We start from the raw sequence: 144179 nt of genomic DNA, 5'->3' as shown, positions 1-144179 counted from the left end.
CATAAGGAATACCATAAAGCCATAACATATATGGAAAAGAAAACACAGATTACAACCAAAAAACACTTCTCAGATTTGTGGAGTTAACTATCAAAACACAAAGAAAAACAAGAAAGAAGAAACAAATAAAAACAAGAATATCATGGTGTACATACACAAAAAAGAACAAAGATAAAATAAATTAACAAAAAGAGCAACTCATACAAACAAAACTCCCCAAAATTGTTTTTTTCACCACGACATCGAATACCTAGAGAAGAGAATAAAATTGTCGAATAAAAGGGAATAATATGGTCGAATTTACAAAAACTATTGTTGGATATGACAAAAACAATTGTTGTAATTGACAATAGCTATTATTGGACTCACAATACAATATGCGGAATCTAACTTTACCTTTACAATACATTCGTGCCCTTCCCGCGAAAATGATGTAAGCGACATATTTTCGATTTTCTTTTTTTTACGGAAATTGATAAAGAATATTCCAACACAACAACTCCCAAATTTTTGGAATTCTGCTATGTACCGTTACGAAATTAGAGCAAAAACAATTTTGATGTAAGCGCCCTTTTTGTTTTGTTTACATTTTTAGTTGACAGCGAATTGTCGCTTACATCAAAATTGCACATTAACATACCATGTAGTTATTCGACTGTATTACAAAAATACGCTTTAATCTTATAATTTTAGAATAAATACTTGATATAAAAGTAGATGTGATGTGAATTACTCTAAAAATTATTGGTTTCAAATATTTTTTTTAATGTAACCGCCACTTCTTAACGTACTAGTCTGATTGTGTGACAGCGAAAAAGATGTAAAGCGCTCAGCACATACGGTGCGTTGAGCGTCGCGCTACAACAACCACATGAAAAATGTGTAAGTGATGCCAAGTTTTTTGAAAAACAACAACATGGCTGACGCATTAAAGTTAAACATAATTTAACTTTTTTGGGACAACGCATGTCCCAACGTGTCACTAAACGGACCGTATGTGCCGAGCGCTTTAGCGACACAAATTACCGTTATATTGAAGATATTCCACCAATTATTTATTTGTTGTTGGATTTATTAACGGAACTATACCAAAAATTAAAAAAATATCTTGTAGAGATCAATAGTTATTCAATAAAAACCGTCTCCTGTAAAATTTGCTTTTTGTCGCTTACACCTTTTTCGCGGGAATTTTGCTCTTCGAATATTGTTGGATCAATCATATTTATATATGTATACATTTAATACCATCTACTTCGTCGTCTTCGCTAGTATTGGATGGCAAAAGTTAGGAAAAACGCCCTTTCCATATCCCTAGCACACTAACTGTATCAATTACCAAATTTCCTTGCTGGTCTATATAGGAGGATGTGCCTGTACCAAAGACATTAGTTTGATGTTTCACTCTTTGGTAGAATTTTCGTACTTCATTCTGGCTCCTGTACATTTTGATTTTTTTCACACTCCCGCTTTTCCATTTATCTATCTTTCCTGTGGAAAAGACGTTTCACCTCTCTCCTTTTATTCCGATACCTGCTACTGATTTTGTGGCTGTTTGCTTTGTTTGGGAAATATTTTGCCACTGAGCTGATAAGCTATCGAAACGAGGAGTGCCAGTTGAGTGGAATATGTTGTGGTCGATATTGCAGCTTACCTTTGCTGCAAGAGGATGGTGGTCCGAGCATATGTTTGCTTCTCGGAACGATCGTACACCACCACACTCGACGAATGTATTCCATCTATCACAACCTGATCAATTTGATTTCTTGTTTTCTGGTCTGGACACAGCCAGGTGCCCTTATGAATATCGACAGGTTATTAGATTTCCACCGTGGTGCAATGGTATGCACGCCCGCCTTGCACGCAGAAGGTCGGCGGTTCGATTCCCCGGCCAGGCAACATCAAACATTTTTCAACGGTGGCAAAATTCCCCTCAGTAATGTTGGCGACATTTCCTGAGTATTTCAGCCTTGAAAAACTTCTCCACAAGAGGTGTCTTAAGACACGCCGTTCGGACTCGGCGATAAACAGTAGGTCCCATATCATTGAGCTAATATGAATCGGGGTGCACTCATTGATATGAGAGAAGTCTCCCTTGTCCCGTATGGGATGTTGTGGAACAATATTAGATTTCATAAAGACCACTCATGAATTTGTTAAGCCCAGTCTACTATAGCTGTTTACTTACTTGTTTTATAAGAGAATTTTATTTGGCACACACTAATAAACATTAAGTCCCAGATTAGGCAAGGGTTTAAAACATCAACAACCATAGTAATAATAATACTAATCGTTTGCATTAACTACGCTCATTGTGAATTCTATAATTATTGAAAGATAAAATATTAAAATAATATTTACAACACAGTTGCAATAAATCCGCCGCTATCATCAACAATTATACATAAATACATACTTACGTTATGGCACTGCCTTGTCGTTTCTCAGATGTTCGTTGAAATTAATATAAATACAATAGATTTTAAAACCGTGCACGTGTTTAGTGCCATTGGTTTAATCCTATGTAAATTGAAACTTTTACACATAAATAATTATAAATCATGTTATTCGTATTATTCTTGAATTAATATATACAAAGTTAACTCTAAACTCAACATTTAGGCTAACTTGGTTTATACACTTATATACGATCAAAAATAATGGTGTTCGAAATAATGGTATTGGACTCTCAAGTATGTTGGGACTACGACGTTTGAAATTTTTGCCGATTTAACCATTTCCGTTCGTCGATCAACCGCTGCCGACCAAATTTTGCATTGCGTAATATTTTCTCCATGTTCGAGGATGGGTCATATCAGTCCACAAAAGCTTTAACTTTTGCGCTTAAATGGTGCGCACGATAACTCTTGCACATTTTAGGAAGATCGGTTCAGTGGTTTTTGAGTCTATAAGGCATAAACAAACAAACTGTTGAGCTTCGTTCCCGTACTTTTTAATAGTAAAACTCGTAAAAGAGAAAACTGCAAAAAATTTGTTTTCACACACAAGTTTTTTGAAATAGTTCGGGAACGGAAAAATGGAAAATACGTCAAAAAACTGGAACAAATGTCAAAGTCGGCGTATCAGCCAATCAGACGCCGGCAACCATGTTACTATTTTTTTACTCGCCCAAATTTGTCGTGTAAAAAGTTTTTTAAGGGGTAGTTTACACTATATGTAAATGTCATATGACACAAAATAAAACCATTCCATATCTACCAACGGAGGCAATGTGGAGACGTAGTTTTATTACATTATTGCTGGTGTGGACGCACAGAGTAAATTGCGTAAGGAAAATCTCCAATATTGCACATATTAGCGAATATATAACGATGGAAAAGTTCATGTCATATGACATTTACATATAGTGTAAACTACCCCTAAGAGAGCCTCATTCAGCGCCATTTTTGTTTAAAGAGAAGTGAACATTTTACAACTATTTTGTGTACGGGAACGCTTTTTCGAGTAAAATGTGTAAAAGTCGTAAAAATTGTAAAAACTTTTTAGTTCTGGAACACAGCTTTGGTAATATACCAAAACATGGACCTAGTATGTGGACGGCAAGTTTACTTGCGGCAAGCCTCTGTTTGTGGAAGAGACACGTAAGGGGAATGGAAATGAAAAAAATTTTCTCGTACCGGCAATTTTCAGGCAATTCCTTTTATATTTTTCGTATTTGACATTATTTTCATTGTTTTGAAAACTAAACTTGTCGGAACAGAATTGTCTTTTATAAACGCAAGAGGCAAGTTTAAAAAGGAACGAGAAAAATTGCCGCAAGTAAACTCGACTTAGTCCCAATTTACATTAGGCGAGTTTACTTGCGGCAATTGTCAGTTTGTAGGTGAGAGAGGGGGCTGAGAGGCAAAGGGTTACCATATGCCTCAGCTCTCTCTCCATCAAACTGACAATTGCCGCAAGGAAAATTGCCTAATGTAAATATGGACTTAATATCAAAGAAAATGTTGAATAATGGGGTCGTTCCAAAAATTTTCTCAGGAAAAACATAAATACATTTTGAAAATCCTATAAAATAGAACAAATGTGAATCAAAATGTAAATAAAAAAGCATACAAAACTGTCGTAGGTCATTGTTATTACACGTTTACGATGAAAAGAAGAATGTGATGGTAGCAAATTTTGAAGTTTCAAATTTCATGAGTAGACCCTGTTACATTTTGAAAACCAAATTTACAAAAAACGTAAAAATACAGCTGATTGTCACTTCTACCTTATATAAATGTGCCTTGGGCTATACCAAAACGTGGACCTATCTTCGCAATTTTTATACAAGAAAGGTTTTTTGGTCATTGGGAACATCAAATATCAATTTTCAGCCAATTCTGTCAGAAAATGTAGATAAAATCTTCAAAATACCATAAATTGGAAGGTACCGTTATATGGGAGCTATACCCAAACGTGGACCTATCTACACCATTTAGGGTGTATAAGTTTTTTAACCTCTTGAAACTCCAAGTGCCAATTTGGGCGGAAAAGTACTTTAATTCGAGTAGTATCGTTATACGGGGGCTATACCAAAACGTGGATCTATATAGCCCATTTTTTAACGTTCTATCTCAATTATTGCGGACGCTAGAGTGATTACAACATACGGACATGGCTAGACCGTCGTAGAAATGTATCCTGATCAAGAATATATGTACTTTATATGGTCGCAAATGATTAGTTCGATGTGTTACAAACAAAAAAAAAACTTAATATACCCTCCATACTATGGCGGAGGGTATAAAATTGGTAAGCCTAAAGGCATGGGGAAAAATTCCCATACATCACTTTGGAATAATGAAGAGATAGGGAAAGATATGGGAAATCCAGATGAGAACTAGACTGACAGGCATTCTTATAGACACCATGGGCTACAAGCTCATCGGCACAGAATCGATGGAACTCTTTCTCTGCCATTGCCCAGCATACGCGAACCTCAGAACCATGGTCCTAAAAAACGATACAATTCCTTGGGGCAATATCAATACGTGGACCTGTACCAACAATTCCTGCCGAAATTTAGTATACCTCCAACAAAGGCTAAATACCAAATTACATCTGCTTCTGTTCTATAACCGCCAAAGCCGGTCCCATGTCCGTTTGAGAAAGGAGGAGAGATCTTGTCGTGAACCAATAAGGTGTACATATGTGTATCAGGTAGTGATCTTCTACCTAAAAAGAGACCCCCAAAACCCGGCTTAGTTGCCAAGTCATAAACATGGTTGTGGAAGCCTATGACATGAGCGTTCTCAGTTTTCCCATTCACAAATGGATGAAATTAAACACAAATACAGCATCATAGTTAAAGACCACTGCAATGACCACGGACAATGCTGCACCTGGTGCAAGTGACTGAATTCAGACGCAGATCAAGGAATTGGTCGATCTCCTTAGGGAAAGTGCGTCTATGTCGGGAAAGTTCTACCGTGAGCAACATGTATGAAGAGATGGATACTACGGTCATCCCATCTCAACACTAAAGGCGAGAATACAATGGATTGTTGTTGTTTTTTCCGCCTCGCTTCAAAGCGCAAAAGTGAAATTGTACTGTTTCCAATAGGACAGACCACAACGAAGCGAGGCTTCAAGCCACAAAGTTGAAAATTGTTGAACTTTTGAATTCTTCGCCTGGCTTCGTTTTTGACATTTGTAATTCGAAACGTTTCAATTGAAATTCGAAAATTCAATTTGTAATTCGTATTTTTTCATTTATAATTTGAACTTTTTTATTTGTAATTCGAATTTTTCTATTTGTAATTCGAATTATTCCATTTGAAATTCGAAACATTTTATTTGCAATTCAAAAAACCAAATACAAAATAAATGCAACCAAAAATTTTGTAATTATTTTGTTTCGAATTACAAGTGAAATAATTCGAATTACAAATGGAAAAATTAGAATTACAAATGGACAAATTCGAATTACAAATGAAATAATTCGAATTTCAAATGGAATAAATCGAATTACAAATGGAATAAATCGAATTACAAATGGAATTTTCGAATTACAATTTGAATGCTTCGAAGTGCAAATTGAATTCTCGAATTACAATTGAAATTGTACTAACTACAAATGGAGTTTTGGAATTACCCTTTAAATGCTTCGAATTACAAATGGAATTCTCGAATTAGAATTAAAATGATTCGAATTACAATTAAAATGATTCGAATTACTTCTGAAAATTGTGTAGTGGACGAGATATCGGGAAGTTGCAGTTTGATAGTGAGCTGTGATGCAAATGCTCATCACTTACGCTGGAGAAACAGTGACACCAATGTGTGTCCATATTCGATTTTATTTTGACTAATAATTTGAGAGTATACCATAGGGAAATACGAACACCTTCCAGAGTAGATTAAAATAGGAGGTGATATATCTCACTCTAACAAATATGGAGGATACGTAGGCTAGTAGGATAGCAGGACCAAACTTAGTAAAGATTGGGACTTATACAAGGATAGTTTAAAAAGTATAAGAGTAAGGTTAGGAAAGCTAAGAAGAATTTTTGATAATTTTTAGTGATGCAATAGAGGGAGTTAATGCAGCGGCAAGATTTCACAAGGTGATCTCAAAGGATCCAACACCTATTGAGAGCATAAAACATAGTGATGGCATGTAGACATGTGGGGTGCATGGATGCCAATTCTTATCCTAGTATAGATCACAGCCGACCAAGAAGAGGGCACACAAAATTCTCAATATTTGCAACTTTTAACAGTGTGTTAGTAACGTTGTATGCACGCATGCTGCAAAACAAAAACAAATCAAAACATTTGTGTGCTCTTTCGTTGCGTTCGGGTCGTGTGTGTGTGAATTGCCGAAAAACTTCGTAACTTTAACAATATCAAAGCACGACATTGGTATAGATATGAATAGAATTTACACTCGTGAGGAGAGATTCCGGCGACGCACAGTGGTTCAGAAATCGATTTTCCTGGCCAAAACCCCATTTTTTGTTGCCACAGAAGGTGTGGGCGTGGCGTGCTCCTAAAGACGAAAAATGTTTCCCAATTTTGGAAAATACGTAATTTTTAACTTTGACCTTGAATTGCTCTGCAACCGCTAGACCGAATTTTGTGACTTTTTATGTGTCGGAATGCTGAAAGTAATATCTGTCGAACAAAAAACAAAAAAAAAAAGAATTATGAAAATATGTCTATCCGTTCAAAAGTTACAGAGTTTTGACCAGGAAAAAACGATTCTGAAACACTGTGCGACGTTTCAAAACGCACCGAATGTCTTGATCACCAAATGAAGCACGTACCGGTACCAAGAAGGAGGTAGGTTAGGTTTGGGGATGTGTAGTCAATATATATTGACTACGCCACTCGGAGACCTCTCGGTCCATTGTGATCATCCATAAATCAGAAAAAGAAGTTCAGAAGGAAAGAGTGTGGGGTTGGGAAAGTAATAATAAAAGGATTATTAAAGATGAAAATGTAATAAAGAACGGAGGATGGTTAATTTGGTGATGGTAGAAAATTGTCAGAGAAGTAGTTAAGCTTATGGGTCGCGCCGTCCCAGCCAATTAAAATTTTTGATGATGTTATTTATGATTGTTGGTTCCATGTTTGAGTAGAAGGTTAAGCTTGGAGGAAAGCATACTCCTGTTAATCTATATCGCTTTCGAGTTAACATCTGGCAACGACATAAAATATGCTCAATAGTCTCCGTTTCCTCCTCATCTTCACAGAGCCTGCAATAATCCACGCCATCATCCTGCCATTTGCCGAAAAAAGCTCGGATGTTGCAATGACTGGTAATGACTCCCGTCAATACCCTGATTTCTGATTTGCTCAAATTTAGGAGTAAAGTTGTTCTGTTTGTTGATAGAGTCGGCCAAATGGCCCTTGACACGTTGCACCTTGATTTATTATGTCATAGTTCCTTGGCTCGTTCTTCAAAGAACGTCTCCACTCTCCGAAAAAGGTGAAAGGGTGGTTTGATTGAATCAGTGATTGCTAGACTTGTTGATTGGGATCCATGTCTTGCCAGTTCATGTGCCTTCTCGTTTCCCATAATGTCACAGTGTCCCGGTACCCAGCAGAGTCGGACAGCGTTTGTGAGATTCACCAAAGTAGTTCTACACTCAAGAACGGCCTCAGACTTGATGTTGGACGATTTGAGGGCTTTAAGAGACGGCTGACTATCAACGAAGATAGTCACCGGTTCAATGATTTCTGCATCCTGACTTTTTATCAACTCTGCAGCCATTTTGGTCGCGAAGATTTCTGCTTGGAAAACACTACAGTCGCTGTTCAACCTATATGAGTATTCGAGACAAAACTTTTCGCAGTAGATGCCAGCTCCGGTACCTTCTTCCATCTTGGAACCGTCTGTGTAGAAAGCCAGACCGTCCAGAGGAGGGTTACTACGGATCCAGTCATCTCTACTAGGGATAACGACCTCAAAATCTTCAAATCTATGGACTGGTGATAAGTAGTCGCTAAATTTCCCTTGCAGATTTAAGCTAAGGTTTGGTCCTAGCTCCCGAGGAATGCATGCATGTCCATAGGTACTGTCACGCCAACGATTCAATTCATGTAGGCTTAGGGCACTACGTGCTGCTTGACCTTTGATGCTGAGTCTCATGGGCAAGAGGTTCAACATCGCATTTAGAGCTGCTTGCGGTGTACTTCTAAAAGCTCCAGTTATCAGGATCGAGGCTGCCCTTTGCACCTTGTCTATGTTGCCGGAGTTCGATTTATGTCGAAGCGCGTGCCACCAGACAAGGCATCCGCAGGATAAGATGGGTCTCACAACAGTATTATACAGATAGTGTATAATAGCTGGATTTAATCCCAAGCTTTTCCCAAGAATTCGATTACATGAATAGAGTGCAATCATACCTCTCTTCGTCCGTTCCTCTTCCATCTCAATTGTGAATCCAGGATTGTACCTAGATATTTGGCCTCAGGAGATAGATGTAATTACACTCCATCCAATGTTGGTGGCACGAAGTCGCCGAGCTTACGCTTTCTGGTGAACAATACCAGTTCTGTTTTCGTTGGATTTACACCAAGGCCATTTGCGGTGGCCCAACGGGACAGCTTTGATAAGGCTCTTTGCATAAGCTCCGATATTGTGGACAAGAATTTGCCAGTTATCAATATAACCACATCATCCGCGTATGCAACAACCTTGAGGTAACAGCGACACATATATGTATGCACGTATATTGCCAAGGCTGGAAAGCCAGGTCACTCGTTACCGAAGGACTATACACCGATTAGTCCTTTCACACTGAAAACATTAGAAAGGTTACTTGACTTGAAAATAACATTTTACATAAATCAAATGTCCCTTAGTGAACTGAATAATCAAGGATTTCCATAGACTGGGTTGGAACTTCCCCCTGAAAAGAAATATTGCTGACCCTGGGCCCCAAATGCTGGATAAATAAAAGCTGAGTGAAATAAGGCTTTTTCTATTATCAATTATTAAATTAAAGAATCAACTTTTTGTAGAAATTGCAATTCATCGTTTGCAATGGTCAATCGATTTGAAAAACATTTATCATTGTTTTGTACATTTGCATTGCAAAGAGACCTCTAAAAGAAACAAAACAAAAGTTATTGCAATTGCATGTGTCAACATAACCTCAAAGTAGGTACATATTTCAATGTAAACATTAGGTCATAGTTTTTATTATTTTCTTCATTTACTTAGTAGTTAAACATGCAATTTCAATATGTAAGTACATTTATGCGCAACAGACATACATACATATTTAGTTAATGCAACTAAAATGACATTTACAACACATAATAAATTTGTTCATCGTCAAGGTAAAATACGCCAATAGTTGGACATACTAGGAACTGCGTATACAGATGTGTAGACAACATACCCAGCTAACATTATTTCCGAATTCGGACAGAATTTCTAAAAAAAAAATCCTGATGCCAAATTCGTACCGTTGTATGGTCGAGGTCAACGAATTCGGAAAGAAATTTCTAAAGAAATTCTTAAACACTATTAGAGTTTCGCGACGAATTCGGCCGAATTCGGGAGTAAATTCTTGGAAATGTCGGAGAAAAAATTAGACTTTCTGACAGAATTCGTTTCGAATTCGGACAGAATTTCTAAAAAAATCCGATTCTGATGCGAAAGTTGTATGGACGTGGTCACCGAATTCGGAAAGAATTTTCTAATGAAATTCTTAAAAAATATTAGAGTTTCGCGACGAATTCGGCCGAATTCTGGAGAAAATTCTGAGAAAAAATTAGATTTTCTGACAGAATTCGGTACGAATTTGGAAGAAAATACTGGAAAATTCGGTGCAAAATTTAGATTTTCTTAAGAAAATCGGTCCAGATTCGGAAAGAAATTCTGGAAAAATTCGAAGGAAAGTTCAGATTTTCAGAAAAAAAAATCGGAAAAAACTCTGACGTTGACGCTGATATTGACACAACACGTGTCGTGCTGTACAGAACAAACCCCACTCAGAGACAATTTTCTTTTAATACTCTACTTATGGAAGATTCTAATTTCAAATTTTCTAATTATTTTGCCTGTTGTTATCATTTTGTGATTAATAGTAGAACAATGTGCACGAGTATGTTGAAGCTATAGCTTGAATTTGTTATATGTTGCATTTATATTAAAAAATTTTAAAAATTGTATATGCGAATTTTATAACCATTCATTTTGTTTTTCGACAACAACCGAACAAAAAAAATCCCTTAGAAAATCGATTAGAAATCTGAAGGAATTCGGATTGGCGATTCTTGAGATTCTTCAGAAAATGTTAAGAGATTCTTAAAAAAACTTATAGAAAATCTGCCCAAAATATTAGAGAAATTGGCAAATTTCTAAAAAAATGTTCAGAAAATCTCAAAAAAATCGGAAATATGAGCCCTCGGAACAAATTGTTAGCTGGGTACCTACATACATATACATATATGTATGCACACATTTGTCTATTCATAAATTTGCCAAATTTAACTTGGCCACTTGCAGTTCATTGTCCATTTGCATAACTTATTTAAATTATTATTACTGTTATAAAATTTACTTAAATGATTATGTCATGAGGAGATACCCTGTCGCCAGGCGGTTCCCCGAAATGATTTGGCCCGAAAAAAACTTTTTCAGCTATTACAAAAATTATTACGTTATTCTCAAAAATAATTTTTATTTTTGAAATTTTCAAATAAGAACTCTCGGTGCGCCTTAACTAAATTTAAATGAAAGGTGCTTACACCTGGGAAGTTTTCGAGGTTTCTGAAACTACAATGTTCATAGATCAGAAAAATCAAAAAAAAAATCGCCGGAGGGATTTTCAAATAAACATTTTTAGGGCTTTCTTAGGTTTCACGATTTTTGATTGATTTTGATTGATTTGATTATTTTAATACTTTACGTCAACGTTTTCACTAATTCAATTAGTATTACGCAACATATGTTTAAATATTTGAATTCAACTGTTAAAAATGCAACCATGTACATATTTTGTTAATAGTACTATTAATTTACATCTTTGATCATACTACCTTCTTGTTGGTCGGTTGGTTTACGTGGTGGCTATAATCTTCATAGCCTCAATTAGTATGTAATGCTAAGTTTACATTTACGAAATCCACTCGATTTCAACTGTCAATTCCATAGCTCAAACGTCAAATGAAATCTCATCTGGATTTCATTTGACGTTTAACCTATCGATTTGACAGTTGAAATCGAGTGGATTTCGTAAATGTAAACCAAGCATTAAAATATACCGTTTTGAAAACCACACCACTCGGGTAGAGATTGTTATTCTGTTATAGTATGTTGGTAAATTATATCCAGCCTGATGAATTGAGAAACCTCAGAAGGTCTCCCAGACCTAGGTTGTCTCAGCAAGATCGTGTAGGAACGGTCGTCCAAGAGTTTTAAATCTTCTTTGCAATTGTGCAGGGCAGGAGCAGAGGAGGTGTTCAACCGTTTCTTCCTCTTCTTCGTTTCCGCAGCTGCGACAGTAGTCATTGTGTGGAATATGTAAGCGCTTTGCATGGTTACCAATGGCCCAATGACCGGTTAGCACTGCAATTAGTATTACCAGGTTCCATCGATTTTGGCTAATCAGAAACTTTGTACGTTTGATGTTGTAGTGTGGCCATGTAGGTTTTGATATTTTGCTGGTTTCAGTCTTATCCCATCTGATCTCTGCTTGTGAAAGATAGTATTTGAAGATATCCCCTTTAACTACTACCATTGGTGTTACGACTGACGCCCTTGGAAGTTCGTTAGAGGCAGATCCCACTCTAGCTAGTTCGTCTGCTTTTTCGTTTCCAACAAGACCCTTATGACCTGGGATCCAAGTAAGAACTACTCTGGTCAGAAGCCCTAGCTTAGCAAGTTCTTCTTTACATTCCTTCACCAGCTTTGATGTGACAATGTTTGACTTCAATGCTAGGAGCGCCGCTTGACTGTCGACAAAAATTCCTATTGAGTTTGGTGAGGGGTGCTGTAGAAGTATACTACAAGCTTCCTTTATAGCCAGTATCTCCGCCTGAAAAACACTGCAATCTTCAGGAAGCTTTGTGGATTTAGATATGTTTGCTTCTTCCGAATAGACACCAGAGCCGACTCCACAATTCATCTTAGAGCCGTCCGTGTATACAATGATGTCGTACCCCGTCAGTGGAGTTATATTTTTCCATTCTTTCCTGCTTGGAAATTTAACTTTAAAAGGCTGCAGGTGTGCAGTAATCAGCATTAGTTGCTATTTTTCCTCGTAGTTTGAGAAGCACACAGGCATGCCCGTAAGCTCTGTCTCTCCACGTTCCTAGAGCACGTAGCCTTGCAGCATTGCAGGCCGCAGTTGCTTTGATGTGTAGATCTATTGGCAGTATATGCATAATTGTATTGAGGGCTTCAGCCGGACAAGTTCTCATTGCCCCTGTCACCCCGATGCATGTCGATCTTTGTATGCTGTATAGTTTTCTCTGAATTGTTTTCTTTCCCACTGTTGGCCACCAAACTAGTGCTCCATATGTGAGTATTGGTCTTATAGTATGCAACGGTTGCTTTATGAGCACGATGTTCCATGTTACCTTTCCATGACAGTTTTGAATCTAGGATAACGCCTAAGTATTTGGCGTGATCTGGTATTTCTTGACCTCGTAGTCGAGGAAGATTGGTGATTGCATATTTGGTTTTTGTAGTAAATATCATCATCTCAGTCTTCCCTGGATCCACCCCCAGACCACTACTTGTGGCCCAAGTATCCAGTGATTTCAGGGCTCCACTCATGATGTCACTCAGCACGGACGGAAATAAACCAGAGACGAGCATTACCACATCGTCCGCATAAGCAACCACCTTAATCCCCATATAGTCAAGTTTGCTTAGGATTTCATTAATCACAAGGAGCCAAAGCATTGGCGAGATTACCCCTCCCTGTGGGGTTCCTCGATTTACGTGCTTCGACAGCATGCTATTTCCCAGTGTGGCATTAATGACTCTACTCTGCAGCATGGTGGTAATCCAACCACTGATGAATGGTTCCACGCCGAAGTTATATAGAGCTTGTTCTATTGCTGAGGTGCTAACGTTGTTGAAAGCGCCTTCTATATCCAAGAAAGCGGCTAAGGTGTATTGTTTGTGCTCCAAGGACATCTCAATAGTCCTAACGGGCTGTGTCTGTCGAGCGTCCTTTAAGGTAAGCGTGTTGACTTGAAGATATGTTATTTGAGTTCTCCATCTTTCCTCGAATATACACTTCGATGAGCCTTTCGAGTGTTTTAAGCAGAAATGATGAGAGACTTATGGGTCTAAAGTCTTTAGCATTTTCGTGACTGCTTTTTCCAGCTTTGGGTATGAAAACAGCCTTTACCTGTCTCCAACTCGTAGCGACGTAGTTTAGGGATAGACATCTACTGTAGATGTGTACTAACCAAGGGTTAATTATGCTCTCCGCGCTTTGAAGCATTTTTGGTATAATACCATCTGGCCCCGGAGATTTGTAGGGAGAGAAGCTGTTAATAGCCCATGTGACTTTACTCGGACTTATTATCTTTTCGGCTTCAATGTTGTCTTTATTTATAGCTGTATTGGTTTGCTCTTCGATGGTTCTATCCGTGCAACCGGGGAAGTGCGTCGTAAGAAGGATTTCAAGAGATTCGGCCGAGTTTTCTGACCACGTACCGTTATTTCTCTTTATGTAGGTGGGATTTGAGTGACCCTTTCCATAACTTTGCTTAGTCTGGCTGTATCTTTGGTGCTATCTGGAGATCCAGAGAATTCAATCCAGGGGCTCAATTCTGTTTCTATGAAAATGTGAAATGAAAACTTTTATAAAGGAGAAAACTGTCAAATGAAAAAAATTATAAAGGAAGTATCTTTCATTTTAAATTTTCATAGAACAAGAATCCAGCCCCTGGATTGCCTTTTTGTCTTGGCTATTGCTTTTTTGTATTCCTTAAGCTTATCCTTATATGGCTGCCAGTATCCGCTTTGGTAGCTGACGTTGAATGCTTTTCGTGATTGTTTTCTTAGCCTTGATAGCTCGGACGTCCACCATGGTGGGTAATGTTTCTTTGAGCGCGTCAATGGGCATGAGACTTTAAAGCTGTATCTAAGGCTTTCTCTAGAGAATGGATACAGCATTTTCTATATCTGCTGTAGTTTCATCTGCATGTGGAATATTTGGAAGTTTGCCTTTCAGAACCCTTTTGAACTTTTCCCAGTTCGTTCTTTTAGGATTGCGAAAACATTTAGTGGGCGTTGCCTTTTCAGATATGTTGAATAGTATCCAATTGTGATCTGAGAAGGACCTCTTATCGGATACTATCCAGTTATCTATTTCAATTTGTCGTCTATCTGATACTAGCGTGAGATCGATGACCTCCTGCCACCCCCTAAAGTTCTCCGAGCTTGGAAATACAAAAGTTGGGTTAGTACCTCGGTTGTTAGTATTTATGAAATCTAAAACTGACTCACCTCTCTCGTTTGTTTCAGTGCTGCCCCCAGGGTATGTCTTGCGTTGGCGTCGCAGCCAATGATTATAGTGTCGTGTGGTAGAATGGCCCCCATGAAGCTCGAGACCTCGCTTGGTGGAGCTTCCCTTGAGTGGGCCATGTAGCAAGAGGCAATAAGGAACTGCTTACCGTTTTCCAGTTCCACTCTTGCAACGGTGAAGTCCGCTGTGCTAAACTGGGGACATAAGAAAGCGTTTATGGTGTTTTTAACAATTAAACATGATCTAGGCTTACCATTATCATTCATGTATATGGTCTTGTAACCTCTGTTATCCAAGCCTTTTACTACGTTATCGTAAACGTAGGGCTCCTGTATGATGCCTATGTCTAGATCCTCCTCAACCAGAAGGATCCGCAGGTTATCTGAAGTGATTCTCGAGTGCTTCAGATTGATCTGCACGACATTAAACATCATATTTATTGGGTGAATATGTGGATGGCCCCTCTAGCCTCTAGTTGCATGTTGTCAAGCAGCTTACGAGCATCGTCGATGTCAACCTCATCGTCTTCTCCATTCGGGCCGTGTGGGCGTAGTATTTTGACTTTGGCTTCCCTTATGCCAAACAACAACTTGTCCCCCAATCTTTCGAGAGCCTCTACTCCGGCCTCAGTAATTGAGAGAACTAAGCTCATGCTGTTATTGTTAAGTGGCTCTGTGGCGATTACGGACCACTCGTCCATCGGAACATCTTTGTTAATTTTCGCCAGACATTTCAGCAGCTTGGTTCCGTCGCACTCTATCTTGGGCAACCAAACTCTGGCACGAGGTCTCATCGGTATTTCTTGGGCCGGAATCAGCCTCAGGCCGATGTCGTCCCAAGCATCGCTAAGCTTAGCTATGCTTTTTTTTTTAGAAATTCCTTCGAGTACTCATCTATACATTTGATCACCCTGTAACCACGATGTACCTCGCTAGAGTCCTTCTTGTACAACTAATACTATTCGCGTGTCATCCTAAAGGCCTGTGTACATAAGCTGCCTCGCCTGCTTACCTTGCTTGCTTCTGATAAAAGAATAAAAAAGAAAAGGGCAACCCAGTCTGAAATTTGCTCAGCCTTCTTTATTCTTTTATTTTTATTATGTCAGAAGTGAAGTAGGAAAGCGAGGCAACCAGGCGAGGCAGCTTATGTACGCAGGCCTTAAGTACTTAAGTAAATCGAAATTTCAATAAAATCGCTCTCATTCTGTAGCTAGAGTTGAAGGCTTAACATCAATACCAAATTGATGGACTCAGATGTTTTGCTGGAAATAATAGCTAAACGGAGAGTCAAGTACCATTTTAAATTAATTTCGTTGTTTTGTTCTTCTTTAGTATTTATTTATATGGTATTTAAATCTGCTGTAATATGTATTGTATAATATATCCTCAGCCTTTAGGCTAACGATAAAAATATACCTCATTAAAATAATGGTCTATATGGGACAACATCTTCGGATACCTCCTTCGCAAAAGTTAAACTTAAGGGCGGTTCCAGGGTCCATTGGTCATTTTGACCAATGGTACTCCTTACGGTCTTGTTTACAGCGACATTCTAATTTTCGTCGTCGATAAGTCCATGGTTCCTGACATAATGGTCCAAAAGCTCTAAATCTTACGGTGACCAACTAAAATGATGGATTGACACGAAATTGATAGCAATGACTTCTAAAATTAAATGTTAATTTTTATTAATTTTCTTGTTGGAGTTGAGCTTTAATGACCGAACATTTTATTGCAAGTAAAGAAGGTAAGACGATAGCGCAGGCTTTGGAAGGTTTGGGTTTGAACACCAACACGTTGTGACAATATCTTCATATGTTTTCGAGGTCGTGGGTTCAAATGCCAACCGGGCTCAAACGGTTTCTTATTTTGAAACACGGGTTTCGTAGTCACAAACAGTACTGCGAATAGGGTTCGTAGTCTATAAGCCGTAGCACAGTCTATACCATGGCACAATAATACAGGTACAGCGGCAGAAACAGCTGATCTTCATACCAGTTGTCAAAAGGCATTATTGTGAATAAAATCACATACAAAATGTAAACAAGCAATTCGCAGTAATGCATTATTGTGAGCAAATTTGACGTTTTGTATACAGTCGGACACTCAGCCCAAACTAGTTAGCCCTGACTATTTAGTTTGCTGTCAAATACATTATTGTGACATAAAATACAAAGGAAATCAAATCACAATCTATTATATTTGTTGTCAAAAGTTGTTAACAGAACTCTGAATGGCCTTTGTATCGGCCGACTCCTGAAAAAAATGTTTTCTTTTTTCTCCATGTAATTTTCTAACATTTTTTTTTAGTTGTCTTGCACGGGTTCTACCACTTCTGGCACCGACGTAGACAGACTGGGGCCCGGGGGGCTGACTGTAAATGTTACTGAGTTCAGAACAAGACGTTTATTTGTATACAATGAACGTTTGTAGCACATTACATCCATTCGATCTTTTGTTATTGAAATTTTGATAAGAGAAATTCAACAATAAAATATAAAATCTTTTTAATTAATTAATTGAATTAATCGAGCTAACATGGCCTAAGGAGTTTGTATTGAAAAATACATGAATAGATAAAATCGTTGCTTAATCTTTGTGGGTTTAAATCTTTGTATATAGTCTCTAACACGTTTTTGAAATGAACTATTTTGAACATCATAACAATTACAAATTCTTAATTATGTTTGTAATTTGGGAAAAAATATCATCCCTTTTTTGTTATATAATTTCTGTTTCACCGCAGTGTCGCGTCCATTAAGATTATTTGAAATTGGTCACTTGCTACAAATTAGTAAATGTCTATTTCACAAAAAAGGATTTTCCTGTCGCTGTTTAGGGTTTTGTTAGACCTTTCGCTTGTAAATAAAATCAAGATTATTGAGATTGAGGCCAATGTTTATATTTTAGTTATTGCATATTATTTCCAATTCTGGTTTTTTTTCTGTCGATTGCTCTTTGAATTGTATTTAGGGAAGTACTTTCAATGGATGCACATTTCTAGAAATGAGCCCTTTTCCTTCTTCGGCAAAGGACTTTGTGACGACAAACGAAATAAAAAAAACTGATCGGAAACATATTATTCTTCGTCAAAATCTCAACAAGTATCAGTGGACTTTGCGGACAGGAATATACCCTGAGCCTGTGTGAACTGAAACTTTCATCTATGGACAGATCGAATAGCGGCTACACAACCAAAATCCTCTAACCCAAATCTATGTATTAGAAGATTTTAAGAACTGTGTATCCATTTTCGGACGTATGAACTTGCCAACAAAATACGGATTTTATCATTGATCACAAGTGTTGCGGAGGAGGTAACTAAAGATATAGAACGGACCGTATATAGTATAATTTTCAGTTTTTTTTTTTCAGGAAATATGGACTTGTCCACGAAAAACATAATACCGCTCTAAACACAAGGAATACCTTCATTAATAATTTCTAAGGATCCTCGAACAGATCCATGGTAAAATGATAAAAGGTAGTATCAACTCAAAAATGTATGTAAATGCAACTCTGTACACCTGTACGTTACCGTGTCAAATACAAAACAAACAAAAAATATATGACATTTAATAACAAAAACAAATATAATTGTTTGAATTTATTCTTTGAAAATACCAGCAATAAAAATTATTAATCCAAATATGTATTTCAAAACAAAAGAAAAATATATGTATTTCTACACCATTTGGAGGAAGCTTTGGCATGCTTGCGACTTTCAGATTCAATTGTCTTGCCGCAAATCTGATTTTATATTTGAAAACTCCTTTACGATGTGTTCCTGCTTGTGTATGTAGATGCATGTTTCGAAGATGAAATCATTTAAAATATTGTTCTTTGTTCACAGGTCTAAATTGTAGAACATTGTGAAAATAGGAGGTCCAGTTTTGTGGATTAAAACCTGTATTTGAGACTGGTAGAAATACACGTGCACAAGACCTTACTAGATTAAAAGCAAAATCTAAATCAACGACTTTTCCAACAATATTTTATTCAAACAAAATAAAGTTTAATTTATAATAATATACATCTTTATAAAAAAGCTCGAGCTGTTTATATGTGCAGAATCTACATATAATGTTGAAAAATGTGAGATTTTAGTGAATAGAATACACATTTTGGTGTTAGGTTCCAAGATGCCTAAAAACAATTAGCAAATATTCAACGTCCACAATTAGCTTAAAGTCGCGCCACGATTTAATTGAAGTTGCGTGTTTCCTATTCCTCCCGGATAGCGAATTGATGATGGGCAGTAACAGCTATTCTTAACATGAATTTTTAAACCCAATTCCATATCCTGCAAATGTTGAGCACCTTCTTAGGACACAAAGCGCGAATCGTCCCCGATTGTTCTTCATATTAGTGTAATCCAAAATGCAGAACAACGTTTAAGATATTGCTAAGGTCTTATTTTCTTTTGACTTTGATTTCAAATTTTCAATTCGATTTAAAAGATTACTGACGTTTTTACATTTCTATATATGTGTGTATGTATGTACAACAAATATTTGTCAGAATCTGTTTGGCAATGAATGTACTTCAAATTCAAAATATGAAAAAAATTTTATCAGCTGTTAGCATGATATTACCTTTTATCATTCTACCATGAACAGATCTAAAACTGCTTTAAACAATTATTTTGAAGGATTGTGAGGAATGTACCTAGTATGGTCCATTTTCGAGCTGAAACTAAGTTTGGACAAAATATTGCTAAAACCAAAGTTTCGACCAAATCTGTTGAAATTTGGGGAGAAATACCAGAAGGAGTAGACGGAAAATCATCATCTTCGAACTTTATATACGGCTCGCAAAAATATTGCGATTAACAAAGTTTGGAGCAACGAAGTATACGGTTCGAAAGTTGTCGTGCGCACCAGCCACTACACATTATGGCCGTTGTTGTTGTTGTAACAGTGTATTATTATTATGTTTTTATGTTCGTTCTCCTGTTCAATCTGGCCCTGGGTCTATCTCCAGTTCCAGGAAGTTGGCTACTTCGATGGGATGTAACCACAGATCCACTGGAGTCAGATGAGTAGGCTTGGAGGGGCAGTTGAATAGGTGCTTAGTATCGTGCGGGCCCATGCCGCATACTGGGCAGATGTCTTGCACGGTGCGATCGATTCCTGCCCAATAGGAGTTTAGGCGACTGCAATATCCCGAGTGTAATTGAGCCAAAACTACTCTGGTTTGTCGTGGCAGCCGACGCTCATCAGCTGCAATAGATGGGGGATGTGCTCCGATGACTGCATTCACACAATAATTGCTTATGGTCTTATACCCTAGACAGACGGCAGCGTTAATTTGAATTAGGAACTGCATTTATTTTTACCCTGACAGACGACAAATTCTGCATTTACGAAACAGCTGATTGCTGGTTATCATGTATTTTGTTGTTGTTTGAACTGCAAAATTTTGGTTGCACTGCATTATCTGTTTTTCCACTGCAATATCGGCCTTTGTCCTCTGTGCAAATCAATAGAATTTCCTACAGTATTGCCATATTAAAATTTAGTAAATGCAGATTAAATACTGTTCTATCTTCTGCATTAAGAATGTGGATAATGCACTCTGCCGTCTGTCTAGGGTATTAGCAACTGTGTCCGTGTGAATGCTGTTCAAACCTGCCTGAAATGCCTATTGATCTAGAGGTTCTCTCCTATTTCGTTGGACCGTCGTCTCTAGAGCATGAATATTCTTCTTGATATGCCTGGGTGTATCGGTGGCCAGAAGATGGTGATTGGGATGACTCTCACGGTAACACCCGAGCAAGTACTGCAACGATATCATCTCATTATGTTGTCGTACTGGAAGAATCTTTGCCTCCTCATGTAGATGGTCCACTGTAAATTTGAGGAGGCACCCTGTTACTGTTCTCAGGGCGGCGTTCTGACAAATTTGAATCTTATCCCACTGCATGTCACATAAATTCGGGGACCAAACTGGCGCCGCATAGCTTACCACAGACCGACCTATCACGGTATATGTGGTCAACAAGGTTTCTTTATCTGCACCCTAGCCGGGACTTGAGGACCTAGTTTCTACATTTCAGTTTATTGCAGATAGCTGTGGCATGCGCGGACGACGTGAAAGTGGTGTCGAATGTGACACCTAGAATTTTGGGGCTGTTTGTGGTCGGAATTCTGCTACCATTGACCCTGATATTCAACTCTCTTCTATACTGCGCCGTCCATGTGACGAACAGAGTGGCCGTCGATTTAGTGGCGGATATCTGCATATTCCTCGCGTGCAAAAAGGTGGTAAGATCGGTTAAATAGGAGTTCGGTCTCTCACAGATGTCATCAGGGTAGGTACCTGACGCCAGGATCGTACAATCATCCATAGAACTCCACATACGACTGGCGACCACACATATAGTTGATTATCCAACATTTCAGACTTGGCCGGAGGGTTGTTTGCTCGATGTCCTCGAACAGCGTGGAGTGCTTGACAGTATCAAAGGCTTTTGATAAGCCAAGCGTCACCATCACTGTTCTATCACACGGCCGCTCCTGGTTGAGTCCTCGACAAATATGTGTGGAGATGGCGTGCAGCGCTGTTGTCGTGCTGTGCTGCTTACGGAATCCATGCTAATGATCGGCAACTTGATAGCTATTTCTAATGCTGGGGAGGACTAAGGCCTCAAGGGTCTTCGCTACAGGTGACAAAAGCGAAATCGGCCTGCCTTTGGTGGCATCGTTGCCTGGCTTCAGTAGCGGGACCACCCTGCCCATTTTCCAGACTTCGGGAACAATAAGGGTGGCTAGCGACAGGTTGAGAACTTTAGTGAGATACTCCACTCCCAGCTCATCCAGCTGTTTCAACATTACCATGGAAATTCCGTCAGGGCCCAACGCTTTGGATGATTTAGCTTTCCTGATGGCATTCGCAACATTATCCATTGTAAACAGTGGTGGTTCATCCTCGGCAGGAAGAGATCTAATGCGACGTAACACTCTTCGCCCTGTCACTCTCGGGGTGCTCGACAAACAGTCGATTTAAGTAACTTGCACACACGTGACTGAGGTCCTGTCATCCCTCCTTCCGGGGTTCGAGAGTGACTTAACCGTTGTCCACAATTCATTTATTCCGGCTCCAATGTTGCAATTCTTCAGATGATTTAACCACTTGTTCCGCTTATGTTCGCCGACCAGCCTATTAACTTCCAGTGTCAGCTCCCTGACTTTGGGGTTGTTGTTGTTGTAACAGTGTTTTTGTTATGTTTATTTGTTCGTTCCTCTGTTCAATCTGGCTCTGGATCAATCTCCAGTTCCAGAAAAGTTGCTGCTTCGATGGGATGTAGCCACAGATCCACTGGTGTTAGATGGGTAGGTTTGGCGGGATAGTTAAAAAGGTGTTGTGTGTCGTGCGGGCCCATGCCGCATACTGGGCAGATGTCTTGCACGGCGCGATCGATTTCCGCCCAATAAGAATTTAGGCGACTGCAATATCCCGAGCGTAGTTGAGCCAAAACTACTCTAGTTTGTCGTGGCAGCTGACGCTCCTCAGCTGCGATAGATGGAGGATGTACTCCGAGTACTTTATTCACACTATAATTGCTTAAGGCCTTGGCAACTGCGTCCGTGTGAATGCTATTCAATCCTGCTTGATATGCTTGTTGATCTAGGGGTTCTCTCCCGTATCGTTGGACCTCTCCCTCTAGAGCATGGATATCCTTCCTGATCTCCCTAAATGGGCCGGGCCTACCCACAAGATGGTGATTGGGATGGCTCACACGATAACATCCAAGCAGGTACTGCAACGAAAGCATCTCATTGTGTTGCTTTACAGGAAGAATTTTTGCCTCCTCATGTAGATGGTCCACTGAAGATTTGAGGAGGCACCCTGTCGCTGTTGTCAGGGCTGCATTCTGGCAAGTTTGAATCTTTTTCCAGTTCAAACCACACAATCTCGGGGACCAGACTGGAGCCGCATAGCTTACCACAGACCGACCTATCGCGTTATATGTGGTCAACAAGGTTTCTTTATCTGCACCCCAAGTGCTGCCGGCCAGGGACTTGAGGACCCTGTTCCTACTTTTCAACTTGTCGCAGATAGCTGTGGCGTGTGCGCACGACGTGAATGTACTGTCGAACGTGACCCCTAAAATTTTAGGGCAGTTTGTGGTCCGTAGACCACGACATTCAACTCACGTCCAAACTGCGCTGTCCATGTGGTGAACAGAGTGGCTGTAGATTTTGTGGGGGAAATCTGCATATTCCTCGAATGGAAAAAGGTGGTAAGATCAGTTAAATAGTTGTTCAGTCTCTCACAGATGTCATCAGGATAGGTACCCGACGCCAAGATCGTGCAATCATCCGCATACGTCACGATCTCAATGCCGTCTGGAGGAGGTGGAATACAGAGAGGTAGAGGTTAAACAGTTCCGGAGATATCACCCCACCTTGGGGAACTCCCTGTTTCACTCTACGGGGTTTGGACTTCTTATTCCTGAATTCCACGTACGACTGGCGTCCACACAGCCTGTTAACTTCCATAAATAATAAACACATATAGTTGACTATCCAACGTTTTAAGCTTGGCCGGAGGGTTGTCTGCTCAATGTCCTCAAACAGCGTGGAGTGCCTGACTGTATCAAAGGCTTTTGATAAGTCAAGAGCCACCATCACTGTTCTATCGCACGGCCGTCTCTGGTTGAGTCCTTTACAGATATATGTGGTAATGGCGTGCAGCGCTGTTGTCGTGCTGTGCTGCTTACGGAATCCATGTTGATGATCGGCAACTTGATAGCTATTTCTGATACTGGGGAGGATCAAGGCCTCAAGTGTCTTTGCTACGGGCGACAAAAGCGAAATCGGTCTGTACGATTCACTTTTGCTGGCATCCATGCCTGGCTTCCGTAGTGGGACCACCCTGCCCATTTTCCAGACTTCGGGAACAACGAGGGTGGCTAGCGACAAGTTGAAGACTTTGGTGAGATACTCGACTCCCGGCTCATCCAGCTGCTTCAACATTACCATGGAGATTCCATCAGGGCCCAACGCTTTGGATGATTTAGCGTTCCTGATGGCATTGGCAACATCATCCATTGTAAATTGTGGTGGTTCATCCTCGGCAGGAAGAGATCTGATGCGACGTAATACTCTTCTCTTCGCCCTGTCACTCTCGGGATGCTTAATAAACTGTCGATTGAAATTACTTGCGCACCTCTTCGGGTCAGTCAACGTAACGTCGCCAAACGTGACTGAGGTCCTATCTTCCCTTCTTCCAGGGTTCGAGAGTGACTTAACCGTTGTCCACAATTCATTTATTCCGGCTCCAATGTTGCAATTCTTCAGATGATTTAACCACTTGTTCCGCTTATGTTCGCCGACCAGCCTGTTAACTTCCAGTGCCAGCTCCCTGACTCTGGGGTCGTCGGGGTTGATACGACGAAGCTCATCACGCTCATTTGCTAATCCCGTCGCCTCTGCTGGGAAATTTAGTCTTACTTCGGGTATTCGACCAGCAGGTATATGGCGAGCGGCTGCAGCATAGATGATGTCTCGGAACGTCCTTTCCGCTACCCGAACATCAGAAGGATTGGGCAGCTCCCTGACTCTGGGGTCGTCGGGGTTGATACGACGAAGCTCATCACGCTCATTTGCTAATCCCGTCGCCTCTGCTGGGAAATTTAGTCTTACTTCGGGTATTCGACCAGCAGGTATATGGCGAGCGGCTGCAGCATAGATGATGTCTCGGAACGTCCTTTCCGCTACCCGAACATCAGAAGGATTGGGCAATTCTCTGAAGCGGTGATTGGTGAACTCTCTGAAACTCGGCCAATCAGCTTTCCCATGATTGACAAATGTGCGGCGTTCAGAGGTAATGAAATCGGGTGGTCTGCTGATGGAGACAATTATGGGGAGATGGTCTGATCCAAGAGAAATGACGGGTTGCCAGGTGACGTCATTTGTCAGACCAGGTGACACGATGGTTATGTCTGGCGAACTGTGACACGCTCCTCTAATTCTGGTAGGGGCGTCCTCATTGACCGAGCAAAACGTAGAGCTATCAATCTGCTCAGCCAGCGCTGTACCCCTCTGATCGTTTCCGAGGGCCGAATGCCACATCTCAAGATGCGCTTTAAAGTCCCCCAGGACCAGACGATTATGACCTTCCAAAAACGGACTAATGTCAGGGTCGTAATCTGAGATACAGCTATTTCTTGGCGGGATGTATACGTTCAGCAACTCTATCTCGGCAGTTCCACACCTGACTGCTACCCCCATACATTCCTTGTACGGGTCATTAGAGGCAGGCTCAAGCGAGATAGGTCTGTATTGAACAGACTGGTGCAAGAGGAAAGCTAATCCCCCACCTCCACATCTGGTGCGATCCTTCCTTACTACGCTGTAACCATCACAACGTACTGAGCTGTGGTCGTTCAGCATGGTTTCCTACACCGCCGCGATCTTGATCTTCTTCCGATTTATAAAGTCCACTATTTCATCGATCTTACCTCGGAGCCCATTGCAATTAAGTTGCAAAAAGGATGCATTTTCTGGTATTGGAACAACAACGGCTGGTGTTAAATGCTACGCGTGCGGCTGCTGTTGGGGGGACTGCGGGGGAGTTTCGTAGTCCGACGACGAAGGAGTTTCGTAATCTGACGACTACGACTCCCTGTGGACTGTGTTCGCGCAGCATGCAGCAACATAGTCCCTATCGTAGTCCCTCCCGTGGGCAAGCCCAGAGCAACCCCACTCCTGATCTATTGCATCTCCTGACATCTATTGCATCTCACCGAAGATTGGTTATGGGTGAAGATGCGGATGTGACAAACCGAGCACAAATATATTGGTCCTGGATTTTCCTCCGTCCCGTCACGGACCAAAAGAATCCGGAGCAGACATTCCGGGATATGCCGCTCCCAGCACAGAAAGACGAAACAAATACAAACACATGTACACTGAGGTGGCAGCCGCTGGCCGGAACGCTGATGTTGTGTGGTGCCGGGTCAATCCGGTACAGAGAACCCGCTGCCGTGGGATTGAATGGCCGTAGGTGTTCTTTACAGCGTTCGGGCCATTCTCTCTGGAAATATGGACTTGCCCCTGAAAAACCTCTGTACACAGATACATATATTTATTAATTATCCAGAGAGGTCTTAAACTGCGCTTCTCTGAAAAATTTTTGAAATCTCTGTGGAAGGTTACCGAAAGAGTGGATCGACAAGGTCCATCTTCGAATTTGATCAAAATTTGTGCAAAATATCACAAAGGCCAAATTTTGGACCGAATCGGTTTTCCCGGCAGCCAACCAGAAGGACGAACATAGCTAATTCGACCCCAAGTTTTCTGAAACAGATTTCTTCCAAACACATTTTGACCCTAAAACCATTATTTCAATGAGGCACATTTTGACTAAAGGCTGAGAGTTTAAAACATGTAGATTGGGAAAAATTGTGTGTATGGATTTTTGCTATTGGGCGCAAGAATTTCATTTTAAAATAATTCAAGACTGTTTGACAGAGTTTTCCTAGTTCCTGATCAATTTATGAAAAGATCCACGATAGGAAACCAGAATTTCTATATGAGAAGTCCGACGATTTAACGCCAAAATTAATCTATTGACAAATGCACGATTGGGCGACACAATTTGTCATTTACATACCCGCGATTGGGTACTAGAATTGCATCATGGATGGACTCACTATTGCTCAGCATTAGTTATCTATCAAGAAAACCACTATCGGCCTTCATAAATTATTTGTGATAAGATCTACGATTGGACACCAAAATACCTATGACAATAACAACGATTGGACAACTGAATTTCCGAAATTGAAAAATTTGCCATATTCTGACATCGCAGCGTGATAAAAGACACAAAAAGAAGACAGTCTAGAGGGTGTAAAATTTAAGGTTAAGGTAAGGTTAAACGACTGACATTCACACATACAGTTTTTGGTTATCCAACGGTTCAAACACGGCTGGAGGGAAGTCTTTTCAATGTTCTCAAATGGCATGGTTGACGTTATCGAAGGCCTTCGATAAATCAAGAGCCACTATAAATAGTACACAAAAGACATTTTAAGGTAGAAAGAAGACCATTTAAGGCCTTCTCTAGTAGGCAGAAGACGTTTAAAGGACAGAAGGGCTTTTCAGACTTTTAAGGCATTCTATTGTAGACTGAATACCTTTTAATGTATTCTATAGTAGACAAAAGAATACCTTTTACGTATTCTTTAGTAGAAAAAGGCATTTTAAGGTATTCATTAGTAGACAGAAGACCTTTTAACGTCTTCTCTAGAAGACAGAAGACCATTTCAGGTCTTTCTTAGTACAACAAAGACCTTTTAATGTCTTCTCTAGTAGGGAGCAGACCTTTAAAGGTACTCCATAGTACACAGAAGACCTTTTAAGGTATTCTATAGTCAGCAGCAGACTGTAATGGATCAAGTTGGAAAAGCGGGATGGCACTCTTTGCTTTGGCTACGGCAAAAAAATATTAAAGTGCCAAATAACTATTGATTTTCTGTGAGTCGAGTTGATAGACGACTGTTGAGTATATTACAGTTTAATTTAATTGAGAACATAGGCAAGAAATAAAAGTTATCTTGAGAAAAATTATCCATTTCCATTTGAAGGTATTAATTGATGAGTGGAACCCAATGTAACGGTTCATTGGGCTGCCCTCCCTATACATGACCCCTATGAGATCATCCTGTGAGACTTTTCTTTGGCCTTAAGAAATATTTAATACTGAAAAATCTCCCTTTTTAATCAAAATGTACCTTTTTTAAAGAGCTACATACTTGGCCTTATTAAACGAATCAAAACATTATAGTTATTCTTTTTTTTAATTTCAAAGAGGTTTAGACATATTGTTTTATTCTTATAGATTAGTTTTATATGTATATTAACAAGCTATTACTAGATTATTTTGAATAATCAGCCTTATTACGGTTGGCGTAGTCGTATCCAAATTTGCAAATTGACGTGTCGTAACGTCTAATTGGTATTATGTATGTCGTACACGACATTTTCGCAACGACTAATTGGTATTATGTATGTCGTATACGAGATATTACAACTCTGTATTCCATTCTTTTACAATTTTGCTACCACGAGAGGCGTTTTATTACGAGAAATGCTGTGAAATTAGTCGTTAGAGATTTTGTTGACGACAACAGACAAATTTCTTAAAACGTTAATAAAAACGAACAAATAAAATGGATTTAAACAAAAGGTATGTGCCTATATAACAAAATGATTATATATTCGTATAAATTTTATAATATTGCACATGTTTTAGAACAAAATTCACCACAAAAAAGCAGTTTGACACAATGGTCCAGATTTTGCAGAACAATCCAAATTTGACCAGAGGTTACAGCAATGGAATAAAAAAAAAATTGCGTGAAAGAAGAGTGGAATAAAATTAGTACAAAACTCAACATTTTAGGACCGCCAGTACGAACAGGTGAGGGTTGGATGAAAGTCTGGGCTGACTACAAATTCAAGTTAAGGAAGAAGTTAGTTCACAATAAGGCGGAATGTCGTGCTACAGGTAGAGGATCCTTCAAGCAGTACATACTAACAGACACGGAAGAAGCAGCATCAAGCTTGTTACAATTGGATACAATTGTAAACACGGGCAATCAGTCAATTGGAATCCAGCAGCCTTCAACGCTTCGAGAAACAACCACTGAGGAAGAACTGTGTGAAGCATGTATAATCCATGAAGATTTAGAAAACCACGATCCCTGCACAGTTACTCCCCAAAGAGTAAGCAGGTCTCATGCAAAAGAGCCGCAGGTCGTAGTGAATCAGGATCCCCGCACAATAACCCCTGTAAGCATAGGTATCACTCATGGAAATGAGCAACAGGTCCAAGTGAACCAGGATCCCTGCACACTAGTCACAAATACCCCTCACAGAAATGGATTTCAGCAACAGCAACTGAGTATCAGTCATGGAAATTATGTTTGATTCTTGTCGCAACTAAATCGTTCGGAGTATATTCATCCTCATCGTCGGATATAAAATAACCCACACTTAACATTTTTATGGTTTATTAATAAATAATTGTTTTTTATTTTAACTGACTCTATTTATACCCTATACCACAATGTGGAAAAGGGTATAATAAGTTTGTTTTCCCAAAAATTCATGTAACGCCGCGAAATATTCGTCGTAGACCCCTCATGTGGTATACCAAACTTCATATCTCGACGAGATAAAGCGATTTAGCGATGTGTGTCCGTCCGTCCGTCCGTCCGTCTGTCCGTCCATTAAAAATTGTAATCAAGCTAGAGGCCGCAATTATGGACCGATTGTCACGAAATTTAGTATGGAGGTCGGGTTTGGACCAGAATAGAACTGATTAGTTTTTGGCGATGATCGTGAAATGTTAAAGGGATGAAATGGACCAAAAACAAAATTTTTGCTCGATTTTGTAGCCGCTCTGTAGGTCGCAATAATAGTCCGATCGGCGCGAAATTTTAAACGTAGTTTTGGTTTGAGATGAAGAAGTAGCGTGCAAGTCAACGGTATGATCGGATAATATTTAGCGGGTTAAATTGATCAAAACTTTTGTGTGAAAATTGGTAAAATTTCTAATGCACATCTTATAACAGCTAGCCCGGAAAGCTAGTGCACAGGGATAGTGGTATAGGGTATCACATGGTCGGCCCCGTCCGACTATAGTCTGTTCTTACTTGTTTTTTTTTGTTTTCTTTTTTATAACAGGGTGGCGTGTAATAGTCGAAAATGTTAATAATCTTCAACACCCTGTATTTTTGCAATCTATTACAAAACAGACGTAGTCGAAAATTTTACATAATACCAAAAATTATTGACTACGACAACGCCTACGACTACGTCTACGACACTTGAACACCTACGACAACGCCAACCGTAATAAGGGTGAATATACTAATAAGGTTATAATAATTTTTTTATAATTCGTTTTCACAGTCTATGATTTTATGGTATTATATTGAATAATTGAAACATTATTATACATGGATTTATTCAACGATTTCTTATTTCGAATATGATTTCTGCTCTTAATATTGTCTGTTAATCTCGAGCTGAATATTGTGTTTTTGTACACGTTTTTTTAATAAATTGTGTAACTAATAAAAATCTTTAACATGACATGGCTGTACTTTTCACAGTCATGCCTAATAATATAATTCATGCACTTGGTTTTTTTGAGTTTTATACATGCATTTGATGAGCAAGAATTCTTCATAAAGCTGATTTTATTTACATCTTTAAGTCTGTATTTTTGTTTTTGCTCTTCAGCGAGGCTTTATCATTCGATTTTTCAATTGACAATTTTAGGTTATGTGATTTCGGATATTATTCATTCTACTTAACATCAATTTTTGTTCAATTCAAATAAAATAATTGTAGTGCATATTTTGGGTGACGCATTCCACTGTGTTACTATCACTTGCAATTATGGCTCGTTTTTACGCTTACGATATATTTTGTAATAGCTAGGTTGGTGTACTCTTACTTACTTACTTAGCTGGCCTTTTACAGAACATTTGTTCCATAAGCCGAACTAAGAAAAAATCTACAATCCCCTCTGTTTGCTGCTGTATTTTCCCAATCTGGGATATGTAGCTTACTGATATCTCGTTTCACTTGTTCGCTCCAACGAAGCTTTGGCCTTCCAGATCTGCGAGAACCTCCATGAACCTCCATGTTGGTGTACTCACTTCACGAAATATTGTGGTTAATTTCAATTTTATATCTACCCCAGGGCATGAAAGTTGTATTTTCCTTGTTCACCACGGATATTTTACGGGAATTGCGCTTTCTCGAAAAGCCTATTATATTTTTAGGAGCAATCTTTTTTAAAACCAACCATGCCCTATTTAAAATATATTATTAAATTTTTATTAGATTTCAATAAGGATTGCGAGGATTTGGTTATCAAACTCACCCGGGTTATTAAAATATGTTTTTAAATTTAATTAAATTATTAACTATGCATTAAAAGTGCACATCGTTTTATTTCCTTTGATATGTATATTTTAACCTTTAAACGACTTCACCTAAGTTTTTGGCATGAAACTTTTTCGATTTGATAAGCGAACTGTACATATGTACACCTTTACCACTGAACTTATACTGTACATTAGATTTCAATACACGCTGCCATCTACCTAGTGCTTTCTCGTCAAGGTGACATTAGAGGTCTGATTCCACATGTAGGGTATAAAATACAACTCTAAAAACGAAGTTATGGAAAATCAAGGAATCTGCAAGTCGCTAAACAATTTTTTTGTTGTAACATGGCAATGACATACGTAATGTTACGATTATTTCAAAATATTTTAAATTTTGTATGAAGAATCTCAATCGTGGCCGTCACAAGACCTTTTAAGATCTTCCTTAGTACACAGAAGACATTTTAAGATGTTCTCTATCAGACAGTGGACCTTTTAAGGTCTTCTATAGTAGGCAGCGGTCCTTTTAAGGTTCTCCTTAGTACACAGGAGACACTTTATAGTATTCTCTAGAATACAGTAGATCTTTTAAGTTCTTCTATAGTAGTCAGCGCACCTTTTAGGGTTCTCCTTAGTACACAGAAGACATTTTAAGGTGTTCTCTAGAAGAAAATAGATCTTTTAAGGTCTTCTATTGTAGACCTTTTAAGGTCCCCCTTAGTACACAGAAGATCCTTTAAGGTGTTCTCTCGAAGACAATAGATATTTTAAGGTCTTCTAAAGTAGGCAGCGGACCTACTTACTAAACAGAAGATCTTTAGGGTGTTCACTCGAAGACAGTATACCTTTTGAGGTCTTCTATAATCAGCAGCAGACATTTTAAGGTCCTCCTTAGTACGCCGAAGATCTTTTAAGGTGTTCTCTAGAAGACCTTTTAAGATATTCTATAGTAGGCAGCAGCCCTTTTAAGGTCCTCCATAGTACACAGAAGATCTTTTAAGGTATTCTATAGTCAGCAGCAGACCTTTTAAGATCATCCTTAGTACACAGAAGACCTTTCAAGGTGTTCTCTAGAAGATAGAAGATCTTTTAAGGTCTTCTCTAGTAAGCAGCAGACCTTTAAGGTCCTCCATAGTACACAGAAGATCTTTTAAGGTCTTCTATAGTCAGCAGCAGACCTTTTAAGGGCCTCCTTAGTACACAGGAAACCTTTTAAGGTGTTCTCTAGAAGACAGTAGATCTTTTAAGGTCTTCTATAGTCAGCAGCAGACCTTTTAAGGTCCTCCTTAGTACACAGAAAACCTTTAAGGTGTTCTCTAGAAGATGCAAGATATTTTAAGGTCTTTGATTTTAGGCAGAGGACCTACTTAGTACACAGAAGATCTTTATGGTACACCTTAGTACAGAGAAGACCTTTTAAGGTGTTCTCTCGAAGACAGTAGATCTTCTAATGTCTTCTATAGTAGGCAGCGTACCTTTTAAGGTTTTCCTTAGTACACAGAAGATATTTTAAGATATTCTCTAGAAGACAGTGGACCTTTTAAAGTCTTCTATAGTAGGCAGCAGACCTACTTAGTACACAGAAGATCTTTTAAGGTCGTCTATAGTCAGCAGCAAACTTTTTAAGGGCCTCCTTAGTACACAGGAAACCTTTTAAGGTGTTCTCTAGAAGATAGTAGATCTTTTAAGGTCATCTATAGTAGGCAGCGGAGCTACTTAGCACACAGAAGATCTTTTAAGGTCTTCTATAGTCAGCAGCAGACCTTTTAAGGTACCCCTTAGTACACAGAAGACCTTTTAAGGTGTTCTCTTGAAGACAGTAGATCTTTTAAGGTCTTCTACAGTAGGCAGCAGATCTTTTAAGGTCCTCCATAGTACACAGAAGACCATTTAAGGTTTTCTATAGTCAGCAGCTGACCTTTTAAGGTCCTCCTTACTACACAGAAAACCTTTTAAGGTGTTCTCTAGAAGATATTTTAAGGTTTTCTATAGTAGGCAGCGGGCCTACTTAGTACACAGAAGATCTTTTAAGGTCCTCTATAGTCAGCAGCATACCTTATAAGTTCCTCCTTAGTACATGGAAGACCTTTTAAGGTGTTATCTCGAAGACAGTATACCTTTTAAGGTCTTCTATAGTCAGTAGATCTTTTAAGGTCTTCTACAGTAGGCAGCAGATCTTTTAAGGTCCTCCATAGTACACAGAAGACCATTTAAGGTTTTCTATAGTCAGCAGCTGACCTTTTAAGGTCCTCCTTACTACACAGAAAACCTTTTAAGGTGTTCTCTAGAAGATATTTTAAGGTTTTCTATAGTAGGCAGCGGGCCTACTTAGTACACAGAAGATCTTTTAAGGTCCTCTATAGTCAGCAGCATACCTTATAAGTTCCTCCTTAGTACATGGAAGACCTTTTAAGGTGATATCTCGAAGACAGTATACCTTTTAAGGTCTTCTATAGTCAGCAGCAGACCGTTTAAGGCCCTTCTTAGAACACAGAAGACCTTTTAAGGTGTTCTCTACAAGATAGTAGATCTTTTAAGGTCTTCTATAGTAGGCAGCGGACCTTTGAGAGGTTTCCTTAGTACACAGAAGACATTTTAAGGTGTTCTTTAGTCAGCAGCAGACCTTTTAAGGTCCTCCTTAGTACACAGGAAACCTTTTAAGGTGTTCTCTAGAAAATAGAATATATTCTAAGGTCTTCTATAGTAAGCAGCAGACCTACTTAGTACACAGAAGATCTTCTAAGGTCTTCTATAGTCAGCAGCAGACCTTTTAAGGTCTTCCTTAGTACACAGAAGACCTTTTAAGGTGTTCTCTAGAAGAAAGTAGATCTTTTAAGGTCATCTATAGTAGGCAGCGGAGCTACTTAGCACACAGAAGATCTTTTAAGGTCTTCTATAGTCAGCAGCAGACCTTTTAAGGTACCCCTTAGTACACAGAAGTCCTTTTAAGGTGTTCTCTTGAAGACAGTAGATCTTTTAAGGTCTTCTACAGTAGGCAGCAGATCTTTTAAGGTCCTCCATAGTACACAGAAGACCATTTAAGGTTTTCTATAGTCAGCAGCTGACCTTTTAAGGTCCTCCTTACTACACAGAAAACCTTTTAAGGTGTTCTCTAAAAGATATTTTAAGGTCTTCTATAGTAGGCAGCGGGCCTACTTAGTACACAGAAGATCTTTTAAGGTCTTCTATAGTCAGCAGCATACCTTATAAGTTCCTCCTTAGTACATGGAAGACCTTTTAAGGTGTTATCTCGAAGACAGTATACCTTTTAAGGTCTTCTATAGTCAGCAGCAGACCGTTTAAGGCCCTTCTTAGAACACAGAAGACCTTTTAAGGTGTTCTCTACAAGATAGTAGATCTTTTAAGGTCTTCTATAGTAGGCAGCGGACCTTTGAGAGGTTTCCTTAGTACACAGAAGACATTTTAAGGTGTTCTTTAGTCAGCAGCAGACCTTTTAAGGTCCTCCTTAGTACACAGGAAACCTTTTAAGGTGTTCTCTAGAAAATAGAATATATTTTAAGGTCTTCTATAGTAAGCAGCAGACCTACTTAGTACACAGAAGATCTTTTAAGGTCTTCTATAGTCAGCAGCAGACCTTTTAAGGTCCTCCTTAGTACACAGAAAACCTTTTAAGGTGTTCTCTAGAAGATAGTAGATCTTTTAAGGTCATCTATAGTAGGCAGCGGAGCTACTTAGCACACAAAAGATCTTTTAAAGTCTTCTATAGTCAGCAGCAGACCTTTTAAGGTACCCCTTAGTACACAGAAGACCTTTTAAGGTGTTCTCTTAAAGCCGGCAGATCTTTTAAGGTCTTCTACAGTAGGCAGCAGATCTTTTAAGGTCCTCCATAGTACACAGAAGACCAATTAAGGTCTTCTATAGTCAGCAGCAGACCTTTTAAGGTCCTCCTTACTACACAGAAAACCTTTTAAGGTATTCTCTAGAAGATATTTTAAGGTCTTTTATAGTAGGAAGCGGACCTACTTAGTACACAGAAGATCTTTTAAGGTCTTCTATAGTCAGCAGCAGACCTTTTAAGGTCCTCCTTTGTACACAGGAAACCTTTTAAGGTGTTCTCTAGAAGACAGTAGATCTATTAAGGTCTTCTATAGTAGGCAGCGGACCTTTTAGGGGTCTCCTTAGTACACAGAAGACATTTTAATGTGTTCTCTAGAAGACAGTAGATCGTTTAAGGTCTTCTATAGTAGGCAGCGGACATACTTAGTACCCAGAAGATCTTTTAAGGTCTTGTATAGACAGCAACATACCTTATAAGGTCCCCTTAGTACACATAAGAACTTTTAAGGTGTTATCTCGAAGACAGTATACCTTTTAAGGTCTTCTATAGTCAGCAGCAGAACTTTTAAGGTCCTTTTTAGTACACAGAAGACCTTTTAAGGTGTTCCCTATACGAAAGTAGATCTTTTAAGGTCTCCTATAGTAGGCATCTGACCTTTTAAGGTTCTCCATAGTACACAGAAGACATTTTAAGGTGTTCTCTAGAAGACAGTAGACCTTTTAAGATCTTCTATAGTAGGCAGCAGACCTTTTTAAGGTCCTCCTTAGTACACAGTAGTCCTTTTAAGGTGTTATCTAGAAGACAGTAGATCTTTTAAAGTCTCCCTTAGTCCGCAGCAGACCTTTTAAGGTTCTCCTTAGTACACAGAAGACCTTTTAAGGTGTTATGTAGAAGACAGAAGACCTTTTAAGGTCTTCTATAGTAGGCAGCAGACCTTATAGGATCCTCCATAGTACACAGAATCCATTTTTAGGGTGTTCTCTAGAAGGCAGTAGACCTTTTAAGGTCTTCCTTAGCATAGAGAAGCCCTTTTAAGGCCTTCTATAATAGACCGAATAACTTTTACTTTCTTCTCTAGTAAATCGAAGAACTTTTAAGGCCTTCTCTAGTAGACAGAAGCCCTTTTAGGGTATTATCTAGAAGTCAGAAGACCTATTAAGGTTTTCTCTATTAGACAGAATACCTTTCAAGGTCTTCTCTAGAAGACAGAACGATGAATTTCGGAGCGAACAACAACATTTGGTTTTAGATGGAGGGTTTGTTGTTGTTGGAGAGACTGTGTATTCCGACGACGAAATTGAAGACACGCTGAGAGATGTTCTGAGTATTTCAAAAGTGTCCTCATTTGATCTTTAGCCATCCATATTGTAACCGAAATCTGAAAATTTGACAGTTTGGTCACACTACTGAAGCAATCGTACAGACCGATTTCTCTCCTTTCTCCAGTATTGAATATTCTAGAAACGCTACTCCTCCTCATTATGAGAAGCTTTTTCCCAGTTTCCCAACATCAACATGGATTCCGGAAAATGTACAGTACTACAACAGCATTAAACGCCATATCCACGCATATCAGTCAAGGACTGAGCCAGAAAAAAACTGTGCTACCGAACAGTCATTGTGGCTCTTGACCTGTCGAAAGTATTCGATACCGTCACGATGACCAAGCTTTTCGAGAATATAGAAAAGCTTCCCTCCTGCCATGTTTGAAACGTCTGATAATCAGGTATATGTGTGGACGCCAGTCGTTTGCGGAATTCAGAAATAACAAGTCGAAGGCCCGTAGAGTGAAAATATGCCGAGATTCCCTTTCTGAAATTCCACACCTTCCAAAAAGTTCGTAATCTATGCGGATGATTGCACGACCTTGGAGGTGTTATTGTTATTACAACAGTATTTGATATGCTTGTATATTCGTTTTTCTGCTTAATCTGGCTTTGGGTGTATCTCCAGTTCTAGGAATGTGGCTGTTTCGATGGGATGTAAACACAGATCGGCATTCATACGATAGTTCTGTATAGCATCTGCGACTGTATCCATGTAAATGCTATATAAACTTGTTTGATAGGTATGCTGATCTAGTGGTTCTCTATTGTAACGCTGGACCCCTCTCTTTATATTATGAAGATCCCTCCTGACTTGCCTGGGTGTCCCATCCACCATTTGGTGATGAGGAGGGCTCTTAACACCCAAGCAAGTACTGCAACGAAAGCATGCCATTGTGTTTCTCTACTGTAAAAGACATTCTGCTATGGAATGACGAAGTTTACACTTCAACCTCAAATGGAATTTAAGCATTTCTCTTGAGGTTTGGGGGGCCATAACACGGGAAGTATATTAGAATTAAAAGGACTACCGTAGGTAATAATATGGACTTCCCCCGTAAGGTTCCGCTAAAGGTTGAGACTGTATATATCCTCATTCTGTAAAATTTAGAGTCTAATGGTCTGTTTCTCAACGACGATTCGAATACAAAGTCGGTCGAACTGCTACCAAACTTCTGTATTTTGAACAATATTTGAATTGTATTTATTTTCAATCAATCAAACATTTCCTACAACAACAGGAGTTTGGTAGTAATTCGAACGAATTTGAATTCGAATCGTCTTAGAGAAACAGGACATTAATGCTGAGGCTATAATTATCGTCAATTCCATTTAATTTCATTTCGCCTAAATGTATGCAACATTTTATTCCCTTACTACACCACCTGTCAACAAAATAACGTAATAATTAACATGTTTGCGTTCTCGCAACCGCAGACTTACAAATTTCCAAAGCAAATATCTGTAAAAATTACAGAACTACAGCAAAAGGAAATCGACTTTCCTGGAACAGAATGAAACAAATCTCAACCAAAAGTTCTCATTTTTATTTTCCTTATTATTTCAAATCATTTTCAGCATCTCGATTAACATATGACAAATAAAATTCCAATTTCTTAACAATTTGTTGAACTTTTGTGCGGGTCAACTCTTCCATACCACTGCTAAGGGCAAATAATTTTTGAAATTCAGCATGTTCCTTCTTGGCTTTTTTGAGAATATTCTTTGTAAGTTGGAATATTTTCAAAATATCGCTTAAGGCAGATAATTTGGTTTGACGTGAAGACATCAGTAGCTTGGCATCTGATTGTAATTGTTCTCGACTTTCAACCAGAAGGGTTTGAGGTGGCCCTGTGGGTAATAGTTGAGCAGCGGCATTCCCTGTTGTCAGCGCTTCCATTTCTACCGAAACAATGGCATCCTCTACTTCCTCAAAATTTGTACCATATTTAAGGCTTGAACTTAAATTAACTAAAAATGCTGCTGCCTCATTGGGATTTGTTAAATGTTCACCTTGAAAGTAACGTGCCGTGCAAGCGTATGCTGTTAATATATTCCACAAATTGTAGTGGAGACATGGTGCCGGTTCTTTACTACAAATTGTTGAAAATTGTGGTATATTCTCATAAATTGCCGGCATGGTTGGAAGATTTCCATTATCTTTCTTCTTTGCGGGGATTTCTACAATTTTGAAATTTTTCTCTTTTAACCACCATGGTTTAAAGTCGGGAACTAGTTTCATTATATCCCCATTAGCTAGTAATTTTTTAAATTCTTCTTTTTCCTCTTGTGTCAAGTGTTCCCATACTTCATCAGCATCATTGATATCCACATCTTTAAGGCGTTCGGCAATATCTAGTTCATCGCAATCTTCAAATTCGCCTTGCTCTCCCTCTTCACCTTCTGCCTCTTCCCGTCCACCATCCTCCTCATCATCGGAATCCAAAGAATCTTGATCGAAATCTTCTATTGGTATGCCTGCATCAGATTCCCGAATTCTTCTGAGGATGTCATACATTTTGCGTACATCATCACTGTTTTGTTCATCTCCTGCTTTGGCAGTCAATTCATCTTGTACACATTGTTTATAAAATTCTTCAGAACATTTTAAATGCGATTGAGATTTGTAACAATCTACCGAACAATAGGCTATATTGCAGCGTGGGCAGGTATATTTGAATTTCTGTTTGTTACAGCTGAAATGGGAAAAAGAAATCTTTGGAGATGAGAAAGATTTTTTTTGGAAATAGAAAGATGTTTGCAGTTGTAATATACGTTATGTTAGCCTTGCTGTGCAACTCTTTGTCGTGCCGTATGAAACTCGAGTTCAAAAAGTATTTGGAACATGTCACAGAGATCCATGAGGGGGGCCTTAAACTGTCTTAGGCCGAGTCTTTTCAGGTAGTTCACAGTCATGCCCCACGAATGTCAGCTGTGGAACGTTTAACAATGTTTATATTTGCTGGAGTAAATAAAGAGTTCGGAACAACTCTATTTTATTAAAAACTCCCAGATTTTTTGAATTGTTTTCCAAAGGTAGATATTGTTGCGCTGATCATGAGAATGTTCTTGGGCGCCCGCTTAATGTATGTCATGATTATGTTTATAGCTCGCACTTTAACCTTTCCAAAATGGTGTTATATGTTGCAATACCTTCTCTGCATCCAGAGATAGGGCCTTAGAATCTTGACAACTCGGTTTCTTTACATTATAGGTGTCTATGGAAAAATTTAAAATCCTAATTTGAACAAAATTTTCTTTTAAATTATAGTTTTTCTCAAAATAGCAGGCCTTCGGCCGGGGATTTAAGACTTTCTCATATGGACAGGCGCAAATCTCGGAACGGAAACAAAATTTTCTTTTAATTTATAAATTTTTCTTTAAATAGTCACTTAGATGAACCAGGTTGTCAAGATTCTAAGATCCATATCTCTGGATCCAGAGAAGGTATTACAACATATATCACCATTTTGGAAAGGTTAAAGCGTGAGCTACAATCTGGCATACATTAAACGGCCCCCCATAATGTGCCCATTTTCGACTTTTTGAGGGTCTTATGGAAAAACCCGGGTCCAAAAATCAGTTTTTGAGTTATATCACCTGACCACCTAAAAATAACCCCATCATATCGGTTCAGTAGAGCCGGGTCTAACCCGTTTTTTTACCCGGACTTTCGGGTCCAATAACAGGGTAACCCGGTTGGTCCCCTAAGAAAATTATACGTTCCCGTGATCAGCGCTACAATATTTACCTCTGGCAAAAATTTCAAAAAAATCGGAGAGTTTTTACTAATCTAGAGCTAAGCCAAAAGTTCTACTTCTAAACTAGAATAATGGAAATATAAAATAGGTTTAGCATCCGCATTTTTACTTACATTTGACAATCATTTTCCGACATTTTTGTTCAAATGTGAATTTGTAATTTATAACAATTAATTTAATTATCGTATTAAATGTTTTTATTTTTTATAGGAGAATCAACAGTAAAATCGAATTTGGCCAATAAAGATGAGAAGCAAAACAAAAGACCGACAAAGCAAAAATCAGATGGAATAGGGTAAACTCATGGTACAATAAGAAAGGTAGATGCATCGGCGAATTGCTACAACAAAGCAACTTTTTTGTAATGTAATCTGTCAAAATTTTCGCCAAATGGTCTCTTGTTGTCTCTTTTTATCGCTTGTGTTTGTCTATAAAGTGTAGACATGCTATCTCTAAAGGCCTGCGTACATAAGCTGCTCTGCCTGATTGCCTTGCTTTCCTGCTTCATTTTTGACATAATGAAAATAAAAGAATAAACAAGGCCGAGGAAATTTCGAACTGGGTTGCCCTTTTCTTTTTTATTCTTTTATCAGAAGTAAGCAAGGTAAGCAGGCAAGGCAGCTTATGTACGCAGGCCTTTACTTACCGAATCATATGGTTTTTTGTTTTGATTTTTCATGGCGAATTCATAGTTTTTTGACGTTTTAGATTCGATCAGCTGGGCTGAGGCATCTACCTTTCTAATTGTACCATGGGTAAACTAAACGCAATTTCGAAGTGCAACCTTTCACAAAAGTGAGAGAAAATCGTATGCCACACGCCGAAACTTACACTACGCACACATGGTGGGATTGACATATCAAAACCAAAGACGTCAAACTATTAAGAACTGACAAGATGCATATGCATGCTGTTGGTGTTCCCGACGCGTGACGCGACTCATAACGGACCGATTGTGCCATCTATAACCAAAATTCCACACCATTATCACATGTTTTTGGAAAATTCATTTGTTCCTGTCTTAAGGCCTGGGTACATAAGCTGCCTCGCCTACTTGGCTTGCTTTCCTGCTCCATTTCTGACATAACAAAAATAAAAGAATAAAGAAGGCCGAGCAAATTTCGAACTATGTTGCCCTTTTCTCTTTTATGCTTTTGAGCGTTTTCAGACGATAGGGTTTGACTGCTCAAAAACGTGGTTTCCGTTTTGACTCTCATTCGTAATTTTCACATCTAGTGTTGCTTTTTTGAAGTCATTTTATACAAGCGTACTTTTTGAACAAAAAGAAGTACGGTTTTATATAAATGTACCAAAAAGGTTTATGTGTGTATTGTCACTTCTTACAGCATATAACACAAAAATGATTATTTGTTTACATTTTTATTCTTACACATTTCGCACACACACATTCTTAAGTCCCAATTTACATTGGGCGAGTTTACTTGCGGCAATTGTCATTTTGTAGGAGAGAGAGGTGAGGCATATGGTAACCCTTTGCCTCTCAGCACCCTCTCTCACCTACAAACTGACAATTGCCGCAAGTAAAGAACGTTTTCACACGATAAGGTTTGCCTGCTCAAAAATGCGTTGTCCGTTTTGATTGTCATTCGTAAATTGTGTCAGTGTTGAAACAAAATGTGGAAGTAAGTGAACGAAAACGTACATAAAGTACCATACATACAACACTAGCATGTAAGATATTATCTACCTGTTTCATCATATTTTTTACAAATAAAGGTGTTCTATAAAATATGAATTCTATGTACCTGTTAATAACAAAGGTATTTCCCTATTTCATAAAAATCTTTCTTGAAAAATTTACGCTGGTAACGCAGGTATCATCTTACCTTCAGGTGGTAAGAATTATTACATTATTTTTTACATGGCATGCGCGCATGAGGCAACAATTTTAACAACGCATACATTTTACCCAATTTTATGGGATTCACAAGAATTACTTTTTTAATTTTCAAATACAATACACACATAAACCTTTTTGGTACATTTATGTAAAACCGTACTTCTTTTTGTTCAAAAAGTACGCTTGTATACAATGACTTCAAAAACGCAACACTAGATGTGAAAATTACGAATGAGAGTCAAAACGGAAACCACGTTTTTGAGCAGTCAAACCTTATCGTGTGAAAACGTTCAAACTCGCCTTACTAGGCGTTTACACCAGACAGTTTGTCTTCAAATACAACTCTGATTTACTAACACATACATACATTTGTCGTATGTCTTCCAGCTGTCCATCATTTTTTCACAGACAGTCGGGTCGACAAATTTTTGACATTTTTGTGAAAAAGAAGTGAGATGATAATTCAAATGTGCTGAAAACAAAAGAATATGTACAAAAACAAAATATGTGAGCGGAAAACGAAAAGCAATCGATGATTTTCATTCATAATTTTACAACTGTTTTTGAAGTTGTCTGGACGCCTACGTCACACAGGCAAGTTTTGGGTTTTTGACAATCAATACATGAACTCAACTGTCCTGTTATTTGTAAACGCAGGGTAATGTAAATTGGGACTAATATTAGTCCCAATTTATATTAGGCGAGTTTACTTGCGGCAATTGTCAGTTTGTAGGTGAGAGAGGGTGCTGAGAGGCAAAGGGTTACCATATGCCTCACCTCTCTCTCCTACAAAATGACAATTGCCGCAAGTAAACTCGCCCAATGTAAATTTGGACTTATAAAAATATGTGAGGAAATAGTTATTACTTATAGCATGATCAGGTTTACATTAGGCAATTTTCCTTGAATGATTTTTTCATCCCTTTTTATACAAACAATTTTGTTCGAACATTTTTTAATTTCAAAACATTTAAAATAATCTCAATTACGAAAACTATAAAAGAAATTAATTAAAAATCATAACATGAACATTTTTTTTATTTCAAAACATTTAAAATAATCTCAATTACGAAAACTATAAAAGAAATTAATTAAAAATCATAACATGTTCTTGAAGTAATGTTTGTATAATACAAAATAAATAAAAATTATTTCAAGAACGAATTTATCAAAAAAATACTTTATGTACGTTTTCGTTCACTTACTTCCACATTTTGTTTCAACACTGGCACAGTTTGCGAATGAGAACCAAAACGGACAACGCGTTTTTGAGCAGTCAAACCCTATCGTCTGAAAACGCTCTTTATCAGAAGCAATCAGGCGAGGCAGCTTATGTACCCAGGCCTTAAGAAACCAATTGGGTTTTGGTTTTCTATGGTTATGGCGTTATGGCTATGTCACGTCTAATTCTACCTTTAGTCATATCTGGTAAATGACTAAAGACCAAGTTCGACCAAATTCAAATGCGATTTTGAAATCTTTTTATTAGGTCGAACTCATGGTTTAATAATAAAGGTTAGCTAAAGCTTCCTGTCAATTTAAATTTTTTTCTTTCGACTGTTCCTAAAACGTCAAAACAATATACACAATCTTTGTATGTGTGTGTGATGTTTGAATAATTTAATTTAATTTTTATTTGACAAACACAGTAACCTAGCCCATAGGGTTATGAGCGATTCCAAAAACAGCTATACATAATATAATAATAATATGCCAACAATTTTAAAAACAATCGAATTCAATGATTTTCAAAATTGGTTTTAGAACATTTGTATGGAAGAAATCCTTCAGCTTATTATTGAAACAAACATTTTATCATATCCACAACTCGATTATGTGGAGAAACCGTGGCCCTTCATTCATTTTCGCGTTTTTTATAAAATGCTCAAAAATGGTATTTTGTAAACAAACCCACTTGTTGCCTTTTTGTTTACTAATTTTGAAGTTTTATGAATTCAGGAAAACAAGGGTTCTATAGATTTTTTTCATTTAAATCTACCTCTTTACTTATACCATGGTCGAACTTGGTCTTTAGTCATCTACCAGATATGACTTAAGCTAGAATGCCATGCTTCTTATGTGTCGAGGCCTTTAAGGTGCGAACAGAATGAGAACTTCATGCGTATCCAATCCTAATTTTATGTACTAGAATAAAGAAATGCAATATCGCATTTTAATTAGGTAGTACGTGGCCATTAAGCTGAAAACACATACAACGTTTGAGTAAAGTTTTGCGTTGGGCGTTGACAAAAAACAACAACAACAGGGCGACACCGACACCAAAGTCCGGCGTTAATGTGTTTGCTGGCATATATTTCAAATGAATTTGAATTTTTCGGCATCATGCCCAACAGTGTAAAAACGGCCAAAACGACACAAAACTTTACCCAAACGTTGTATATGTTTTCAGCTTTAAATCCGATCTGCCTTTGATGTAGGCGTGTTGGGCAGGACTAATAACACTGTTTTCAAGCTTGGACCTTATTCCTAGATCAAGCAATCTTTCTAATACCTCGTTTATATATAACCGGATTTAAAAAACCGACTGGGTTTTAAATGTCAATTCCATTGCTTATATTTCAAACAAATCCTCTCAAAGAAGGTTAACCCTGCAAAAAGCTCTAATATAAACAGCATATAACGTTTTCAATAGAAAGGAAGATAGGCTGATAGGTCTGTAGTCTTTGGGAAGCGTGTGACTTGACTTCCCCGCTTTGGGGATGTATGTCACCGTGACCTCCCTCCACAGAGCCGGTGTGAACGATAGACGTAGACAGGCCCTATAAATGTGATCCAGGTGTGGGATCAACACCTAACCCTAACCTAGGGTTTTACATGACATCAAGCGTAAAGCAAGCAACAAAGTTCATTGTATTTTTACCTTTAAGGTAAAAACACAATGAAATACGCCGCTTTTAACGCTCAGTTTCATGTAAAAGTCTAAAGGCCAAGTACTACATAATTCAAACGAATTAGGCAGCATTTGAATTAGGTAGAACTTGGCCTTTATCTTTTACATGAAACTGAGCGTGGAAAAAGCGGTGTATTTCATTCTGTTCATACCTTTAAAGTGAGAACACAATGAAAAATTTATGCTTATCAAAGCCTGAATTTGTGTAAAGCAATAAAGAAATCCAAAATCGCATTTGAATTAGGTTGTACTTGGTCTTTATTCATTTACTTTAAATTGAGCGTGAAGCAAGCAACAAAAGTCATTGTGTTTCTACCATTAAGGTGCAAACACAATGAAATTCGTCGCTTACTTCACGCTCAATTTCATGTAAAAAATAAAGGAGAGGTTCTACCTACTTAAAATTCGATCTTGTATTTCTTTATTCTTTTACATAAAATGAGGCTTGGATAAGCCTGAATTTCTCATTGTACCCTTAAGGTGAGCGTGAAAAAAGTGGCGTATTTCATTCTGTTCACACCTTGATAGTACGGTTAATCCACTTCGAGAGGATTTTATTTACGTTTGGAATTGACATTTGAAATCCAAGACCACTGAGTTAATCCGGTTAAGTGTAACCGGGGTATAAAATTTGTCTCATTACATTTATTTGTTTTTTATTTAACAAAAAAAATTAATGCCGTCATATTTGAGTTTTTTTCTTTTCAATATTCTAATGAATAAAGGCCTGTGTACATAAACAGCTTTGCCTGGTTGTCTTGCTTTCCTGCTTCATTTTTGACATAATAAAAGTAGAAGAATAAAGGAGGCCGAGCAAATTTCGACCTGGGTTGCCCTTTTCTTTTTTATTATTTTATCAGAAGCAAGCAAGGCAACCAGGCGAAGCAGCTTATGTACTCAGGGCTAAAGGCCTACGTACGTAAGCTGCCTTGCCTGGTTGCCTTGCTTTCCTGCTTCATTATACCCTCCACCATATGGAGGGTATAATTAAATTTGTCATTCCGTTTGTAACACATCGAAATATTCGTCGTAGACCCTATAAAGTATATATATTATTGATCAGCATAAAATTCTATGTCGATTTGACCATGTCCGTCTGTCCGTCCGTCCGTCCGTCCGTCAGTCCGTCAGTCCGTCCGTCTGTCTGTTGAAATCAAGATACAGCTCGCAATTTTAAAGATAGAGAGTCAAAATTTGGTACAGAAGTTTTTATTACTTGCAGGATGGTTGGTATTGAAAATGGGATATATCGGTCCACGTTTTGATATAGCCCCCATAGAACGGTACCTCCCGATTTTCGGTATTTTTAAGGTTTTAGCTTCATTATCCTACCAAAATGGCTGAAATTTGGTACGTAGTCTTCTTTAGGGGTATAAAACTTTCCCCCAGAATTTTGTCGGTATCGGTCCACACCTTCATATAGCCCCCATAGAACGGTACCTCCCGATTTTCGGTATTTTTAAGGTTTTAGCTTCATTATCCTACCAAAATGCCTGAAATTTGGTACGTAGTCTTCTTTAGGGGTATAGAACTTTCCCCCAGAATTTTGTCAGTATCGGTCCACACCTTCATATAGCCCCCATAGAACGGTACCTCCCGATTTTCGGTATTTTGAAGGTTTTAGCTTCATTATCCTACCAAAATGGCTGAAATTCGGTACGTAGTATTCTTTAGGGGTATACAACTTTCCCCCAGAATTTTGTCGGTATCGGTCCACACCTTCATATAGCCCCCATAGAACGGTACCTCCCGATTTTCGGTATTTTGAAGGTTTTAGCTTCATTATCCTACCAAAATGGCTGAAATTTGGTATGTAGTCTTCTTTAGGGGTATACAACTTTCCCCCAGAAATTTGTTGGTATCGGTCCACACCTTCATATAGCCCCCATAGAACGGTACCTCCCGATTTTCGGTATTTTGAAGGTTTTAGCTTCATTATCCTACCAAAATGGCTGAAATTTGGTACGTAGTCTTCTTTAGGGGTATAAAAATTTCCACCAGAATTTTGTCGGTATCGGTCTACACCTTCATATAGTCCTCATAGAACGGTACCTCCCGATTTTCGGTATTTTGAAGGTTTTAGCTTCATTATCACACCGAAATGGCTGAAATTTGGTATTTAGACTTCGTTGGGGGTACTCAAACTCCCCTTTAAATTTGTCGGTATAGGGCCACGCCTTCATATAGCCCCCATGGAAAGGTACCTCCCGATTTTTCATATTTTGAAGGTTGTGTCTTCAATATTCCACCAAAATTGCTGAAATTTGGTATTTAGTCTTCAATGTGATATAAAACTGTTCGTTAGAAATATATGTCTGTACAGGTCCACGCATTCATATTGCCCCATTTCTGACTAAAATTCGTCGATATAGGTCCACGTTTCGATATAGCCCCCATAGAACGGTACCTCCCGATTTTCGTAATACTGAAGATTGTGACGTCAATATACAACCGAAATGGCTGAAATTCGTTATTTCGTCTTCCAAGAGTTGTATAATATTCCAGAAGAGTATTAGAAGCGTACTTCTTGATTTTCGGTATTTTTTAAGTTTTAGTCACATTCTCTTACCGAAATATAGGAAATTTGGTATTAAGTCTTCTTTGAGCCTAAAAACTTTCCATCAGAAATTTGTCGGTATAGATTGACGTTTTGAAATAGCCCATATAGAATGGTGCCACACATTGGTTTACCGAAATTGCTGAAATTTAGTATTAAGTCTTCTTCATACACGAAAGGAAACTAATTATTCCATTTTACTTCAATACAACTTGTGGTGGAGGGTATAACAAGTTCGGCCCGGCCGAACTTAACACCGTTTTTACTTGTTTTTGACATAATAAAAATAAAAGAATAAAGGACGCCGAGCATATTTCGAACTGGGTTGTCCTCTTCTCTTTTATTCTTTTATCAGAAGCAAGAAAGGCAACCAGGCGAGGCAGCTTATGTACGTAGGCCTTAACAGTTTTCGTTTAACAGAATGCTGCTATGCATGGTATAAGTAAAGAGGTAGATTTAAATGGAAAAAATCTATAGAACCCTTGTTTTTCCTGAATTCCTAAAACATCAAAATTCGTAAACACAAAAGCAACAAGTGTGTTTGTTTACAATACCAATGTTGAGCATTTTATAAAAAACATGAAAAATGAATGAAGGGCCAAGGTTTCTCCACATAATAAAATGTTTGTTTCAATGAAAAGCTGAAAAATTTCTTCCGTACAAATGTTCTAAAAACTATTTTAAAATCCATTGAATTCGATTGCTTTTAAAATTGTTTGGCATATTATTCAAACAGCACACACATACAACGATTGTGTATATTGTGTTGACGTTTTAGGAACAGTCGAAAGAAAAAAATTAAATTGACAGGAAGCTTTAGCTAACCTTTCTTATTAAACCATGCTGCTATGATATCGTAACAACAGAGGTTAACTCCATCTACTGGTAGTTTTGCACAATTGACCTTTCCCATGTTCCGGTCCACACTAGAGCGATTTCATTGAAATTGACTACAGCAATTTCAAAAATTTACTTTAGTATGAAACTCGACCTAAGAACGCATAATTTCATGCTTGCTTCTGATAAAAGAATAAAAGAGAAAAGGACAACCCAGTTCGAAATATGCTCGGCGTCCTTTATTCTTTTATTTTTATTATGTCAAAAATGAAGCAGGAAAGTCCCAATTTACATTAGGCGAGTTTACTTGCGGCAATTGTCAGTTTGTGGGTGAGAGAGGGTGTTGAGAGGCAAAGGGTTACCATATACCTCACCTCTCTCTCCATCAAACTGACAATTGCCGCAAGTAAACTCGTCTAATGTAAATTGGGACAAAGCAAGGCAACCAGGCAAGGCAGCTTATGTACTCAGGGCTAAAGGCCTACGTACGTAAGCTGCCTTGCCTGGTTGCCTTGCTTGCTTCTGATAAATGAATAATACCCCGGTTACACTATTGAAGGTTAACCCACTGGGTTTAATAGATCCAGTGGGTTAATCTTTGCTGGTTACACTTAGCTTTTCGAGGATATAAACTGTCAGCTGATGTTTGTTTACGTATACATACAAAATAACTAATAAAGTCGTGTGTTACACTTTTACAATTTCTCGTATGAGATATCGGCCCCTCTTTGCTCATATTGGTATATTTTACACAGGGATAGATTTTTGCATCATGGTATCAATCGTACTTTTTGTTAAAAAAGTGTCTAATGAAAAAAAAAAATAATTTTATGATTTCCAAATAAATTTAGATTTATTAACTCCATAAAATCTCATGCAACCAATCGTAAACGTGTAAAACACGACAAACTCTGTTGCAAAAACAGTTGCAACTTTTGGTACTTTTTGAGTAGAGATGCATTTTTTGCACAAATACCGAATACAACACTGCATTTTTGGTGGATTTGTGGCGGATTTAAAATAAACCCAGCCATGAGAGGATTTAATTTTTGTATGGCAAATCTGGTCAGATTTTAAAAAAGAAAAGGGCAACCCAGTTCGAAATTTGCTCGGCCTCCTTTATTCTTCTACTTTTATTATGTCAAAAATTAAGCAGTAGAGCAAGGCAAACAGGCAAAGCAGCTTATGTACACAGGCCTTTAATGTCCACGGCACAATCGGTCCGTTATGAGTCACGTCACGCGTCGGGAACACCAACAGCATGCATATGCAACTTGTCAGTTCTTAATAGTTTGACGTCTTTGGTTTTGATATGTCAATCCCACCATGTGTGCGTAGTGAAAGTTTCGGCGTGTGGCATAAGATTTTCTCTCACTTTTGTTAAAGGTTGCACTTCGAAATTGCGTTTAGTTTACCCTATTCCATCTGATTTCTGCTTTGTCGGTCTTTTGTTTTGCTTCTCATCTTTATTGGCCAAATTCGATTTCACTGTTGATTCTCCTATAAAAACATTTAATACAATAATTAAATTAATTGTTATCAATTACAAATTCACATTTGAAAATATGTCGGAAAATGATTGTCATGTAAAAATGCGGATGCTAAACCTATTTTATATTTCCATTATTCTAGTTTAGAAGTAGAACTTTTGGCTTAACTCTAGTTTAGTAAAAACTCTCCGATTTTTTTGAAATTTTTGCCAGAGGTAAATATTGTAGCGCTGATCACGGGAACGTAAAATTTTCTTAGGGGACCAACCGGGTTACCCTGTTATTGGACCCTAAAGTCCGGGTAAAAAAACGGGTTAGACCCGGCTCTACTGAACCGATATGATGGGGTTATTTTCAGGTGGTCAGGTGATATAACTTAAAAACTGATTTTTGGACCCGGATTTTTCCATAAGACCCTCAAAAAGTCGAAAATGGGCACATTATGGGGGCCCATTTAATGTAAGCCAGATTGTAGCTCACACTTTAACCTTTCCAAAATGGTGCTATATGTTGTAATACCTTCTCTGGATCCAGAGATATGGATCTTAGAATCTTGACAACCCGGTTCATCTAAGTGACTATTTAAAGAAAAATTTATAAATTAAAAGAAAATTTTGTTTCCGTTCCGAGATTTGCGCCTGTCCATAGGAATAAGTTTTAAATCCCCGGCCTATTTTGTGAAAAACTATAATTTAAAAGAAAATTTATTTCAATTTAGAATTTTAAATTTTTCCATAGACACCTATAATGTAAAGAAACCTAGTTGTCAAGATTCTAAGGGCCACATCTCTGGATCCAGAGAAGATATTACAACATATAGCACCATTTTGGAAAGGTTAAAGTGCGGAAAGGTCAAATGCTGCCTAATTCATTTGAATTTGTTAGTACTTGGCCTTTAGTCTTTTACATGAAACTGAGCGTGAAAAAGCGGCGTATTTCATTGTGTTTTTGCCTTTAGTTCTTTATGGCTTTGTTTGCGCCTTGGGTTGTTGGATTGTCGTTTATTTTGAATGCCTTTAAGGTGAGAACACAATGAGGAGTTCATGCTTGCCAAGCCTAATGGGTACTTTACACGATATGTTTTTTTTTAAATATGAGTTGTCACTTCTCCCATAAAAAATGTATATGCAAAGTGACAGCTCATATGTAAAAAACATATCGTGTAAACTACCCATAAATTTCTGTAAAAGATTAAAGAAATCCAAGATCGCATTTGAATTAGGTAGTACCTGGCCTTTATTCATTTACATGAAATTGAGCGTGAAGCAAGCAACAAAAGTCATTGTGTTTCTACCTTTAGGGTTATCAATCCAAAGTGAATTAATATTTTTTCCTCATATATTGTGATTGACATTTATTTCCTCTCGTTTTGTTTTGATTTCCTACTAAAATAAAATGTGCTTTTTGCTCCTGTCATTCGTTTCACTGACCGAATTTCAATTCTTTACAAGTTTTGAGACTAGCGTGTGACGGTCTGGTCTGCGGCGGTTGGTTTCGAAAAACGACGGAACCGCTCAAAGAACAAACGCGCATTTTGTAACAAAAATTTTCTGTGTGTGCAAAAATATTTAGAAAAATTTCTTGCAAATTTCTAAAATAAAATTTAAGTGGACTAAAAAAGGACTCCAACAAGTGTGACTTCATTTGAACTATGGCGGCGCCTGTAAATAGTGTTATGAACGGCAATCATTACGAAGAATTGCATCAAAGACGCCTTAATATGTACAAGTCTAAGGTAGATGTTGTACTTGGTGCTCAATGGGGAGATGAGGGCAAAGGAAAAGTTGTGGATATGTTGGCTCTGGATGTTGACATTGTTTGCAGATGTCAGGTAAGTTTCCAAGAATATTCTATATAGCCATCAAATTTATAAAAGGCCAAAAAATTAAGGGCGTCATATAGGGTCTGTGTGTGTATTCTTCTATCCTCCCACTCATGTGCTTTGATTTGCCTTGCCTTGATTTGCTTTACTATGGTCAAGGACGTTCTGTCTGTGAAAAAAATAGACAATAACATTTGGAAATGTGTATCAGTCAAAATAAATCATCTGTATTCCTACGACATATGAGAAGCAAGGAACATTTTTGCCGCTTTTCCATAACTACCTATAACTACCTGTAAAACAGGTTAAGGATCTGTGAACCTACACCAAGCAAAGCAGCTGATGTATTATTGCATCAGAATCTGAAACGACGGCTGTTTGCCTGAACTCCTTTATTGTTTGTTGGTTTATTTTACCTCGCTTGCTTGGTCGTTTGGTCACATGTGTTTATGGTGGTATCATATTGTTTTTTTGTCACTTGTGCCTTCATTGGTTGGTCATTGCAAAAAAGGGGGAAAACAAATACCAACACACAAGTTTCATTGTAGATTTATTGCCTTTCTACAAATTTCACACATAAAACGGCAAAGTGATATCTATAGTTGACATATTTCTAGTATCTATCTCTGTTCTCTGGTGGGTTTACATAACAAAACAAACATACTCCAGTACAAACATATTTTTGCCTTTTTATTTCTTTGTTATTGTTTTGCAGTGCAAAGGTCTGGCACGTTTCCTTTCCTTGCTTTGCTTCCCAATTTTGCCTGCTTTTACATTGATATCATCGTCGTCTATGATTGTTTTTGCGTTGTTTTGTTGCTGCGAACGACTGTTTCTTCTACTGATCGCCAACATCGTCATGATTGCTCACTTCCTATATCATCACGTTTTTTGTTTAGAATCGTTTTTAATTTATTTTGACTTGTAATTGTTTTTGTATTTTGCGAATGGAATCTGTATTAATTGTTGTTATTTATGAATTATTATGTCATTGTCAACGTTTTGCTGCCTATATGGAGGGAAATATTAACGGCCCAGGTAGATAGATTGATCAAAGATCTACTTACTTATCCAGCTATGCTTAGAAGCCGGCTGTTAATTTCTTTTGTAGAGGTGTTAATATTTTTTAGTACAATAATGGCTAGATAAAACTGCTGTGTTCCTGAATAATAACGTTTAAAGTGTTTTTACTGGAGCGCAAGAAAGATATGATTTTTTAGGAAGTAATCACTTGGTAGGACGTTTTGGAAAGAGTCCATAGAAGCACCCTTTACTCTGGGAAGGGTCAACAGAAATACCCTTTTTTCTGGAAAGGGTTCATTGAGGAACCCTTTTTTCTGGAAAGGGTTCATTGAGGAACCCTTTCTTCTGGAAAGGGTTCATTGAGGAACACTTTCTTCTGGAAATGGTCCATGGAAGCACCCTTTCTTCTGGAATGGGTTCATAGAGGCACCGTTTCCTCTGGAAAGGGTCCATAGAAGCACCCTTTCCTCTTGAAAGGGTCAACAGAAGCTCCCTTTATTCTGGAAAGGCCAACAGTAGCACCCTTTGCTCTGGAAAGGTTCAACAGAAGCACCTTTTTCTCTGGAAAGGGTTAACAGTAGCATGTTTTCCTTTGGAAAGGGTTCATAGAGGAACCCTTTCTTTTGGAAAGGGTTCATAGAGGCACCCTTTCTTCTGGAAAGTGTCCATAAAAGCACCCTTTACACTGGAAATGGTCAATAGAAGCACACATTCCTCTGAAAAGGGTCGTTAGAAGCACCCTTTTCTCTGGAAAGTGTCCATTGAAGCATAATTCATCAGAAAAGGGTCCATAGAAGCACCCTTTTCTCTGGAAAGTGTCCATTGAAGCATAATTCATCAGAAAAGGGTCCATAGAAGCACCCTTTTTTCTGGAAAGTGTCCATAGGAACACCCTTTCCTCTGGAAAGGCTTCATAGAGGAACCCTTACTCCTGGAAAGGGTCCATAGAAACATCCTTTCCTCTGGAAAGGTCCATTGAAGCACAATTCGTCTGGAAAGGGTCCATAGAAACACCCTTTCCTGTGGAAAATAACTCTTGAAAGCGACTATAGAAGCACCGTTTTTTCTGGAAGGGAGCAATAGAAGCACCCCTTCCTCTGTAAAGAGACTATAGAAGCAACCTTTCCTCTGGAAACGGACTATTAAAGCACCCTTTCCTCTGGAAACGGACTATTAAAGCACCCTTTCCTCTAAAAAGCAACTATTGAAGCACCCTTTCCTTTGGGACGGGACTATAGAAGCAACCTTTTCTCTGGATACGGACTATTAAAGCACCCTTTCCTCTGGAAATGGACTACAGAAGCACGCTTTCCTTTCCTCTGGAAAGTGACTATAGAAACACGCTTTTCTCTGGAAAGGGTCTATTCATTGTTCATGCTCCTTCAGCCGACCAGGGAAACTGCCTTCTGGATTCTAGACTTATATCGGGTTGGGATTTCAATGCTCTCAGCATGAAGCTGGAGGCACACTCTTGCTGTTTTGTGGGACGATATCTTTCAGGTTGTACAAATCATCTTGCAATGCCTGTTGGGTTATGCTTCCTTTTGCTAGTTGATGTTACGTTGTCATCTGCCCAGGAACTGTCTGCGCTGCTGCCGTATGAGTGCGGGCTACTTTCGAAATGATGAGGTATCGCTGAACTGGTAAGCATGGATACAGTCTTTCCCATTGTTGTTGTAGCAGCATAAAAACCTACGTGAAGCACAGTTTTGATGCTGGGTTGGCAGCCGCTGGCCGAAACACTATGGTTTCGGGTCAATCCGGTACGAAAGAACCCGCTGCCGTGGGATTTCTTTCCCATTGTCCTGCTTTGCTTGGATAAGCCGAAGGTATTGGCACCAGCAGGTTTGGAGTAACCAATGTGGCCGTTTAGGTGGAGGTTATTTTCCACTTTCTTTCGTCCTTTTTACGTTAGTTTGGAAGAACGATTACCATATGAAACTGTTGGAATAATGTCAGTCTATCCTTTCGATAGTTATCGTGCCCATCAGACACTTTAGTTTGTCACCGTAAATTTTTTAAAGCTTTTGGACTAATATGTCAGGATGTATGGACCACAAAAAGTACTTTCGGTAAAAAAAGCACAAACTATTCTGTAACAGTCCATAAACTGCACTTAAGCAAAAAACGTGAACTTTTGTGAGGGAGGTACACGAAAATCTTCTCCAATATAGACCTTCTTGGTGCTAATCAGTCATTTGAGTTGGTTCCGGACAGACGGACATGGCTAAATCGACTCCAAATTGTCTGAACCGGATTTTGTCCAAACATGCTTAGAGTCTAAAACCAGTTTTTTTGGTGAGGTACATTTTCATTCTCATCGAAATAATGATTTTAGACACCAAGTATGTTTGGAGGAAATCCGTTTCAGACGATTTGCGTCCATTTAGCCATGTCCGTTCGTCGAAAGCAGTAACCGATTTGGTCCATACTTAGCGCATTGTAATATTTCTAGCATACATAGATCAGTTTCAATTAGTCCATATTTGATCGGTCCAATCCTTAAAGAACCTCTCACACAAAATTTGGGAAATGTGAATTTTAACCGCTGCTCTCGAATCGCTTTGATTCTTTTTGCAACCACTTGTATTTGCTGCCCTCATTACGAATGTCCAAGTTTTTTATGGGGCAAGTCAATACTTCCTGCGAAAATATCCCGAACGCTTTAAAGACCCGTACGGCCACCATATGTGGTGGCTGCTGGCACGATAACTTTCGAACTGTAACTATTTCTAGCAGACATAGATCGAATTCAAATATAAACTATATCGGTCTACTCCTTAGGGTATATATGTCCTGTTTTTTTTGTTAAAGAAATGTGGTACGAAATAATATGAACATATCATAACAAATAAAGTTCATGTAGAACATAGGGCGGTACTCCTTAGGGTACTTCCCACAAAAAAAAAATATCGAAAAAGTGCAGTTTAAGACCTGATTTCGATTTGCTTTGATTTTTCTTGCAACAGGTTGTAGTCGAGGCCCCTATTACGATGGTACAAGTTTTTTGATTGGCAAGTCCATACTTCCCGAGAAAAGGAGCCAAAAGTTGTAAAAAAAACCCATACGGCCAATATATATGAGGGCTGGTACGCACGACAATTTTCGAGCTGGTTACTAGGTTGTTCCAAACGTTGTAAATCGTAATTTTTCTGCGAATCTTAGATAAAGTTCGAAGATGGTACTTATCACTCTAAACCTTCCGGTACCTCCCCTATTAAAATTCAAAAATTTTCGCTAACACGGTACGCTCAATATCTCATAAACGGAGCAACCGATTTGGTCAAAACTTTGTATCTGGTAATATTTTGTCCAAAATTAGTTTAAGTTCGAATTTTAGTCATATCGGTCCACTCCTTAGGCTACCTCCCTCACAAAAGTTCGACAATCCCACGGCAGCGGGTTCTTACGTACCGGATTGACCCGAAACCAAAAGTGTTTCGGCCAGCGGCTGCCAACCCAGCATTATATGCTGCTACAACAACAACAACAAAAGTTCGACATTTTTGTTTAAGTGCTGTTTAAGGTCTGTTCGAGCATCATTTGAAAATTTTAACCGAAGATAGTCGTTGTGTTCCTTTTTACAGCGATGTTATGTTTTTCGTATACAAGTCCATGCTTCCCGATGTAATTTTCCAAAAGTTCTAAATTATACGGTGTCCAACCGCGATACTCATCGAAAGGAGTGACTTCCAAAATAAGACCCACTTCCAAAGTGGACTATGTCCGTCTATTCCTTCAAGTACCTCCGCTGCAACACTTTTGAGCATTTAATTTTAATTTATTTATGCTCATGTAAAAGGGTGCCACCGTGGTGCAATAGTATGAACGCCCGCCTTGCACGCTGAAGGTCGTGGGTTCGATTCCCCGGCCAAGCAACATCGAACAATTTTCAACGGTGGCAAAATACCCCTCAGTAATGTTGGCGAAATTTCCTGAGCATTGCAGCCATGTAAAACTTCTCTACAAGTGGTGTCTTAAGACACGCCGTTCGGACTCGGCGATAAACAGTAGGTCCCATATCATTGAGCTAATATGAATCGGGGTGTACTCTTTGATATGAGAGAAGTCTCCCTTGTCCCGTATGGGATGTTTGTGGAACAATTATATATATGCTCATGTAAAAACCTATTCCATAGGGCCATGATCCGTTTCAAAAACCACTATAAATTTAATACTTTCATCCATATCCATATTTTTAGTTCATACGTCCAAAATTCTTAAAATCCCCTAAACACAAAATTTTTTCAATTCACACAGGCTGAGGGTATATCTCGGTCGACATAGGCGACTGATACTTTTCTACTTGTTTAATATTTAAATGAAAAAAAGTGATTTTAGTAATTGACGATCAAAAGTTCATTAATTCCTGCTACAGGAAAACATTTTTGAGAAAATAAGTCATCCCCCTATAAATTATTTTTATTCCGGCATTATCTCATATTACATACTTCTCGTTTTAAATGGGTTCATATAACGAAACACCTGCTGATAAACACAACACGTTTTCGATTACATTTTTTTTTACCGATATGTAAAAATCACGTTATTTTCAAACAAGATGACAGGTTTACAAACAACGACAATCACAAAAAAGTTGATTGAGCCACTAAAAACAGACATATTTACATACGTACGTCTTTTAAAATGTTTGTCTAAGAAAACACATTTCATTGTTTCGCAAAAAGCAACAACAACGACAACAACTACGAGAACAGATAATCATTAAAATTCTATCGTTTCTATCAAAATATGTATCTATAAATTCTTTGCATAACACTCACTGATCAGGGCACACTTACACGTGCCAATATGCAGGTTCAATATTAAACCTTCGAATTACGATTGTTTTGATCAAAGATTCTAAAATCATCTAACAGCCGATATGTCTGAGGAGCCTCTACCCAAGGCGAAACATGTCATGTCACATAGTGGTGGTTGTGTGGGTTCGTATCGTCGGCTTTCCTTTTTCGCTCGCATCATTGGTCATTAAGCTCGTTTCTAACGAAAAATTAATTAAAAATTGTCTTCGCCTCAATAGACAAAATTCTTAAATAAAAAAGAATTAATCCTGCATAGCTACTTTGAACATATTCATTTGGAAATTCATTGTCAAAGTCAAATATACCTATCTCAGAGAAGGGTAATTTATTAAAAAAAAATCTCAACGTAACATAAAAATTTAGCAAAAATATAATTTGTCGGTGTTCGACCATTGGAATTTGTTATATGTTTGTATGGATGTTCTAACATAATAAACTAAATATTGTTGTTTTTCAAATGAAATATGAAACAAGTGGCAAATATATGTACGAATGTATAAAAATGTTTATTTATATTTGTATTATATTTTTTTCTTTTTTTTTTTTTTTTGAATATTTGCCAGAAACGTTGACGTATAGGCGATGGACATACTTACATACATATGCACATACCCCTTTGTTTACTTTTCTTCACTATGATATATACATACAGATCATTTACTTTTATCCCTAAGTAATTAGTTGTTTAAATGTTCCCATAGGTACGTACATATGTAGGTAAACTACTAGCTATAGTAGATATATGAGTACATCATCTAATGTTTAAAACAAAACGATTAATGAAAGCTAAAGAGAACCGCAATTTGTTGACACTTTTCAAACAGATTCTAAGACCTTTGGCATTGAACCACTTTTTCTAATTATAAAATATATTTTAAATTCTAAAACGAAAATTAATCCTCTTTTTTTTCTTTATTTTACATTTTCCAGGGTGGCAATAATGCTGGTCACACTGTTGTTGCAAATGGCACAGAATTTGATTTTCATCTTTTGCCCAGTGGCATTGTCAATGAGAAATGTATTTCAGTAATTGGTAAGTTTCTATCACACGTGCAAATATAAATAATGGGGGTTATATTGAATGTAAATTCCACGTGTATTTTCTCGCGTTCGCCTTAAAGATGAAACGGCGGAAAGACAAAACTCAGGGGGAATTTTTGTTTAGAATAACCCCCAATAATAAACATAATCCATCATTGTTATTTGCCACAAACTATATCAAGGTGACTGGACTCCTCGTTTCCGTCTATCTGTGGCATTATCTCATCAAGATTTTCGCTAGATAAGATAATGCAAAAAAAAACTTGATGTTATCGCGGAAAATTTTTGCAAAGTATAATCATAAAAAATGAAAATTTCATTTTTTATTAAACTGTAACAACAATGTCCCTATGTGAGTGATTTAATTAATCGAGAATATTCATTCATGTCTAGAGAATAGGTGTGTCTTTTACTACACCATAAAAATAAAACACTTAACAGGTGTGACGGGAAATAAAGCAAATTAAGTATTAACGATCTACCATTGGTCTCCACCAAATGTGCTGCATTCTGAGTGCCGAAATGTATGTGTCGGCGTCCGAGGATAACTTTGCTGGAGTTGAAGCCTGATTCGAGAAAATATTTATTAAAGCAAATATTAAATGTAGTAAAAAAATATATATCGAATTATATACCGATGATCATAGGATCATCTAACACACAAGAATGTTAAATATTCACATTGTCGTTGGAGCGGATAAATCTCAATGAGACGTGTCCCTTCTAACAGCAAGAGTCCTATAGGTCTTGCATAACTTTGATCGCACGATCACATCATTGGTTTCTTCGGGCAATGCTGATTGTAGATTTATCTTTTTCGAGCGGGTCTTCAAGCATTTGAGAGCTTTTGGTAAGATTGACTTTCGAAACGTACCAATACAAAGCAATTTTTAGCTTTCGTCAAAATATTTTAGTTGCACACTAATGCATTGTTCCCCAAATGCAACTACAAATGTATCAGAAATAAAAATGATACATATTTGCTTTCTTACTGCGTCAAAAATACACAACTGTGACGTTTTAAAATACCTAGCTTTGGAGTTATAAAGTATTACGGCGTTATGAAATACAATACTTAAGACATTTGCAAAGCAATTGACGTATCGGGAGTCAGCCGAAGTCATTCAGAGCTACAGATAGTTCTTCAAAACCTTCAGCGCGAAATAAATGTCTACTTAAACAATGAACAGCCCATGAGACCATAAAAAATGAATGAACAGCATTGGAGATTTCATCAGAACCCAACGCATTGGATGATTTGCAGTTCCTGATGGAATTTGCAACATCATCCATTGTAAATTATAGTGGTACCTCTTCGGCAGGAAGAGGTTCTTCGCTCTGCAAACCCCGGGGTGTTGGTCAAACTGACGATTAAAATAACTTGCGTAACTCTTCAGTTCAGCCGGTGTAACGTCGCCAAGCATGACTGAGGTCCTATCTTCCCTCTTTTTAGGGTTCGAGAGTGACTTTACCGTTGCCCGCCCACAATTCACTTATTCCACCAAATTTAAATGGAAGGTGCTTACACCTGGGAAGTTTTTGCGGATTCTGAAACTACAATGTTCATAGATGAGAAAAATCAAAAAAACAAAAAAATCGCCGGAGCGCTTTTTAAATAAATCGCGATTCAAGTTGACATTTTTGGGGGTTGTTTAGGTTTTTGTGATTTTGCGTGGAAAGCGGAAGTCGTATCAAAACTGGAATAAAGAAAATATTGTAGCTATCAAAATTCTCTACAAGGTTGACCTTAATGATATTTTCGTAGGTTTTACAACTTTTGAGATATAGAAGTTGAAATTGGGACAATTCAAATTCAATTCAATTCTGTATCGTCTCCTTATAAAGCAATGTCATGACTGCAATTTCCCAACTTAAACTTATATATCCAAAAAAATGGTACAACCTAGGAAACATTACACAAGCCAGCCTTGTAGAGAATTTTCACAGCTATAAGATTTTCTCAGGTCCCATGCCGATAAAACTTGCCGTATTCAAGAAAAATCGCGAAACCCTAACAAAAAGCCTAAAAATGTAAACTGAGCTTCTTTATCTCAAAAATAGTACAGCCTGAGATCAAATCATAAACGTTAATCCTGTAGAGAATTTTCATAGCTAAAACATTTTCTTTAGCTCCATTTCGATTGGACTTGCGGTTTCCAATCAAAATCGTGAAAACCTAAAAAACACCTAAAAATGTGTATTTTGACCGCGATTTATTTAAAAATCCCTACAGAGATTTTTTCTTGTTTTTGGATTTTTCTCGTCTATGAACATTGCTGTTTCAGAATTCATAAAAACTTCCCCTGTATAAACGATTTTCATTAAAAGTTAGTTAAGGCGCACCCTTCATGGCATTGTTTTATAAGGGGGCGATACAGTCAGTGCATTGTCCCAATTTGAACTTCAATATCTCAAAAATGGTAAAAGCTACGAAACTACCGTGAAGGTCAATCTTGTACATAATTTTCATAGCTACAACATTTTCTTCAGTCTCATATTGATAGGACTTGAGGTTTCCAAGCAAAATCGCAAAAACCTAAACAACACCTAAAAATGTAAACTTGAATCGCGATTTATTTAAAAAGCGCTCCGGCGATTTTTTTGTTTTTTTTGATTTTTCTCATCTATGAACATTGTAGTTTCAGAATCCGCAAAAACTTCCCAGGTGTAAGCACCTTCCATTTAAATTTGATTCAAGAGCACCGTGCGAGTCAATAGAGCCATGCTCAAGATCCTTCCTCCGTACGGTTTAACCATCACAATGCTGTAAGCTGCAGTTGTTGTTGAGCTTTGTTTCCTTCACCGCCGCCACCATAAAACTTCCTCAAACGTATAGCTATCAATCCAGACCAGACGGTTATGACCTTCCAAAAGCGTGCTAATTAATGTTGGGCTGTACTTCAGTTATTTATCGGCGAGATGTTTATGTTAAGCAATTCTACCTCCAAACCTGACTGCTACCCTTATGCATTCCATGTACGAGTCAATAGAGCCATGCTCAAGATCCTTCCTCAGTGCGGTTTAACCATCACAATGCTGTAAGCTGCAGTTGTTGTTGACCTTTGTTTCCTTAACCGCCGGCTCCACAAAACTTAATGTTGTTTCTACAGCCGCCTGTTTCTTTAATCTCAGTTGCGCTTCCAAATACTCCACAAACAAGTACTCATTTATTGGTAATTTAGTCGACCTATTGAGTTCATCTTCCATGACAACACCAAGATGACGTTTTTCTTAGAACATTTGCTGCAGTCGAACTTCAACATCTGTCATTGATCCCCACAGGTTGAACACATCTAACACATACTGGAGTCCTTCTGCGATTGCTTTAGCTTTCTCATATTTCAATTTAAACGCAGCAAACTTATTATCAGGGCAATCATGAATATTTCCTCGGAATTTTCCACAGGGAAAATAATTGTAAAAAGTGAAATTCTTTTAAAATCAATATTTAGAATCACTTAATTATGGAATATTCTATCCGAATCGACAAAAATATTCCCTTTTTGGACATAAATATGGAAATAAAAATTGTGAAATTTGGGAAAGGAAACAAATTCCGCGCGGAATTTTTATTCATAATAGCCCTGTATGTATGCAGTTTTTCTTTAGGACCACGGTCAAATATTCAAAGCTCTCAAGGTGGTTGCGTCTAAGTACATGCTTCACTTCTCCAGATAAAAATAACTCCTTCACAAGAGCAGGTTGCTTGTATATAGACTTGTGAATTCCTGGCTAACATAAGATTTGGGATTTCAATGCCCTCAGCAGAAAGCTGGTGGCCATATCAGTCCACTGCTTTGGGTATCTCCCCCACAAAAGTTCGCTAAAGTGGTGCGCATGATAACTCTCGAAGGCGGTAACAGATTTGGTCCATACGTTGCACATCGTAATATATCTACAAGACATATACCAGGTTCCAATATGGACTATATCGGTCCACACCTCCGGGTACCTCCCACACAAAATTTCGGAAAAGTGCACTCTAAGACCTGCTCTCGAATAGCTTTGATTTTTTTGAACGACTTGTATTTGCTGGCCCATTACGACGGTAAAAGTTTTTTAAGAGGCAAGTCCATACTACCCGAAATATGTCACGAAAGCTTAAAAACCCTAAGGCCACAATGTGTAGTGGCTGGAACGAACGATAATTCTTGAACGGTTCAGCCGATTCGGTCCAATATTTGGCCTTCTTAATATATATTATGCGTCATTTCAATTCGATATTGTCAAAAGATGAAAGTTTCAATTCACACAGGTTGAGGGTATATCTCAGTTGGCTAAACCGACTTCTACTTTTTTACTTGTTTATTCAGAAACTTCGTTATGTACCAATTTTAGATATACCCCCATTATTATAAGTCTTCTTTTGTTATAGTTTGGATTTACCGAACAGATTTAGAGATTTAGACCAAAAAGAGAACGGAGAAAATGTGAATGTATTCAAAATATTGGCAACTTATAACAGTGTGTTAGTAAGTTTGTATTCACGCAAACTATAAAACACTAACAAATCAAAACATTTGTTCTCTTTTGTACGCTCTTTCTGTGCATTCGTGTCGTGTGCGTGTAAATTGCCGAAAATCATCGGCACCGCCGTGCCAAATGTTACCATGCCTGATTGAGAGTGTTCCGGTTAACTTAAAGTTAAAAGTGATGACTGAATTGCAAGGAGGAGCTTCTTGGCATTAACTTCCAATGTACAAATTGTATTTTAAATGCCTCCAAATTGGTTTATTTTTCATTTTCAAATCCATCAAATAGTTAAAGAACACATATAATAATAGCCCATAGACCAATTTGAACAGTTTTGTTTTTTTGTGATAATTTTCTTAAAAAAACTATATACATATTACGTTTATTTACATTATTTTATACGCTTTATATAATCTCTGATAAATACATCAAGGTCTGAACAATTTCAAATATTAACTGAAAAGCGTGACGCATTACTAAAAATGTACATTTTCAATTAGAGCAGTGTTATCTCTACATTCATGAGAATACGGAATTAGTCATCAGCAGTAGGCACTTATATTACGATGATAATTTAAAACTCAACTCAAAAATATAATGTAATTTATTTTTTCAGATTAAAATTATACTTCAATCATATTTATGTGAAATTGCCATTTGTTTATTATTATAATTTATACTGTTGTTTATACAGCAAATTTTATTGGCGAAACCTCCAGTTCCACGACCACCCACATAACAATTGCGGAACAATCACTCTTCTGTAATAACTTTTAATTAAATATAAACAAAAGCCATTCCTCTGTCTATCTGTCCGCTGATGATTGGGCGGTTGGTTGGTTTAGTTGTTTAATCGATTTGATAACTTTGTTTTTTTTTTATTTTTCATGCATATTGGCATTTAAGGAATTTTTTTGCAGTTGTTTCACAGTATGTTTATTAGTTGTTTTTACCACCCCATCACCCCCTTCGTGTCTAAATGTACAAACTACAATTGTGTTGTTGTATGTTTGTTTTTGCAAAAATACATTTGTTATCATTATTTTCGTCAACGAAACTAAAACTGTCACAAGACTAATTTTATTTGATATTCCAAAATACATAATATTCTGTTGGTTTGACACGAGCCATATTACGTGCGTCGTTTAACCCTTTTATTGCTGCTGCTGTTTGTTGTTGCTATATCATCAAATAATTCTACAGTAATTTATATTAAAGTAGTTAATGATAGGCGGTAACAATCATCATGACATGCTTCTCGTTAACAAATTAGGCAATCATTCACGGAATGGTACGAAACTTCTTTAAACAAATTAAGTGGAGTTTGTTGTTGTTGTTTTAATGTTTAAATTATATACCGAAATGTTATTTAAATGAATTTGTGTAATATACAGTGGCGACCACATAATTAAGAACGACATTTATAAAGGTAGCAAGTTTGTCTCTTGGGTCTTCTTTAGACAGAAGACATATTGAGGTCTTCTGTAGACAAAAGACCTGATGAGGTTTTCTGTAGAGAGAGGACGTCTAAGTTTCCTATATATAGAATACCTCTTGGGGCTCTCTAAATACAAAATATCTCCTGAGATCTTCTATAGACAGAAGACCTCTTGAGCTCTTCTATAGACAAAATACCTCTTGATGTCTTCTATAGACACAAGACTTCTAAAGGTCTTCTTTAGACAGAAGATCCCTTAAGGTTTTCTATAGAGCGAAGACCTCTTGAGGTCTTCTATAGACAGAATACCTCTTGAGGTCTTCTATACGCAGAACACCTCTATAGATTGAAGTCCACTTGTCTTCTATAGACGTTATACCTTTTGGTATAACGGTTTACGGTGGAAACGCGATAATTCGTAATTATATCCTCAGCTTGTAAACTCATCGAAATAATGTTTTTAGACCCCAAGTATGTTTCAACGAAATCCGTTTCAGATAGAGTTGGGGTAATCTAGTTCCTAGCTCCTTGTACTAGTTCCAAAACGTATGAGGTCTTCTATAGGCAGAAGACGTGTGGAGGTCTTCTTTAGACAGAAGAACCCTTGAGGTATTCTATAGAGATAAGATCTCTTGGGGTCTTTTATAGATAGAGTTGGGGTAATCTAGTTCCTAGTTCCTTGTACTAGTTCCAAAACGTATGAGGTCTTCTATTGGCAGAAGACATGTGGAGATCTTCTTTAGACAGAAGACCCCTTGAGATATTTTATAGAGATAAGACCTCATGGGGTCTTTTATAGAACGAATACCTCTTGAGTTATTCTATAGGCAAAAGAACTCTTGAGACCATCTATAGACAGAACACCTCTTGAGGTCTTCTATTTTTAGAAGATGGATAGGAGACCCCTTGAGGTGTTCAATATACGGAAGACCTTTCGAGGTTTTCTGTACACAGAAGACCTCTTGAGTTATTCTATAGGCCAAAGAATCTTGAGGCCATCTATAGACAGAACACCTCTTTAGGTCTTCTATAGAGAGGAGACCTCAAGAGCCTTATATTTTTAGAATATGGACAGAAGACCTCTTGAGGTGTTCAATAGACGGAAGACCTTTTGAGGTTTTCTATAGACAGAAGACCTCTTGACAGAAGGTAGACAGAAGACCTCATCTGCTCTTTCATTACCCATATAGTCGCGGTGTCCTGGTACCCAGCATAGCCGAAAGTCCTTAGTTAGCGTTCCCAAGGCCGTTCTACACTTAAGGACTACATCGGACTTGATGTTGCAGGATTTGATGGCTTTAAGAGCCGCTTGAGTATCCACAAACATAGTCACCGGTTCAAAGATTTCTGCATCCAAACTTTTTATCAATACCGCTACCTTCCAAATCGCGAAGATTTCAGTCTGGAAGACACTACAGTTGCTATCTAGCCTGTAAGCGTACTCAAGAGATAGCCTTTCACAGTAGACGCCAGCACCCGTACCTTCCTCCATCTTGGAACCGTCTGTATAAAAAGCCAGACCGTCCAGAGGGGGAGTACTCCTTAGGGTACGAAGGTTCAACATTTTTGTTAAGATTCAGTTTATAGTTTTTTCGAAGATTCTTTGGAAATGTATACCGATGTTACTCCTTGTGGTCATGTTTACAGCGTTGGCAAGTCCATGCTTCCTGGCATAGTAGTCCAAAACCTCCTAAGTTATACGGTGATTAACTGAAGTGACTGACTGTAGGGCGATTCGGATTATGCCGATGCATGCCTTCGAGTATCTCCTCCGCAACCCTTTGAGGTTTAATCCAAATCTATCTTTTTGTCGGCAAGTTCAAAAAATGCTGAAAATCCCCTGAATACATAATGTTTGAAGAAAAGGATTTTGGTTGTATAACCGGTATTCGATCTACCCAAAGACGAAAGATTGAATTCTATGTATGTAGGGTAAACGCTCCTATTGTCGGCCGGTTCCAGTATTCGGCCACATTTGTATATAAACACGAATAAATAAGAATACCGTTATTTGTATAGTCAAATAAGATTACATTTACATAAAATATACTCCCTTCTCTCTCTATAAAATTTTTCATGGTCCTGGGAACGGTATTTTAGCATTTATAGTCGTTTCTAACGGTACTGATTTGTCAGCACGTGTTGAAGTGCATTTTTTAAGAAATTTGTTAGTTTATAAATAAAAGTAAAATAAGTAAAAAATCCTATTAATTCATATCTTGTTTTGAAATGAGTGACTGCCATATTATATATTACTAAAACTAATAAGGCAGAAGTGATAAATGTTTATAAAAAATCCGAATTCTTCGTATTTATGGTATGCCGACAATAGGAACAATAAAATCACAGTTGTTCCAATAGTCGGCATAGGTATGCCGACTATTAGAACATGCCAGTTTTTACATGGTTCCTAACGTCGGCCACCAATAAAAATTTAATAGATATGTATTTTTTGTCTCGTAGTTTCAAAATAAGAGTGCGAGTGAAAATACTCGAAATGGAGTACGAGTTTATTCCTAGAGTAAAATCGAGTGAAACATATTTTTTTTGCCGTTTGTGTGTTTTTGCGTGTGTAGTAGCGCACAGGTTTTAATGTTCCTGTGGACTGAATGTGGAAAGTGCAAGTTGTGCTGAGGTTCAGAGGAGGCTATCCCGAAGTTCGAAGATGGGTGATAGGCGGTCCAGAGGAGGTACTTCCGAAGTTCAGAGGAGGATGGTCGGAGGTTCAGAGGAGGTAGTTCCGAAGTTCGGAGGAGGACAGTAGGAGGTCCAGAGGTGGTAGTTCCAAAGTTCGGATGAGGGTGGTCGGAGGTCCGAAGGAGGTAGTTCCGATGTTCGGAGGAGGGTGGTCGCAGGTCCAGACGAGGTAGTTCCGAAGTTCGGAGGAGGGTGGTCGGAGGTCCAGAGGAGGTAGTTCCGAAGTTTGGATGAGGGTGGTCAGAGGTCCAGACGAGGTAATTCCGAAGTTCGGAGGAGGGTGGTCGGTGGTTCAGTGGAGGTAGTTCCGAAGTTCGGAGGAGGATGGTCAGAGGTCCAGAGGAGGTAATTCCGAAGTTCGGAGGAGGGTGGTCGGTGGTCCAGCGGAGGTCGTTCCGAAAGTTCAGGCTTTTAAGTGATCATGATATATCTTGCACATAAATTAAGCACTGATATCTGGCTAACTCGTTGCAAAATTTTATCTAAGTAGTTATTTTATTTTTCCTGTAATAAACTTTTTAAATTGGGTAGTCAAATTTCCATTTCCAACTTAAAACGTGTTTTTCTCGAATCTTTATTTTTTGAGATTTGTCACTCTTCTACGAGTAGTAAATGAGCGATATTGGGAAATAAATTTCAATTCAATAAATATAAATGTTAAAATGATTAATTTTTTGTTATATTTGTAAGGCGTACATATTACTGTAAATGAATTTGTCAGATTTAAGTTTTATTAATTTTATGTATTTATGTAGGTTTTTAGTCGAAATAAATTCTTATTTTTTTTTAAGTTTCTTCTTTTTTCTACAACGGTAAAAGGGGTGCCGACTATTGGAACATCAGTGGCCGAACTTAGGAACATGCATGCCGACTATTAGAACATAGGATGTTTTTTGGAAAAAATGAAAATGGCAATACTTATTAAATAGTTAATAAAAACAAGTTTATAAATTCTGAAACATAACCCTTTAGTGATGTGTAAAATTAAATATTTACAGTAAAATTATATTCCCACAACCTGTGACACCAGTTTATAAATGAAAAACAAGTTAAAGGGCCGACTATTGGTGCATTTACCCTATATCTCTGTTGGCAAAGCCGACTGATACTTTTTTACTTGTTTTCTTTGTTTTTTTTTTCAGAGTAAGACGTCTATTGACAGGGTTGAATACTCTCTTTCGAGTTGAGCTGTTATGACCTAAGGGATACATTGAAAAGTTAGGAGTCTACCGAAGTCCCACACATCCAACCATTATGCTACGTTTCACGGGTGATTAAGTCCGATCATCAGGCATATTAGGATGTTTAAGTTTTTATCGTTCTTAGGGTTAAATGTGCGGAACATCTTAGCTTAATACATTCAACGGTTGTTGAAGGCAATTCCCCAGGTGACATCACGGGGAGGCCAGTGTCCACTTGAAAGAATGTTCATCCTATACTTTGACATGTTAAAACCAGTTGTTTTTCACCTGCTACGCCACCTAGGGGGATTAATCAATCCCTCACAAATATTTTGTCGTTTTTGTGAAGAAACAAGGGAACAGATGAGATCCAGTGGCGTGGATCGAAACTATAATATTCCCTGCCTTACCCCTTGACGAACAATGCCAAATCTTTTCCACTAATAGACTAGTTGTTTTAAAATATTAAAACAACAACAATGGGATTAAGCCAGACTATTTTGAAAAAAAAAACAAAATTGCAAACGCTATCCCAATAAAAAAAACGCCACAATGTTTCCAATTTTTTTTTGCCTTTTGCGAGCAAAATAAAAATGTCTAAAAAAGAAGTTTCTAAAATTTTTTAAAATAACAACATTCAAAGTAGTTGAGTAACAAAAAACTTGCGTTTGTAACACCCTCTGTTTAAAAAGTGTATATCTACATAATATAAATTATCTGGCCCATGACAAAAACATTGGCAGCATCACTCTTCATCTTGCCGGACAATCTACAATAACCGTAATACAAATCAATGAATCTTTTCTTAAAAGATGCCTGTGCCGTCTGTCTGCCTGGCCGCCTCTTCCCTGCAGATAACAAAAACAATGTTTTGCACGTTCAATGAAATGTTCTTAAAATGCTTGTTCTTATTTTGTTTTTACTAGTCATGTGATTAGACAGAAAAACGTTTTGTTGTTATTCTTCTGCTGATTATTGTATACACCTACAACGAACGGACGTGGGGGAGGTAAAAACAACAATATAAAGATAAATAATACTATAAAAGAAAAATTAGATTTAAATTTAAGAGAGAACAACACCACCGAATGAAAAAAGTGAAAACAGCAGCCAGCCAGCCAGCGGCACCATCGAGAGGGAAAATAACATCCAAGGAAAAAGTGATGTGAAACATTGTCTAATGCTTTTTTGTTTTTCGTATAGATGTGTGTTCTTTTATATAGATACTCGTACATTTATTTTTATTTTGCATTCGTTGTGAATGTCAAGGGAAGAGTGAAAGGCTTTCGTCTTTGGACGTTTTTTTTTTCCTTTTTTTATATTCTTTTTGGCAAGTTCAAATCTGACGAAAACAAGGAACAACAACAACTTAACAGACAGATAATCATGAAGTAACAATAATTTCATGATTCCTTGCTTCAAAGCGTATGTAGGTTTGGGAATGTGTTCCGGTGCTGTTATCTCACATCACAAAATAAATTTATTGGATAATTTAAACGATGAACGCAAAGTCATGAATGAATGACGACAATCCACAACAGACAGAGAAATGACATTGATGGGTATAGTGGGTATATACGTACATAGATAATGGTATAAACAGAGATTGGGATATAAAAAACCTTTAAAAAATATAATTATTTCTTCTAAGAGTTGCTTAAAGCAACAATAATATTCCGCATAGGCTATAGAAGTAAATTAGCCTTGCCATTTTATGTGTGTAGTTTCACGAAATAAACAGTTCAGAGCCTACAGCGTAATTTTTCTTGATCAGCGTAAAATAAAACAGTTATTTTTGCCTTGACCCTCAGTCTGTGAAATGTAGAGAAATGTATTTAAAAATCTAGAATTTCGTTCGAATGATAGCCCTTCACGTTAAAGTCCGGGAAAGACTATCAGATTTTTCAACGGTGGATAAAAACCCCTTACATTTTCGGATTATTTCAGAAATGACGAACTTCATCCGGATTCTATGACTAAAAGAAGTTCGGGTTAGTTTGATTCTATGTACTGACCCATTAGGGTGATGAGTTTTTTTACAACCTCATATCCCTGTATTATATTTTGAGTGTTTTTTTTTTTTGTAGTCATTCAGAGCAACATATACAAAACCAATGATCAGTCCATGCATGAGTAGGAAATAAATAAACAGATTTTTTGCAGCCACCATAAAACACCTGAGAAGAGCTAGAATGACACGTGCACCGCAGATGTTTGCTTCTGCTTAAACTTTACAAAGGGATCTCACTCATCTCAGTTAAGTGAAGGAAGATAAACTTCATTGGTGAAGGCTGCTTTCATGCACAAAGAAGTACTCGTTGTTTTGTGATTTAGTCGACCCATAGAGCTCCTCTTCCATGACAACGCCAAGAACACGATCCAGCACATTATGCTGATCTTGAATGTGGGGTGAACTTTCTCTTCTAACATTTCCTGCAGTCGAACTACGACGCGTTTTTCTGGTATTCGTTCTTGTTGTATCGGCAACAATCATCACAATTGACCCCCACAGGTTGAACACATTCTTGAGTCCTTCTGCGGTTGCTTGAGCTTTCCTTTCAATTTCAGCGCAGCCAACTTTATTTCCGGATAATTATTTATTGATTATCCCGGTCAAATATTCATTGTTTTCAAGATGTTTGTCTTCGAAGTGCATGGAGCATGCACTCCAGATATGGCGTGCTTATCAAGTACTCCTTAAAATTGGGATTTCAATGTCCTCAGCGGAAAGCTGGTGGCACACCGTTGCTGCTTTGTGAGACGACAGCTTTAAGCTTATAACACAGTGTCTTGCAATGGTTGTTGGGTTATGCTTCTTGTTCGAGAATGCTGCTTTGTCATCCTCCCAAGGGTTATCTGTACTGTCGATTTAGCCATGTCTGTCTGGCTGGTGCACACGATAATTCTCGAACGGATCAACCGATTCGGTTCAAAATTTGGCCTTCTTAATATTTTGTCCAAACTTGGAAGATGGACCATATCGGTTCACTCCTTCGGGTACCTCTCCCACAAAAGTTTCAAACTTTTCCCCAAAATGGTGCGCCCGATAACTCTCGAAGGCAATAACCGATTTGATCCATACGTGCATAGATTAGATTCGAATGTGGACTATATCAGTCCCTTTATTCGGGTACCTCCCACACAAATTTTCGGAAAAGTACATTTTAAGTACTTTGGATCTCGCGATATCCACTCTTGGGATTACCACCTCCCTCACAAACTTTCAAAATTTTTGTTTTAGTGCAGTTTAAGATCTGTTCGCTGATCCTTAAGAAATTTTTACCGAAGGTGCTCCTTGTCCTGCTACAGCAATGTTATGTTTTTCGTTGGCAAGTCCATGCTTCCTGATATAATGATCCTAAAGCCATAAATTATACGGTGACTAGTTGGTCAATATCCATCGAAAGGAATGACTCCCAAAAATAAGACCCCCTTCCAAAATGGATCTGTTTAATCCTTCAGGTATATCCTCCGCAACACTATTGAGCTAAATCCAAATCCACATATTTTCGGCAACTTTGTACGTCTAAAAGGGCCACCAAATTCTGACAATCCTACGGCAGCGGTTTTTTCGTACCGGATTGACCCGGAACAATAGTGTTTCGGGCAGCGGTTGCCAACTGAGCATTGAACCTATGCGTCTACGTAGGGTTAAATGCTGCAACAATAACAACAACCAAATTCTGAAAACATCCCAAAATACTAGACGATATTCGGTCTGTCCATAGATCAAAGATTCAATTTACAAAGACTGTGTGTATAGCTCTGTCATCAAAGACTACCTTCCGTTCGACCAAAAAGACTCTTTTCCGTTCGTCTAAAAAGACTTCCTTCGGCTCGTCGATAAAGACACCATTCAGCACGTCTATAAAGACTCCGATCAGCTCGTTTATAGACTCCCTTCAGCTCGTCCCTTCAACTTGTCTCTAAATACTCCCTTCTGTTCGTCTATAAAGACTTGCTTCAACTCGACTATAAAGACTCCCTTCAGCTCGTCCATAAAGACTCCCTTCAGCTCGTCTATAAAGACTTCCTTCGGCTCGTCGATAAAGACACCATTCAGCACGTCTATAAAGACTCCCTTCAGCTCGTCTATAAAGACTCCCTTCAGCTCGTCTATAAAGACTCCCTTCAGCTCGTCTATAAAGACTCCCTTCAGCTCGTCTATAAAGACTCCCTTCAGCGCTTCTATAAAGACTCCCTTCAGCTCGTCTATAAAGACTCCCTTCAGCTCGTCTATAAAGACTCCCTTCAGCTCGTCTATAAAGACTCCCTTCAGCTCGTCTATAAAGACTCCCTTCAGCTCGTCTATAAAGACTCCCTTCAGCTCGTCTATAAAGACTCCCTTCAGCTCGTCTATAAAGACTCCCTTCAGCTTGTCTATAAAGACTCCCTTCAGCTCGTCTATAAAGACTCCCTTCAGCTCGTCTATAAAGACTCTCTTCAGCTCGTCTATAAAGACTCCCTTCAGATCGTCTATAAAGACTCCCTTCAGCTCGTCTATAAAGACTCCCTGCAGCTCGTCTATAAAGACTCTCTGCAGCTCTCTCGTCTATAAAGACTCCCTTCAGCTCGTCTATAAAGACTCCCTTCAGTTCGTCTATAAAGACTCCCTTCAACTCGTCTATAAAGACTCCCTTCAGCTCGTCTATAAAGACTCCCTTCAGCTCGTCTATAAAGACTCCCTTCAGCTCGTCTATAAAGGCTCCCTTCAGCTCGTCTATACAGACTCCCTTCAGCTCGTCTATAAAGACTCCCTTCAGCTCGTCTATAAAGACTCCCTTCAGTTCGTCTATAAAGACTCCCTTCAGTACGTCTATAAAGACTCCCTTCAGTTCGTCTATAAAGACTCCCTTCAGCAAGTCTATAAAGACTCCCTTCAGCTCGTCTATAAAGACTCCCTTCAGCTCGTCTATAAAGACTCCCTTCAGCTCGTCTATAAAGACTCCCTTCAGCTCGTCTATAAAGACTCCCTTCAGCTCGTCTATAAAGACTCCCTTCAGCTCGTCTATAAAGACACCCTTCAGCTCGTCTATAAAGACTCCCTTCAGTTCGTCTATAAAGACTCCCTTCAGCTCGTCTGTAAAGACTCCCTTCAGCTCGTCTGTAAAAACTCCCTTCAGCACATCTATAAAAACTCCCTTCAGCTCGTCTATAAATACTTCCTTCAGCTCGTCTATAAAGACTTCCTTCAGCTCGTTTATAAAGACTCCCACAATACCGTTTAAAAACTCCACCTTCACATTCGCTCTTCTATGAGCAGGATGTGAAAAAAGTTTTTCTTCAGCTCTGGATGTAACTTTATTTAAAAAATCAATCTTTACTAACCCACTTTTCCCTTTTTTATTTACAGGTAATGGTGTTGTCATCCATTTACCCTCACTCTTTGAGGAATTGAGCAAAAATGAAGCCAAAGGTTTGCAAAAGATCGAACATCGTTTGATCATTTCGGATCGTGCACATTTAGTGTTCGATTTCCATCAGGCTGTTGATGGTATGCAAGAAGCTGAAAAGGGTGGCAAATCGTTGGGTACCACCAAAAAGGGTATTGGTCCAGCCTATTCCAGCAAAGCTACACGTAATGGTATACGTGTTGGTGAGCTGTTGGGTGATTTCAATCTTTTCAGTGATAAGTAAGTTCAAGATAAAGAAATATTAAAAATAGACATGTCCATAATGATTATTTTGTTTCCCTCCCATTTAGATTCAAGACCATTGTAGCCACTCATGTGCGTCTCTTCCCCTCCATCAATGTGGATGTTGATGCTGAATTGGCCCGCTACAAGGAGTATGCCGAAAAGATTCGTCCCTATGTCAAGGACACAATTTGCTTTTTGCACACCGCCTTGCGCCAGGGTAAAACCATTTTGGTTGAAGGTGCCAATGCTGCAATGTTGGATATTGATTTTGGCACATATCCTTATGTGACCAGCAGCAATTGTAGTATTGGTGGTGTGTTGACAGGTCTTGGCCTGCCACCACAAACAATTGGTGAAGTTATTGGTGTTGTAAAAGCCTATACAACACGTGTTGGTGATGGTCCCTTCCCCACCGAACAATTGAATGTAAGTCCAACAATGATGGTCATTGGCGGCAAAACAAATCAATAACTGTTGTTGTTTTTATTTTTTGTTTTTAAAGGAAATTGGTGAACTGCTTCAAACACGTGGTTTCGAAGTTGGTGTTACCACCAAGAGAAAACGTCGTTGCGGTTGGTTGGATTTGCCTCTACTGAAATATACCTCATTAGTTAATGGCTATACCTGCATCTGCCTTACAAAACTTGATATCCTAGATACTTTAGATGAAATTAAAGTTGCTGTAGCGTAAGTGTCGCTGTGGAGAAATTTATAAAAACGTTCCTGTTTCTAATTATTTCATTCCACCATAATTTTTATAGGTACAAACGTGCCAATGGTGAAGAAATGGATCATTTCCCTGGTACCATTGCTGAATTGGCCACCATTGAGGTGGAATATGCCGTCCTACCCGGCTGGAAAACGTGTACGGAAAATATTCGTGATTTCAAGGAATTGCCCGAAAACGCACAAAAATATGTACGCTTCATTGAAAGTGAACTCGGTGTGCCCATACGATGGGTCGGTGTCGGCAAGGGTCGTGAATCTATTATTAATGTACATTAGCACTTAGCACCTTTAGTTTAACAAAACAAACAAATTTATTTTAAATCATATATTAACTACTTCGTATATAAATCAAAATATGCCCACCCCAGCCTTTTTTAATTTTATTGTTTTATTAATTTTAATGCAACAACAAAACAATTGCTATATAAAATAAAAATAATATTTTTGTTTTTTTTTTTTCACAATACCTCTCCCCTACTTTTGACTACAAATATTCGTTTTGAAAAAAGAAAGAATTGCTTCCTTATTACTACTATTACATCTACCCCGCTCCTTAATTTGTACAAGGTTTTATGTAAGCTTCGATTTTACTTAATTACAAATTAAATATACAAACAAAAAACAATTATAACAAGACAAAACACATGTAATAATTATACCAAAATTTCATTAAATGTACTTAAATATAAAACAAAAACAAAAATCATATGTGGCTATGCAATCAACAATAATAATAAAGATAAAACATGTTTAATGAAAACAACTTTAACATTGGAGTAATTATCTTTATATCATATGAGGTAGCAGAAGCTTGAAAACCAACCTATATTGGCATATTTCATATGGAAAACAAAGGAAGATTAGGCTAAATCATGTGTAGCTATCATACATATAGAACAGCTAAGCAACATGCAGTTGAAATGATCTACTTTTCCATCCTGAAAACTGATAAATAAGAAAATGACGTGGAAGAGGCTCAAATTGCTATAGCCATTCCAGACGAAACAACCTAAAGTTGTGGCTCTGCATTAGAAAAGGGGCCGCGAGTTAAGATTCTATGTTTATTCATAAGTCGCAGCCTTTTGTTTGAAAACATAAAATGGCGACAGAGAAGTAGTGTTTGGCCTGTTTCGTGAAGCCTGCAATAAGTTTTCTCATTTGAAATATTAAAGGACCGTCATGATGCCTAACACAGGTGCCGACTTCCGTATTGTCAGTTGATTTGTATTCGTGCATGAAACTAGGGGTTCTTAAATCGATTTCCCCACTACTGCAATTTCATAAATTGAACTCAATTTAAGAACTCCCAGTTTCATGCACGAATACAAAACAACTGACAATACGGAAGTCGGCCAAGATTTTATAACTTATACAGCCCGATCATGAATATGAACTCCCCGCGAGTTTTCTCTTTCTCTCCTTTAACGAAAGAGAGACAAAACTCACGGGGAGTTTACCTTCCTTATCGGGCTGACAATTATTTAGAGGGAAGAAAATCAATAATAAGTAAAAAAAGTATCAGTCGGCAAAGATATACCCTCAGCCTGTGTGAATTGAAACTTTTATCTATTGACAATATCGAATCTACTACCGACAACGCATATTTTGTGGCCCTTTTTGGAAGTATAAACTTGCCGACAAAAAATATATTTATGTAGTTTGAAGCTGAAAAGTTTGCAGAGGATATATTTGAAGGAATGCACCGACATAGCCCATTTTGAAAGTGGATCTTATTTTGGAAGCCATTCCTTTCGATAGTTATTGTGCCCGTCGGTTGGTCACCGTATTTTGGACCACTATGTCAGGATGTATTGACTTGTTCTCGAAAAACATTATCAGGGGCCTAATTACGACCATGGTATAAGTCATGGTAGAACAAATACAAGGTAAAGTTAATACTACAACAAATACAACTCGAACAACAACCACAAAGGAATTTGTTTTTGTTTGGAACGTTAGTGTCAAATATAAATGTAAACAAAATAAGGAAATGTCCACAGTTTATACAGTTGGCCATTCAGCCCAAACTAGTTAGCCCTGACTATTTAGTTTGCTGTCAAATACATAAAATACAAAGGAAATCAAATCACAATAATGAACAATCTATTATGTTTGTTGTCAAATGTTGTTAACAGAACTCTGAATGGCCAACTGTATAAACTGTGGAAATGTCTATAAATTATTGGAATTTAAAAAACTAATAATTTTTCACATTTGATTGAATATTTTGAAAAACATAAATGAAAACTCGTTAGATTTTCAGTTTGAATGTTTCCATATCATTCCACTAAATGCACAATATCACGCAGGAAGTAGAATTCTTGCAAAAATGTTAGGGGTCGCTCGTAATTCATTGAAAAAAGAGAAGCTGTTTCAATCTTTTGTTTTTGAAAACAAGAAGCACATGTTTATTAGGGCTTTATTATTTTCAAGTTTAACAAAATACCACACATATTAACAAATAATGTACCGCCTCTATAAGTGGTGTTTTAGTGTGCGACATGTCGTTCGGACCTGGAGGAGGTTACATGTCAATGATATGAAGGAGTCTTTATGGGAAATTGTTTTTATTTCAGATGAATAATTTTTTTCTTCAAAAAATATATGTCCCTAATATACATCGAACATAGAAATAAATATATAAAATGTCGTATGGAATTTGACACTAACACTACACCCCACTTCAGTCAGCTGGGTATTGCTGCTACCTTTTCTTGTTCTACCATGGGTATAAGTAAAGAGGTAGATCTAGATGAAAACAAATTATAGAACCCTGGTTTTTCCTGAATTCCTAAAACGTCAAAATTACTAAACATAAAGGCAACAAGTGGGTTTGTTTACAATACATTTTTTGAGCATTTTATAAAAAGCGCGAAAAATGAATGAAGTGTCAAAGTTTCTCCACATAATCGAATTGTGGATATGACGAAATGATTGTTTCAATGCAAAGCTGAAGAATTTCCTCCATACAAATGTTCTGAAAACAATTTTAAAAATCATTGAATTATTATATTATGCTATTGCTTTTAAAATTGTTTGACATATTTTTCAAACAGCACACACACATACACAGATTGTGTATATAATTTTGAAGTTTTAGGAATACTTGAAAGAAAAAATTTAAACTGGCAGACAGCTTTAGCTAACCTTTTTAATTAAACCATGATTACGACATTCGATTCGATCGAGTATTTGCTCGTGAATGAAAAAATCGAACTATGAAAACCTGGGGCCTAATTACAACATTCGATTCGATCGAGTATTTGCTCGTGAAAAAGATTTCGACACGATAAAAAAAACGGAATGATGAGATTCGATCGAATTCGTTGATCGAATGTTTCGAGAGTAACCGGTAATCAAACTATGAAAACCTATGGGTACTATAGGGAATCACCCTTATTACGGTTGGCGTTGTCGTATCCAAAATTGCTAGCTGACGTGTCGTAACGTCTAATTGGTATTATGTATGTTTTTGAACAAAAATGCAAAAATTTCAATTTTTAAAGAATTCTTTTTGTAACAAACATAATTAGAATTATTAGTAGATCATTTTAAACTTTTAATTCAGAAGAAAAACTAACCCTATAGTTTTTACAATCAAAATAAGTGTTTGGCGTAGACGTTTTTGTGGTGGTTGGCGTAGTCGTTGTCGTAGGGATATTTTTTGGTACCACGTAACATTTACGACAACGACAATTTTTTTCTCATACAAAATTTAAAAAATATATATTTTTTAATTGTAAAACTATTTGTTTGAAATCATCTTTTGTTGTTGTTGTTGTAGCAGCTAGAAACCTACATATAAGCATAGGTTTTTTGCTGGGTTGGCAGCCGCTGGCCGAAACACAATGGTTTCGGGTCAATCCGGTACGAAAGAACCCGCTGCCGTGGGATTGTATCATCTCATCTCATCATCTTTTGAGCAAGAACTAAGAAATTTACATTGCATCAATCGTTATATGAGGACTCTAACAGATTTTCAATAGAAAGTTTGTCATCTGATAAAGACACGAAATTTATCTTATGCAAATGAATCAAAGTAGTAATATTTGTATTTATTATAGTTATTTTCCAATATATTTTAATAATCATTGCCAAAAAATTGTTTTGAAATTAATTTGTTTTTATTTTTATATGCTGTCGTTTACAAAATCGGTCACGACTCTTTCCTCGTATTTCAACGCCATACGTAATACCAATTTGTCGTGTTACGCCATACGTAATACCGATTTGTCGTATCAAAAAAAATAAATGTTGTATTTAAACCAAGAAATGCGTTCTGGGAATTACAAATGTATTTCTTTCGATTTTTTAAGGATATAAAATGCTATAAAAGACAAAAAATGTCGTTGTATATAATTTTTCATCATATAAAAATGTATCTTACGACTACGCCAACGTCTACGCCTACGACAACGTCTACGTCACTTGAACGTCTACGACTACGCCAACCGTAATAAGGGTGAATATTATGAAGGTAGATGTAAAAAAAAGTTGTTTTTTTGAAAGCAAGAACCAAAAAGCAAGATTATGAATGAAAAATGTAAATATTTGTAGAATTTGTTGAACAATACATTGAATAATAATTTCGGAATGAAGTTATGCTAAGAAAATAAGAAAATTATTAATTCTTGCAAAATCTTTTTGACATTGTTGTAACGGATTGCTAATACATCTACCTTAATAATCCTCTCTCAAAATAAATGAGAGAGAGTTTGGTGGGTATTTTGCATTAGCCTCTCTGAGAGAATATTTACTTTGGTAAACAACGGGGGATGAAATGTTTAAAATATACTTCACTTATAAAATAATGGCTATTAATATTAAATATTTTTTTCTGTTTTGCAGAAATGCTTATTTTTCAACTTATTTTTTAACGACTGCAAAAATAATTTTTGGTTAATGATTGCTTGCATTTTAATTCTAAATTTATCACAATTTCTAAAAACGACTGCAAATTACTTTTCCCAATTTCTCTTGTTATGCTGTCTAAAAAATGCTGCCAATTGTTTACTAACAAAGTTTTTTCTTCTATAAAACGACAACAAACAAAAATTTTTACATTTTAAACAAAAAGATAATAAGAAATCTTTCATTTTATTTGTTTTCGATAAGTAATTTGGCCTCGAGAAATTACTCGCAAATTTATGCTCAATTACTCGATAACGAATGTTGTCATCCCAACTTTGAGTACTCAGTAGTGGGATTCTGTAACTCATTTTTGCTGTTATCGATAATTGTCGGTAAAATTAAAATGCTTATAATTCCGATAATTATCGAAATTTTTCGGTAAGTTAACGATGAATAAAAAGTAGTCGCTAGCCTCTACCGACACAAACAGTGGTGCCAACTTTTCTTTATGTTTTTGGTCATAATTTTGCGATTTAATTTTACCGATTTTTGTCGGTAATTGCAAAAATGAGTTACAGAATCCCACTACAGGTCGAAACAACTCGATATCGAATCACATAATTCGGCCCCTGTGTTCTTCAAAGAACATTTAAAAAGTAGAAGGTAACAAATGTGTTTAATGTAAATATTTACTGAAATTGTTGAATAATACTTTGGGTAATAATTTCGGAATAAAGTTGTGCTAGAAAAATGTACGAAATGATTTATTTTTGTAAAACTTTGTGGCATTGTTGTAACAAATTGCTAATGCAGAATTGTTAGAAACATTTTTGGTTGGCGCAATTTTTATAAGAAATGAACATAAAATAATAAAATGGATCCATCTGTGTTATTCTTGTTATCTTCTTCTGACGAAGAAGATGACAACATTAATTTAATTCGTAAACAAATTCGTTCACACAGTGAACCTTTATCTTTACCGGAAACTGCGTAAGTGTTTTAAAGTATAAATCATAAATTGATCAATTTAAAATGTATATTATATTTCTTCGCAGATTTCTACAGAGATTCAGGCTGACAAAAGAGGCTTTCCGTTATGTACTTTCTTGTTTGGAATTTTCGTGCCAAAGTTCAAAATCTGTCCCCCCAATTTTGCAGTTGGCATCAACGTTGTCCCTTTTGGGAAGTGGAGGTTTCCAATATACTGTAGGGAATGATTTCCTTTTAGGTCTGTGTCAGAGTGTTACATCAAAAATTGTTAAACATGTTGTAAATGAAATGGAGCGAAAACTATGCCCACAACATATACGATTTTCTCCAGAGCAATCTACTATATGTAAGGAATCATTTTATACCAAATATGGAAATTTTTTTATTCTTACTTTGTTCAGAAATCTTCACATTTATTAACTAATTTATCTGTTTTTTGCATAAACGAAAGCAAGATTCAATTTGCACATTACTTTTCTTGCATTTTCTTTCCTTTTGCTTGTTTACGATTGGTAATGTAGCAACGAGAAATGTCTCGCAGAAAATTGATCGATAACTCGATAATTTTACTCGATACCGAATGTTATCATACCAACTTTGGGTACTCGGTCCGAAAAAACTCGATATCGACTCACATAATTAGGCCCCTGGCTAAGGCAACGTAAATACATTTTTGGTGTCTATGTCGTACAAATCGCAAGTTCTGTTTTATATTTGGCATAAAATGTATTGAAGTATAAGAATAGGGTTTCGAAAATCTTGTTATGCCAGGACATATCGGAAATTACGAGAAAAAATAGATAATTAAGGGCGAAAATTTCCCCGAAAAAAATGCATTTCTTCAATAGGTTACCCCACGTTCTTTCTTGGCAAATTTACTTTAACTCTTTTGACATTTAGGCATTAATGTAGGACCGTTTGGTAAAGAAATATAATTTTCTACAAATAAAAATCATTGTTTTTGCAATTTTATCAATCATAACCCTCATGATAGTAAGCGTAAAATTTCAGTCGCACGGAGACGGTATAAAGACTTCTACAGTTTAATTGTTCCTCATAATTTCTCACAGTTTTCGACATAAAATGATTTTTGAAACCCTATTCTAAAACTTCAACACATTTTGTGCCAATTATAAGACAGAAATTGCGATTTTTACGACGTAGAAACCAAAACATGTCTTTGCGTTGCCTTAACCCGGATTACGTTTCGTTGCATTTCTGAACGCTGACAACATTTATTTTCATATAAGACCTTGAATATTATTGCAGAAGGACTGTTATTAGCTATTTCCGTGCAAAATTCGTGAAAAATTTTCCATACTTAATCGTTTCTTCGACATCTTTCTTAAGTATTTCGGATGATCGTCCGACTTTTTATTCATGCAAAATGTTTAATTAAATTATCTTTATTTTTACATTTTTCTACAGCAGAGGCACTCTAAAAGAAGAAAACAACAAAAATTTGTGGTATTTTGCTTTAAAAATCCTTAAATACCACAAATATATAGTGCTTCTAGGTGTACGAATACGAACTTTGCCACCCACACAGACGCCATCTTTACCTAAATGACGGAATAAATTAAGAATTTATTTTCTTATTTTTAAATCTTTCTTCGTTATGGTAATCCCTATCAATTGTATCATATTTGCATATAAAATATGGAATTAATAACGATTTTATTCATTTTTGAAGTTTGTACGAATATGAACTTTGCATACTGTATAAGGAAAAATATTCACCCTTATTACGGTTGGGGCGTATGCCTTCAAATATCGTAGGCGTAGTCGTAGTTTACATTTTCAATATGATGAGAAATTATATACTACGAACATTTTTTTATTTTATAGCATCATAGGTCCATAAAATCTCGAAAGAAACACATTCATAATTCCCTGGACGGATTTCTTGAGTTATAAATAACATTTTTTTTGATACCACAAATCGGTATCACCTATGGCGTTGGAATACGAGAAAAGAGTCGTGACCGATTTTTTTTAACGACTGGATATAAAAATAAATCAATTCCACAAAAAAAAAAATTGGCAATGATTAATGAAATATATTGAAAAATAACTAAAATAATTAAACATTTTACTTCTTTTATTTGGGTGACGTAGGGGATGGAAGATACCATGCAACGGTCTTGGCCGGTTTTAACATGGCAAAGCCCAGGATTTGCCTTGGTCCCTCTTTCATCCCAAGTGGACACTGACCTCCCCGTGGTGTCACCTGGGGAGCTGCCTTTAACACCCGTTAAAGGTAGTGAGCTAACATGTGCCGCGCGTTCACCCATGAGAACGTTAAAAACTTGGGTTTGGGCGTCCCCTAGAAAAAACAGCCTACTATGAAAAAACGAAAGAAAAGAAAAACAAACCCCACTAAAGTTGACGAACCCCGCAAACGGTTTAAGGACCATGATCTGCGAATCTGCTCCTGGAATGTTCGCACCCTTTACAGAGAAGGTGCAGTCTTCGCATTGGCAGACGTACTTGAAAAATACAAGGCCGATATTACTGCCATACAGGAAATACGATGGATTGGGAAATGCGTCACAACAACACCTTAATGTGACGCACTGTATTATAGCTGGCATGACGTAAAGCGTGAGTTTGGTTGTGGATTCGTAGTTAGTCGGAGACTAAAACATCTGGTATCCAGCTTCACCCCAGTGAATGAAAGACTTGCTGCAATTCGAATAAAAGCTAAATTCTTCAACATCAGCTTTATTTGCGCTCATGCTCCCACTGAAGAAAAGGACGAACAGACCAAAGATATAAGCTCTGTTCCAGAACTAAAAAGTTTTTACAATTTTTACCACTTTTACACATTTTGCGTTCCCGTACACAAAATTTATATGAAAATCGTTTACGACGTTTACAACTTTTACGACTTTTACCACTTTAGAAAGTACGGGAACAGGCTAATATTTTACGAGCGTTTAGAAGAAACATATGACCGTTGCCCTGCACATGACATTAAAATCATTCTAGGCAATTTTAATGCCAAAATTGGAAAGGAGAATATCTTTGGCCCAACAGTCGGGAAATTCAGTCTCCACAGTGAAACATCTGACAATGGTATGAGGCGGATAGACTTTGCAGCTGCAAAAAACATGGTAGTTAGCAGTACCAGATTTAATCATCTCGATATTCATAAGGGCACCTGACTGTCTCCAGATCAGAAAACAAGAAATCAAATTGATCATGTTGTGATAGATGGAAGACATTCATCCAGCGTGTTGGATGTACGATCGTTCCTAGGCGCAAACATTGATTCGGACCACTACCTTGTTGCAGCAAAGGTACGCACCTGCTTAAACGTAGCAAACAAAGTTCGAACAGACACAACACGAAAGTTAGACATCGGTAAGGTGCAATCACAACAGATAGCCACAGCATATTCCACTCAACTAGCCCAATTGCTTAATCAAAGCACTCCTCATCCCGATAACATATCAGCGGAATGGCAAAGCATTGCCCACTCCATGCAAAAAGCCGCAAAATCCATACTTGGATATCAGAGACCTCCACCAAGGAATCCATGGTATGATCAGGAGTTTCGTGCTGCCACCGAAGAGACAAATGCGGCATATAGGGCTACTTTACATTCCGTAGCAACGCGTAGCGCAGGAGAGAAATACAGGGAGAAAAGGAGAGAGGAGAAACGTCTTTTCGGCAGAAAAAAGAGAGACATGGAAAAGCGGGAGTGTGAAAAAACCGAGATGTACAGGAGCCAGAATGAAGTCCGAAAATTCTACCTAAGAGTCAAGCATCAAACTGATGGCTTTGGTACAGGCACATCCTCCTGTAGAGACCAGCAAGGTAATTTGGTAACTGATACAGATAGTGTACTCAGGATATGGAAAGAACATTTTTCAAATCTGTTGGTATCCAATAGCAGCGAAGACGACGAAGATACCACAGTCCCAATCCCAGAAGATGGTATTGAATGTATACCGCCCAGCCAAGATGAGGTAAGGACAGCAATAAATCGGCTGAAGAATAATAAGGCAGCAGGGGCCGATGGCTTACCAGCCGAGCTGTTCAAAACCGGAGGCGACACGCTGATAAGGTGTATTCATCAGCTAGTTGGCACCATCTGGCAGGAAGAACAATTACCCGACGATTGGAACCTGAGTATCCTGTGCCCCGTCCACAAGAAGGGAGATAAGACTGTATGCTCTAACTATAGGTATATGCTCTAACTATAGGTATATTGTGCGAACGACTAAAGCCAATGGTCAACGAGATAATTGGACCATACCAATGCGGCTTTAGACCTGGCAAGTCCACCATTGACCAGATATTTACTCTGCGGCAAATCCTGGAGAAGACCCAAGAGATGCAGATCGACACCTACCACATTTTTGTCGATTATAAAGCAGCCTTCGACAGCCCGCTGCGTTCAAAGGTATTCCAAGCCATTTCTGAATTTGGTATCCCCGCAAAGCTCATCCGGCTTTGTAAAATGACTTTAACTGACACGAGGTCCTCAGTTAAAATAGGAAAGAACCTCTCCGAAGAGTTTGGTACCAAAAGAGGTTTCAGACAAGGAGACAGCCTTTCGTGTGATCTCTTTAACATCCTGCTGGAAAAGGTTATACGAGAGGCAAACGTCAAAAGAAGTGGCACAATCTACACCAATAGTCACATGTTACTTGCTTATGCTGATGATATAGACATCATGGGCCGATCAGTAAAAGAAGTAACTGATACCTTTATAAAGGTCGAAGGAGAATCTGCTAAAGTGGGTCTGGCGGTAAACGGTGAGAAGACCAAGTTGATGGTGTCAACGCGCAATGCGTCCATTGAGCTCGGACCGACTGTGGAAGTTGGTTCCTATAATATTGAGGTAGTAAAAGACTTCGTCTACCTCGGCACCTCCGTAAACACAACAAACGACATCAGTTGTGAAATAAAAAGAAGAATTGTGTTGGCCAACATATGCTAATTTGGTTTAAGTAAGCAGTTTAAAAACAAAGCCACATCTCGTCAAACAAAAATAACGCTCTACAAAACACTGATACTACCCGTGTTGATGTATGGCTCTGAAGCCTGGGTACTTGCGCAAGCAGACATGGCAGTGCTTGGTGTGTTTGAGAGAAAAATTCTTCGAAAGATCTACGGACCAATCTGCGTTGACGGTGTATATAGACGTCGCATGAACCACGAGCTGTATCTGCTATCGAGATGCAGCGATTGCGTTGGCCAGGCCATATTATAAGAATGAACGATGATGAACCCGCTAAAAAGGCGTATAAATACGGACCGCTTGGCGGTGCACGCAGAATTAGCAGGCCAAGGAATAGATGGCGCAAACAAGTGGATGATGAGATGAAAAGGCGCTGTATTCCAGAGTGCGAAGCAACAAATAGAGAGGAATGGAGATCTTTTCTTAGTTCGGCCTATGGAACAAATGTTTTGTAATCGGCCTGCTAAGTAAGTAAGTACTTCTTTTATTTATTGTCGTATGACAAATTTCGTGTTTTTATCAGATGACAAACTTTCTATTGAAAATCTGTTAGAATCCTCGTATAACAATTCAAGCCTGTTCAAAAGATGATTTCGAACGAATTATTTTACAATTAAAAAAAAAATATATATATATATATATATATATATATATATATATATATATATATATATATATATATTTTTTTTTTTTTTAATTTTGTATGCGAAAAAATTGTGCTGCCGTAAATGTTTCGTAGGCTACGTTCATGTTCAAAAGATGATTGCGAACGAATTATTTTACAATTAAAAAAATATACAAATTTTTTAATTTTGTATGAGAAAAAGATTGTCGTTGTCGTAAATTTTTCGTGATACCATAAAATAACCCTAAGACAACGACTACGCCAACGACTACAAAAACCTCTACGCCAAACAATTATTTTGATTGTAAAAACTGTAGGTTGGTTTTTCTTCTGGATTAAAAGTTTAAACATGATCTACTAACAATTCTATTAATTTTTTTACCAAAAGAATTCTTTAACATTTGATATTTTAGCTTTTAAGGACGAATATATTCATAATACCAATAAGTCGTTTCGACACGTCAACTTGCAGTTTTGTATACGACTACGCTAACCGTAATAAGGCTGATTTAAAAATGCCTTATATGTTTTTATAAATAAATAAAAGTATAAATTGTTAAAAGTATTCCATATACATATATTCGTAGATGTTTAAATATTTACTAAAATTATATTTATTTTAGGGGAAAATCAACAAATATTAAAAAAAAATTAAGCAATATTGCTGGGATACTGCATAATTATTAATAAAAACTTATCCGTGGTATTACATGCCCACATCAATTCATGAAGTACTTATCCATGGTTTTCTCATTGTTGAATGGGCACCACTGCCCATCGGTCACCTTTCCGAAGAAGCCCAGGAGTCCAGGAACAAATATATTAAGAAATATCAGGAACACTTTTCTCGAAAATCTTCTAGGATATATATAATGAATTGGTTACTTGTATACTCGGATCCTCTCATTTCAAGTCTAAGTTCAGACCCTCCAAAAAGAAACAATAACCTATCCTCAGCTGCTATTAAACATTATCTACTAACGTCATTGGGAATGCTGATCTAGTAACAGTAAATCCCAATATAGATTTTGAATCATCAGACGAGTACGAGTCTGACAGCGAATAGTATTGACTTATTGTGTGTATTTTGATAATAAACGAATCAGTTACATATAATATATGTATTAGATGTGTCCGTTTCGACTTATTTTTAATTATTATAATAATTTATAATTTTTAAATGATCAAAAATAATATGGAATCAAATTTGAATATTTAGTTGTAGAGATTAAAAAAATTGTTTTCTGCACTATTTAATACCATATCTTGGTACCTCTTTCCTTACGCAAATTTCGTTTCATTGGGGACAACGAAATTGAGCGGAGAACCTTTTTGTTTTTGACGCCATTCTTCTAAAATAATCTTTTGTATGACAATTTTGCCAAAACTCACATGACGTACAACCTAACCCCTAAAATGTTTTTTTAATTATGTATATTTCTGCAGTTTAGGTAAGACATAGAGTTTTGGTGTATTGTACAACCTATAGTAACATTTTATGGCGAACAAATTTGATACGATCACATTTTATAGGTGAATGGACCAAAAATACTACTCTATTGACCAACTGAGGGTTGAATAATATGAAAAATGAAACCAGCGGCCTGAAAAACATAAGAACCCAAGGTTAGGTCAAAATCTATTATTTTTGGGGGTTTGGCCAGGTTTTTCGTAAAATTCTACACTGTGCAATACCACAAAAAGTAGCATCGGTATAATTTTCCAAAGAGTCTTCGAACATATCCTAAATTGCACTTAAACAAAAATGTTGAACTTTGGTGGCGAAGGTACCATAGGAGAAGACCTATATGGACCATTTTTGAAATAAAACTACATTTTTGACAAAATATTAGGAGATCCAAAGTTTTTGGGGAGGTACCGGAAGGTGCGCACCGATAGTGCCCACCTTCGAACTTAAACCAAGTTTGGGCAAAATATTACAACAAAGTCCAAATTTTAAACCGAATAGGCTGATCCTTTCGAGAGTTATCGGGCGCTCCAGCCACACGTGTTTTTACAGCTTTCGGGCTATTTCCTCAAGAAGTATGGACTTGCCCCTGAAAAAAACTGTACCGTCGTAATTGGGGCAGCGAATGCAAGTTGTTACAACAAAGATCAAAACGATTCAAGAGGAAGTGACATTTTGACATCGGTGCCAACTCTAGCTCGAAAACTAATGAACTAATTGTCATACAAAGATGTGCTCTTTCAGATGAAAAAAAAAAAAATCTACCAAAAAAGTTTGGTAGATAAAGATAAAGGATGTGCTCTTTCATATGAAAAAATCGACCAAAAAAGTATGGTAGTTTTCTTGGAAAAAATTCATGAAAAATTTTCTTTTCTGGGCTTTACAAGTGGAGATCACGCCCTTAAGCTAACATATCCCAACGACCTATTCCCTTATATGTTATGTTTTAAAATAGAAACCAAAAGAGGTATGTATGTAATATTAATTTGATTTGTTCAATTTTATTGATAAATTGTGTTATTGTAACTATTATTGCTTATAAAAAATTTGCATATTTCGTATATGTTTGTATGTAATTAATTTTGTATGCATGTGTGTGTATCTTATTTATCAAAAAATCCAATTTATAAAAATGCTGCTAATAATTCCTACTTACAATTCGAACTTTAAAGCAAAAGTTTATTATCCTTTTGTTTTCTTTTATATTCTAACTTTCGTATAATATCAATTTTCGTTATTATTTATAAGCTAAAGAGAGATGAGAAGATATTGTAATGCAGAGAGAGCTTAATGTAATACTAATTGATGTGGAAAGGTTACGTTTTTGTTCAATACTTGGAAGTATAAATTGCTTAGTAAAAATAATTGATCCAATGGTTGCTTGTTTTCGAGTGCTGGCAAATGTTCTATTTAGATATTTTTTTCTTTGCATTAAAACTGAAAATAATTTATTCAATAATATTATAGCAAAACGTATATGTAGCTGTGTTTAGTTGAAGACGTTTATAACAAACTCGTTTTCATTGAAATGCGATTGAGTCGCTTGCAAATTTTCCTTTGAATATTTATATAAAAGCACATAACCTAATGTAAATGTATGCAGTTTCAAATGTTTCATTCATTTATAAATGTGGTCCAAAAACGCCTGGGGAAAGCTTTGGGGCAAAAGCAACATAAATAGGCCTAACCGACGAATATCCTTCTAGAATTTTTAATATTTTAGAAACGGTGAAGACTGTGTTGGGGCAATAACAGAACTAAAACCACCTTCAAGTTGGACAACCTTACGCTTCACACATCCATCGTCCTCACTTTTTTGCACCCTTAGGTATTTCCAACTTTAATCGCAATAACATTGCTGCAGTACAGGTGTATACCAAATCCTAATTTTTAGCATAAATGAAAGCTCTCAGCTTTGCTAGACCCCTCGCTAAACAAAGACACCCAAACTAGAGAGTTTGCGTATACTTGGGAAATATCACGAAAAATATTTTATCGACAATTTTGCCGTTTTTTTAGTTCAAATGGTTCTATTGATTCTTCTTGGCACGCCTTCTCTTGAATCCAGTCATCTGTTTAAGTAGCTGGGTATTTTCATCATCCAAATCCAAACTTGGTTCCCACAATCTCAAACGTTTGGGTATATACATTAGAGCCACCAATGTTATGGCTAAAATAAAGAAAGAAAGAAGTAAGAGAAGAGTTAGGCTAGTTTTATTTTAAAATTACTAAATACTTACAATTTAAGACACATGGAAAGATGACGTAGAAATTTAAGGTGCACGATTGAAAGTATAACGTTTCGGTTAAGTACAATATCAAGGTCAAGGCCAACGAACATCCGCCCATGCTTACCACTCTGTAATAAAAACAAACAAACGTTAGATATTATTCTATGTAATTGAGGCATGCATAGCTTTATTCCTTTACGTTAACGTTTCTTAAAGTTTTACCATTTTTAACTCGGAAAAAGTTTCTTAACTCCAAAAAGTAGTAAAACTTGAAGCAAAATTTAACAGAGAGCATGCCAAAAATGCTTTCTCTTTTACTACTTTTTACTTGACAAATTTTGTGGTGTAAAAAGTAAAAAAGTATCAGTCGGCTTTGCCGACAGAGATATGCCCTCAGCCTGTGTAAATTGAAACACTTTTTCCCAAAAAAAAACTTATGTATTTAGGGGGTTTCAAAATTGTGGGCGTAGAAAAATGTAGATTAGGATTAAAGTTCAAAAGTTTTGCGGAGGAGGTACTCAAAGGAATGGACCGACACAGACTATGGGGGTTTTTACAACCTTCGGGCTGTTTTCTCAAGAAGTATGGACTTGCCCCTGAAAAAACGTTTACCATCGTAATTGAGGCAGCGATTGTAAGTTGCTTCAACAAAAATCAAAGTGATTCGATAGCAGGTCTTAAAGTGAATTTAACCGAAATTTTGTGTGGGGGTTTTTTCAACTTTCAGGCTATTTTCTCAGGAAGTATGGACTTGCCCCTGATGAAACTTGTACCCTCGTATGGGGGACAGTGAATACAAGTTGCTACAACAAAAACCAAGGCGATTCGAAAGCAGGTCCTAAACTGAACATTTCCGAAATGTTGTGTGGGAGGTACCCGAAGGAGTTTACCGATTGAGTCCATATTGGAACCTCATCTAAGTCTGGTAGAAGTTTCACGATGTGCAAAGTATGGACCAAATCGGTTACTCCCTTCAAGAGTTATCGTGCGCACAAATCTTCCGAAAATTTTCGAACTTTTGTGGGGGAGGTACCGGAAGGAGTGGACCGATATAACCCATCTTCGAACTTAAACTATGTTTGGACAAAATATTACGAAAGCCAAATTTTGAACCGAATCGGTTGATACCTTCGAGAGTTATCGTGCGCTCCAGCCAGCCAGACAGACAGACGGACAAAAGAAAAAAGAACACAACGCGCACTGACAAAACAAAATAAAAATAAATATAAATAATAGAAAAATTAAACCAGCGAAATAAAAAACAGTGAAATTTTTGCTTGTTGTTATTTTTTGAGCAACCATGTTTATTTTTTGACATTGTTGCCAGATCTACTATTTTTTCCGTTCCTTCACTTTTGTGCAAAACTTGTTGCGTGAGAGCAATTTTGACAGTTCTCTCTTTTGCTGTTTTTACTATTAAAAAATAAAGGAACAAATGTTATATTTATGTATGTATGTATACGTATGTCTGACCCCAACACCCCCCAGAAATTTGCCACCTCTCCAAATATTGGACATCATCCTCTTTATACCCCCAACATTATGGCTACAATGTAGAGATTACTTTATTGATTTAGAGTCGATCTACTCATTTCCATCTGACTGGTTAACACGATAATTCTCGAAGGAAGTAACCGGTTTGGTTCAAAACCCTGTACATCCGGAATATTTCTTATAAATTTAGATGGAGTTCGGAGATGGACTATATCGGTCCACTTCTTTGGGTGAATTGAAACTTTAATCAATAAACAGATCGAATACAGGCTAAACAACAAAAATCCTTTTCGACGAAAATTTTGTATTTAGGGGGGTTCCCCGAATTTTGTGGCCGCTTTTGGACGTACGAATATGGATTTGGATTAAAGCTGAAAAGTGTTGTGAGGGGGTACATAAACGAATCTACCGATGTTGTCCATTTTGGAAGTGGATCTTATTTAGGGTGACATTCCTTTTAGCAAACGGCTGCAGCAGCAGTGGTGATATCTTAGAATTTCCTCTCTGCTACCTGAACATCAGAGGCTTGGTCAGTTTTCTAAAGCGTTGGTTGGTGAATTTTCTGAATCACTGCCAATTGGCTTTCCCGTGGTTAAGGAGAGTACGGAGATCAGAGGTTATGAAGTAGGGTGGTCAATTGATGGAGATGAGAATCAAAAGATGGTCCGACCCAAGGGAAATAACGGGTTTGAAACGTCATTCGGAAGTCCAGGAGACACGGTGCATATGTCAAGCGAACTACGGCAGTATCCTCTAATCCGTCCTCATTCACGGTGCGAAATGTGGAACAATATAATTGCTCAGGCAGCGCTATGTTTTACATGGCTGAAGTATTTACGGGACGTATCTGAAAGGACACCGGCTAGTCAGGTCGCCTTTCTTGGGCGTGGTCCCAACCCTTTTTTGTTCCCACTCTTGATACGCAACGCAAAGGAAATCTCAAACGAACATATAACAACTAATAAACAAAAAACGCATCAAAGCCAATATTTACCCTTAAACCACAGGCCCTTATACTGCCCCCAACCATGGTCACTTAACATTGGGGCCTATAACCTGGAGTACAGCTATTTTTCGGTTATTTTTTACTTTAAGTTCTACACCTGATTGCTACCCAACGTTAAAATCTGCATATATTGTCGAGCTGGTTTCCTGGGTTTCCTCTATCTTATCTCGAAGTCCATTGCAATTAAAATTCAAAAAGGATCAAATTGGATCAGCAACGACCGGCGTAAATTGCTACATGTGCGGATTATGGCGCTTTGTACAGCGTCAAATTGATCACCTGTCAGTCTTCGTAGTCGTCATCATATTTAGAAACAGTACCCGCCGCAGTCACTGATACCGAGTATTACTCAAGCTCCTGCTGTTTAACTGCGATGGTATTCGTGCGAAAATCAATGAGATTGCAGATTTTAGGAATTGAAGAAGGATAATGGTCGCAGCGATTCAAGAAACGAAGCCGAACGACACTTATAGTCTTTGGAGTTGTTATGGATACAGCATAATACGCTTGGATCGCACGAGAAGTGGAGAAAGCAGCGGTCAAGTGTGGAACCGCGGGGATACTACTGCTAAGTGTGTATAAATGTGTGAGGCAAAGCGCTGGTTGAGCTTTATGTTGCGTAGAGTGTAAAGTTCGCCATCGTGTTACCTGGTCTGACAAATGATGTAACCTGGCAAGCCGTCGATTCTCTTTGGTGAGATAATTTCCCTATTATCATCACAATCAGCAAACCGCCCAAATTCATCATCTCAGAACCACACATTTTCATCAGTCGTGGGAGAGCTACTTGGTCCCCTTTCAGAGAGTTCACCAATCACCGCATCAGTAACTGGCCAACCCTTCTGATTTTCGGGTGGCAGAAATGACGTTCCGAGACATCATCACTGCTGCAGGCGCTCGCTGTTGGTCGAATACCCGAATTGAGATAAAATTTCCTCGCGGAAGCGGTGGGACTAGCAGATGAGCTTTGTTCAGGGAGCTTACGCGGGAAGTTAACATGTTGGTCGGTGACCACAAGCGAAATTAATTACTACATTATCTGAAGAGTTTCAACATTGAAACCGGAATAAGTGAATTGTATGCAACCGTTAAGTCATTCCCGAACCCTGGGAAGAAAAAAGATAGGATCTTAGTCACATTTGATGATGTTCAGCGTAACTGATCCGAAGAAGTGCTCAAGTTATTTCAATTGACAGTTTGTGGAACCCGAGAGTGACACCACAATTTACAATGGATAATTTTGCAAATGACATTAGGAAGGCTAAATTATCTAAAACGTTGAGCGTTGATGTCGAGTATATCACTAGAGTTCTCAACCAGTGTCGATAAAGAAACCTTGTTGAACACATATAACGCGATAGGTCTGCGATAATGTCATAGGTGCGTGGTTCGCGAATATAAGTCCAACGCGATGGAAAAATATTCAAACCTGTCAGAATGCCGCCCTGAGTCTTCAGTGGACCATCTCCATGAGGAGACAAAGATTCTTTCAGTGCAGCAACACAATGACATGTTCTAGTTGCAGTACTTGCTAGGGTGTTACCGTAAGAGCCATCCTAATCACCATATGGTGTGTGCTCGGTTTGTCACATCCGCATCTTCACCCACATCCAGCCTTCGGTAAGATGCAATAGATGTCAGGAGTGGGTACATCTAAGGGGTTGATCTGGACTTGTCCACGTGAGGGACTACGACAGGGACTATGTTGATGCATGCTGCGTGAATACAGTCCCCAGTGAGTCGTCATCGGATCACGAAACTCCTTCGTCGTCTGATTATGAGACTCCCCCGCAGTCCCCTCGACAACAACCGCACATGCAGCCTTTAACACTAACCGTTGTTGTCCCAATCCCGGAAAACGCATCCTTTGTGCAATTTAATTGCAATGGACTCAGAGGTATGATCGAGGAAATAGTAGATTTCATGAGTCGGAGGAATATCAAGGTCGCTGCGGTGCAAAAAACCAAGCTCAACAACAACTGTATCTTACAACGTTGTGATGGTTACAACGTGCTTAGGAAGGATCGCACCAGAAGTGGAGGTGGGGGATTAGCTTTTCTACTGCACCAGTCTGTCCAATTCAGGGGCCTAATTACGTGATTCGATATCGAGTTGTTTCGACCCGAGTACTCAAAGTTGGGATGACAACATTCGTAATCGAGTAAAATTATCGAGAAATTGAGCATAAATTTGCGAGTAATTTCTCGTAGCCAAATGACCTATCGTAAACAAACGAAATGAAAGATTTCTTATTGTATTTTTGTTTAAAATGTAAAAAATTGTTTTTTATTGACGGTTTATAGAGGAAAAATGATATTAGTAAATAATTGTGAGCATTCTTTACACAAAATAACAAGAGAAATTGGGAAAAGTCTTTTTCAGTCGTTTTGAGAAATTGTGATAAAATTAGAATTAAAATAAATACATATGCATGCTATCATTAACCAAAAATTAGTGTTTGCAGTCGTTAAAATACAAGTTGAAAAAATATGAATTTCTGCAAAACAAAAAATTATTTATGGCCTGTTTCACTAAAGAGGAGTACACACTAACAGTCAAAACTGACAGTCAACGCACTTTAAGGACAATTTTCCGGCAAATAACAACTTTTATTTAGCTAAAAACGTTTGAAATACAATATTTACGGTATTATTTACAGATTATAAAAGAAATTTTTTAATTAGGCTTTGATATTCACGAAATAGACCTCGATGACTGTCAGTTTTGCTTGTCAATGTGTACTATACTTAAGACGATTCGAACAGAAATTCGTTCGAACTACTACCAAACTTCTGTTTTTTTGAATAATATTTGATTTATGTTTGTTTTCAATTAAACAAAAATATTCTACAACAATAGGAGCTTGGTCGTAGTTCGAACGAATTTGAATTCGAATCGTCTTAGAGAAACAGGCCATTAATATTAATAGCCTTCACTTTATAGGTGAACAACTTTTAAAAAAGTGCATTTTAAACAGTTCATCCCCCGTTGTTTACCAAAGGAAATACTCTCTCAGAGAGGCTAAGTCAAAACACCCACCAAATTCTCCCATTTATTTTGAGAGAGAATTATTAAGGTAGATGTATTAACAAACTGTAACAAGAATGTCAAAACAATTTTGCAAACATTACTAATTTTCATATTTTCTTAGCACAACTTCATTCCGAAATTATTATTCAATGTATTGTTCAAAAAATTCCACAAATATTTACATTTTTCATCCATAATTTTGTTTTTTAGTTTTTGCTTTGAAATAAACACATTTTTTTGACATCTACCTTCATAAAATTCCCTGTAGAACACATAGCCGATTACCGGTTACTCTCGAAACATTCGATCAACGATTTCGATCGAGTCTTATCATGCCGTTTTTTTCTCGTGTCGAAAACTTATTCACGAGTAAATTCACGATCGAATCGACTCACATAATTAGGCCCCAGGCCTATCTTACTTGAGCCTGTCTCTAATGAGTCAGGTGTCGAACTGCCGAGATAGAGTTCCTGAACGTATACATCCCGCCGAGAAATATCTGTATCTCAGATTACGTGCCTAACATTATTCCGTTTTTCTAAGGTCATAATCGTCTGGTCCTGGGGGACTTTAGTGCGTATCATGAGATGTGGCATTCTGCCCTCGGAAACGTCCAGAGGCTGGCTGAGCAGATTTACAGCTCTACGTTTTGCACGGTCAATGAGGTGCCTCTACCAGAATTAGAGGAGAGTGTCACAGCTCGCCAGACATAACCATCGTGCCACCTGGTCTGACAAATGACGTTAACTGGCGACCCGTCATTTCCCTTGGATCAGACCATCTCCCCATAATTGTCTCCATTAGCAGACTACACGATTTCATTACCTCTGAACGCCGCACATTCGTCAATCATAAGAAAGCTGATTGGCCGGGTTTCAGAGAGTTCACCATCACCGCTTTAGAGAACTACCCAATCCTTCTGATGTTCCGGTAGCGGAAAGGAAGTTCCGAGACATCATCACTGCTGCAGCCGCTCGCCATATCCCTACTGGTCGAATACCCGAAATTAAGACCAAACTTCCCAGCAGAGGCGACGGGATTAGCAAATGAGCGTGATGAGCTTCGTCGAACCAACCCCAATCAGGTAGCTGACACTGGAAGTTAATAGGCTGGTCGGCGAGCATAAGCGGAACAAGTGGTTAAATCATCTGAAGAGTTGCAACATTAGAGCCGGTATAGGCGAATTGTGGGCAACGGTTAAGTCACTCTCGATCCCTGGAAGAAGGAAAGATAGGACCTCAGTCACGTTTGGCGACGTTATGTTGACTGACCCGAAGAGGTGCTCAAGTTATTTCAATCGACAGTTTGTTGAGCACCCCGAGAGCGACAGGGCGAAGAGAAGAGTATTACGTCGCATCAGATATCTTCCTGCCGAGGAGGAACCACCACAGTTTATAATGGATGATGTTGCCAATGCCATCAAGAACGCTAAATCATCCAAAGCGTTGGGCCCTGATGGAATCTCCATGGTAATGCCGAATCAGCTGGATGAGCCGGGAGTGGAGTATCTCACTAAAGTTCTCAACTTGTCGCTATTCACCCTCATTGTTCCCGAAGTCTGGAAAATGGGCAGGGTGGTCCCACTATGGAAGCCCGGCAAGGATGCCAGCAAAAGTGAATCGTACAGGCCGATTTCACTTTTGTCGCCCGTAGCAAAGACCCTTGAGACCTTAGTCTTCCCCAGTATCAGAAATAGCTATCAAGTTGTCGATCATTAGCATGGATTCCGTAAGCAGCACAGCACGAAAACTGCGCTGCACGCCATTACTACATATATTTGTCAAGGACTCATCCAGAGATGGCCGTGCGATAGAACAGTGATGGTGACGCTTGACTTATCAAAAGCCTTTGATACAGTCAGGCACTCCACGCTGAAACGTTGGGTAGTCCATTATATGTGTGGACGCCAGTCGTACGTGGAATTCAGGAACAAGAAGTCCAAACCCCGCAGAGTGAAACAGTTAGTTCCCCAAGGTGGGGTGATATCTCCGGAACTTTTTAACCTCTACCTCTCCTATACTCCAGACGGCATCGAGATCGTAACGTATGCGGATGATTGCACGACCCTTGCGTCAGGTACCTATCCTGATGACATCTGTGACAGACTGAACAACTATTTAACCGATCTTACCACCTTTTTCCATTCGAGGAATGTTCAGATTTCCGCCACAAAACCAACAGCCAATCTGTTCACCACATGGACAGCGCAGTTTGGAAGAGAATTGAATGTCGTGGTCGACGGTAGCAGAATTCTAACCACAAACTGCCCCAAAATTTTTGGGGTCACATTCGACACTACTTTCAAGTTGTGCGCGCACGCCACAGCTTTCTGCGACAAACTGAAAAGTAGCAACAAGGTCCTCAAGTCCCTAGCCGGCAGCACTTGGGGTGCAGATAAAGAAACCTTGTTGACCACATATAACGAGATAGGTCGGTCTGTGGTAAGCTATGCGGCGCCAGTTTGGTCCCGGGATTATGATATACTTATTGGAAAAACATTCAAACCTGCCAGAATGCCGTCCTGAGAACAGCAACAGGGTGCCTCCTCAAGTATTTCGACCATCTACATGAGGAGGCAAAGATTCTTAATGTAAAACAACATAATGAGATGCTTTCGTTGTAGTACTTGCTTGGGCGTTACCGTGAGAGCCATCCCAATCACCATCTGCTGGCTAGGTCCGACACATTCAGGAATATCAGGAAGGATATTCATGCTCTAGAGAGGGAGGTCCAACAATATAGGAGAGAACCACTAGATCAACAGGCATATCAAGCAGGTTTAAATAGTATTCACATGGATGCAGTTGCTAAGACCATGAGCAAATATAGTGTGAATTAAGTGCTCGAAATACATCGCCCATCTATCGCAGCTAAGGAGCGTTAGCTGCCACGACAAACTAGAGTAGTTTTGGCTAAACTACGCTCGGGATATTGCAGTCGCCTAAATTCTTATTGGGCGGAAATCGACCGCGCCGTGCAAGACAGTATGCGACATGGGCCCGCACGACACAAAACTCCTTTTCAACTGCCCAGCCAAACCTACTCATCTAACTCCAGTGGATCTGTGGTTACATCCTAGCGAAGCAGCCACTTTCCTGGAACTGGAGATAGACCCAGAGCCAGATTGAACAAAAGAACGAATATACAAACATAATAATAAACACTGTTACAACAACAACCAGAGTAGTTTTTGAACAGCTATGCTCAGTATGGTGCAGCCGTCTATACTCCTATAGGGCAAGGAATGATGGCACTGTGCAAAACATCTGCCCGAACGACACACTGTACCTTTTCAATTACTCTGCCAAATCTACTCAATTAACTTCAGTAGCCTTGTGGTCATAACTCATTAAAGCAGCAATATTCTTAGAACGGGATATAGACCCAGAGCCCGATTAAGCAGAAAGATGAACAGAGCAAACATATCATATGCTGTTAAAACAAAAACAATCAATATTTTAGGAGTCGATGATGATAAAAAAAATTGAGATAATGATCAACAAACTCAAATTCTTAATCACTGTGCAACGTATTAATAATAGGTGTGACTGGTTACTTTCCCAGCAAGAACTTTCTCAGAGAGTAAGGACTTTTTGCAAGAAAATTGTAAAAAGTAAACAGACACTTTCCAACAAAAACCAGCAAGCAATCAGCTGACTTGCCAAAACAGAACAATTTGTCCGCCAATAAAGGAACCAAAGGAAGCAAACATTTTGTATTTTATTAAAAATAAAAAAAAGAAAACGACCCAAAAAAGTTTTTTTTTCACTTTGTAACTTTGTTCCCCGATAAAACAATACAATTAGGCTTGCTATTTCCACAATAAAATTGTTTTTAATTTTCACAAACATAAATTACCGAATAATTAAAAACAGATGATTGATTGTTTTCAGGAAGAAGAAGAGTTACAAGTGATTGCTAGAAGAAATTAGTCCAGCAAGAATTTGCAAACTCTCAGTAAAAGAACTGTCAAAATGTATCTCTCGATTCGCTCTCTTTTGCTGACTTTTTGTGTTAACAGACGACTTCCAGCAACAATTGGTACACATTAGTTGTGTCTTTTTACTTTTTCAGTAATAATTATTCAGTAACTTCTTTTCAGAGAGTAAGAGAGATTTTGCTCTTTGGATACGAAGATAGAGAAAAAAGTAAAAAGACAGCATTTAGTAAACTTTAGCAAGATAACAGTTGATACCCAAAACAAAAACATTGGCACCAATGCATGAATGAAAAAGTTCTTCAATTTTAAGCAAAATAAATAAAAAATAATGATTATATTAATAAAATAATCAATAAATAAACCTGAATCGTAATATTTATAGTATTTTTCCATAAAAATAAGATAGACATTGAGCAGCCGACCATTAGCAGATGATTAAAAAACAGCTGATCGAACTTGCTAAATGTTGCTGGGAAAAATTTTTTCAGCAACTTTTAGCAATTTCTCAGCAAACAACTGTCAAAATTGTTCTCTCACTTCGCTCTCTTTTACTGAACTTTTGTGTAAAAAGACAGCATTTAGTAACATTTCGTAATAATTATTACAAATTATCACGTAAAAAGACACACCTATTGTTACAAGTTTTAGGGTAACCAGACAGACCTAACAATAACTCTCGAACGGATCAACAGATTCGGTCGAAAATTTAGCTTTCGTAATATTTTGTCCAAGCTTAGTTTAAGTTCGAAGATGGATTATATCGGTCCACTCCTTCCGGTACCTCCCCCAAAAAAGTTCGGAAATGTTCGGAAAATTTGTGCGCACGATAACTTTTAAAGGAAGTAACCGATTTGGTCCATGCTTTGCACATCGCGAAATTTCTACCAGACTTAGATGAGGTTCCAATATGGACTCAATCGGTCCACTCCTTCGGGTATATCCCACACAAAATTTCGGAAAAGTTCAGTTTAGGACCTGCTCTCGAATCGCTTTGATTTTTTGTTGTAGCAAGTTGCATTCACTACCCCCCATACGACGCTATAAGTTTCCTCAGGGGCAAGTCCATAATTCCTGACAAAATAGCCTGAAAGTTATAAAAAACGCCTATGACACCCTGTGCGGTGGTTGGAGCGAATATAACTCTCGAACGGATCTGCCGATTAGGTCCAAAATGTGGCCTTCGTAATATTTTGTACAAACTTAGTTTAAGTTCGAAGATAAGCCAAATCGGTCCACTCCTTCAGGTACCTCCCCAACAAAAGCTCAACAATTTTCGGAAAATTGTGCGCACGATAACTCTTGATGGGAGTGACCAATTTGGTCCATATTTTACACATTCTAATATATCTACCAGATATAGATCAGGTTCGAATATGGACTATATTTGTCCACTCCTTCGGGTATCCCCCACACAAAATTTTGGATACGTTCACTTTAAGACCTGCTCTCGAAACACTTTGATTTTTGTTGAAGCAACTTGCATTATTTGCTTCAATTACGACAGTAAAAGTTTTTTCAGGGGCAAGTCCATACTTCTTGAGAAAACAGGCCGAAAGTTGTAAAAACCCCTATGGCACCAGATGTAGTGGCTGGAGAGCTCAAACCGAATACTGCGTTCGTCCACACTTTGGATATTATAATATTTCTCCGAATATTATATGAAATTCGAAGGTGGTGCTTATAGGTCCACTCCTTCCGGTACCTCCCCCACAAAGGTTGTCGAAACTTAGTTTATGTTCAAATTTTGGCCCTATATGTCCGATCATTGTGGTACCACTCACACAAATGTTCAACCGAAGGTTTTTCTAGTGGCCCTGTTTACAGCGATATTATGTTTTTCGTAGGCTAGTGTGATAAAAAAGCCCTTTCTATCGTTATCCCCGCAAATGTTTGAGCTTTAATCATATCCATACTTTTGTCTGTACATACGCCCAAAATGTTGAAAACCCCCTAAATACATAAGTTTTTTTGGAAAAAGGCATTTCAATACACACAGGCTGAGGGTATATCTCTGTCGGCAAAGACGACTGATACTTTTTTAATTGTTTTTTCTTCATTGTCAAATAATCGTCAAACAAATGTCGAAAAATCAGTTCTACCATTTGTTGCCTGAAGAAATTTGTCTGGTAGCCTGTGGTAGAAGAGAAAGGCATTTTTCCTCTCTCACTCTCTTAAATTGCTTGCAGTTTTATCACTTTGAAGTGAGTAACCGAAATGTTCATAACTTTTCATATGATAGTATTACTTCCAGGCATAGATCGGGTTCGAATATGGATTATAGAGGTCCACTCCTTCGGATACCTCGCACATAAAATTCGGAAAAAGTGAAGTCTAAGAGCTCCTCTTGGATAATTTTAAAATTTTTTCCACAGGCTGTCCTTGCGCCCCCCTTTACGACGGTAATTTTTTTTCGGGAGCAATTCCATACTTCCTGAGAAAATGGCCTAAAAGCCCCATATAACCTTGACGGCACCAACTAAAATGACAAATTCGCAAAATAACTCTCGCAGGGAGTTTTTGATTGATCCAAACTTTGCACATCGTATTATTTGATCTAGTCAGGTTGGAATATGGACTATATCGGTCCAGTACCGCCCACACAAAATTTGAGAAAACTGCAGCTTAACAGCTCGTCTCGGATCGTTTTGAAAATTTTATTCAAAGACTTCTTATTTCGGGCCCTGTAACGATAACGATTTTTTTTTTTGCAAGTCCATACTTCCTGTTTTTACATTTTTGGAAACATGTTGTGTATGTGGCCTTATTTAAGACGGTAACGGGCAAAATTCATACTACCTGAGAAATTGTGCAAAAAACTCAAAAAATTACCTATAGACGTCAGAAGTATTGTATTCGCCTCTCTGTTGCTTCGCTTCTTGCTTACCTGTTTTCAAAACCTGCTCAACCAAAATCTAGAATTTTAATACATCATATAAAAGCACACTTACGGTTTATAGTGAATATATAGAGTACAGTGCACCAGCGCTAAGGCTTTAAGCAAGCAATACATTCCAATAATACGCGATACAGTATAATCTCCTGAAATAAAAAAGAAATAAAGCAAAAGACATTTATGCTGGGCATTCAAGAAATAAGCCATTGCTGATACTTGATGGATATTTGTCACAACAATAATAGCTTCGCTTACCTTCTATGAACTGTGTATCGGCATGGTCGAGAAAACTTCGCCGTTCAATATAGCTACGAAATGCTGTACCCAAATCCATAAAGGCCACAAATGCTATCCAGCCTCGAAAGGCGTATAGCAGTTTGCGTTCCATTTTTGTGTGGTACGGCGTTGTGACGGTTTTTCTTCTTACTCGGGCGGTGTTGAAAAACGGCTAATAGATTCCACCAACAACCACTAAGTAGGTTGTTGATCTTTGGGTGGAGGAGGGCGGTGCGACTGGGCGACGATGTTCTTTTCTGTTGCTTCTTTGCCCTTTTGGGTTTCAGTTTCAGTTAAATTCGTTGGTGGGTATCACTCGGATACAAACAATTGTAAATGAATGAATGAACTCGGCCGTTTTGTTTGTAATGCTTTCAGTAAATAGGTAGCTGCTGGTATGTCGCTACAAAGGTTCCTTGACTTTCTTCTGTTGTGTGGTGGTGGTGGTGATGATGAAGAGATTCCATAGGTATTACATTGGCACTTGTCGGTTTGTGTGTTGCCTTTGAACGATTCGTTGTTGCTACTGTTTGTTGTTATGTGTTTTCTTCTTATTTCTCGTGCAAGTGATTTGGTTTTTTGTTTTCTGGGTCAATTACTGCTACAGTTCATAAGTGGAATCTGTTGAAAACTATTAACCTCTGTCTTTAACTATGGGACGAAAGAAAAATGTAGACAAGGAATGAAACATTTTCAGAGAGAGAGAGAGAGTTAATTAATTGCATAAATGATATGGAGATAGCATCGAAATAATACAAGGACAATTATAGGTAAAATGAATGAAAAGAACCAAGCCTTCCAAAACACATGTTCAAAACCTTGTGGAAAAATCCTGTATATAGTAAAAAATTTGTCACAGGGTGAAATCTATGGAAAGGAATTTTCGCTTTATTGTGGGAGTTTAGAATGGAAAGAGTCCTCAAACTCAGACAGGCTTGAGACAGCTTCCAGATAAATTTACCGACAATTGGACAAAGATATTCCCCTTTCTACTTTTGGTCATAAAAAGTTTAGAGCAAATTTATTGACATGGTCAAAATAACGAATACATGGACTTTTTATGCAATGAGTCTTGAATACACAATCCTCGATTTTCTGGCAGACACGAAAATGCTGTGCCTTGACGAAGGGGTGTCATCATTGAGAAGGATGAAACTCACAATGTCGGAAATCAGAATTAAATTATCGAACATATCCTCTGAAACTCACTAATCACTGCTATATATGTTTGCGCAAGTACCCATTCTTCGGTCTCTTACTTACTTCTAAGAGGTTTTGACGTTCCTTGCCTTAGAATAGAAACCATTCAACATGTTAGGTGGACATGCAAACCTTTGCACCATGGTGGCGCCCAACAGCAAAAAAATGGTAGATGTCGTTCTGATTTTTTTAGTTTTCTCTAGAATTTTCCGCAAGGTAATCAAGGTGTGGCCTTGTTCTCAATCAGGTTGGACGATATAGACACATATAATCTTGTGTGGTGTAGCTGTCAACGCTACTACTGAATACCAATAGCTTGGAAATTTGCAATTGAATGCCCGAAAGACATTTAGCATGTTAGGTGGACATGCAAACCATTGCACCACGGTGGCGCCCAACAGCAAAAAGTGGTATATGTCGTTCTGAATTTGTTCAGTCTTCTCTAGAATTTTTCGCAAGTTGTGGTGTTGATCTCAATCAGGTTGGACGATATAGACTGGACACCAATCAGGGTCGCGAAGAACGTCAAATGTTTTAAGGTAAAAATCGCTACAGATCTATGGTGCGTATGCGGCTGTAGCGATTTTTACCTCGGAACAGTTGGCATCCTGATACCAATAGCTTGGAAAATTCCAGTTGAATGCCCGAAGCAACGAACGAACTCTGCATTTTGCACCATTGTATAGGTCAGGCATCAGGCGTAATACTTTCGGAGGAATCACTTTAATATTCAGTGCATTTGAAGTCTACGATGCTGTTATATCCAATATACTGCTCTATTATAATTAGAACAGTGTTTATATGATACGGGAGCCACCGTGGTGGTAAGCATGAACGCCTTGCATGCAGAAGGTCCGTTTAAAAAGAACATCAACGATTTCTGTGGTAGTAAATCCGCTCAGTGTAATGCTTGGTTTACATTACGAAATCCACTCGATTTCAACTGTCAATTCCATTGCGTATATGTCAAATCCATCTGAAATCCATTGGATTTCGTTTGACTTTTAATCAATGGAATTGCCAGTTGAAATCGAGTGGATTTCGTAAATGTAAACCAAGCATAAGGCTCGGTTACATTTCATCCCTGAAAAACTTATCTACAAGTGGTGTCGTAAGACACGCCGTTCGGATTCGGCGATAAATATTAGGTCCCATATCATTGAGCCAATATGAATCAGCAAGCACTCATTGATATGGGAGAAGTCTTCCTTGTCCCTTCGGGGATGTTTAGGAATATATGTCTGTATGTAGTGAAGTTGCTCTTCAAACTCAGAACTTGCTTTAGACAGCTTCCAGTAAACTTTACCCGAAATATTCACTTTTCTACTTGTGGTTTTAAAATCGCCTTGTTCAAATTTATTGCCATGATCAAAATAACGGATACATGGGATTTTTAGTCGATGAGTCACGAATGACAAGCCTTCGTCAAAGTAACGGAGGATGTTACTTTGACGAAGGCTTGTCATCATTTCAAAGGATGAAATACATGATGTCGGAAATCAGAAATAATTTACGAACGATTTGATGTAGGTCATAATATCCCGTAAAGCTAAGCTGTTGCTATGTTTTGCTCTTCCCTGAAACCAAATAAACTAAACGACAGCATCACTCATTCGAAAATCTTCGGTACACGTGAATGGCTTTTCCATCTGTATTGGAATTTTCTGTATTCTCAAATTTCTATCTAAGTGTGAAACAACATACTAATAGCACTGACGCGGGTTAGAAATGAACACTGTTTCAACTCTTGACATTCCGCAGTAGCTTGGACGAAGATACCACAGGCTCCAAAGGTGGCATTGAGTTCATTCTGACCAACATGAATGATATCATTATTATAGAAACTGTGACGTAATGTAAATATCACCCGATGCAAATAAAGTCCGGCTGACTTCCGTATCGTAATTTGTATTGTGTTGTTTAAACTTCGTCAAAATATGTCAGTTGCACATTCATGCATTGTTCCTCGAAAATGCATCCGAAATAAATATGATACATGTTGGCTTTTTTTTAAATTGTTCCACAAACATCACATGCGGGACAAGGGAGACTACTCTCGTATCAATGAGTGCACCCCGATTCAAATTAGCTCAATGATACGGGACCTACTGCCCGAGTCCGAACGGCGTGTCTTAAGACACCACTTGTAGAGAAGTTTTACGTGGCTGAAATACTCAGGAAATGTCGCGAACATTGCTGAGGGGTATTTTTCCACCGTTGAAATGTTTGATGTTGCCTGGCCGGGGAATCGAACTCACGACCTTCGATGTGCAAGGCGGGTGTGCATACCATTGCACTACGGTGGCACCCAACATGTTGGCTTTTTATAAATAATTGTTCCACAAACATCCCAGATGGGACAAGGGAGACTTCTCTCATATCAATGAGTGCACGCCGATTCATATTGGCTCAATGATATGGGACCTACTTTTTATTGCCGAGTCCGAACGGCGTGCCTTACGACACCACTTGTAGAGAAGTTTTTCATGGCTTAAATACTCAGGAAATGTCGCCGGCATTACTGAGGGGGAATTTTGCCACCGTTGAAAATTTGATGTTGCTTGGCCTGGGATTCGAACCGCAGACCTTCTGAGTGCAAGGCGGACGTGCTAACCATCGCACCACGGTGGCTTTTTACCTACATTAAAAATTCGTATTTTTGACGTTTTGAAACAATTAGCTTAAATACAACGGCGTTAAGAAACATAATACCTCGCAGATTTGCAGTCATTTGTAAAGCAACTGACGATACGGAAGTCAGCCTCCTACTCGAATATGTTTCGTGCTGTTGTTGTTGTAACAGTTTTGATATGTTTGTATGTTGGTTTTTTCTGCTTAATCTGGCTCTGTGTCAATCTCCAGTTCTAGGAAAATGGCTGCTTCGATTGAATGTAACCACAGATCTACTGGAGATAGTTGAGTAGGTTTGGCAGGGTAGTTGAAAAGGTTCAGTTTGTCGTGTAGATGGTCCAATGCAGACATGAAGAGGCACCCTATTGCAATTTTCAGTTCGGCACTCCGGCAGCATTCAATATCTTTCCAATGCGTTGCACTTATATTCGCAGACCATACTGGCGCCGCATACCATAGACCTACTTATTGCGTTTTATGTGGTCAAGAAAGTTTCTTTATCTGCAAAAGAGGTAGAGGTTAAACAGCTCCGGAGATATCACCCCACAATGTGGAACTCCCTGTTTCACTCTATGGGGCTTGGCTTCTTGTTCCTGAATTCCACGTACGACCACACATATAATAGATTATCCAACGTTTCAAACTTGGCCGGAGGGTAATCTGCGCGATGTCCACAAACAGCGTGGAGTGATTGACAGTATCAAAGTTTTTTTTATAAGACAAGCGCCAATATCTCATTTCTTTCACACAGCTTGCTCTGGTTGAATTTTCTGATGCTGGGTAGACCTTAAGCCTCAAGGGTCTTTGCTACAGTCGACAAAAGCGAAATCGGATTATACGATTCACCTTTGATTTAATGATACAGGAAGTGATTTAATGCGACGCAGTACTCTTCTTTTCGCCCCGTCACTATTGGGGTGCTTGACAAACTGTCAATTGGAATAACTTGCGTACCTCTTCTGGTTACGTCGCCAAACGTGACTGAGGTCCTATCCTCTTTCCTTCCAGTATTCGATAGTAACTTAACCGTTGCCCACACATCCGGCTCCAATGTTTCAACTGACTCTTTAAAGATGATATTACCACATGCTCCTATTATGCCAGTTAACTTCCAGTGTCAGCTCTCTAACTCTGGGGTTGCTACAAAAACAACAACAATACAACGAAACCCATAATTTCTTTCTGCAACCCGAACATCATGATTGACCCAAGAGAAATGACAAGTTGACAGGTGACGTCATTTGTCAGACCATCTGACACGATTGTTATGTCGCCGCGACCATGAATCCACTATTTCCTCGATCTTGTTAATTGCAAAAATTATGCATTTTCAGGGATTGAAATAGCAACGGCTGGTGTTAAGTGCGGCGTGTGTATTCTAATGACTACGACGACTCATTGGGGTCTGTGTTCACGTAGCCCCTGTCGTAGTCGCTCGCATGAACGAGTCCACAACAATCCCTGAGACGCACCCACTTCCGGCATCTATTGCATCTCACCGAAGTTTGAGTGTGGTGTGACAAATTGAGCACAGGCATATTGGTCCTGGGCTTTTCTCCGTCCCGGCACGGACCAGGCATTCCAAGATATGCTGCTGCTAACACAAAAAAACCAGTAAGGAAAGGATCAAAGTCGGGCGGGGCCGACTATATGATACCCTACACCACTGTGAATATGTAAAATATAAATCGGAGCTATATCCAGATCTTAACCGATTTTGATATAATTTGGCACATTTATTTCCAGACCGAATTCAGTCACACATTCCAAATATCATTGAAATCGGACTTATATATCGTGTTTGGAGCAGAAACTACACGAAATCGGACGAAAATATATATGGGTGCTATATCCAAATCTGAACCGATTTCGATATAATTTGGCACATTTATTTCTAGACTGAATTCAGTCACACATTCTAAATTTCATCGAAATCGGAAATATATAGCGTGTTTGGTACAGAAAATACGTGAAATCGGCCGAAAATATATATGGGAGCTATATCCAAATCGGAACCGATTTCGATATAATTTGGCACACTTGTTTTTAGACCAAATTCAGTCAAACATTCCAAATTTCATCAAAATCGGACGTATATAGCGAGTTTGGTGCAGCAAATACGTGAAATCGGGCGAACATATATATTGGAACTATATGCAAATCTGAACCGATTTTCACCAAAAGCAATAGCGTTCTTCCTATGGCTAAAAAAGTTGTAGTCCCCAATTTTCAGCTGAATCGGACAAAAAATGCGACCTGTATGTTGCGAACAAAAATACATGGACAGACAGACGGACGGACACGCATAAATCAACTCAGAAAGTGATTATATGTATATCCCCAAAAGGATCTGTGGGTCTATTTCGTTTCCTTTTGTATGTTACATACAAATGCACAAAGACATAATACCCCTTACCACTGTGTGGTGTAGGGTATAAAAACGCTACAAATACAAACTTGTGTACACTGAGGGAGCCACCGCTGCCCGGAACACGGTTGTTGTAATATTCCGGGTCAATCCGGTATCGGAAAAAACACCGCCGTGTTTTGGAACAAATCAAAATGTTTTGTCCTGGTGTTTCACGCAGATATAGGTCAAAATCTCTCGCAAAGCTGTTAGCTGAGACCAAGTGAACTGAACGAATGGCTTTTACATCGATGGGGCACTTGTCTGTAGTCTCAAATTTCTATCAAACAGTGAAACATCATTCAGATAGTATTGATGCGGCTTATTAAAAGAACATTGTTCCAACTGTTGGCATTCCGCAGATTCCAAAGATGACATTGACTGTATCCTGCCCAAAATGAGTGACAGCATTATCGTATAAACTGCGTCGTAATGTTACTATCACCCGATGCAGATGCTGCCCTACTTGAAAATGTTTCATCCCACATTTCTCGGTATTCTTGTGCTACGCTCCGACAGATCCGGATAAGTTGCCAGAATATCATACGATCATAGCCAGAGGATTTGATCGATGCAATTAAACAGTGCGATCAAGCGCCACAAAGTTGTAACTCGAAGCTTTTTATTGTGCTATTTCGAACATTTTTTTCAAACATTCCAATCGCTGCTTTATCTCCATGTGTAAGTACGCATTCTTCAGATTCATATATTAAAACATGTCAGCATGTAGAGCGTAATGTTTGTTTGCTCTTGAACTGCTTATTTCTAAGAGGCTTTGATGTTACTTGCCTGCGAATGGAAGCCATGCATTCAGCGTGTAAAGCGGACACACAAACCAGTGCCCCACGGTGGCGCCCAACAGCACACGGTGCGCCTGAACCAACTTTAAATGGAAGGTGCTTACACCTGGAAAGATTTTGCGGATTCTGAAACTACAATGTTCACAGATGAGAACAATTAAAAAAGCAAAATTTCGTTGCAGTTCTTGCTCGGGTGTTACGGCGAGCGCCATATAAATCACGATATTGTGGAAAGGACCCCCACCTAGACATGTCAGAAGGGATCTTCATGACCTAGAAAGAAAGGTCCAACGTTACAAGAGAGAACGCCTATATCAATAAGCCTATCAAGCAGGATTAAATAGCATTAACACAGGCTGACTTCCATATTGTCGGTTACTTTACAAATGACTGCAAATCTGCGAAGTATTATGTTTCTTAACGCCGTTGTACTTAACAACTGCGAAGCTACGTGTTTATACGTGTTTTAAATACGCATTTTAACGCAGGTAAAAAGCAAACATGTATGACTGACTTCCGTATCGTCAGTTGCTTTGTGTTGTTTAAACTTCGTCAAAATATTTCAGTTGCACACTCATACATTGTTCTTCGAAAATGCAACTAAATGTATCAGAAATAAAAATTATACACGTTCTTTCTATAGAAGCCTCCTACGGAGGTCTTCTATTCTATAGAAGCCTCCTACGGAGGTCTTCTATTCTATAGAAGCCTCCTACGAAGGTCTTCTATTCTAAAGAAGCCTCCTACGGAGGTCTTCTATTCTATAGAAGCCTCCTACGGAGGTCTTCTATTCTATAGAAGCCTCCTACGGAGGTCTTCTATTCTATAGAAGCCCCCTACGGAGGTCTTCTATTCTATAGAAGCCCCCTACGGAGGTCTTCTATTCTATAGAAGCCCCCTACGGAGGTCTTCTATTCTATAGAAGCCCCCTACGGAGGTCTTCTATTCTATAGAAGCCCCCTACGGAGGTCTTCTATTTTATAGAAGCCTCCTAGGAAGGTCTTCTATTCTATAGAAGCCTCCTACGGAGGTCTTCTATTCTATAGAAGCTTCCTACGGAGGTCTTCTATTTTATAGAAGCCTCCTACGGAGGTCTTCTATCTACTCCAGTAGAGTTGTGGCTACATGCTATCGAAGCAGCCACATTCCTTGAACTGGAGATGGACCCAGAGCCAGATTTAGCAGAAAAACGAACATACATACAAACATATAAAATACTTTTATAACAACAACAACCTCTGCTCTGAATTCTGGTGATTAATGTAATTCTTGTGTATTTTCACCAGCTAAAAACCAAGGCGGTGGCCTATGCCAGTGATGTAAAAGGGGAGCCAACCCAGACGGAACTTGTATTATTCCCCACAAAACCCAAAATTTGTGATTTTCAGTCTCTAGTTTTAGACAGAGTTACATTTACACCTTCTCTGGAAGCAAATCCTAAGCCATGGTTCGTCATGGAAAAGGAAAACTGAGCAGCGGGCGAAGAAAGGAGTTATTGCACTCTACTCCTGCAATAACTGTATTGGGAAAGTTGAGGTCTAAGTATGGCTGCGGTTACAAACACATAGGAATAAATCACTACAGTCCATATTATCAAGTGTACAAAGTACCGCATCAATCAAAATACTTTTCAGGCAGCCTTGATCCGTGACACTGAATCTCCAGCCTCTGGATATCTTGGTCCAGTTTTACATTTCGGACATGTGAAGGTCTTTAACTTAAATGATAGCTTGACAGATGACATTTGGGTTGTAGGTAACTCTCCTCTGGACGGTCTGGGTCCATAACGAAGGAAGGCATTGTTCAATTATGCTAATATCTACAGCGTCTTTAAGCCATAGATGCTTGCTATCAGGAAAGCAGAAGACTTGATGAAGAGTCTTGAAAGCGGCCCTTATGGCTGGCTCTGAAAGTCCTGAACCATAAATTCCCGAGTTATCTTTGATCGCAGGAAGGCACTATATGATATATGTATGCAATATTGTTAAACTTTGCTGGGTTCCAGGTTATAGCTCGGGGTGGCTCCAAGTCTATCGATGATCTCTCTGGCGACCAAAGAGCTACTACATCGCAAACTTTGTGGGATGACAGCGGCATTGATTACTGTGGGTTATGTGAAGATGTAGAAGAAATAGAGACTGTGGAACATCTACTTTGTAGGTGTCACTTGTTGCGAACAAGAAGACACCGACTACACGATATCGTAAAGCTATGTTGGGTTCCGGATCACAGCAACATCATGGGAAACGAGGCTCGAGGTGGCTCTAGGTCTATCGACTTATCAGTTGATGAAACCGACCGGCCAACGATGTGCCACTACTTCGTAGATCTTCAATGAGAAAGCACATCAAAGATGGCTATTGGAACCTGGTTGTAGGGTATCCAAGGCAATCTGGCCTGTGGTTTCTCGTCGAAGAACGGCTTCCCTCCTCTCACTTGATAAGTTAGGGATGAAAATCGTGGTGGGACTTTTAACAGGTCACTGCAGAGTGAGGTCCCTAACTTCAAAATGGGACGACAGTGGCATTGACTACTGCAGACTATGTGAAGGTGCAGAGAAGATAGAGACTGTCGAACATCTATTTTGTATGTGTCCCATGTTGCAAACAAGTAGATACCGTACACTAGGCAGATATGAGATAGAAAATCTGACCTTCCTGTCTAACATAGATCCCATCGTCTTACTCAACTTTGCCAGACATCTAGCATGGCTTGGCAAAGGTCCTTAACAACCCTTAATAATCAGACTCTTTTCACTCTTCCAGATAATTTCTTCTCCTACACTCACCATCATCTCATCATCTCTATCCTATCATCCTCATCTCATCAAGCTGCATCTACACTCTATCATCTCCTTCAGCTTTAATCATCTCAACAACACACCTCCATCATCTTTAAATCATCATCTCCATCATCTTTAAATAGCCCACACAGGATGAACACAATGGACCAACGGTCTCCGAGTGAAGTTGTCACCTATTCTAATAGAGGGCTGCGCATCCTTAAACCTAACCTAACATAACCTACTAGGTAGATATGAGATAGTTAATGGTGTTGAACGATATCCGAATTATTGTACATCCGCATTTACATGTAACAAATATTAAAAAACGTCAAGTCCATTGAATGTCTATCAAATAAATGACGTATTTGCTCCAAATACTGATATTAAGCGTTAAAGTTAAATTAGGTTTATGTTCAGTTTATGGTAATATTAACAAACAATCTGATACTATTTATAGGCAATAGAAAACTGACCAAAAACTACCCAGGATTGGAAATATATAAGGTCACAAGGAGTGATTGGAAGATCAGCCTTAAATTGGCATCACAAAGAAAGAACAAATTGACCCAAAAACAACTTGGATGCAAAAACATAAAAAGATAATAACAGCTCTTAGGAGAAAAGACCCCCACACTCGAAAAATTTGTATTCAATTGAATTTTTATAATTAACAGAATAATACTTCAACTTACTTTGTTTTACTTTTAGTTACAATTCAGTCCACTGTGCAGTACTGAAAATGACAAAAAATGCTATGTTGGTTGTAGTCTAGCTTCCGGTTTCCTGTGTTCTGGTTTCAGGAATGATGTTTGATTTATTTCTTGGTGTTGGTGTTCTACTATATTTTAGAACTTCGAACTCTACTACTAATGCGATGGTGTTGTTGGTGTTTATTTGTTTGATTTCGTTGTATTATTAGTTGGCAAACTTTTTTGATTGACTTTTGTTTTCATGTTTTGTCACAAAACGACATAAAGCGATTAAAAAAGTGTGTGTGTACTTATTTCGAAATACACGCGATGCGATGAAACGATATTTGTTTTTATCACAGTCGTCAGTCACATCAAAGAGACAGTCGCGACATAAAGACAGACATTAAGTCAGTCAGACAACGAGTATTGTCAAGGGATATGACATAAAATATGGGGCAACCTCTGCATGCATACACATATAAATCACTGGGAATAAATAATAATAGAAATATGTATGTGGTGTTTATTTTTTGTTTGGTACTATTTTTTGTTAGAGCTCCATACACTTGGTTCATTAATAGAATACTTATTTCGTTGTTATTGTTGAATTATTTTTAGTTAATTTACGTTAGCTTTTTTGTTGGGTTGTAGAAAATATTTTCACTCTTAATAATATTTGGCTTTTGGTTACACTTTAATTTGATTGTCGTCCTTTTTTTGATGATGTTGCATTTGTTGTTTTCTTTATTCTTTTTTTATTATTACAAATAGATTTTAGATTTGCTTAAGATTTTTTAGCGAATATTTTTTCCGTGTTCGTCTGGAGCCACCGTCTGTTTATATTTGACAAAAATTATTGCTGAATATTTTCATCTTTGCTCTTTGTGTGTGGGATATTTTGTTGGGGAGAACTCGGCCAGAAAATGTGCATGAGAGAGCAACCCCATTCATGTTGGATACTTTGCTTGGCTTTTAGGAATGCATTGAGTATCTTGTTATGTTTTACCGGCATCTCATGGTCATGCGCATTACGAACATATTTTTGTGAGTGTTCACTTCTCAATTATACGAGGGGCGAATAAGAAGGCAAAGAAGAAACAATTATATATACAACATTTTACGCCATAACATAGCTTATATAAATTTGGGTATTACATAGTGCTCCAAAATATGTTAGTAAATACTTATCCAAGTCCAGCCACATTCACAGAACTGATGAATTACAAAACATTTGTTCCATAGCGTAGATTCACAATGAACTTGATCTTCTACGTCATTTTTTTTTTTTTTTTGCTTGGGAGCGGAAGTTTAGAAACATATTCAGCCTTATTACGGTTGGCGTAGTCGTATCCAAAATTGCAAATTGACGTGTCGTAACGTCCAATTGGTATTATGTATGTCGTACACGACATTTTCGCAACGACTAATTGGTATTATGTATGTCGTATACGAGATATTACAACTCTGTATGCCATTCTTTTACAACAACGTTAATAAAAACGAACAAATAAAATGGATTTAAACAAAAGGTATGTGTCTATATTACAAAAAGATTATATATTCGTATAAATGTTATAATATTGCACATGTTTTAGAACAAAAGTCACCACCAAAAAACAGTTTGACACAATGGTCCAGATTTTGCAGAACAATCCAAATTTGGCCAGAGGTTACAGCAATGGAATAAAAAAAATTAACGTGAAAGAAGAGTGGAATAAAATTAGTACGAAACTCAACATTTTAGGACCACCAGTACGAACAGGTGAGGGTTGGATGAAAGTCTGGGCTGACTACAAATTCAAGTTAAGGAAGAAGTTAATTCACAATAAGGCGGAATGTCGTGCTACAGGTGGAGGATCCTTCAAGCAGTACATATTAACAGACACGGAAGAAGCAGCATCAAGCTTGTTACAATTGGATACAATTGTAAACGCGGGCAATCAGTCAATTGGAATCCAGCAGCCTTCAACGCTTCGAGAAACAACCACTGAGGAAGAACTGTTTGAAGCATGTATAATCCATGAAGATTTAGAAAACCACGATCCCTGCACGGTTACTCCCCCAAGCGTAAGCAGGTCTCATCCAAAAGAGCCGCAGGTCGTAGTGAACCAGGATCCCCGCACAATAACCCCTGTAAGCATAGGTATCACTCATGGAAATGAGCAACAGGTCCAAGTGAACCAGGATCCCTGCACACTAGTCACAAATACCCCTCACAGAAATGAATTTCAGCAACAGCATCCAATGACTTCTTCAAGAAGACAAAGGAAAGCTGACCAGAAATATTTGCTTCTCGAAGCTGCTGAAAGTCCAGACCGATTTATATGCCGATGTTAAGCGATCTTTAAGTGAGATAGAGAGGTACCAGCGCAAAAACTATAAGCTTACTGAGGAGTTGTTAAAACAAAAAAGACTTAGTTATAAACTAAAAGAAGAAAAAGTAAAACTTTATAAGGAAGAAATAAGAAATAAGGCCGAATTTAGAAAGGAGATGCTACAATGTAGAAAAAATGAAATCGAAATAGAAGAACTAAGAAATAATTTATAGTCGACCCTTTGCCAAGCAACATATAAACATATGGTCTGTTCCAGAACTGCAAGAATTTACTATTTTTTCCGATAACATAAAGGAAAAAATGTTATCATAGTAAAAAATAGTAGCTTCTTGCAGGTTCTGGAACAGACCATTGGTTTCCATATTTTATACTCAAAATGAATTTTATTTTTATCATGGTATAAGTAAAGAGGTAGATTTAAATGAAAAAAATCTATAGAACCCTTGTTTTTCTTGAATTCTTAAAACTTCAAAATAAAAGCAACAAGTGGTTTGTTTACAATGTATTTTTTGAGCATTTTATAAAAAACGCGAAAAATGAATGAAGAGTTAAGTTTTCTCCACATAATCGAGTTGTGAATATGATAAACTGATTGTTTCAATGCAAATCTTACCAATTTCTTCCATACAAATGGTCTAAAAACAATTTTAAAAATCTTTGAATTCGATTGTTTTTAAAATTGTTTGGTATATTATTCAAACACCACACACACATACACAGTTTGTTTATATTGTTTTGAAGTTTTAGGCATACTCGAATGAAAAAAATTTAAATTTACATAAAGCTTTGGCTAACCTTTCTTATTAAACCATGATTTTTATAAGTAGTTTTTCTATAAGTAGTTTATAATTAAATCTATGGTATGTTACAAATAAAGTGAATCTATATATATGAATCTATATATATTATATCTATAGCGTTTGAATCGTCGTGCATTTCAACGTCATTGGAATCTGGTACGACGGGAATTGTGCCAAGTTCTGGACTTTCAATTTTGAAATGTATGCAAATGTTGTGTAGTGCTGCACAAACTGCAGTTACTTTTCCACACATATCAGGAGTGTAGTGCAATTGTCTCGCGCCTAGTATGCACCGAAATCTGTTTTTTAAAACGCCAATTGTTCGCTCCACTATATTTCTTGTCTTTGAATGTACTGTGTTGAATTTACTTTCTGGGGAACCTTCATCAGCGGATCTAAATGGAGTGATTAAAAAAGGTTCTAATGGATACCCTGCATCACCTAAAGAAACGTATTAATTTTTGCTCACATTAGTATAATATATTTCTATATTTACCTAATAACCACGTATTTCTTTCACCACTTTCATAATTATCTTTCAAGTGTTGTTTCAAATCGCTTGTATTCCACACTAAAGAGTCGTGAACAGATCCCTGATGATGTGATGATATATATCTTATTCTTAACCTGTGATCACAAACCTACAAAATACAATTTTATCATTATAAATTTGTGCATTATTTATACGAAATAAAACATACCACAGTTGCATTAAGGCTATAGAAACCTTTCCGGTTCAAATATTTAAACCGTTCTTCCATTTTTGGAGCAACAATTTTGATGTGTGTCCCATCTATACATCCAATTACACCAGGAAATCCAGTTTTTTCGAAAAAATGTTCCTTAACTTCATATTTCTCATCTTCTTGAGTGGGAAAAGATATCCATTTCGGGCAGAGCTTCTTATGCATTACATCTATGCATTCGCGGAAAACATTGCTCACAGACGACTGTGAGAGGCTGACATTGTAATCGTTGCCAGCGCCTTTTTGGTAACTGCCTTCAGCAAGTATCCGCATTGTTGCTGAGAGTTTCACTACATTTGGTACACACGTCGCCCGTATCTGATCATAAAGATCGGGTTCAATTAGCTCGAGAACATATTTGAATGCATCCTTAGTAAGCCTGAAGTAACTAACAAATCTAAAAACAAAACATGAACATTTTTCCTTTTTTCATTTAAGTCATGGTATAAGTAAAGAGGTAGATTTAAATGAAAAAAATCTATAGAACCCTTGTTTTTCTTGAATTCTTAAAACTTCAAAATAAAAGCAACAAGTGGTTTGTTTACAATGTATTTTTTGAGCATTTTATAAAAAACGCGAAAAATGAATGAAGAGTTAAGTTTTCTCCACATAATCGAGTTGTGAATATGATAAACTGATTGTTTCAATGCAAATCTTACCAATTTCTTCCATACAAATGGTCTAAAAACAATTTTAAAAATCTTTGAATTCGATTGTTTTTAAAATTAGCTGTGTTCCAGAACTAAAAAGTTTTTACAATTTTTACGACTTTTACACATTTTACTCGAAAAAGCGTTCCCGTACACAAAAAAGTTGTAAAATGTTCACTTCTCTTTAAACAAAAATGGCGCTGAATGACGCTCTCTTTAAAAACTTTTTACACGACAAATTTGGTCGAGTAAAAAAATAGTAACATGGTTGCCGGCGTCTGATTGGCTGATACGCCGACTTTGACATTTGTTCCAGTTTTTTTGACGTATTTTCCATTTTTCCGTTCCCGAACTATTTCAAGAAACTTGTGTGTGACAACAAATTTTTTGCAGTTCTCTCTTTTACGAGTTTTACCATTAAAAAGTACGGGAACGAAGCTATTGTTTGGTATATTATTCAAACACCACACACACATACACAGTTTGTTTATATTGTTTTGAAGTTTTAGGCATACTCGAATGAAAAAAATTTAAATTTACATAAAGCTTTGGCTAACCTTTCTTATTAAACCATGATTTAAGTGTTTACTTACTGAGTATCAGTCATGGAAAATATGTTTGATTCTTGCCGTAACTGTTTTCGTCTTACGTTTAAATCATTCGGAGTATAATCATCCTCCTCGTCAGATATAAAATAACCCACACTTAACATTTTTATGGTTTATTAATAAATAATTGTTTTTTTATTTTAACTGACGCTATTTTTTGTTTTCTTTTTTATAACAGGGTGGCGTGTAATAGTCGAAAATGTTAATAATCTTCAACACCCTGTATTTTTGCAATCTATTACAAAACAGACGTAGTCGAAAATTTTACATAATACCAAAAATTATTGACTACGACAACGCCTACGACTACGTCTACACTTGAACGCCTACGACAACGCCAACCGTAATAAGGGTGATTATCTGCCTACCATAACTATAGTAGGTCTCCTACTATACTGGAAACTGTTTCTCAGCCTTCTATGAATTCACCATTGTATGCAAAAGTTATTGAAAAATGACTGGCTATATAGAAAAATATAAATTTATTTTACATGTATATCAAAAAAAGTCCACAATTATAACATAAATAAGTATACATTTTATAGTTGTATTTTCAAAAACATTTACTCCTTGATGAAGATTTACTGCGATCATTTCGTGAATTTTCAGTTTCATCACAACCCGTAACGGTTTCATCAACACTAACATCGTCATCGGGTATTTCTTCATCACTATCATTGGTAGAGGCTGTACTCATGGACACAGACTAAAAAATATGAGAAACAAAAGATATGATAAAAAGAAAATCCAATGCAAATATTTTAGGGAACAAGTCCAGTTTAAGGCTCCATGTTTTAATCACGACCTTGAGATTTTCACAATGGTGCCCATAATGTCTACAACAATTAGATATCGATGCCTTACATCCTCAACCTCGTATCTTAAAAAATAAAATGTTTGACGAGAGATAAAGAACGATCATTGGATATATCGGGGGTTTTGGAAAAAGTTCTAACGCAATTACTAGAAATTTGGGTACATCTAATTCCCTAATAATTGAATTTTAAACTTTTTTTTAAAACCCCGATGCATACAAAAATTAAAATTTTTTACCTCCCTTAAAAAAAATTATTTTTTAAGATACGAGGTTAAGAATGTTATGCATCGATATGTCAAAAAAAAAAACTGCGACCGGACCTTAAACTGAACTTCAGTTTTCAACTACTTACCGGTGTTACCAAGTCATCACCATGTATGTCCTTGTTTTTCAAATTACCCATAGTAAAGACAGAAGCACATTTGTTGGCCGTTAGCAAGGCCTTGACACGGAATACATAATTCTCCACAGTTTCACGTAAAAATGGTATTTGACTGACAATGGCGGTGTTTTTAATGGCCTAAGCGAAGAAGAATATGTTCCATACCACATAAAAAATTTAAAAAATACAACAACAAACTCTCACCTTAGAATGACAACATAAATGATGTAAATATCGGGTAGTTATTTGCATGGTCTTTATCAATTCACAAACACGATCAGGATTTTGTCTTAGATATTTTTCAAATACCGGCAGGCCATGTTGCAGGACAAGTTTTAAATATAAATGAGAGTACTGAAATAATTACAAAATAAGAATATGAAATATTAGAGCTTTTTAAAACGTGGTAGCTCATCTTTACCTTTACAAATATTTGAAAATTGCGTGGTATATCCAAACCTTGCACAATTTCCAAAAGCATATTCAGTAACTTACTACTCGATTCCCAAAACTCAAGTTTATCATTTGTTTTCAAAGCGTTAACGGTGATTTTGTCATTTAACGATGTAATGAGAATTTCACATAGGCCACGGAAAAACAAAGGAAAATTGGCTCTGCATAAATAAAATTTGTTAAAAAATATGTTTTTTTCTTTTTTTAATAGAATCTCACTTTTTAAAGTTGGGAAATGATTTTAAAGATGTATCCTTGCCATTTAAATGTTTACACTCATCACTAACAGCACGTAATATTTCTCGCTGTCGCTTGAAATCGGAATCGCGCAAGAAACCCTTTACCAACTCATCCAAATAGACATTACACTGCGCACCCTTTTCCAACAATCCTTCGTAGTTAAACCATTTGCGACATAACAGAGTTCGACATAGGGAACCTAAAACGAAAAATTGGAGTAGCTATGATGTAATAACGAATGTTCTAACAAGTGCAAGAGCATAATTGTAATCAAAATAATTATATCTCCTATACAGTTTTTAGTTCATTAATTGTTTTAACAAATTGTGGATAATTACAGTAATATAGTGTTTGCTCCCGACACTAACAATAGCGAATAGAGTTTTATCTATATATGTTGTAGTGGACTTAAAACTAGGTCTTACAACTAATAAAATGAATAAATATTAACGTAATCATGTGCAAACAAGCGAGTGTTTTAGAATAGTAGAGTCCCAAACAACAAAAACTCTAATCGGAATTTGTTTTGCCAGATACAGCTTCGGTTTTATGGCCTCATCTGAACATGGCTTTTCCAAGTTCTTAGCTATTGTCGTCCCTACAATTTGGATCGAAATCTCAATGGTTTGGCTATTATGGCCAAAATAAAAGAAAAAACTTGACATTTTCGACTATGAAAACGAAGTTTTTTCTAAGTATCATGTTCAGAGATATTGTAGCACGAGACAGTAGCTACAACAATAATTTTAAAAATAACTCAGAATTTCAAATAGTTTACGAAATTTGAGGCCAAGAAAATTTGCAAATTTTTAAAAAAAGAAAAAAACTTCAAGTCGAAATGTGGAAGCTAAATTTTCACGGTAACAAATAGTCTAATTCCAATTCCAAGAATCAAAAACGCAAAACGACCCTGAACATGTTCAAATCGCCACACTCTAATACATATAATAATTAATATCTCTTTATACCCTCAGCATTTATGCTAACGAGGGTATATACACTTTCATGCGGGCAAAATGTGCCTCATCGAAATAATGGTTTTAGACCCTAAGTATGTTTTGGACGAAATGTGTTTCACACAATTTGGGGTCGATTGAGCAATGTCCGTCCGTCTGTCTGTCTGGCTGGCTGGAGCGCACGATAACTCTCGAACGGATGAACCGATTCGGTTCAAATTTTGGCTTTCATAATATTTTGCCCAAACTTAGTTTAAGTTCGAAGATGGGCTATATCGGCCCACTCCTTCCGTTACATCCCCCACAAAAGTTACAAAATGTTCCAAAAATTTGTGCGCATGATAACTCTTGAAGGAAGTAACCGAGTTGGTCCATACTTTGCCCATCGTAAAATGTGTACCAGACTTAGATAATGTTTCAATATAGACTCAATATCTCCTCCGCAAAACTTTTGATCTCTAATCCTAATGAACATTTTTGTCGGGTCAAATTCCCATAATTTTTAAAAACCCCTAAATACATACGTTTTTTGGGAAAAAAAATTGTTTCAATATATGCAGACTGAGAGTATATCTCTGTCGGCAAAGCCGACTGATACTTTTTTACTTGTTTACTTACGTATTTCATGCAATTGTTTCTGTTTGGCTTCTTTGTCGGATAGAACATTAAGATTGATCATCAATTGATAAAGATAAACAGCGGATTTTAAATCGACCACCGATGATTCATAGCTCATAAAAACTGTGAAGACTTCAGCTGTTATAATACCCACAGATTTCGTTTTTAAACTTTGTGCTTTTTTACGTTCCAAACATACCAAAAGAGATTCTACAAGGGAAAAATACACGTTGAAAGGAAGGTTCATACATTCGAAGGAGATTTCCTTACCTTTCAATTTGTTAATACGTTGTTCACTAACAAACCATTCGGACCACGAGAAATATGCCACCAATAAACGTAAACATAAACCAAAACAAACTTTAAGGAGATTAAATTCATCGGTAAACAAATCTGCATGACTATAAACGCGCTGAACTTCTTCCAATTTGGAATTGATGGCATCGGAGAGCTGGAAATTGGGAGAAATTAAAATGTTCAAAAATATTACTAGAAATAATCATAATACAATCATATTGGACAGTACTCTATAGCCCCGTTGGGAGCTATAATCTATCTATCTTTGAAACCGGTTATGGCACTATGGGCTAGATTATAAATAAATTAAATTACTCACTATTTTCATATCATTGCTGATGATGTAAATAAATTCTGAAAGATCGCACATAAAATGCCCCGGCTTGGCAATATATTGCAGCGATTGTTCCGTTTGGAATTTTTGTATACCAACTACAGATTCCAATTTACTGACAATATCTGTAAGAATAAAACGTAACTCCAAGAGGCCCATTGCGCTGCCAAGACTCTCCGCAGGCAGGGGATATTTGATGTTAAGTTTTTCTTTTAACACCAATATTATGTTGGTATCCATTTGTCTAAAATCAAGAATGGAGTCAATCAAAAATTAACATACAAAAACAACAAAATTCCCATACCTGTAAATTTCCTTGGGTCCATAGAGATTCTCAAAATTATTCCTTGAAGATGTTTTGGTTTTATTAGCACCTGCTAATTTAGTTATGTCAACATGGCGTGTTGTTGTATCATTTACATTTGTTTCGTCCATATTCATTGTTTCATTATCCGCCACTTTGGTTTTATTGCTTCCCTTCTTATTTGCTGTAGTACCTGCTGCTGCAGGACGACCTCGACCTGTGCCACCACCACCACTTCCATGTTTATTATTCAAATTTATACCATCACTTATAAATTGACATTGTGGTGGAATATAATCAGGTGGAGCCTTTTGTAGCAAAAGTCTTATTTTCTCCTCAACGCTTATAAGTTCGGCCAAACGTTGAAGGACTTTTTTCCTTATCATATCTTCACGTTGTGTTGCAAACGAACTCACCGTCTCTCGCATCCAATTGACACAATGAAAATACATATCGAGTATTTTCTTTTGCATTGCTTCATCGTAATCGTAAAATATGGCATCCAGATTTGGATCATCAAAGAAACTGGGTAGTATAATGGCACAACCTAAGAGGGCGTTGATAATTTCTAAACTCCCCTCATAGCGTTGCATATGAAGAACGCGTACCAAATTGAATAGAGGTGATAGTACCAATATCGAAGAATTAGCTCTGAAAGTAAGAATTTTATTTTTTTTATTTCATTACTTTGCAATCTAAGCAATATTCAATGGTCAATTCAAAAATAATTACAAAGAATCTACCTTACATCATAGCTACTCTATTGAAGTTTAGGGGCAATAACAGACTATCCCCTTTCAAACTTATCTATGTATATTTTTAACGAATTGAGAACACCCAAACCAGAACCTGAAATTGGGATAATTGCATAAAATGGACGAATAAGCTTTGTTACCATAATACTAATTAAATACAAATATGAAGAATTCTTATTTTTGTGAGGTACCCTTATAAGGTCCGGGACTATATATCAAGAAAAATTTTATGAAAGTTGTTGTTGTTGTAACATATACTCGACTCGACATTATTTCTGGATGAGTAACTCAAGCCAAATGCTTATTTAAAAAGTTACAACATTTCACTTTCTTTTCAACATCCCAAAGGTTTATATAAATTTTCATAGCTCTATTAACGTCTTCATATATTTTATGTAATTGCGCTTTCTAAACTCGGATTCGTACCTTATTGATATATGTAGGTATTTCACAATTGACTTAAAATGTAATGATGTACTTACTCATTACTGGGTTTCAGGACTAATTCACCAATATTTATGGCAATCTGTGGTAATTCACTCTCTTCGGTATTTGCATCTAATGGGGTATTTATACATTTCGCATAAATTAAATTGATACCTCTGTAAAAAAGTCAATTATATTCTAAATATATTAAAATAAAGGTCGAAGTACTAAATAACCAAAAATCGTTATGTTAAAATTATTTTTTAATATTAATTTAAAATTATTAATTAAAAAAAATTAATGGTTAAGTAGCCATTGCTATATTTTATTTACAATATATTTACTACAATTGAATTGTAGCAAATAATTATTCTTTACTTACTGTATAGGTTCAGGATTGTGTTCAGCTACAAAACTATTTTGAAAATAATATGTCATTAATTCGCATAACCATATAACAAATGGTATATCCAATTGTAAACCATTTGCACGATCATCTCCGCCAGCGGAGCATACATTTGCCAATTCATCATAGAATAATGCCACACATTCAGGGGAGTTCATGGTCGAGGATTGTATACGAACTATATTAAAAACAAATGTTACAAAAAATTAGCCACCATTTTTATAGTCTGTATAAAATTATTATATACTTTACTTAAAATTTTGCAGATATTCGACCATTAGGATAAATAGAAAAAATAGGTTTAACAAATATTTGTTTAAGAAATTAATCGTTTCCAAAACATATTATATAGTATAACTTACCCATATAATTCGCTGCAATTTTACCTCTACCATCTGGCAAATCACTAACTGTATTAAACGTTGTTTCAAAATCGTCGGCCTGTATTACAGATTGTTCAACACGCGCTATACAATCGATTAATTGTACAGCACTTATAATGCCTTGCTTTTTAACACTAATAAATAAAATATTAACGGTTTTGAAAACCAAAGTAAAATTACATTAAAAAAAATAACCACTTACGAATTATTTCGGTTAATTATTTGTTTTTTAATTAACATATCTATTTGATCTTGCAATGTGGTACATTCATCCAATGTAGGCGCAGGATAAGCTATAGACGATAATAGCTCCATGACAATACGTGTCTGAGACAATGACATTTCATGGATATGATCTAAAAATGGCTAGAGGTGTATAAAGAAAATAGAAAAAAGGGTAATTGTTAATCTTCCTCATAAAGGAATTGTAATTGTATTTACCAGCAGTAACATGCCCCAGTTGTGTATAATTTTTGGATATAATTGCCATAAATCGCGTAACATTCTTAGAGCAAAATTGGTGGTATTTTGATTTGACTTCTCACATGTTAATTCCAATAGCTTTTTTAATACAAGTTTCTGAACAGATTCAGATATGTCGAAAAATGAGCTGAGAAAAAATAAGAAAAATACAAGATTGATCGAATTTAGAAATTATGTATAATTATAAACCGGCCTTTGGGAAAATAGCTTATGCGAAAAACAAAACAAAAAAAACATGACAAAGCATATTTCACTCCCTAATACCAAACGTTGACATGACTTTATTGGCGGCAGCTTGAATCAAAAAGTATCTTCACATTGGACCTAACCCTGAACAACCCGGAAGGTAATTAAGTCCATTCATACATAATTATTCTTAGTCTAGGTTGCGGAGCGCACCGAAACCAGTTAATTTATAAAATAAAAAAAATAAAATTTGTTGTACCTACCCACACGATGCCCTGGCGAAATCGACAACCGATTTATGTTTATCCCTTAGAAAACCGTTAATAATTTGCATTAAAATGTGCCAATGATTTTCCAACATGGGTGCATATTTGTTGCGTATCTCTTGTACCACTGATGTTGATATTTGACGTATATGGCGACGTAACTTGAATAAAAGGAATTGGCTATTGAATAAGTAATTCATTAAACTAAAAGTTATACTCACAATATTTTCTATATACAACGAATTATCTTCTCGTATGTGTATTAGCAGCAACATAATAATAAAGTCTATTGCTCTGTAAGAAAAGATTCAGATTAATTCACTCAAAAAATAACATGATTGGTACTTACTTAAAATTACAAGACTTTAGGGAGGCAATAGTCTTTTGCCATATGGAATAGAATTTCTTGGAACGTGTAAATCCCTGTTCGATGTAACTAAATAATTCCAATTGTAGTTGTTTGTCATTGGCCAATGTTGTTGCATCGTTTTCATTCCAGGTGAGAATTTCACGTAAAGTATTTACAAGCTGTGGATATTCAAATATAAAATACAAATGTATTATTTTCACTCCCAAGTGTTGGATCGAAAATTAAAACATACCTCTTTCATGTTATCCTCATTGTCTTCAGCAAGAACTTTCAGCAGAAATTTTACAAGAAGAGGAAGTGTCTAAATTTAAACAAACAAAAAAAGTTTGGAAATTTTTAAAATATGTAATATGTATGTTGTGAAAAAATGTTGATTTATATATGTATGACAAACCTTTTTGGGACACTGGCCATCCTTTATAAATGCCAAAATCTTTGCTCTCAGTTTTTCTTGTAAATTAGATGATAGATTTAAATTGGTCAATGTTTGAATATTAACAGTTGTAAAGAGTTCCGAACTGTCGGCCATGTTATTACTAAAACACAAAATATAGGTACCTATAATTAAATTACTACACCACAAATTTTCCATACTTACATTAACAATTCAGCAAATTCATCATGTTTATTAGGTGCAAGGATTATTTCTGCACTTGATATAATATCCCATTTTGAACGATCCAATGCTTTGTCAAATATATTTTTAATACGTTCATAGATTATATCACTATGGGTACAGGCCACATATTGCAGTTGGGCCAACATTAACGGTAGCAAAGGTACATTTATTGAAGAAGTAAAAACTGTCCTTTCACATGCAGTTTTTTCGATTTTATCCAGTAGTAAATCCAAAACACGATCACGTAAACTTTCAATCATAAAGAAGTTAACTACCATACTGTGTTGTGATTGATAAATACTATCCTCGCCCGGTATGCTAATGGTACAGCCGGTTAGCAACTTTAATGCAAATTTAGACCATGAATCACGAAGACCATTTCTAAACATTTCATAATTATCTTTGAAATTTTGATTTTTATCCAGTAAATCTCGCAGTTTGCTCACGAACGCAACATGATCACAAGCTGTAAAGTAAAAAACATTTAATTATAATATTTAAAATTAGGAATTCCTTTCCTTTAGGGTGCACCTGGCGGAAACATTCGCCATTTTCACCACCTGTAGCTCTTTCGGTCCTGATTCCAATGGTGTATAACTTTTATCCCGAAATTGTATACTTCCCAAGATATAGGCCTCGAAAGTATCTTAAAAACACTAACTTGGCCTAAAGTTAAACATATTTACTAAACTCGACAGGTAAGTCTTGTCCCCCCTGAACAATATGTTTTGGGAAAGTCCATACTTCCCGCGAAATAGGTAATTTTTAAAGACTTTTTTAAGACTTTTTCCTCTGGACAGGTGCAAATCTCGGGATAGCGAGTGTTCGGAGGGTCAAGACATACCTGTAATAAACAATCTTGTCACGATTTGAGTTTAGTAAATGCGTTTAACTTAAATTCTAGTTGGGTTTTTTGCGGAAATTTCGAGCCCTATATCTCGGGAAGTATGCATTTCCGGTACAAAATTTATACACCGTTTCAATCAGGACCGGAATGGCTTACAAGTGGTGAAAATGCCAAATTTCTCCTCCGGGTCTATTCTAAAGGAAAGATAAGCCAAACTTAGTATCATTTTCTTTAAAGTTTTAATTTACACAACACAAAATTTTCTCCCTCATCCAGTTGTACACCGGCTTTCATTAGAACCAGTTCGAAATAAGTATTTGGCGGTCTCTGTGAACTATTCAAACGTGACTGCGTCCTCCCCAGAGTAGCTGCTATTGTACTCCGTTGTGACAAATATCTTTGAGTGGGCTCTTGGGAACACGGTATATTCTCTTCACTGCTTTGCATTTCTTCAACATTGCGAACATCATTGTTGGTTTTATCATTATCAGTTTGAAGTCGCTGTTCAAAACAAATATAATGAAATGAAGACAAGACAATACAATCTACGCGCGCCTTGTTTATAAATATAATTACCGGTATTTTAATTGTGGTATTCTCGTCAATTGTATTAAGACCCCTTTTGCCTTCGTTTGAATCTGTACTTTTCGTCCTGTTCGCCTTTCCAAATTTCCTATTGCGGTACATTTTCGTTTGCTTAAATTATTAAATGTATTGATTATTTATCAATTGCAATTTTTTGTTTTGTTTTTGTGGCGGAACAGATTATCGGCGTTACACTAAAGTTGGGTTGACTCAGTTTTTGTGAAAAACATTGTCCATACCCTGTAGGAAATGTCAATAGTGAATCTATACTGACTTACTACTGACATTGTCAACAGTATTACTGACAAACTGTAGACAACTAATGTAATTTCCTATAGACATTGTGTATGAACGTGTCATTCGAAAGTCAGTACTGACATTGGAACTAGTATGTCAGTAGTAAGTCAGTAGTTCCTGAGGAACCATTTGTTGACATTGGAGCATGGTAGAACAAGAAAAGGTAGCAGCAATACCCAGCTGACTGAACTGGGTTGTAGTGGTAGTGTCAAATTCCATTCGACATTTTATGTATTTATTTCTATGTTCGATGTATATTAGGGATATATATTTTTCAAGAACAAATTTATTCATCAGAAAAAAAAAACTATTTCCCATAAAGACGGCTTCATATCATTGACATGTAACCTCCTCCAGGTCCGAACGACATGCCGCACACTAAAACACCGCTTATAGAGGCGGTACAATATTTTTTAATATGTGTGGTATTTTGTTAAACTTGAAAAGAATAAAGCCCTAATAAACATGTGCTTTTTTGTTTTCAAAAGCAAATGATTGAAACATCTTCTCTTTTTTTCAATGAATTACCAGCGACCCGAAACATTTTTACAAGTATTCTACTTTCTGTGAGAAATTATGCATTTAGTGGAATGATATGGAAACATTCAAATTGAAAATCTAACGAGTTTTCATTCATGTTTTCCAAAATATTCAATCAAATGTGAAAAATTATTAGTTTTTTAAATTCCAATAATTTATAGACATTTCCTTGTTTTGTTTACATTTACGTTGACACTAACGTTTACAAACAAAAACAAATTCCTTTGTGGTTGTTGTTCGAGTTGTATTTGTTGTAGTATTAACTTTACCTTGTATTTGTTCTACCATGACATTGGAGGTAGTGAGTCAGTATAGACATTGGAGGTAGTGAGTCAGTAGAGACATTGGAGGTAGTGAGTCAGTAGAGACATTGGAGGTAGTGAGTCAATAGTTCATAAAGGGTCATATGGAGACTTTGGTACCAGACTTTCCTTACTAAGTTTTTTGGCTTATATGAACTTTTTATAGATTAAAAAGCTATATGTTACGTTTAATAAGACGATGATCTTACACTTTTGTTTAAATAGTATATTTTATTAAAGAAAAATACATATTATTGAAAATGCTAAAAAGATTCCACATAAGTTCAAAATAAAGCCAATGTTTTCGAGGCTGGCTAAACATTTGAATATTAAAATAATAACAAAATCATCTTCATTGTCAGAAATATCATCGCCTTTTATTTTCTTGGCCATAAGACTTGGTGCGACTTGTCTGCTCAAAATATATTGCTTCTTCTGCTGCACTTAACCTTTTATCATGCTATTCGCTGAATGTTAATATAACATCTAGGAATTGAAAAGAAGAAACATGTATAAAAAAACAAAATGTCCTTAAATTTGCTTACCTATTACAGCTGTATAAACAGTGGACATTATAACTCATTATTATGTCGTGTTCAAATATGTATATTGGGTTCAGCATTGCCAGCAAGACGAGACATTACATTCGCCAGGCTCCACAATCTTCTCTAAAGAATCCACAAAATGTCTAATTGTCGAAGTTTCACCACACATGTTGTCAGCCGCCTCAGAATTTTTATTTTCATAATTGTCCATTTTTTCACTTGTCTTTTATAACTTCTTTTAGTCATACTTGTTATTAAAAGCCGAACACACGTTAATTTCGCGATATTTTATTGATTTTTCACAAAAACACACACACTCGATGTGTTGAGCGTCGCGGTACAACAACCACATGAAAAAAGTGTAAGTGATGCCAAGTTTTTTGAAAAACAACAATGTGGCTGACGCATTAACGTTAAACATAAAGCCCTCGGCATATACGGTCCGTTTAAGCGCTCGGCACATACGGTGCGTTGAGCGTCGCGCTACAAGAACCACATGAAAAATGTGTAAGTGCTGCCAAGTTTTTTGAAAAACAACAATGTGGCTGACCCATTAAGCTGAAAACACATACAACGTTTGAGTAAAGTTTTGTGTCATATCTGGTAGAAGAATAATGAAAAATTTAAACTTGGCAGCACTTTGCCTTTTATTCATCTACCAGAAATGCCACAACACTTTACTCAAACGTTGGATGTGTTTACAGCTTTAAAGTTAAGCGCTCGGCACATACGGTACGTTGAGCGTTGCGTTACAACAACTACATGAAAAAAGTGTAAGTGAAGCCAAGTTTTTTGAAAAACAACAATATGGCTGCGCATTAAGCGCTCGGCACATACGGTGCGTTCTGCGTTGCGTTACAACAACCACATGAAAAATGTGTAAGTGAAGCCAAGTTTTTTGAAAAACAACAACATGGCTGACGCATTAAAGTTAAACATAATTTAACTGTTTTGGGACAACGCGTGTCGCAACGTGTCACTAAACGGACCGTATGTGCCGAGGGCTTTAAAGTTAAACATAATTTCACTGTTTTGGGACAACGCGTGTCCCAACGTGTCACTAAACGGACCGTATGTGCCGATCGCTTTAATGGGAGTACACACTATCATTCAAAACTGACAGTCAACGTACTTTTTGGACGTTTTTCCGACAAATAAAAACTTTTATTTAGCTAAAAACGTTTGAAATACAATATATACGGTATTATTTAGAGATTACAAGACATTTTTCAGTTATGGGCCAAATACATACGGTCCGTTGTGCGACGCGTTGCGCGTTGAAAACAACAACCACATGAAAAATGTGTAAGTGATGCCAAGTTTGTTCTTGAAGTTTTCATGTGGTTGTTGTTACGCGACGCTCAAAGCGCCGTATGTGCCGGGGCCTTTAGGGTTTGATATTCACGAAATAGACCTCGATGACTGTCAGTTTTGCTTGTCAATGTGTACTATACTTTAAACATAATTTAACTGTTTTGGGACAACGCGTGTCCCAACGTGTCACTAAACGGACCGTATGTGCCGAGCGCTTTAGTGACACGTTTGGACATGCGTTGTCCCAAAACAGTTAAATTATGTTTAACTTTAATTCGTCAACCATATTGTTGTTTTTCAAAAAACTTGGCTTCACTTACGCTTTTTTCATGTGGTTGTTGTACCGCAACGCTCAACGCACCGTATGTGCCGAGCGCTTTAAAGTTAAACATAATTTAACTGTTTTGGGACAACGCATGTCCATGTTATGTTTAACTTTAATGCGTCAGCCACATTGTTCTTTTTCAAAAAACCTGACATCACTCACACTTTTTTCATGTGGTTGTTGTACCGCGACGCTCAACGCATCGTATGTGCCGAGCGCTTTAAAGTTAAACATAATTTAACTGTTTTGGGACAACGCTTGTCCCAACGTGTCACTAAACGGACCGTATGTGCCGAGGGCTTCACGAACAAACTGACAATTGCCGCAAGGAAAATTGCCTAATATAAATATGGACATTGGAACTCAACGACAACGACGCCTATGTTAAGCCCTAAACACATCCAACGTTTGAGTTAAGTTTTGTGTCATTTCTGGTAAATGAATAAAAGACAAAATGCTGCCAAGTTTAAATTTTTCTTTATTCTTCTACCAGAAATGACACAAAATTTTACTCATACGTTGGACGTGTTTTCAGCTTTAGGGCAAAACCTATAATTTTGCGTGTTGCGTGTGTGTTTAAAAAAACAAAAAACATGGATTTCAATTTGAAATACATACATATATTTTGTTTCTGTTTTTCGAACGCACCCGCAACACGCAAAGTTATAGGTTTTGCCCTAACTTGAAATTTTTACTAGGCGTTTACACAAGACAGGCTGTCTGCAAATACAACTCTGATTTACTAACACATACATACATTTGTCGGCTGTCTCCCAGCTCTCCATAATTTTTTCACAGACAGTCGGGTTAACAAATTTTTGACAATTATGTAAAAATAAGTGAGATAAGAATTGAAATTTGTTGAAAACAAAAGAACATGAACAAAAACAAAATATGTGAACGGCAAACAAAAAGAAATCGATGATTTTCATTCATAATTTTAATATTGTTTTTGCAGTTGTTGGGACGCCTACGTCACACAGGCAAGTTTTGCTTTTTTGACAATCAATACATGTACTTAACTGTCCTGTTATGTGTAAACGCAGGGTATGGGTTAGTAAATTAGAGTTGTATTTGAAGACAAATTGTCTGGTGTAAACGCCTAGTAAAAACATATCGTTGCTCTGTTCCTTTACGTGCCTGAGGTTACCATTTCTTAACATTTTTAACCTGCAAAGCGTTCCTTTACTTTAAAAAGCATACAATTTATATGAGATCAGTTTACCACTTTTACCATTTTTTGCCACTGTTACCATTTTTAAAAGTAAAGGAACAGACCACGTGTAAGACAACGAAGCCTTCCATTGTTTAAAATTAACGCCGTTAAACAAAATTGTATCGGCTTCCTACTGTCTGTTCAAGCAAAAACTCGTCCATTTCGTTTTTTACTGTGTGACTGGCTAGAAGAACTCTGGTTCAGCGCTGCTCAAAATAAATAAAAGATTTGAATACCTCGACCAGATTTCTATATAAAATGGTAACTATCAAGACCAAGCAAACCAAATTGTTGGTACAAAATCAAACATAAAAAACCTATTTGTTTATATTGGTAAATATGCGAATTTTTATGTTAATTTTTTTACACGTGTCCCCTGCAACAATATCTAACCTAACCTCAAATTTTTTTCTTTCTATTGCTCATAGGCTGCTACTGGCAAAGATATTGAAAAGCCCCAAGGTGCTGATTCCTCCTCGGTTCATCGCATCCGTATCACTTTGACTTCCAGGAATGTACGTTCTTTGGAAAATGTCTGCCGTGATTTGATCAATGGCGCCAAGAACCAAAACTTGCGTGTCAAGGTAAGTCCCAACATCCTTCCATCCACCATTTGATTGTTAGTTGTGCTATGCATTTACCTGGAGGTTTTGTTTCTTTAAAGAACTTAATCTAGTCATATTAAATGCTATAAAAATCTTGACTTGAATTGGACATTAATTCCAGTTTATTTTTTCGCGAATTGGAAGTATTTTTATGATTCAAGTTACAAACAACTACAATAAAGATAATGAAAATCCGAGAAGAAGAGAACCAATAAATTATTGATTGTTTTTTATCCTCTTTCAGGGCCCCGTACGCATGCCAACCAAGACTTTGCGCATCACCACCCGTAAGACTCCTTGTGGTGAAGGTTCCAAGACTTGGGATCGTTTCCAGGTAAGCTAATACAAAGTTTATTATGATGGAATTTTTGGCAAATCTGATATCGGCCTTAGTATATTAAGTCTTTTGACTTTAATTGTTTATCTTTGGCCAGTATCTATGTGATTTGCTTAGATCAAACGAACTCTCATAGTCCCTTTGGAAGATTTCTCGACTTCCTTATGGCTCTCCGAGTTTTACAAACTAAATACCAATGTCGTTTTATTTGTATTATATTGGAGGACTTCTTCATTTGTATCATATTGTATTTTTTTTGTTTTCTTCTGTTTTAGATGAGAATCCACAAGCGTATCATCGATTTGCATTCTCCCTCTGAGATCGTCAAGAAGATCACCTCCATCAACATTGAACCTGGCGTAGAAGTTGAGGTCACCATTGCCAACTAAACACCTGTTGTACATCAGCAACGATGTATCAAACACAAGAAACATTCTTTTTTTAATAAAAGAACTACAATTTAAAATATTGCGTTTCATTTAATTAGAAGCAAGGTTGTGGGTGTGTCCACTAACCTTTTTATTACAATTTAAGGCAATGTTTATATTATAGCCTTTTGCAGGGTTAACCTTCTTAATGGGGATTTATTTGAAGTATACGCAAAGGAATTGACATTTGAAACCGAGTGGGTTTCTTAAATCCTGTTATATATAAACGTACTATAAGAGTAGGAAAGTCAGTCTATAGACTGATGAATACAATATGGAAGTTATTCTGAATGAAAACGGTCATTCAAATTAAAAGAAAATGTGAAAACATTCACCGGCAGTTTTCAGTTAGAATAACCCCCTGATCTTGGCTATGCTTCGTGCTAACTAACCTGTACGCTGTTGTCAATCTTTTTCCAGGTGAAATTGAGGCGTCTGTGCACCATCCCCAATGTAATTGACCCAAAACTACTTTGATTTTTAGAGGAATCTCATATTTTTCACCTGCGATGGATAGAGGATTATGTCTGTGGGACTTATACAGCCTGATAATGAATGTCAACTCCCCGTGAGTTTTGTTACTCTGTCAATGCAAATTAAAGGAGGGAGTGAGACAATTCACGGGGAGTTGTTGTTCATGATTGGGCTAACTTTCTCTCCTTACTGCAAAACATTTCTCGAGCAATTAAAGGCTCTTCGGAAGAAGCGTGTTCTCGTTAAAAACCGAGGATAAGCTGTACTGATGCGTCATCATTTTCTCTTGTGTGGTGTCGAACTAATCGAAGCCATTGCAGTTTTCCAGAAAAAAAAGGGCTAGCTGCATCTGGACAGGAGATTGAAATTGCTTCGATTAAGAGGAAACTCTTTGGATCCAGATCAACATGGTACCAATATAGCCTTGTTTATCTTTCAAAACAAACAAAAATTAGGGGTATTTCTGGAACTTTGAAGGCCCATCCATAACATTTGAAGAATGTTTGTATATCGTTATAATAATCATGGTCTCGAATGCTATCGACGGTAGATTTGTCAAAAAGATCCGCGATCAGGTCTTAAACCTGCATTCCCGCATTTCTTCGAATCACTAAGCGTAAAATTTTAGTGTACTGGTGGAATGTTGGTGTAGAAACGTAAAATATGTTCGATCGTGCATTATTTCAGTTATCCGGTTCTGTATCTAGACTCAATAATTCTGCAATATGGTCTGGTTGCATCCATTATGTGTTTGTGTTTATGGCGGATAAAGTATAAAGTGATTCGGTCTGCTAATAACAACGGTTACATAAAAATGATGAGACACCAGAGATATAATGAGTTGCTCAGTGAACATTTCTAAAAATCTTATTGCACTACTGTGTGTTACAGGTACGCCGCTTCAAAGTGTACGTAGAACTCTCAATAGAAACTTCAACAACTCGTAATACAAGTTTTTCCATTTCAAGTCCTCAAGTTAGTAGTTTGACATATAATGTATATTTTTATTTTTCGTTTGCAATATGTTTTTATTGTTATAAATAAGAAAAATACGTTGTATAAATAGTAAAATGTTTTAAATTAAGTACAAATACTTTAATGTACGACATAAAAGCTACAATTTGTTTAAATAATAGCTGCAATAGCTTAGAATTTGTATAGTAGACATTGGATATTTGTGCATTCAATAATAATCTGGAACAGGAGCACAAGCTATTTTAACAAAATCAGCATAACGTACCATGCTGTTGTTACCAACATTGGCCTCACGGAAAATGTTGTCAACCTTTAATGAAAACAAGAGAATGTTGTTAAAAATCATAACTCAATTTTCTAAAAAAAAACATACAACTCACCTCTCTAACCGATAAACCTTCACCCCATGTCTGTAATAAATTACGCAATTGGCGTGCTGGAATTAAACCAGTATTGTGTGTATCTGAAGCTTTAAAGGCAGCAATTACTTCTTCCGGTAGATTTTCTTTCTGTTGATGTTGATGCATGATTTCCAAGAAATCAGCAAAACTCATTTTACCATTTTTCTTTTTCAAATAACCCACTAGCTCCTGTATTGTAGGGGATAAACCCAATGATCTCATAATGACGGTCAGTTCATCAAGGGTAGTGATTTGTCCAGAACGAGCAAAGAGATAGAAACACTCGCGGAATTCTAAAACAAAAGCATAATGTTAAATGCATAGAAATTAGTTCAACTGCGAAGACCAATAAACAGGTGACGCTAGCTACACCATACACCATATCGCAATGATGTCGTTAACTTTCACCTGTTACCATATTCATCCAAACAAATTTGGTATACTATACCAATTTTAATTGTAAAATTGTTTTTCCCTAACTTACCATCAATGTCTTGTTCCTTGAAATAACGGGCCTAAAAAACATTAAATACAAAAACAAATTTGTTGTAAATGATAATATTTATCTGTTGCATTTAACAATAAGATTTCAATAACAGAGATAAAAAAAAATAATTCTTCACTCTTTGTTATGTCGGGAAAAACAAACGTACCATTATTTTATATTATAATAAAGAATTAGTTAAGGAAAAATTAAACAAAACCAATTTAACAGTTTAATAAACGAAAGAAAAATAAAATAAACACAATTTATACGGGAAAAGAGAAAAACAGTCAACGATAATAATTATCAATTGGGTATGTTCAGTGTATGACACATTAAGTTGGAAACTGAACACTACATAACGGAATTATTAGAAATGTAAAGTATAGTAAATTAGTTTTTTTGTGTACGTAAGTGTAGGGTAAATGTAAACCGTTTGTACAAAATGTAATGTCGAATTTTAATTTGAGCCGCATTACATCTCGGCAAAATGTTCAATGCCAAAGATGCTATTCAAGCATGGGTGCAAGTGAAATGGTATGTCATTTTTAACATCTTCACTTATTTTTTAACAGGAGCGAGGCATCTTTAACAACCCTTTGCCATGGCATCTTTATCAACCCTTTGGCATTTCATCTTATAGAATAGCATTTTCACGATCCCTTTGGCATGTCGCTTTACCAACCAACTATGTCATAACCACCCAAACCCCCCAAGGCAAGTCAGGGAGGATTATCGAGGTCTGGAAAGAAAGGTCCAGATCATGGTGGAATAATAAGGTGTAACGCCAAAAACAGCTGATCTTCATACCAGTTGTCAAAATGCATTATTGTGAATAAAATCACATACATAAGGTAAACAAGCAATTCACAGTAATGTGTTATTGTGAACAATTTTGATGTTTGGTATGATTTTATGTAACACCTTCTTATTCCACCATGGTCCAGAGATATAAAAGGGAACCCCTAGATCAACGTTCTTATCAGGCAGGTTTGAGAGATATTCACACTGATGCGGTCTCTGAGGCTCTAGAAGTCTATAGTGTGAATATCGTCCTCGAAGATCATCCACCACCCGTGGCAGCGGAAAGGAAACAGCTGCCAAGGCAAACGAGGATCGTGTTGGCACAACTAAGATCTGGGTGGCGCAGCCGCCTCAATTCTTAGTGGGTCAAATTGATGGCACACGGAATATCTGCCCAGCATGTGGCACCGGTCCGCATACTACGCAGCACTGTTTAATTTCCAGCCAACCTGACTCCACTCTAACTTTGGACTGATCTTATTCAGGTGGCGTCCTTTCTGAACTTGGAGCTGGAGGCAGAGCCGAATCAATAAAATGAAGACATACGCATATATGTATATTGTATTTGTATGTATGTAGAAGCTACAACAACATGTGTTTTTGGAATTTACGTTATTTATTAGACAGATATTCTATGGAATTGAAAACTTTAATGACGCATGTTTTATGGAAACTTAAATAAATAGTAAACTGGAATTAAAAAAAAAATTCCTTTGTAATTACGTTAAATTAATTACTACCTTCCGTCTTTCTAACTCACTAATCCATGTTAACACTAATTCGTAACGCGAATTAACTGAACATACCCCAAAATAAAGAAAGATCTGTGTAGACGTGTTTGTTTGTTTTATTTGTTTTTGTATTCGTGGGATACGTGTCAGTAGAAGTATTTTTTATAGACTAGCAGATTGTGCCAAAGGGATCGCTAAAATTTTTTTTAAATATCGTTTTAAAATATCCCACGAACACTCCGTAATAATGTTAAAAATAATAATAGCTCTAGCTCTGATTATTGGGGCTAGTGCCCAGAGAGTTGTTCCAGGTGTGAACCCGCAACACTATGTAAGCAATGAAGAAAATTAATACAAAATACTTAATCTTTTAAAAAGTAACATGTGTTAAATAACGCAATTTGTTTTGTTTAATTTAGCAACAACAACCTGTGCAACATCAGCAACACCCACAGCATCCACCACAATATCAACAACAGCAACAGCAGGTACATCCCAATCATTTACCACCAAATGTTAATCCACAGCACTATGTAAGTTAAATGTCTTGTTTTTTGGAGTTTGAGCTATTCCATACTAATGGTAAAAATTTGATTGATTCAATTTAGCAACCACAGCAGCAAGTCCAATACCAACAGGTACCGGTGCAACAACAACAAGTCCATATGCAACAACCTGTTCAACAAGTACCCGTTCAGCAAGTACCAGTTCAACAAGTTCCAGTGCATCAACAACAGCAAGTGCCTGTTCAACAAGTTCCTCAAGGCCATGGTGGTCATCACGCTAATCACGGCCAAGTTTTAAATGCTGCTAATATTCAGCATGAGAGAGAGTAAGTTCAAAATTGGTGTTAATGTAATTATGCCCGTGTTGTGGTTGATTCGTAAGGTTATAGCGTAAATAATAGTAGATAATGTAGAGCCAATATCTAAAATTTTGTAAGAAACGTTAAACGATTCCAAAGAAAACCGCTTAAAAAGCTTATGATAAGTTTCAGACCCTTTACTTTACTGTTCGTAATCCATGGGAATCCAACTATATCTACTGAAAATGTATACTTCCTGTGACTGGTTGATATCGGCCCTAAATTTGCGAAAAAAAAAAATGGAATCAACAAATTAAAAATTCTCTATCAAAACTTTGTGTTTCGTTAAAGCGGAATTTTTTCGCTTTGTCAGTATTTGTAGACAGCAAACCCATAACCGGAACTAAATCTGGCAAATGATACCTACCATTCTTAAAAACATCCCCGTTGTCATTTCCTGTAAAATTAAAATTAGGTTAAAAATTAAAAATAATTTAAGTAAAAATCCAATGTGCGGTTTTGCAAATAGATTATATTTCGCCCAAGCACACTACAGCACGCGTTTATCAATAATATACATATATAGATTTTTTTATAAAACAATTAGCCAACATTATCAGTGGAAAGATAAGTCATAAGACAATAACACATCACTTTTTAGTCCAATATAATCAATGCCATTGACATTTGCAGTCCGGGGGAATACCAAAAATATATGGTCTGTTCCAGTACTGCAAGAATCTACTAATTTTTACTATTTTTTCATAAAAGAAAAATTGTTATCGGAGTAAAAAATAGTAGCTTCTTGCAGGTTCTGGAACAGAGCAATAGTTTTGTATTCCTATTAGACACGTCACCTTTTTACTACGAGATATTTATGGATATTTTCTTCGACTCAGTAAAATTTTGTCTAATTTGATTTTGATTTCATTAGGTTTGTCCTTGTACTTTCTCAGTAAATATTACTCAGTAACTTCTTTTTAGAGAGTTAAGCATTTTATACTCTTTCAAAGGAATAAATTAAAAAAGTAAAAAGACAACATTCAGTAAAAATTTTCAATTTGATTAATATTTACGATTATGATATTTGAATATTTTAATCTTTTGACAACTGCCTAAAGCTACAAAATGTTACTGAACAAAATTCCTTCAGTAAAAATTATAAGTTCTCAGTAATAAAAAATTCAAAACAAGTTTCTCAATTCATTCTCTTTTACTGAACATTTGTGTAAAAAAAACAACATTCAGTAATAATTATTACAAATTATCGAGTACGCAGACACACTTATTGTAACTTTTACCATTTAATGTCCCTTAATTTGTTCGTCCTAACGACTTATGTATATGATCTTGATTGAGAGGTACTACGTATGTATATCGATGCACCCTTTACTATAGATTTTTCTTTAACAATGGACTTCTAGTCCAGTAAATATAAACATTTTTTATACCCTCAACATTTATTATAACGAGGGTATATTCAGTTTCATACGAGCAAAATGTGCCTCATCGAAATAATGGTTTTAGACCCCAAGTATGTTTGGACGAAATATGTTTCAGACAATTGGGAGTTGATTTAGCCATGTCCGCCCGTCTGTCTGTCTGCCTTGCTGGCGGGAACGCACGAACGGATCAACCGATTCGGTCCGATTGGCGTTCGTAATATTTTGTCTAAACTTATTTTATGTTCGAAGATGGGTTATATCGGTGCACTCCTTCCGAACATCCCCCACAAACGTTCGGAAAATGCGCACTTTGGTCTTAAAGACTTTTGGCATTACTATGTATGAACAAAAAATAAAAAAAATAAAATTTGGTCCCACACAAAATTTCGGAAAAGTTCAGTTTACGAGCTACTTTCCGATTGCTTTGATTTTTATTGTAACAACTTGTATTCACTGCCCCCTTACGACGGTACAAGTTTCATCAGGTGCAAGTCCATACTTCTTGAGAAAATATGTAAACTCCTTCGGGTACGTCCCACACAAATATTGGAAAAAAATGCAGTTTACGGTCTTCTCTCGAATCACTTTTATCTTTGTTGTAACAATTTGCATTCGCTGCCACCATTACGATGATACCGGTTTTTTTAGGGGCAAGTCCATATTTCCTGAAAAAATAGCCCCAAAGCTATAAAAAACCCCTGGGCACTATCGGTGCGCAACCTCCATTTCCTTTTGAAATGTATATATACCGATTATATTCCTTATGGTCATTTTTACAGCGAAATTATATTTTTCTTGTGCAAGTCCATGCTTCCTGACATAGTGGTCCAAAAGCTCTATGTTATACGATGACCTAATAAAATGACTGGAAAGCGCGATATCTATCGGAAGGAGTGTTTCCCAAAATAAGGACCACTTCCAAAAGGGACTACATCGGTAGATTCCTTTAGGTACCTTCTCCGCAAAACTTTTGAGCTTAATCCAAATCCATATTCGTACGTCCAAAAGGGCCACAACATTCTGGAAACCCCCAAAATACAAAATTTTCGGCGAAAAGGATTTTCTTTTTTTAATTTATTTAATTGTTGTCTTATTAGGACGAAGGGCTGTCTTATTTGTGAGAGTTTTTTATTTAATTGAATTAATTGAGCTCATCATGACCTAAGGAGGATTTTTGTTGTGTGGCCGGTATTCGACCTGTCTAGACCGATGTAGTCCATGTCCGAACTTCATTTAAGTTTAGAAGAAATATTCCGATGTACAGGGGTTTTGAACCAAACCGGCAACTTCCTTCGAGAATTATCGTGTTAACCAGTTAGATGGAATGACTCCCAAAATGGACTACGTCGGCCCATTCCTTCAAGCACATCTACGCGTCACTTTTGATCTGCAAACCAAATATATTTTTTATCGGCAAGTTTATCTGCGTAGTCGGTATTAGATTTTGTATTGGCAATAAATGAAAGATTCAGTTCACATAGGCTGAGGGTACATCTCTGTCGGCAAAGCCGACTGATACTTTTTTTTTCTCAGTCAAATTTATTTTTATTAATTATGTTATTTCAGAATTTTTACCTTTGAATAACTAACTTATTTTTTAAATATTTCTTATTATTTTCAGACACATTCAAGAACATTTGCACGTACCGATCGATACTAGCAAAATGTCCGAAGCTGAATTACAGTTCCATTATTTTAAAATGCACGATTCCGATAATAACAATAAATTGGACGGTTGTGAATTAATTAAATCCCTTATTCATTGGCATGGTAAGACAAGATTTTTATGGTGGTATGTCTTAAAAGTCTTTGGAAATTGTGATTCGTTTTTTAACTTTCAAAGAAAGCATTAGGAGACAATTTTGTTGCACTAAGAGCGTATAGTGCTATAATAAGCGTGGGGTTCCGTTCAGAAGTCCTACCTCTAGAGTATAATAACGAGATTTTCAAAAAAGGAAATACGAAATTTTAGGAACATTCACAGAAAATAATGAAAATGGATTTATCAAAGATTTCTAGACAAAGTGGACAATAGACATGGCATCTAAGCGGACAAACCTTGGTGGTTCTTAATGTTTACTGGAGGACAATAAACGTGGACTTTTAAAGGAGAATTCCAAAATTGTATGTCTTATTATTTTAAGCAGCATCCAAAGACGACAATAAAAGTGAGTTTTTAAAGGATTTTAGGGTCCAATTAGTATTTTAAAACTATTCGAACAGCATCCAAATATAAAGTATTCTGGGAGTATCTAAAGAGAGTAGTAAGAGTATCCTTGGAGTATCGAAAAGCACTAAATGGTTAATTCTTTATTGTTTCTAGGACCATCCTCCATAGGGGTGCTTACAGGGGTCATCCCTGCACTTGCAGTGGAAACTTTGCTGATAAGAAATTCCCTCTTAGCTATGTGAAGATAGTTCCATTCAAACTTCCTCACAAACTTGAGGTGCTTTATTCCCTTTCGCTGATGATTTTTGATCATTATTTATGTACCGACTGCAGTATACATCCCAACAGCTCTAGATTCGTGGGTGCGTACGGGTAGTTGAATAGATGCTGAGTGTCGTGAGGGCTTTGTTGGCAGGAGAACAATACATCCTCGCGCTTGCCTTGGAAGAAGCCGCTTACTATCCACCTGTTGATGGACGGTAACGGTTAGCCAACGTCTAGAGAGGAGCATAGCGACCAATGACCATAAAGTCCCCTGCAATTCAAAGTGTTGGGTTTGGCAAATTGAATGAAAAATAAATTTATTGCTTCCTTGAAAGTTGTACTAAAAAACGACATCACAATTTCGAAGGACTTCGTAATAAATGTTTCCACTTTTTTTGTTCGAATATCATTTATAATGGCACACAAATAAAGTAGCTTTTTTAATATCAAATATTATTAAACATTTTGTAATTTGTAATTGTTGTGGTCTTCTTTTTTTACTTTCATATTATTCCACAATACGCATTTAATATTCATCACTTTTACATTTCATTCAATATTTTCACGCATATTTGCAAATCTGTGCGCTTATGTGTGTGTTTACGCATCCATCATCCATTTGGGGCCACAACCTGAAATGCATCTCTAAAAATGGTGTTTTGGTGAATCATAAAAAATTGGTTTACGGTGGATTTAATTATCATTAACAACAACAACAAACCATAATAATGCCTTCGCATAGAACAAGGAAGCAAGGAAGGTCATCATGATGGTCAACAGCCTCATGTGGAGGAGAAAATTTTCACAGATGAAGAACTGGTAGCTTTAATTGATCCCATCTTACAAATGGATGATTCATCGAAAGATGGTTACATAGATTACCCTGAATTTATGAGGGCCCAACAGAAATCGCAACAGCAACAACAACAACAGCAGCAGCAACAAGCACAATCTGGTGGCCATTAGTGTTGTTTTAATATTTTTTTAATTTTATTATTTTTTAATAATTAGCAATTTTCCTTTTAGCTGTGTGGAATATTAATTGGATTCCTTTTTCTAAAGAATCTCTAAAATGTATAAGTTTTTCTCACTGTATCTCTCTCAATCACTCTCTCTATTTTTGTTGACAAAACAATTCCAAATTGGCATCTCCATTTTTACGAACAATTATTGTTTTCTTTTTTTTAAGATTTTTTTTTTAATTACTTTACTATGAAATAAGTTAGAGTAGATTCTTCCCCGTTAAAACAAACAAACAAAAATGACTGATTATAAAAACAAAGCTCAGTTTGAAGAAGAAATTTATAAAAAAAGCAAAAATATGCAAAACAGCATTGCAAAAAAACGAACAAAATTATGAACATGCAAAAGAACAGGAGTAAAACAATAAATTACATTTTAATACAAATAAACTGCAACATAGATTTTAATTGGTTAATTTGAATCCCAATAACATTCTTACATTATTTTTTGTGCGGTTGTGGTTGGTCAACTGTAGCTTGTTTTTTTGTCTTTTCATATAAAGTGATTCAAAAAAAAAAAACGTATTTTTTATTTACTCACATTTCCATGCCTACCTTTTAACATGCGTTTTTAGCTGATGAAGCGAAGCAAAAAGAAAAGAAAGGCGGAACCGGCGAAAAGAATGAAGGCACTACCTACACCGATGACAATTTGGCCGATATTATTGATTATGTCCTGAGTACTATGGATCTAAACAAGGATGGTTATGTTGACTATCAGGAATATCGTCAAAGCGAAGAAGGCTCTGCCAAGGGCACTAAGCAGTAATAATTTTAATCCAATACCTGACATAGTGCCAACTGTTTTTTTTTATTTTTTTAAATTATAATTTTCATTAATTCGCTGTTAAGTTTGTTGTTCGCTTCAATTTCAATTTATTTGTTAAAAAACATGACATTTTATACTTTTTTATACTACAATAAAAAAAATTAATAAAATAATTTCCTTAAATGTTATATCCTTTTTTTTATTTATAATGTACTTCGGGAAATGGCGAAATGAGATATGAACGCAAATGGATCACTTTCAAGAAAAGCATTTCGTCACAAAAGGAAAAGGATTTCGTCACAAATCCTTTCAGTTCTCCTGTAATATTGTGTGGAAACTTTGCCAGAAAAAAAGGAAATAAGTCGTCTTTGATTTTTAATGGTTAACAAAGAATTTATAGCCCGATAATACAACTCTTAAGAATCATACCAAAAGATAAAGGACAAAATAATAAAAATGGAAACTCCATTATTCCTTAATTTTGCATAGCAATGT

The 144179-nt window shown here is 37.2% G+C and overlaps 7 protein-coding genes across 12 annotated transcripts; 3 read left to right on the top strand and 4 right to left on the bottom strand.

The window, feature by feature from the left end:
• Positions 1-37527: 37527 nt before the first annotated feature.
• On the bottom strand, positions 37528-40034 carry LOC141391033 (zinc finger HIT domain-containing protein 2). 3 transcript variants are annotated; one of them, XM_073963950.1, is made up of 3 exons: positions 39742-40022; positions 38766-38952; positions 37528-38686 (listed from the first exon to the last, which is right to left on the bottom strand). In XM_073963950.1, the coding sequence occupies exon 3, from the start codon at positions 38506-38508 to the stop codon at positions 37549-37551; it is 960 nt and encodes a 319-aa protein (XP_073820051.1). In that variant the 5' UTR covers positions 38509-38686; positions 38766-38952; positions 39742-40022; the 3' UTR covers positions 37528-37548. The 3 variants fall into 3 exon arrangements, with proteins under 3 accessions (XP_073820051.1, XP_073820050.1, XP_073820049.1); XM_073963949.1 differs by having other exon boundaries at positions 38766-38922; positions 39865-39989; XM_073963948.1 differs by lacking the exon at positions 38766-38952 and having other exon boundaries at positions 39865-40034.
• Positions 40035-50767: 10733 nt separating this feature from the next.
• On the top strand, positions 50768-75036 carry Adss (adenylosuccinate synthetase). The gene is made up of 6 exons (XM_073959709.1): positions 50768-51238; positions 58006-58108; positions 73259-73538; positions 73610-73970; positions 74047-74231; positions 74306-75036. The coding sequence occupies exons 1-6, from the start codon at positions 51059-51061 to the stop codon at positions 74547-74549; spliced, it is 1353 nt and encodes a 450-aa protein (XP_073815810.1). The 5' UTR covers positions 50768-51058; the 3' UTR covers positions 74550-75036.
• Positions 75037-88153: 13117 nt separating this feature from the next.
• Positions 88154-113412, bottom strand: LOC141388935 (uncharacterized). 2 transcript variants are annotated; one of them, XR_012408959.1, is made up of 6 exons: positions 112565-112703; positions 102029-102700; positions 101829-101919; positions 89420-89538; positions 88947-89349; positions 88154-88881 (listed from the first exon to the last, which is right to left on the bottom strand). XR_012408959.1 is itself a non-coding variant. In XM_073959710.1 (5 exons), exons 2-5 carry the CDS (start codon positions 102159-102161, stop codon positions 89210-89212), a joined length of 483 nt encoding a protein of 160 aa, XP_073815811.1. In that variant the 5' UTR covers positions 102162-102700; positions 112565-113412; the 3' UTR covers positions 88154-89209. The 2 variants fall into 2 exon arrangements, 1 of the variants encoding a protein (XP_073815811.1); XM_073959710.1 differs by having other exon boundaries at positions 88154-89349; positions 112565-113412.
• A 4755-nt stretch (positions 113413-118167) lies between these two features.
• Fancd2 lies at positions 118168-127638 on the bottom strand. Of its 2 annotated transcripts, XM_073959704.1 has the most exons (22): positions 127423-127638; positions 127095-127347; positions 125979-126465; positions 125775-125916; positions 125613-125681; positions 125360-125538; positions 125232-125304; positions 125008-125171; positions 124517-124685; positions 124278-124441; positions 124055-124209; positions 123669-123870; positions 123343-123462; positions 122106-122756; positions 121787-122045; positions 121441-121621; positions 121171-121380; positions 119576-119795; positions 119325-119517; positions 119108-119257; positions 118874-119041; positions 118168-118410 (listed from the first exon to the last, which is right to left on the bottom strand). In XM_073959704.1, exons 1-22 carry the CDS (start codon positions 127531-127533, stop codon positions 118258-118260), a joined length of 4473 nt encoding a protein of 1490 aa, XP_073815805.1. In that variant the 5' UTR covers positions 127534-127638; the 3' UTR covers positions 118168-118257. The 2 variants fall into 2 exon arrangements, with proteins under 2 accessions (XP_073815805.1, XP_073815806.1); XM_073959705.1 differs by lacking the exon at positions 118168-118410 and having other exon boundaries at positions 118862-119041.
• A 4412-nt stretch (positions 127639-132050) lies between these two features.
• On the top strand, positions 132051-133378 carry RpS20 (ribosomal protein S20). The gene is made up of 4 exons (XM_073963947.1): positions 132051-132231; positions 132399-132554; positions 132820-132909; positions 133188-133378. Exons 1-4 carry the CDS (start codon positions 132229-132231, stop codon positions 133299-133301), a joined length of 363 nt encoding a protein of 120 aa, XP_073820048.1. The 5' UTR covers positions 132051-132228; the 3' UTR covers positions 133302-133378.
• Positions 133379-134815: 1437 nt separating this feature from the next.
• On the bottom strand, positions 134816-136008 carry LOC141391031 (calmodulin-like protein 4). The gene is made up of 4 exons (XM_073963946.1): positions 135844-136008; positions 135675-135705; positions 135170-135483; positions 134816-135099 (listed from the first exon to the last, which is right to left on the bottom strand). The coding sequence occupies exons 1-4, from the start codon at positions 135844-135846 to the stop codon at positions 134998-135000; spliced, it is 450 nt and encodes a 149-aa protein (XP_073820047.1). The 5' UTR covers positions 135847-136008; the 3' UTR covers positions 134816-134997.
• Positions 136009-137260: 1252 nt separating this feature from the next.
• On the top strand, positions 137261-143867 carry LOC141388931 (uncharacterized). Of its 2 annotated transcripts, none has more exons than XM_073959701.1 (5): positions 137261-137540; positions 137629-137742; positions 137818-138041; positions 141081-141229; positions 142636-143867. In XM_073959701.1, the coding sequence occupies exons 1-5, from the start codon at positions 137457-137459 to the stop codon at positions 142857-142859; spliced, it is 795 nt and encodes a 264-aa protein (XP_073815802.1). In that variant the 5' UTR covers positions 137261-137456; the 3' UTR covers positions 142860-143867. The 2 variants fall into 2 exon arrangements, with proteins under 2 accessions (XP_073815802.1, XP_073815803.1); XM_073959702.1 differs by having other exon boundaries at positions 137288-137540; positions 143491-143867.
• Positions 143868-144179: the final 312 nt, after the last annotated feature.

The sequence above is a fragment of the Musca autumnalis genome, unplaced genomic scaffold (assembly GCF_047663935.1).
Source record: "Musca autumnalis isolate F117 unplaced genomic scaffold, ASM4766393v1 scaffold_1, whole genome shotgun sequence".
In the NCBI taxonomy this organism is placed as follows: Eukaryota; Metazoa; Arthropoda; class Insecta; order Diptera; family Muscidae; genus Musca; species Musca autumnalis.
The sequence above is the reverse complement of the archived record's forward strand: the minus strand, read 5'-3'. Positions and strand labels throughout refer to the sequence as shown.

What these genes read in the sequence shown, in the direction of transcription:
- LOC141388935 (XM_073959710.1), bottom strand. Translation starts at nt 102,161, where the DNA reads ATGGAACGCAAACTGCTATACGCCTTTCGAGGCTGGATAGCATTTGTG. An exon ending in CGATACACAGTTCATAGAAG is followed by an intron (nt 101,920 to 102,028) that starts GTAAGCGAAGCT and finishes TTTTTATTTCAG; the next exon opens with GAGATTATACTGTATCGCGT. An exon ending in CTTTCCATGTGTCTTAAATT is followed by an intron (nt 89,350 to 89,419) that starts GTAAGTATTTAG and finishes TCTTTATTTTAG; the next exon opens with CCATAACATTGGTGGCTCTA.
- LOC141391031 (XM_073963946.1), bottom strand. An exon ending in CAAGGAACAAGACATTGATG is followed by an intron (nt 135,484 to 135,674) that starts GTAAGTTAGGGA and finishes CTTTTGTTTTAG; the next exon opens with AATTCCGCGAGTGTTTCTAT. An exon ending in AAGGTTTATCGGTTAGAGAG is followed by an intron (nt 135,100 to 135,169) that starts GTGAGTTGTATG and finishes TTTTCATTAAAG; the next exon opens with GTTGACAACATTTTCCGTGA.
- LOC141391033 (XM_073963948.1), bottom strand. Translation starts at nt 39,887, where the DNA reads ATGTCGGAAAATGATTGTCAAAT. An exon ending in TCGGAAAATGATTGTCAAAT is followed by an intron (nt 38,687 to 39,864) that starts GTAAGTAAAAAT and finishes TTCCCATTTCAG; the next exon opens with CTGTAACAAACAGAAATTCA.
- RpS20 (XM_073963947.1), top strand. An exon ending in ACCAAAACTTGCGTGTCAAG is followed by an intron (nt 132,555 to 132,819) that starts GTAAGTCCCAAC and finishes ATCCTCTTTCAG; the next exon opens with GGCCCCGTACGCATGCCAAC. An exon ending in AGACTTGGGATCGTTTCCAG is followed by an intron (nt 132,910 to 133,187) that starts GTAAGCTAATAC and finishes CTTCTGTTTTAG; the next exon opens with ATGAGAATCCACAAGCGTAT.
- Adss (XM_073959709.1), top strand. Translation starts at nt 51,059, where the DNA reads ATGGCGGCGCCTGTAAATAGTGTTATGAACGGCAATCATTACGAAGAA. An exon ending in ACATTGTTTGCAGATGTCAG is followed by an intron (nt 51,239 to 58,005) that starts GTAAGTTTCCAA and finishes TACATTTTCCAG; the next exon opens with GGTGGCAATAATGCTGGTCA. An exon ending in GAAATGTATTTCAGTAATTG is followed by an intron (nt 58,109 to 73,258) that starts GTAAGTTTCTAT and finishes TTTTATTTACAG; the next exon opens with GTAATGGTGTTGTCATCCAT.
- Fancd2 (XM_073959704.1), bottom strand. Translation starts at nt 127,533, where the DNA reads ATGTACCGCAATAGGAAATTTGGAAAGGCGAACAGGACGAAAAGTACA. An exon ending in ATACCACAATTAAAATACCG is followed by an intron (nt 127,348 to 127,422) that starts GTAATTATATTT and finishes TGTTTTGAACAG; the next exon opens with CGACTTCAAACTGATAATGA. An exon ending in ATTTTCAAATATTTGTAAAG is followed by an intron (nt 119,258 to 119,324) that starts GTAAAGATGAGC and finishes TAATTATTTCAG; the next exon opens with TACTCTCATTTATATTTAAA.
- LOC141388931 (XM_073959701.1), top strand. Translation starts at nt 137,457, where the DNA reads ATGTTAAAAATAATAATAGCTCTAGCTCTGATTATTGGGGCTAGTGCC. An exon ending in AATATTCAGCATGAGAGAGA is followed by an intron (nt 138,042 to 141,080) that starts GTAAGTTCAAAA and finishes TATTATTTTCAG; the next exon opens with ACACATTCAAGAACATTTGC. An exon ending in ATCCCTTATTCATTGGCATG is followed by an intron (nt 141,230 to 142,635) that starts GTAAGACAAGAT and finishes GCCTTCGCATAG; the next exon opens with AACAAGGAAGCAAGGAAGGT.